General features: G+C 36.3%; 6 protein-coding genes across 12 annotated transcripts; 3 read left to right on the top strand and 3 right to left on the bottom strand.

The window, feature by feature from the left end:
- Positions 1-5,026: 5,026 nt before the first annotated feature.
- LOC306878987 (nuclear receptor subfamily 4 group A member 2-like) lies at positions 5,027-9,108 on the bottom strand. The gene is made up of 7 exons (XM_079431635.1): positions 9,018-9,108; positions 7,871-8,736; positions 7,113-7,242; positions 6,814-6,977; positions 6,416-6,618; positions 6,160-6,338; positions 5,027-6,073 (listed from the first exon to the last, which is right to left on the bottom strand). Exons 2-7 carry the CDS (start codon positions 8,732-8,734, stop codon positions 5,838-5,840), a joined length of 1,776 nt encoding a protein of 591 aa, XP_079287761.1. The 5' UTR covers positions 8,735-8,736; positions 9,018-9,108; the 3' UTR covers positions 5,027-5,837.
- Positions 9,109-10,872: 1,764 nt separating this feature from the next.
- LOC306879660 (glycerol-3-phosphate dehydrogenase, mitochondrial-like) lies at positions 10,873-37,711 on the top strand. Of its 3 annotated transcripts, none has more exons than XR_013785029.1 (17): positions 10,873-10,977; positions 12,218-12,322; positions 14,600-14,771; positions 15,125-15,249; positions 15,872-15,969; positions 16,923-17,086; positions 19,728-19,892; positions 20,402-20,546; positions 20,651-20,844; positions 27,308-27,442; positions 28,450-28,625; positions 29,070-29,201; positions 31,027-31,185; positions 33,430-33,553; positions 33,635-33,703; positions 34,740-34,838; positions 35,924-37,711. XR_013785029.1 is itself a non-coding variant. In XM_079432806.1 (17 exons), exons 2-17 carry the CDS (start codon positions 12,224-12,226, stop codon positions 36,047-36,049), a joined length of 2,181 nt encoding a protein of 726 aa, XP_079288932.1. In that variant the 5' UTR covers positions 10,873-10,977; positions 12,218-12,223; the 3' UTR covers positions 36,050-37,711. The 3 variants fall into 3 exon arrangements, 1 of the variants encoding a protein (XP_079288932.1); XM_079432806.1 differs by having other exon boundaries at positions 33,430-33,542; positions 33,625-33,703; XR_013785030.1 differs by lacking the exon at positions 10,873-10,977 and adding an exon at positions 11,041-11,329.
- Positions 37,712-59,997: 22,286 nt separating this feature from the next.
- Positions 59,998-62,081, bottom strand: LOC306878817 (uncharacterized protein). Its single transcript, XM_079431360.1, has 2 exons — positions 61,983-62,081; positions 59,998-61,272 (listed from the first exon to the last, which is right to left on the bottom strand). Exon 2 carries the CDS (start codon positions 61,241-61,243, stop codon positions 60,821-60,823), a length of 423 nt encoding a protein of 140 aa, XP_079287486.1. The 5' UTR covers positions 61,244-61,272; positions 61,983-62,081; the 3' UTR covers positions 59,998-60,820.
- A 3,035-nt stretch (positions 62,082-65,116) lies between these two features.
- LOC306879409 (cytohesin-interacting protein-like) lies at positions 65,117-68,394 on the bottom strand. The gene is made up of 8 exons (XM_079432340.1): positions 68,183-68,394; positions 67,962-68,002; positions 67,798-67,852; positions 67,478-67,580; positions 67,309-67,399; positions 66,715-66,781; positions 66,425-66,491; positions 65,117-65,696 (listed from the first exon to the last, which is right to left on the bottom strand). Exons 1-8 carry the CDS (start codon positions 68,369-68,371, stop codon positions 65,632-65,634), a joined length of 678 nt encoding a protein of 225 aa, XP_079288466.1. The 5' UTR covers positions 68,372-68,394; the 3' UTR covers positions 65,117-65,631.
- A 795-nt stretch (positions 68,395-69,189) lies between these two features.
- LOC306879410 (uncharacterized protein) lies at positions 69,190-75,933 on the top strand. 4 transcript variants are annotated; one of them, XM_079432343.1, is made up of 8 exons: positions 69,190-69,257; positions 69,694-69,767; positions 69,915-70,091; positions 70,825-70,918; positions 73,236-73,338; positions 74,543-74,625; positions 74,744-74,847; positions 75,018-75,933. In XM_079432343.1, the coding sequence occupies exons 2-8, from the start codon at positions 69,731-69,733 to the stop codon at positions 75,068-75,070; spliced, it is 651 nt and encodes a 216-aa protein (XP_079288469.1). In that variant the 5' UTR covers positions 69,190-69,257; positions 69,694-69,730; the 3' UTR covers positions 75,071-75,933. The 4 variants fall into 4 exon arrangements, with proteins under 4 accessions (XP_079288469.1, XP_079288467.1, XP_079288470.1 ...); XM_079432341.1 differs by having other exon boundaries at positions 69,195-69,257; positions 69,915-70,097; positions 75,018-75,932; XM_079432344.1 differs by having other exon boundaries at positions 69,196-69,295; positions 75,018-75,932.
- Positions 75,934-77,772: 1,839 nt separating this feature from the next.
- LOC306879408 (plakophilin-4-like) lies at positions 77,773-115,471 on the top strand. Of its 2 annotated transcripts, XM_079432339.1 has the most exons (22): positions 77,773-77,921; positions 85,313-85,443; positions 87,507-87,619; positions 92,193-92,227; positions 93,087-93,209; positions 96,726-96,922; positions 98,042-98,474; positions 103,197-103,355; positions 103,471-103,681; positions 104,180-104,312; positions 105,389-105,602; positions 106,858-107,041; positions 107,285-107,402; positions 107,975-108,166; positions 108,837-109,010; positions 109,364-109,514; positions 109,643-109,835; positions 109,969-110,053; positions 111,765-111,882; positions 112,075-112,206; positions 113,014-113,087; positions 114,345-115,471. In XM_079432339.1, exons 2-22 carry the CDS (start codon positions 85,318-85,320, stop codon positions 114,582-114,584), a joined length of 3,405 nt encoding a protein of 1,134 aa, XP_079288465.1. In that variant the 5' UTR covers positions 77,773-77,921; positions 85,313-85,317; the 3' UTR covers positions 114,585-115,471. The 2 variants fall into 2 exon arrangements, with proteins under 2 accessions (XP_079288465.1, XP_079288464.1); XM_079432338.1 differs by lacking the exons at positions 77,773-77,921; positions 85,313-85,443; positions 87,507-87,619; positions 92,193-92,227; positions 93,087-93,209 and having other exon boundaries at positions 96,916-97,210.
- Positions 115,472-119,803: the final 4,332 nt, after the last annotated feature.

Here is a 119,803-nt window from a genome sequence, read left to right as displayed (position 1 = left end):
GAAATGCATACAGGTTTACAACAACATGAATAAATGATGACAGAATTTTCATTTTTAGGTGACTATTCTTTTAAGTCATTGTCAGTTTATAATTTATTCCTGTGAGAAAGATAACCAAAAATCTTCATGTATTATTGGCGATTAAGACAAAATCAATCAATAATCCATCACTAGCGTCTAATGACTGAAAATATTGTGTGGAGGACTAATGTGTGTTTGTGTGTGTGTGTGTGTGTGTGTGTGTGTGTGTGTGTGTGTTTTTCAGATTTTCTTTGCAAAAAACTCTTCAAAATGAACTCTACATCTGCAAATATAAATTTGCTAGCTATGTGGTATATATTTTTATATATCCGTAATAAGCATTCCCCAATGGTCCATTCCTCAATGGTTATTTTATCTTCAATCAAAAACTAATTTTTGTAACGTTTTAGTTGTGACATTAAAAAAAAAGCATTTTAAGATGTTAATTTATAAGTATGTTGTCTTTGCATTGATTTTAACATATATAAATCATCTGTATCTCTATATAGCACAAGCATATTTTGCTGGTTTAGATTCTGTTTATTCCTTATTTTGATGTCCACTTTATATTTCATGTGCTCAGCTGTCAATTTAAGCCCTGCAAGGATTTGCACAAACCACCCCCATCCTGCTCCTATCGGTCACAGATAGACTCTTAGTATGGGCTCTTATAGCAATCCTCTGCGTGAGTTCTGATAAGGGTCTTACCGCTTTGTAGCTGAATCAATACTGACATCAAAAGCCCCAAAGTTCAGTGAACTAATTCCTGTGGTTAAGTGCCTTACAGACATCTCAAAACCGGCTATACAAAATTAGTATGTTGGGCAACATGTGATGTTAAATGAAAAAAAATACATATTTAAAAGCTGTAAAGTCCTCTGCTGTGGGTTTCATTCATGTGGCAGCATCTATTTAAAGGCTGTCAGTGGCATCAAGGGAATGCAGATGAATCAACTTTGTTTAGATGACTGTGTTTATGGTTGTGTCTCTCCCTCTCAAGGGTAAACTGTTTATTTAATTCACTGAGACTGATCTATTATGGAAGATGACCTTATTACAGAACGTGACTACTTAAATTTCACTCACATTTCAAAGCTTGATTCCCCTCCGTTTAATTTCTTTTAGAGTAATTAACAGCATCCACTCTGTCATATTTCATTTGGATGTATCCATGGTGATCGCACACTCGCCAACCCCCATGACATAAACCACAGGATCTGTATATGACGGTTGAGGTGGAGGGAGGCTCCTTCAGTGCAATGATGGGGAGGTGGGTGGGGCTACAGTTTGATTTACAGTTCCATTCAAAATGCAGATTAATGGATGAAGAAATGGGTGTGGTCATTCTGCCAACAAGATGAGATAAATGTGCAGGGAAGCAGAGAGACATAAAATATGGCTTATTCACTGATTTTAAAGGGATAGTTCACCCAAATATTAAAATTCTGTTCTATGTTCTTCAAAATATCCTCTACAGAAGAAAGAAATGCATACAGGTTTTCAACAACATGAGTAAATTATGACAGAATTTTAATTTTTTGTGAACTATTCTTTTAAGCTGTTGTCAGTTTATAGTTTATTCCTGTAAGAAAGATTATCAAAAACCTTGTATTATTGGCAATTAAGATCAAATCAATTTATAGTCCATCACTAGCTTCTAATGACTGAACATATTGGGTGGAAGACTAATGTATGTATGTGTCTGTGTGTTATCTCATGAAGTTGATTTTAGCATTAAATCCAGCTTTTATTTATGCTTAGAAAAAATACACTCCGAAAAAGAGATACAAAACTGTGACTGGGGTAGTAAAAGGTACTAATATGTACACTTTTAAAGTACGAATTTATTCTTTTATGATACTAATACCACTAGAACAATACCATTTAGGGATAAATAAGATACAACAATGCAATTTTTAGATTTTGTTCTACATTAGAGGTTATAATTATTGGGGTTATAGTCACTGAAGATTATCAAAAAAACTAAAAGTTGTATGCATGCATTTGTTATAAGTTGTATTCAATTATTATAATATGCTTTACTGTGTCTCTGTCCTTATTGAATAGCTATAATTTGTGAATATAACCTAAAATATCTCTAATGGTGATAAAGATTGGCTTTAATCAATGAAATAGTCAATTTTTCTATCAGAATTCTGAAAGGGAGGAGGGATAGAGCATGTTGGCCTAGAGTCCCTTTCCTCAAATAATAGCAACCCTCTGCCGTTCAATCTTTCCAGACATTTAAATTAAAGGTCACATGCAAATGACTATCTGTAAAGGCATGGCATTCACAGTATTGTGGAAAACAGGAAAATTCAGCTAGGAGAATGAAACAATGTAAAGGTGTTTGCAAATGTGCCGTTTCCTCTTAATTGCTCAGCACATTAAATATAGTTGATTTTATTTACAATTCTGGGATTAAGAGTTTTCTGGCATTTTATGGTTGGGTTAATGAACATTTTTCCATTTTATCTTTACAGCTACTTATGAATCAATTTCAATTTCTTCTTTTTTATTTTTATTAGTAGTTTTTTAATTATTTACACATTTCAATTATCAACGCACAGATGTGGCTCAATAAAATGTGGTTTTGTATAGTATTAGTGGACTGCTGTAGCTTTGAATCAGAGAATTCTCTGTAATGCTATTAACCATAGATGAATTATTAATAAAGGCTGCATGAAACACATAACTGAACATAGTGTCAGTGTGCTGGTCTGGGCTTAGAGCAAATGGCATGTCCCTTGGCCCTTCTTTGATTCCAGTCCGGCCATCTGCATGTTTAGACCATAGAGACTCCTCATAGAGTCACTGTGGTCTCACATTAGATTGTGCACATTTTGGAAAATATCAATAAAAATATTTGGAAAATGTCAAGGAAGTGATAAGAACAATTCTCTGTATTGTCAGAACAAACTTACATGATAGTTTGGCTCGACATGGAGCAGGTTCCTGATTCCTAATAGAAGTTTATTTATCCAATATTACTTTCTTAATTTTTCCTGCAGGTTTTATGGCTATATGCCACTCAAGAAAGAGTGTGTGCTTCTCATTCATACGCACATCCACAAACATGTAAAGTATCAACATGACAAATCCATTGTCTATAGTGCATGGCTTCACTCAACACACACACACACACGTGCATACACACACACACACACACACACACACGTGCACACACACACACACACACATACACACACACAGGCTGGATTCAGAGGAGGGACTGTCTGAAACCCTTCCTTTCAGACGCGCTCCCATAGGAACATTTTTTGCCAGTCCTTCACCCTCATAATTATAATAAATTTGACATTTCTCAGATAATATTGATTTCTTTATTTTAACATTTCACAGTCAGTGATGGTCCAAAGCATTGAGAAACAGGATGTCTATTGATCTGGGGCTCATGAATCCCTTTCGTGTATGTGATCATTTTTATAAGGCCTTTCTACCAAACATAAATCAATATTTTATATTCCCAGCCTCAGAGAGGTGGGGGGTACAGGATCATATCACTGGACAGAGACCTGACACCTGGAGAGAAACACCTAAACTGCAGGAATGTTTACTGACTAAGATTAAGAAAATGTAAATGCGTTCATAACTAAACATTTCAATCATTATTGCATTTAAACCATCCATCCACAAACAGATGGGATTATTCTTACAATCTTTTTGAAGAGCTATCACATCTCAAAATTGCATTTAGAGATTCCATCTACAATGTTGATTGCATTGCAAAACATTTGATGCCAGATATACATTTTTTCTCGAAAACCTGATTAAACCGTTTTTCAAATACATATAAATTAAGCAGTAGACAAAACTATTGATTTGTTTTTTATCCCATAATTAAATCATACTTTGTTCAAAGGGAAGAAATCTAATCTTGAAAGGAATACTGCTAAAGGAATGGCCATCATTCATTTAACAAACTGAAATCTGGGACATTTGGACTGGCTTAGAATTAAATAAAAATTCTGCAAAACACATTCAGTGGTTAAATTGAATTCCAGGACCAAACAGAACAATCTGTAATGACTTAAATGATTTCATCTGTATTTTTATCACCTAAATAAACAGACGGAGGAAAGATAGAAAAGAGGAAGAGGGTACAGACTTCTTCACTTAATAATCTTTACCAAAAGAGATAAACTCTGGCATTGAGTTGGTCCATTTTAGACCTATATCTCCTTTTATCTCTGCTGTACTTTAGCTTTAAATCTATATTTACGTCCTTTGTGTAAAAGTATTGATTCTTCAAATCTGGACTTATGCATAGCCTATATTTCACATTTTTCCGCATTAAACTTTCTGGTGTTGTATGTAGAACAAATCGTAACGAGGTAAAGTGTCTCCACTCTCATTTCAAATGTTTCACAGGCTGTTGCATCCTGATTGTGTTTTGTTATTTCATCTGTTCAATAAAGATATGACCTTTTGAAAAGTTCAGGCTACACTGAGAGACGGGACTGCTGTAAAAAGATAGAACAGTTATTGTCATTTCATATAGAGCTGGAGGGTTGCTTGCTCTACAAAATCATCGTGGTAATTTGGGGAGAATGTTGAACACCAGTAGCCTATATGCAAAAACTGTAAAGCAAAAGAGTATTAATTAAGGAAAAGGTTTTTCCAGATTTAACGGCTGACATATTTTACAGCATTTTAAATGCTTTGTATATAGGCTAATGTGCTTTTAGTTTTTCTTTCTTTTTTCTTTTCAATAGCCTAATATGTGGCAGTTTCATTGGAAATTATTCGCAGGACATTTTCAAGAATTCCTCCTTATTTGTTCTATATAGCCTAAATCGTATCTTCTGAAGAAAGGCCGCCTATTGCCGTCGAAAATATGTTTTTTTTTTTCTTTTCTTTTTTCGTTTCAGGATTTAATAAAATAATGTATGAAATACTTTTCTAGAATGAAAAAGCTTTCATAAGCAAATTCGAAAATTTAATAGACACAAGTAGCCTAAATCATATTGACAAAGCAAGAGGAAATATATAATAGTTAGGTTTATTCAGCAATACACTAGATGAGAGAAGCTTAACATAGAATGCAGTGCAAAAACCATAACATCATAGAAAACAATGATCTGAAATATAAGCATAATGTTAAGAATTTTAAACCAGTTGAACATTATTTCAATATGAAATTAATACAAAGTGCTGGAGAAAGTTAATAGCTCATAACGAATTCCATGCATACTTTCTGAACAGTAAAAAAGCGATTCATATCGTAATAACAATAAAATTCACTAATGAAACCATAAACACAAAAACGTGCTCTATATACTTTTATCCATTCTGAGATCTGAAATGCTGCAGATAGAGTTTTAAAATCCTTCTGTTCACTCAATACAATCTCTATTCTTAATACAGAATGACTTATAGCTATGGTTAAAGTCGAAATGATTTTGATCCCTTAAATCATTAGGCTACATCTTGCATAACACATGAGAAGTTGTATATAAATGCTTTGCAGGTAACAAACAAATATGACGCGTAACAATACAAATACATTTCCACCACACCGCACTTTTCTCAGTATATAACTGAATACACTTTAAACAGGCATAAGAATAGTCCTTTGCTCTCCACAATATTTTTTTTGCAATGTTTTGAATATTCTATTTATATAATTTCCTCCGCGTTTGTCTCGAACAGATCTGTTCACTTTTGTCCCCAGGCAGCCGCGTTTCAAACTTAAAAAAAAAAAAAATACCATCCGGCAATAGGCTATAATTTCTTCAAATCCGCCACATCGAGGAATCATGAAGGTTTTATGAATTTGTCGCAGTTCAGCCGATTGTTCAGAACGGTAAGGTATCGTGAAAGAGTTTGTCAATGATCGCAGGCGTGGGAACCAAATCCTCCAGTTTCAAGTAAAAGATGCGCTGCAGTCCCTGCGTGCACAGAGCGCGCACCTCCGGCAGCTTCTCCAACAGTTTAGACAATTCTCCACTGCAGGACACCTGATCCTTCAGACAGTTTATCAGCTTATTTTGAAGTTCCTCTGTTTTCTTGGGCTCTTTCAGTCCGTGTCTCTCTATGGAGATAAGAAACAGTCCGTCAGAGGTCTGAAGCATGCTGTATATTCTGTGCATCACTTGGAAAAGGTCAGATATGTCTTACCTGTAACTATGGTGAGAGCAGCTATGCAGGAGAAGGCAGAGACGTCTATGCTCATGTTCTGAAGGTTGGAAGAAAACTCGACGATAGAGTCGATCCACTCCCCAAACCCACGCACGCACTGCAACTTGTGTAAAACCACTCCATTGCAGAAAATAAGTTTGTCCTCTGCCAGGTTAGATCTGAAAATTGGTAAAGAGATTATTTAGATCTAGCAAAAAACAGCGAGTCCGTTTTTTTTTAGATTATAACTGTTTACCTGTAAGCCAGCCGCAGCACAAAAAGTTCAAGGAAGGCTGATTCGAAAAGCAGTTCCTGGTCGCATTTGGGCAGGTCAGTAAAGCCAGGGATTTTTTCGGCCCATCCGCGAATGATGCTCATTGAAGCAGTGAGGAGATCGTAAAACTGCTGAATGTGCAGAGATTCATCTCCTCCTCTATGATACTCTGGACTCGCCTGAAACTAGAATTTGATACAAAAAAATAATATGATCGGAGAAAATTCAATATGTGTTCAAATAAAACTTTATCATTAAATGAAACTTTGCTCTCTCACATTCCATCATTAAAATTTGACTGTCAATTGAATGTTTAATAGTTGTTAAATTATTACTTAATTCATTAAAGCTTAACGTTTTACCCAAAGTTTGATGCTTACTTTAGAGTAGTCCAGGCGGGCCATGGATGGGTTGGAGTCTATGTGCGCTCTCACTAGGGCGTTCAGGAGATTGACGGGTGTCATAGAGACCGGGATTTCCTGCGGACTTTTAGGTTTGGAGGGGAGTCGACCTCTTCGACCTTTTAAACTGGCTGTTCTTACAACTGTAAAAATATATATTGGTTATACACACCGCACCACAATATGAAGCCACATTTCTTTGATAATACAATGTAACAGGTATCATTTTAAAGGTGCCTTGGACATGTGAATGAAACAAAAAAAGTGCTTGACATTACCTTCCTTCACCATCCCTACGACCAGGCACTTTTGAAAACGGCAATACTGGCATCGATTTCGCCGTCTTTTATCCACAGGACAGTTTTTGTTTGCCAGACAAACGTATTTTGCGTTTTTCTGCACCGTGCGCTATAAAGAAACAGCACATGCATGTAGCGTATTAATTGCATGTAAATCTACCCCATTCGCATGGACAACTTGAACTGCAATCACAGAATGAAGTTACAATGGAACAGGACACTCAAACCCTGCACTCCACTCCAAAGCTGTGTAATACATTCAAGGGCCGGACAGAGCAGACATTCGGTAAATACAGATCCGTGGGCAGCCATAATTTGGGGTCCCCCGACACTCTCTCCGAGACCCTTCTTTTCGGATTAGCGAGATTGTTCTATCACGACGGTGACATAAAGAGCGGTCTTAATGTCACCACTGGGAGTTCCGTTACACTCGGTTAGGCGCGATATGACTCGCAGCACAAACCAATTTAATTCTAGACGAGAGTAATGGTGGCAGAGATGAACGGAGGTGTCCCTAGGTGCATATTGGGTCAAATCAATACAACTGAGATAATTAAGGGTAGTCCAGGCTACTGTAGATCAGTTCTAAACCATGCATAGTTGGGCAGGTAACCAAAAGATTATAAATTCAGACCCTCGATGAATTATAATCATTTACCCCTGTATAACTATGACTGTAATAAGTGTAGGCTACTTTGGACATAAGATTTGTAGTATTAGTGATAAAAAAAACGTACCTTGAAGAATCCTTTACACCCCTCGCATGTGCGCACCCCGTAGTGCTGGCAGGCTGCGTTGTCTCCGCACACAGCGCACAAACCCTCGCTGGATGGAGATCCTCTTGCCGGGGGTGAGGCCACCGGGCTTTCCAGTAAATGGTGTCCGACGTTAAGCGAATGGGATAAACCCACAACGTGCTGTTTCCTCGGAGGTGCCGGTAAAGCAAAACTGTCCAGCCCACGGTGCGCACCCGGGGTGTCCGGGCCCATGGACACGTGCAGAGATCCATCGAAGCGCATCTGGCAGCTTGACATCGGCGTGTCCACAGGAGACTGCTTGAACGAAAACAACCGAGACATCGCATTTTTCCGCTGCTGGTCTATCACGTGTGAAGTCGCCAGGTAGTTCTGATGAAAACTGTGAAGGGACCCGCTGTCTTCCCACGTGTGGTGTGGAGGCGCCGAGAAACTGGGTGACTGGGAGATGTTTGGGGAGGATGGTTTATAGTATATAGGTCCGGTATGGGGTAGGCTCTCTTCAGCCTGGTGGGGCTGATGATGATGCTGCTGCTGCTGATGATGGTAGCTGTGTGCGGGTATCTCCTCCACCTTGATGGACAGCTGATCCCCAGAGTGGGACATTTGGTAGAGGCAGGGAGGCTTCACGTCGTAGCTGGAATTGTAGGTGTCCACAAAGGTGCTGAAACTGGGGAGCGAGGAAGTGACAGCTATTTCTGCGTTAGTAAGGTCCATGCTAAACTTGACAAACTCCGGTGTTAGGAAGTCGCAGTTGTACTCTCCCGTGGTGTTGTAGCTGTAACTCTGAGATGCAGGGCTGGCTCCTGGAGGTGATGTCCCATACTGAGCCTGGACGCAGGGCATGGCTGCAGTGTTAGAGAACTGAATTGTTATGGCTTTCTTTGACAGGATACACAACATTTGTTCAAATGCTTTATAGTTTCACACTTTTGGAAATAAATGTTTATTTATTCGCACATAAAAGACCATTTATTTTTATTCAGTTTTAAAATAAAAACCTTTTTTATTTTTATTTTCCACAGTTAACCTTCTGCTTAAAAAGTAGTAATTGAAATACATGATTTTCCATCGGAAAGAATGTATGCAAACTTTCTGACATACATTTCCCTGGCCTGCTTCAGTTTACCTCCGCACACCTGCTACTTTAATCTCTCGTGGAACAATCTCTGAAGTCAGGGCTCGTAACAGGGGTTGTGTCTCTCCGTTCGTTTGCTTTTCTGTGAAAGAAATATTGTTGTCATCAGTAACAATATCTTCATATATCTTACACTTTAAGCATGTCAGTACGAGTTACTTGATATATTTTTGTAACATCAAGGCACTCAGATGACTTCAACTTAACTTTGAATATGAATCTTCAGGTGTTGGCAATATTAAAATTAATATTTTTAAAAGGTAAAACCTAAAAATAAAGGCTAAAGTTAAGAAACGGTCACGTATTTAATAGTAGATTTATTGCTTTACAATTTTTTTAAAGCTATTTTATTAAATTTAAAACATGTTTTTTTTTACTTTTACATACCTCAAATCGCTATTAAAAGAGTTGCAAATTATGTATCCATGTAGATGTTGATAGAAGTTCCGTCTGCATGTAGAGCCACTGTCTTTGGGCACCTTACTCCTTCGACTGCACGGGAAGACTGGAGCCAGAGCGCAATGTGCCTTTTGTTTATGAGAACTCTGAATGCCACAGCCCACGTGCTAAGAGGGCGTGACGTCAGGCGCTTCAACCCTTGACGCGAGCTGATCGCTGGACAGAGGGACTGTTCTTCAGCGCGCGATGCGCAATTCAATCGTCTGCGCGTTTGCATGTGCGGGACTGTCCACTGGGTCAAATGAATTGAATTTCCTACACATTATCTGTTTCCCAATATAGAAACCACCTACAAGAGATCACATCTCACTGATTTAAAGCAATGAACTGAAATTTTGATACTATTTTGGGGACTCGCCAGTCAGCATGTGGCACAAAAATCCAACTTTATCTGCCATTACATCCATCTCATAAACAAATGCAGCCATAAATGCTGATTAATTATTATTTTTATTTTTTTACAGACACACTTAAAGAAAACAAAAACAAATTAGGAATACATTAAAAAAACGTGACAAATATAGATTAGGGAGAAGTGTTAAAATTAAGAAGAATTTGAAACAAATTGCTCAACTGTTGCCATACTTTTACAGAATTTAGTAAAAATTGTATATTGGATGGGGGAAATCCATTAAGTTTTAAATTATTAAAGAAAAAATATATAGGCCTAGCCATACAATAAAAGCTCGCTTATAATCTTGAATCTAAGGATGCAGGGCTAGAAACACTGTTCAGTAGTGACGCCATATCGGTTTCTACCTGCATCATTCTTAAGGAAAGTTTCAATAGATTAGGATGTGTTTCATCTGATTCCATTGCTCTCTCTCTGTTTCCATTGTGAGAAGGGAATCCCGCGGTAACAGAGGCAACTTTGTCTGGACTGAAGCGAGCGGCGTCATCGCTACGTCAGCAGCTTCCAACTCCATGACGCTTGATGTGGTCGCGCGGAACTTTTTTAGGCTGAAAGTCTCACCTGTGCAACTGACACGATAAAGTGCCTTGCGAAGAATGCACCTTTTTTTGTGTAAACATTCTAAAGTGCATGCTGTACTATATATAGTGCCTCAGATAAGCTATTCTTTGACATTTCATAATAGAGAAAGTTAATTAACTGTAAACAACTGAGTAATATGTTTCTCGGATAAAAATACTCATAAAAACATACACTATAGCTATGCATGTGTTAAATTCTACTGTTTAACTAAAAGTTAAACAGTGTCTTAAGTGTGTTCGTGCACCGTCCCTCATAAAGGATGGTTTTACAAAACGCCTTTCTATTCTAGCTGCGTCTACACCTAGACACGCCTTCCTAAAAAATGATTGGGCGCGAGCTGTGAATCCTCTATACTGATTTGTCCATCCACCTGTCTGTCAAATACTTCCTGTCATTGTACTTCCTGGATTCCTGAATAAGTAACATTGTAACATCACAGTTGATACCTTCACTGTCCATGATTTTCCTTTTTAGACATCATCGCCATCTCCAAAAGCAGTAAGTAAAAACCTGGGGTCTTGGCATATTATTTGCCGTCGATCCTGTCCGATCTATTCTTGGATGCGAGCCAGCCGCTGTTGCTCCAGCCCATAATGTGTCAGTTCTTGAAATGCATGTCATAGAAATGTCCTAATCATAAGTTAAATTCAAAGCTGCATTTGTTTAATGTTATCGCACGATGTATTTGCAACGAGCTCGATGGGTGATGGTTGATTCGATGTCAATAATAGGGTTCGCGTGAGTTCATGTGATGGAGTGGATGGATTACATGAGTCTGTAATAAAGAGAATTTACGAGAATAAAGGCAACTCTTCTGATTTTTTTTTTAATGAAGTGAAAACGGTTTAAGGTAAGATTGTCAGTCTGAATTACTGTACATGTTCACACTCCAGTCTAGGAGTCTCATATTCGCTTGATTCTCGTACACGAGCTGTAAAATAATAACCTGTAAGATCACTCTCAGACGTTGTGGCTCTTCTCTCTCGATGCACTTGGTTTGCCATAAACGGACCAGGCGTGAAGTCAAGCAGTGTAGTAAGAATGACTCATTCACTTCCTCTAGTATCATGTAGTGAAATGACTTGCATCCCTACCCAGAGCATTAGGTCAAGATTGGTTATGGCTTTACTTTGACCTTCACCAGAGATTGTCAGCTTTAGGATACATACAGTAGGCTAGATGTTTAGCTACACAAACTACAAACAGGGGATGTGATTGGGGTGATAAGGAAGCTATTTTATACCGTTTTCCTTTTCTTTTTAGCTTCTCAGTATGACTGACTTTCATAGCAATGTTTTTTCCTTATAATTATCAGAAAGTTTTCATAAAGTAACCTTGAGATGTATTGGATATGTGTTCTTTAAGATTATTTTTTGTAGCCTATACTTGTCAGTCCTTTACAATTTATGTTTTCTCTTTTTTTAAAACTTGAGAATAGCTTATATGAGTTAATTGAGTATAATTTGAAGACTTTGGAAAGGAGGAGTCAGTAACGCAGGCAATTATAAAACAGAATACACTTCAAATTAAAGTGATCTAGTCGTTTTCACACATTTTGGACACAATGACATCATGATGTTAAATCCTTATGTTTTTTAAACTGTATTATTTATCCTAATAATATACATTATAAATACATAGTGCATTGCAAAATGCTTATCAGGAAGTGAAACCAACATGTTTTCTGTTTCCAAAGGCAATTATCCAAAAATCTTCTTAATTTTTGAATCTGTTTCAGGGATCAATGGCTTTCAGAAAGGCAGTGAAGGGAACCCTAATAGGGGGCGGCGCTGTAGCAACAGCCTTCGGCCTATCACAGTTCTTTGAATACAGGAAGAATCAGGTATTGTTTTAAATATCATCAGTGCTGTTGCTCTATCTTATCCCGTCTAAATATAAAGATTTGGCAAATTCTTTTGACAAATACCAAACATTTTGTTTTCACATCTCACATCCATACAGTGACTCCTACAGGTTAGACTGCAGAATACACAGCCTGCAGCTGTTCACACCCATCTGTACCACAGCATGTCTTGTCCTGACTCAGGAATGTTCCCTAAGTGTTTATACAACCTTAAAAATACAGCCTTATTCAAGACAGTATAACTCTGGCCTTGTATTTTGATCTTAAAGCCATGATCAATTCATAGCTATTTATAACTATTCCCTATTTATAATTCATAAAGGTTTATTCTTGTTTTCATGTGGTCAACAACCGTATTGGACAGATTTCTTGAAAGAGTGCTGCAAATCTTATTAAGATTAGACCTAGCAAATCCAGATACATTGGAAAATCTAATTTGTACCTTTAGGTACTGTCTCAAGTCTCCAAACTTACCCCGTTCTCTCTCTAGTGTAGACCACCGTATTAAAATCAGGTTTTGTTTGCTAAAGGGAGATTACACTTGAACAGTGATACACACATTGTTTAAAGGATCTCTCTTGAATATGTAATCATGAACAATCTGATCCCCATTCACGCCATCAGGGAGTGTGTCACACACCATGTTCTGTCTGTATTTATACTAGTAAGAACCTCAGGGGTCTTGTCTGTTTAGATGCTATACCAAATAATGGAAGGTCAAGTAGATTAAGATAATCAACAAGTCTTTCTGAAACAAATGAAGAAAAAAAGACAGACCCTTGAAGAGCAATGGGAGTCCTGATTTTCTCTCTCATCATTTATTTAAATCTTCCCAAGCCCATTTTGTCCATTATCTTGCATCTCAACTGTTCCAATCCCAATGAAACTCCAGGGAGTGAGAGAATTATGCACTCTCAAGGACATGGTTTCCATGGAGATTGTCACTACACGATTAATTTGTCAAAAAAAAAAAAAGTTAGAAGATCTTGAGATTGGATATTTCTTCAAATTTTGTTACCAACATGAACACTCTGCAAGACTTCATTGGATGTACTGCAGCAGTCAATCAGATCACCTTCACGTCACATTTGCATCCCATGTTAAGCGTTTCACTGACACAAACTTTTGTTCTTATGTTTCTCCATTTATTTGTTTATTTATCCCTCGTGTCATCTCAATGCAGCCTAAATGGGTAAGCAAAAGTCAAAAGAGAAAGAATGAATCTTCTTTCAAAAATTGCTTGCAATCATGCATGTGGCAGATGCTAATCTTTGGGATTGTAATGTTAATTTGGTGAGTGTGTGTGTGTGTGTGTGTTTGTGAGTGCCTGTTTGTCTCCTCTATGGCAAGGGCACTGTTACACTCTGGCTGAAGTATCACTCTGCGGTGGCCGATTGCATATTTGCATGAAATTCTCTGTTTCCGTCATGCACTTGTCCTGATTGCAGGACAGCCTCTCTTAATAGTGTGCGGATGTTTTAAATATGTCTGTCCTTGGAAATAGACACTAATTACTGAATCTTGTTTTTACATGCTATTACTGTCTAAATTGCAAATGTCTGGGCTCATTTGGTCATTTGCAAGTCAAATGGAGCCTGCGGGCTTTTGGGGGCAGATTGATGTAATCATTTAGGCCAAATGCTAACGAAAAAATGAATAAAACGTTTCATTATGGCTAAAACCCTCGACACCTAGCTTCGCCCAGGCTTGTTTTCTCTTCATTTGAATTTTGTGGTTTTTTGCCTTCATGCGACCGATAGATTGGCAGCTGTTCATTCGCAATTTCATACTGGCAGTCCCTCTGTTTGACTTTATAAGAAGACTTCAAAAAAGAGGATTTACTGAAAAGAACAGTTGATTTGGGGAGCTTAAATTCCTAAACTGATATCAAGCTTAAGTATAAAATATCACATATTGCTGTCTGTTAAATGAAAGGTCACAGTGCAAGTTGCCATAAAGAGTGACCATGTCATGAATGCTAATTTTAATTTATTTTTTAGTTTAAAATAAGAATAGCATTGTAACCTAACTAACTGTGCTGGAACTTTGATAACCCAACATTTGAGATGAACAATTATGCATTCTGCTTAATTCCTATGTCTTGGCATGCTGACTAACATAATGTTTCATGAAATATATTCATGTCTTGATGTGAGGGATTTTTATGAAAAGTGCATGTTCAGTGTTTTTCTAGTAAATTTCTAGACATGTTTTCTTGTCTTTTTTTTCTGTTTTGTACCTGCTGGATATTTTCAGGCTCGGCTGGCTTATGTTGAAGCGCAGGGTGAGCTAAAGGTGCCGTTTAAAGATGCTCTCCCAACAAGAGAGGAGCAGCTTTCAACACTGCGAAACACAGAGGAGTTTGATGTCTTGGTGGTGGGCGGCGGAGCCACGGGCTCGGGATGTGCCTTAGACGCTGTCACACGGAGTATGTCCTTTTTTTTGGACAGTTTTGCAGTTTTTACTGATAGAAACTTTGAATTAGTGTGTTTATTGTGTAGGTCAGATAAAATTCCACAATAAATTGGCCCTGTATGCATTTTTAGTGTTAATTTAGTTTGTTTACTTTCTTAAATTGTATGATTTATATTGGATTTTGATGTTTTATTCTCAATAGGTGTTGTATACCACTCAGGAGGCATGTTGTGATATTACAGATAGTGGAGAAAGCCATATGTAAATGACAGCAGCTGCAGTCTAAATATTTGGCACCATAAGGTCTTGAAATGCCAGTGCATTGTCTAATCTGTTCCTTACCTGTCTTTCTGCCCCCTCGTCCAGATCTGAAGACCGCCCTGGTAGAACGGAGTGATTTTTCATCGGGCACCAGCAGCAGAAGCACTAAGCTCATTCACGGCGGAGTCCGCTATCTGCAGAAAGCCATCATGAAACTAGATTATGAGCAGGTGAAGGCCCCATTTTTCCCTATTTGCCCCTAATATTTAGAAGAAGGATTGCAAGGCCGCTTACGCCACCACTGTGACATTTTGAACGCATCAGACAAACAAAGAAAAGCACAAACATTAAGTAGGATACTGCAGATCTGAAGTATCAGTGTGGCGGATGAATAAACAAAACTTACAGCAGCTTGACCATCAACTGTTTCAATAAGTTATTGATTATCGATTATCGGAAATAGAAGCACTCTAAAATTTTTAACTCAAACCGACTGCAGTCAGAATTGGTTGTTGGCCAACTTAATGTAATTTTAAAAATGCTTATTTAAAATATGATTTAATACGTTTTTAATAGGTAGCAGAATGACCTTGAAATACAAGATCACATTTATATCTAAATGAAGATCATTTGAAGACTTTAATTTTATATGGGTTTTTAGAGTTGAGTTTTGTTTTTTTAATGAGTAAATTAACATCTTTGGTTAAGATTAATTAAAGACATTTTCAAGTTTTGTTTTAGAACATAAATTATATAACTTTAATAATTCAGATTTTCCCTGAAAATATGTATACAGTAATCTTCTGGAGCCAGACGGTTATTTGCTTAACAGATTTATTTCTACTTTCTTAGTACATGATGGTGAAAGAGGCCCTTCATGAACGTGCCAACCTGCTGAACATCGCTCCCCACCTGTCTGCCCCTTTACCTATAATGCTTCCTGTTTACAAGTAAGAAAACCAGTGTTTTCCTACAATAAAAACACTGACCATTGAAAGGGAAAAATTAATAAAAAGGAATGGAACTATGGGATTTAGACAGAAGAAAGTTAAAGAGAAACACTGGAGACATCCTAGATTCATAAAAGACGGTTTTTGTATTTAAATCTATTGATAAGTTCACAGAAATGGCATTGAACCTTTTGATATGGACACCTGCAGCAGGTGGGGTTCGGATATTCTGTGGATCAATGCTGGACCTCTCGCTTCAGTCTCTGCCCCTTGTCATTCTGGGTTTTTAAAGGATCTTCCTGTCTTTACCATCATCATTACTAATTACTCGTGGCATTTATGCCTTGCTCTGATATTTAAAGCAGCCGGAGAAGTGTGAAAGGGTCATAGAAATGAGAAACCTCAAGATTACATAATTTGCCTGTCAGATTTTTTTTTTTTTGCTTAAAACACACAAGGTGCTATATGACTTAGTGGTACTTGGACAAATCGAATTCTGCCCATGTACAACCATATCTATTTTAATTCGTAATATACCCTAAGAAAAAGCTTAAACCAACCTTATCTAGTTGCCTCTTTATAACCAGCAAACAGACAAGGCTGGGAAACCAATTAAGATCAGCAAACCATTTAGTTAGGGCTGATTTAGTTTTTTTTTCACCAGAGTACTCAAACTATGTTAGTATATTTTAATGCAGATTGTGCAGTGAATACATTTGCTGAATTCATGTTTGAATTTTGAAGAGTTCAGATGCAAAAGCCTCTAAGTGCCATCTGAAATGTTCTTCTAAAATGAGCATTTTTATCAGGCTCCTATGTTTAGGTTCAGTTATTTTACTTTAATTGCACAGAAAAGGGCCTATATATTGCAATTAGTGAACCTAAACATAGGAGCCTGATAAAAATATTTATTTTAGATGAAAATTGATAGCGACTGTTGATGTTCTCCACAGGTGGTGGCAGCTGCCGTATTACTGGGCCGGCATTAAAATGTACGACCTGGTTGCCGGATCACATTGTCTGAAGAGCAGCTACATCCTGAGCAAGAGCAAAGCACTGGAGTTCTTCCCTATGCTGAAGAAAGACAAACTCGTGGGAGCCATTGTCTACTATGATGGTGAGCAGGAGCAAATTTTTCTTTCTCATTTCTTTTGTCCAATAATCAATTTTACATGCTATAAAATTAATGAATTTCTAAAGTAATTTTAACTGTATACACTACTGTTCATATATTTAGGGTCAATAAGTTTATTATTTGATCAAAATGCAGTAAAATGTAACATTGAAATATCATTACAGTTTCAATTTTTTTATGTATTTTAAAATGTCATGTAATCCTGTGATGGCAAAGCTGAATGTTACTCCAGTCTTCAGTGGCACATGATTCTATTGATTTGCTGCTCAAGAAACATTCTTACCCTTTTTTGTGTGTTGTGCTTTTTGTGCTTATGAGTAATACCTTTGCCAAGCCTGTGGACAGAGATATTTTTTTCTTCATACAGTATAAAAAAAAGAAATCTTGTTTGTCATTGATAACAATGATTTGTTGTCAATAAAACATCTACTATTGTGATTTGCGGTTTTATGTGGCAATAAGTGCAATCTCATTTGTCTCTGTGACATTCCTGCATAATCTTTGTAGAACCACCACCGGCTGTTGTGGCCGAACTCATTGTGCCCGTGTCTCTGTTGGCCCGTCTGCGCCCTGCACCGCCTGAGGCTGCCACCAGGCAAAACTTCCATATGTTCCTGGTTAGTCTGGGTGTGCAGAATGTGTCCCCTTTACTCAAGGTCCCCTCCGTGGCAGCACAAGCCCCACCCACCAACCCTGCCTTCCGGTGCTTCCTGTCAAACTACATTTGGCCCACGTTGATACACACACTGTCCCTCGCAGGGTGCGCAGGCAGCTTATATTCAGGGGGAGCACGGCGGCTATCTGAGCAGCGATCTGTCACATCGCGTCCATCTGTGGGAGAAACAGAGGCAAAGAGACGTCTGGATGCTCTGTTCCCTGCCGCGCCGTGTTTACGCACCGCCAGTGACTGCGTTAAAAAGCGTCTTCATTTGTGTATGTATGTGTGTGGAGAATCGAAACCGGCCATTGTAATGACAGTTTAGAGGTTTTATTCCTTCTTCTCCCCACGTCCGTTCCTCCCTCTCCCTCCTCCACCATCCCTTCTTCCCCTGGGTTGTCAGCCGGCTTTTCTCTCCAATTATTCAATCTGGAACAATCACGGCCGTGACATTTCCGAATCTGACCTTCTCCGCTGGAGATCGCAGCCTGCCTGTCGCTATTTGCCTCCCTCTATTTCTCTCCCTCTCTCTCTCTCTTTCCTCTACTCGCATCGCACTCTCTCGCTTCTTCTCTTCCTGTCCCTCATCCTCCTTGAGTCCTCTCTCCCTTTCTTTCTTTCACTATCTCATCCACATGCACGGCCGCCCGTCACTTCCCTCCTCCGCTATGATATGTCATTCATTCTTTCTGTAGGTCTTTTTTTATTAATCTAATCTGACGCTAAAACTCCCTTATCTGCGTTTTCAGTCATTTGTAATATCGCTATTTCTTTATTTCATTAGAATTCTGCTTGCAGCACAAAAGCCTTGCTTTTTTCGCCATACCTGCAAGCTGTACTCTAATAAACATTCAAGCTCAACCAAGCGTTTCTTGTCTACTGCTGCAGGACACAGCTTTCTTTGTGAGCTATGATTTATCCTCTTACATGATATTAACAATATTCCAACATGCATAAGTGTGTATTATCCTTCTCTACATGGGTATTTTGATTTGAGCGCAGAGCCATGAGCGCTGAGGCAAACCCAGGTTCATGGGATCTCTAACAAAGCATGCTGGTGCCTTCACCGCACATTATTCTTTGAGAAGTGTGCCCTTTAAACAGGCTTCCTGCCTGTGTTATTATTTTATTGTCTGGTGGAGTTGCCCTGAGCATGTGTTAGCATTAGACATGCTTACGTGGGTTACCTATCCCTCTGGTTCTTTAGCATCGAGAACACAGAACCGGAACACAGAGGCTTTTTTTTTTTTATCTAGTAGCACTTTCGTTGCCGTAATAGAGTGCTATCGCATTGGCTTCAAGGTTTCCTGTAATTCATGTTTCAAATGTGTCTGAAATAGTTTAAATGCCTCAAAAGGCCCTATAACAATATTGAACAACGTCGCGCCACTTCAAACACTGCAATCATGAAGCAAGTTTTAACTGGGTGCAGTGGCCTCTGGCATGTACAAAAAAACCTTGTGTGCCTACTTAACCATGTTTTGGGAATTAATTTGTACCCAGAAATGAGCTAAATCTGATGAAACCCCCCCAAAAAACTTCTTTTGGAGATGTCATAATTTTTAAAATCTGTATAAAAATAAAGTAAATATAAATAAAGTAAAACAAAAAAAGTTGTAAAAATGCAGAAAGTATGGAATGTCCCTATTTGAATGTATGACTAAATGTGTGTGTGTGTGTGTGTGGCCACTGTATAGTTTTGAGGCTATTTTACAAAAATTTGCTACAGTTAAGAGGTTAGGTAATTCTGACAAAAATATTTTTAGAGATTCTTGTTCTATGGGGAAAGTGTTTTATAAATGCAATATACTGTAAATGTTTTTTTTTTTTTTTTTTAAGTATTCCAAAAATGCAACAAAGCAAGCACTTATACATAGCTTTATTTAAAAATATTTAATGCGTCTCGTTTATGAAATCATTTATGTTTTTTGTATATGTGACACATTTTGCTCTGGCTCTTTTCAGGACAACACAATGACGCCCGTATGAACCTGGCCATCGCTCTTACAGCAGCCCGTCATGGTGCTGCTATTGCTAACTACACAGAGGTGGTTCATCTGCTAAAGAAACCAGACCCAAAAACAGGCGAACAGAAAGTTTGTGGAGCCCACTGCAGAGACATAATCACAGGTAAGATATGCCCAGACCGAAAACTAAATTCATTGTTTTAGAGACAGAAAACTGACATTTCAAGTGAATTTTTGAAAAAGAAAAATGTTATGAACGCTCATGAAATGACAGCTCACACAGAAGTCACTTTCAAACCAAGCAGCGTTCAGTGAATCGGTGTTAACAACTTGTGAAATATAAGCATGGAAATCTTTCGTCCTTGTACAACATTCCTATTGTGTATATTTCCATTGAAATAACCAGATTTTGCATACAAAAATTCACAGAACGATGGTAAATGTGACTGCACCTTAAGGCATGAAATGTCCAAAAATCTATGGATTATTTCTTTGCTTTCTTTTAAAGTTCCATTTCCCCACAACCCAGCGCTAACTAATCATCTTTCAGTAACCTTTTTAAACTTTCTGCTTATAATCCTTTTATGAAGAGATTTGTTTTCTATCCTCAGCAAATGACCCCTGCGGTCAGCCGCGTTGAGTTAGTGTAACACCTCACTCTGCCGTTCACAGGGCAGGAGTTTGACGTTCGTGCCAAATGTGTCATTAATGCTACCGGCCCCTTCACTGACTCACTGCGCAAAATGGACAACCAGAAAACTGCCAACATTTGCCAGCCTAGTGCAGGAGTGCACATTGTCATCCCTGGATATTACAGGTACTTTCCTGAATCCTTCAATCATATTGTACCTTTTTTTTCTACAAATATAATTTTATGGTGTAACAGTGTATGGAGAGATTACATCCGTGTACCAATTACAGCCCAGACAACATGGGGCTGTTAGACCCCGCCACCAGTGATGGCCGTGTCATATTCTTCCTGCCCTGGGAGAAGATGACTATCGCCGGCACGACAGACACACCCACTGAAGTCACAGCCCATCCCATCCCAGTGGAGGATGACATCAACTTTATCCTGAGCGAAGTACGCAATTACCTCAGCCCTGACGTAGAAGGTAATACTACCCTGTCTATGCTTTTTTCTTTTGAAAGGTTTTCAAATAAAATATGTTGCTACACTTAGAGCTAAACTGAAAATCTTATTTAAAATGCAATAGTAAACATTGGACCAGATTTACTAACAAACGTATTTTAACACCAGCGTTAAAATATTACTGTCAGGATTTACTTAAACCGTGCAGTGAAACATTTGCGCTGAAAAGGCACAGTTGTTTTTGTGCCTGACTTTATTGAATATGCATTTGTAGAAGTTTCCCTTTCAGATGCAAAATTTATGGGAGGAGAGTATTAAAATGAATCACGCAACGCGATTTGCTAACGTTTGCGCTCATCAAATTATTTTGCGCCATTATTTAACGCCCAGAAAAAGCATGTCTTAAACTATTTTGCACTTGAAATGGCCGCATTTGTTGTTGCTAGGAGGAGACACTGCAGAGAACAGAGAGGTAGAAGGAAGAGGATTTTTTCCATACGTATTAATTTATTTAGAATGCCAGAAGAACACCTTATCCAAATCCGAAGATATCTTTACACTAATTTGCACTGCGCATGCTAGATTGTGTTGGTTATTATGGAAATGAGATGTTGTGTCTGTGTTAAATTTGTGCATTGTCAGTAAATCACATGCAGAAATTTCCACACCTATCAGTGCTCTTTTGGAATTGTGCTCTAAAGCTAATTTGCCGTTTAGTAAAACTAGCCCATTGATTGTACACCTCTAAAGTCCTGGTTCACTTTGTGACCTAGGCAAAACAAGACATTTATTGTATATTATGTTATTTTTCTTAACTATTCCAGTTCCAATACTTCTTTTTGAACTTGTTAGATCTCTTAATGTTTTTGAAAGAAGTCACTTATGCTTACCAATGCTTGTTGTTATATAAAATGCTAGTCAACAGCTATGGTCACTTTGAGAGTCAAAAAAAAGCATATCAGGCATCACAAAATTAATACCCGTGGCTTCTGACAATATATTGCGATCTTATGAAGCAAAACAATCAGTCTGTGCAAGAAACTGAGTGTTATTTACAACATTATGTACCTGTTTTACCTTTAGAGGTGGCAATAATTACCCTTAAGTCTGTATTATACTGTTTGCATTGTATTTTGTTGATTAACTGAAGAAGACTCATTCCTTCATTCTGGAATTGTTTGTATTACACTGGTTGTAATGTATAGTTCTTGCCTGGGGTGTCACTAGGGAATCTGGGATCCACTTGGTTGAAAATGCATTCTGGTCCACCCCCTACCCAAGGGCCCCTGTAACTCTGTTCCACCATTACCCCGTCCGACGCTTCTGGTTCTTGCTGTAGATTCAGTAGCGCTGTTGTGGTGCCACTGAGCATAGAAACAGGAAATGCTTCCAGTGTACTGTAGTACAGTTCTGTTCACAATGGTAGAAGAACACATGCAGAAATAGTTAATGGTAACCAAATGTTTTTTAGTTTTTTGTTTTATATGGGAAAGCATTGACATTTTGATAAATAATTTTTCTCTAAACCTGCTAGAAAATCAAAGCCATAAATCAAAACAAGTTGTGTTCCAAATTTGAGGTTAATTTCTCAAAAAATTAGCTTTCAGTAAGATTTTGTTTGGGCGCAGTACCACATTTTCCCCATTAGATGCCAGCAAAACTCTGCTGGTGCACACAGTGGTTGAATTTGTGATTTGCAGTAGTTTTTCTCTCTCAAATATTACAAGAACACACACGCACACTCATACAAACCACACTCTGACATCCATACCAACACACCCACACAATTATAGCTGCATTATTTATCCAATTGGCTCTTTAATATGCAGAAGCAGAGGGCTATTCAATTTAAATTAATTTGAGGGCCGGATTATCTAATTGAACATTTGAAGGGGGCCAAGGGGGTGGGGGGCCGTCCCGATCGTTTGCTGGGGGGCCTATAAAATTGGAAAATTAAATTTAAATGCATATTCAGCAGTAAAATTAAACTAATATTACCAACAGTAACATCTATAAAAGGTAAACATTAATGCTGTCTGCCATTCAATTAAAAAAATAATCACACATTATTTTCTGTAATTAATTCAAAAATTGTGACTAAACGCATATTAATATATTTGTGTTGTCATATTTTCACACTGAACTTCTAAATTAATATAGAAACAACATAAAGATGGTACATTTTCAATATGTATTTAACGGCATCTTTTTACTAGCCTATTATTAATGAAGAAATATCATCGATACAAATAATGTTACTGTTGTGCCTATTAAATACTTTTTGTCCTTTAAATTTAGCCATTACTTACAGCCATTTAATATTACAGTATAATTGAAATGTTATAATGTTATTTTAAACATTTTAATAGGCTTTGAAAAATATAACAACTTTTTATGTGAACTTAAAACAATCTTCACATAAACTATAAATTGTATGCAGAAGCTATATTGATTATTCTTTATTAGTTAATCAGCAAGCAGAGCTGTAAGTGATTTCTCTTTTTCTTTAGTTCTTTGATTTACATCAATCACAGACTGCAGCAGGTTTCACATTAAAAGAGGAGCGTCTCGCTGCAGCCCACAAGATCCAGGGGGTGTGGTTGGCTCCAGATCCATCTCCTCCCACCTTACATACACCTACATTTTAATAGCTTTTTGTAATATAAATTATTATTATGATGGCAAAGTTTTGTTTTAACAATGTAAAAATCTTTAGTCAATTTTGATCAATTTCATGTGTCTTTGCTGAATAAAAGTATTAATTTCTTTAAAAAAAGTCTTACTGACCTTAAACATTTGTACAGTAGTGTATGAATGGGTGATTTCTGGCACGTTTTAGACAGACATTTTCTCAATAATGAACTTAATTATGAAAGATGCATGATAATGAACAGACAGACAGCGATATAGACAGAATGGCATGTATTGGTTGTGTTGAGTCTAGTAACTACTAGTTGGGACTGATAACTATTCCAAGCATCTTCCTTTGAAAGCGGAGGTATTGATTTTTGAGCGCAGCCCTCTAATTGTTCAAAGCGCCGTGGATGCAGGCTTGATTGCTTGATTGATTAGCTTCATAACTCATTTTCCTTCACAAAAAATGCTTCCTCCTTTCTCTGATTGTTAGGCAAGTCGTTAAGAGTTTGTTGAGTCTCATTATCTCATTCAGCACTGCATGTGTCTTTCAGCTACAGTAGAAAGTCATCCGGCTGTCTGTTATTAACAATACGTGTGCTCATAAACCTCAATGTGACGGCTGCCGTGTGTCTGGGTATCGTCTGCTTTGTTCCGGGCGTGAATGAGCAACCAAGCGACTCTGTTGACCTGGGAGGGTTGTATGAGAGTGTGAATAAAGCAGATCATGGAGAATGAGGATGGATTGAGCAATGGAGGAATGACACAGAGACCTTGCCTAGATGGAGAGTTGAGGTGAAGGCTGCTAAAGGGATTTGGCTGTGGGAGATTTGTCACAATGACAATGTAGAGGCAACGGGCAAGATCCTGTTGTTTGTCCCTCCAGTTCAGATACTGTGTGCAAGAGAAAGAAGGATGATTTCATGAGATGAACAGAGAGATTTGAAAAATCTGGCCTGTTTAAAGGAGGGCTGCACTAAATGTAAAACAGAATTATGACAACGCCAAAAAAGAATTTCTAGTTGATTTAACAATTGTTTGTTTGTTATTGATTACTGACATAATGGCAGATATCATGATATAAATTTGTATCATTTACACACTTGCACAAAATGTATTATATTGAAATAATGCGTATTCGCATATGCTCTCGTAGCTTAACTGGTGGATCTTGGCAATGTCAATGAGTTTTTAACTATTTAATTTTAAATTCAGTTGCATATTTTGTGTATGTGTACAAAGACAACGTTGTTTTGTAAAATCAAATAGGTGGATTTTAGTTGTCTTTGTACTACTAATATAACACAATATGACAAAAATATATGAATTTTCTTTCATAACCAGTGAACAGCATCAATTTTCTACCCAATATTTGGATGCAAGTGACCTTTTTCAGTTCAGTTTAAATTTATTTGCATAGACATTTATTGATAAATGCCATTCAAAGCATCTTTACAGGAAATGAGTAATGGTGTGCAAGCCGAAGGTGAAAGTGAGAAGGGAAACTCCCTAGAAAGATACCAACAGACTATTCCTAAATGTGTGTACAGTATATAAGGAAGGAGACTTTGATTTACATTTGCCATGGGTGTACCTTCCAGGGAATTCACTGAATAATAAAATCTATAAAACCCTCTATCCTGACATATACATATCCATGCATAAATAAATTGATAAGTGCTTAAGGGTATCTCATTTGTGTCAGTTTTTGTCCTGAGCAGCTGCTACTGTGAAAAACTACAGTATATTCAATCAATCAATCTTTTCTTTATTTGTCCCTCGTGAGGGAAATTTGCTTTGAGCAATACAGGTAAAAACTGCACAAAAAAAAAAAAAACAACATCAATAATAACGATCGCACAGTTGTGTCCCTTAAATTAGAGTTTACCAGCCTTGTAGCCAAAGGAGCAAGAGTTTTTATAACGGTTATATCTAGCCATTGGAGTACGAAAACGTTGACCAGATGGGAGTAATTCAAATTCTTGCTGAAGCACATGAGAAGGGTCCCGAGTCATTTTCATTGCCTGTTTAAGAATAACCTTATCAAAGATAGACTGAAAATTGGGGTAAACCCCCAGACCAACCACTTTCATAGAAGTACACACCAAACGGTTCAACTGAGATCTAAGAGTAACTTTCAAATGACCAAACCAGGCTGCTATAACATATAGTAAGATCGATTCAATACAGGCATGATAAAACAACAACTTGACCCTTTGAGCCACCCCAAATAATCTGAGCCTCCTTAAAAAGTACATATTTTGGTGCACCCTTCTACACAGGTTATCCACGTGCACCTCCCCATGAAATCAATTATCTATAATTAAACCTAAATATTTGTATGGAGCAACCTGTCTAACAGGCTCATTGTTAATTATGATAGGTGAGTGATTACCTACTGATCTATAATCAAAGATCATTTCCTCTGTTTTACTAACATTTATTACAAGACTATGTTCTTTACTCCATAACACAAAGTCAGCAATCTCTGTAGTGTAACGCTGAAGGCCCTCATCCTTATACAATCGACCAAGAATGGCAGTGTCATCTGAAAATTTAACGACAATATTCCCCGGATGGTGACTCCTATATTCACTTGTGTACGATGTAAATAAGAGTGGTGAACAAACACACCCCTGGGAAACACCAATACTAATAGGTCGATATTCGCAGAAAGAATGCTTGATTTTAACTTGAGTCTTATCCGTAAGAAATGCATGGAACCATTTAATGCTGTATGGACTAACAGCCATACTATTTAGTTTGGTGAGCAGAAAATATTACATTTTTCAGCAGCTTGGCTTAATTTAATTTTGTCATGTCGGAAGCCCCACCCACACCGAAAAAAATCACTGGTACCTCTCCTCATGTATATTTATCATCAGACATGAATGAAGAAAGACTGTCTTCTAGCCTTCATCTGCAGTACATTCCAAGAGAGTTCACAAACAGAGAGATATATTTTGATTAACTGTGTTTTGTGATCAGTTGTGTCACTTCACATCCAATTTTCAAGTTCAAAATGGGCAGACAAACTGCTTGTTGAAATGTTTGTGTCCAGTTACGATAAGTTGCTTTGGATAAAAACATCTGCAAGTAAGTAGTATTATCTTCCAATTTCAGTCTAATTTGACCAATGCTTGTAGTTTCAAAAATGAAATATTGGTCTATACCACTATGGTTGCCGATATACTGCGTATAGGGTTTGTGACTCTTCGAGAACTTCGAGTGCATTCCACAGCATGAAAATGGACTGAATTCTTCCCTTGAGAATTAGATTACTTGAATGCATTCGACAGCCCAGCGGTCTATTGCTGAGGTTCATTTAGACTCGAGGTGTGTGTGTGTTATTGGTCTCCCCAGTCTGCTGTCTGCAGAGCTCCCTAGCCTTGTCATAAATGTTTCAAAGATGCCCTTTGATAATGAGAGTGCTGTCTCTGTTTTCCCCCCCATTCAGAAATATCAACCTGCATATTACAGTGGCAGGTGTACCGCAGATCGATACACAACTCTCTCTTAATAATTAATGCTTGAGATGTCACCACAATAGGGAAATTGACTCTGGACTCATACATGATGTTCTAGTAACGGTTTGTTGGTTTAACAAAGCAACTCAAGTTTTATGGACAATCTCGCTTCTCATGTTCCCCTTTGGTCATTTATCAAACAAAATAGCTTTTAATAAAGGCATCACTGTCATGTTTATGTATGAACAGTTATGGATGTAGCTGTAAACAGGACACTGCATAAATACAATCGTGTAGCCTATTGTAGTCCTGTCAATCAGATACAGTCCACACACACTTCAGCTGTCAGAGATTGTCAGCGTCCCTGGTGTCTTTGGTTCTTAGTGCGGCGAGGGGATGTCCTGGCGGCCTGGAGCGGCATTCGTCCGCTGGTCACCGACCCCAACTCCAAAGACACGCAGTCCATCTGTCGTAACCACATCGTCAACATCAGTGACAGCGGACTCGTCACCATTGCTGGTCAGTGCCACTCGTGCCTTGGTCTCCATTGTTCAAATATTTTCTTTCATAAAATGGTTTAGTTTAGTTTTGTAAAATTACAATATGAAATTTTTTCATGGTTTTGAAAGAAGGCTATAATGCTCACCAAGGCTGCATTGATTTGTTTAAAAATTCAATACAAAATCCAAATTCCCCCTTTTCTGTATATTTAGTGGGAATAGGATGATTTAACGTTTAAAGGTTAAGAAATTGTCATTTTAAACTTGTACTGTAAAATACATTTGGCTTAATAAATAATTTCTTATAGTGAACATTACAATAGTAATATTTCTTTTTTAATTTAATATTTTTTTGTAAAAATAATAAAAATAATATAATTTTATTTATATTATTGTTTATATTTTATATATATATATATATATATATATATATATATATATATATATATATATATATATATATATATATATATATATATATATATATATATATATATATATATATATATATATATATATATATATATATATATATATTTTTTTTTTTTTTTTTTTTTTTAAGTCACATTTTATATTGCCAGTTTTTTTCCAGTTCTAGATCTTAATATCAATGTTGTGTTGCTTGATATTTTTTGTGAAAACGCACAAAAATACATTGTCTTTTCAGGATAAACAGAAAGTTCAAAACCACAGTATTTATTTAAAGTCGTATTTTTGTATCAGTGATGAATATAAGTATTAATTTCTTTATACAAATTGCTGACCCCAAACTTTTGAATAGTAGTATACAATTAAAAATTAAATTATGAATTATTATTATAATGTAAGAAATGCAAATTAAAGACAAAAAATTATAATAAATCAAAACAATAAATACAAATATCAAAACATAAAATTTATTAATATCAAAACATTAAACTTTTATTATACACAAACGCTTTTGTAATGAGGAATTGGCCACTAGGGTAACTGACAATTGTTCCACTGAGGTTGTGTAAAGATTTCACAGCACTCTGTCTACTGTAGGTGGGAAGTGGACAACCTATCGTTCTATGGCTGAGGAGACTCTTGACGCAGCTATAAAGGCTAATAACCTCTCAGCCGGTCCCAGCAGGACGGTCGGTCTGATGCTGGATGGTGGGAAGGACTGGACCCCCACCCTGTACATTCGCTTGGTTCAAGACTACGGCTTGGAAAACGAGGTGGGTTTCGAAACCTAACTACTTAGCATTCTGCCAGTCAGAGCTCTTTGGAGCAGGTTCAGCTGCTCCATAACATGCAGTTCCCCATGATCCTGTAGGGGAGAGAAAGTCTGGCAACCCCTTGTTTGGAAGCGTGAGAGCTTGATGGAACCGTAGCGCTACCATGGATGTTGTTTTGCCAGCATATTTAAAAAGGTCAGCATGCAGATATTTTTGACAGCACTTGACCTTTGGTGAGAGATACAAAAGAAGAGTTTGAATCAAAAACGGGGCCGTGTTCATAAGCTAGTAAAGAAAACAGCCTAAGTGAATGTTTAAAATCTAGCTTTGGTTACAGTGTGTTTCCTACACAGGGAAAGAAAGTTGAATCATGAAACTTAACACCGTCTTATTAATAATGGTTATGTCCCTAAGGAATAACATGTTTATTTTCTGAACTCACAGGTTGCTCAGCACCTGGCAGCCACCTATGGAGGAAGATCATTTGAAGTGGCCAAAATGGCCCAGGTGACAGGCAAGAGATGGCCTATAGTGGGGAAACGCCTTGTGTCTGAATTTCCCTACATAGAGAGTGAGGTAAGCACCCTGAAATTATAATACTGACAATTAACTTGCAGTGTACTTTTTGGATCCCCACTTTTAAAACGTTACTGACCAATCCTAACTTAGCAACTGTTGATCTCAGCCATTTTCTCAGACAAGCTTTTGCTCCTTTTAATTTTTGGGGTAGTTTACCCAAAAATAAAAATTCTGTCAATAATTACTCACCCTCATGTCGTTCCAAAACCCTAAGATCTTCGTTCATCTTTGGAACACAAATTCAGATTTTTTTGGTGAAATCTCAGAGCTTTCTGACCCTGCATAGACAGCAATGCAACTTCCACATTGCAGGTCAAGAAAGGTAGTAAGGAAGTATATCATTAAAATAGTCCATGTTACATCAGTGGTTCAACCGTAATTTGAAGCTACGAGAATATGAATATGAAGCTGCGAGAATACTTTTCTGCGCAAAGAAAAAAAAAAGGCTTTATTCAGCAATTTCTTCTCTTCTGTGTCAGTCTCCACCACCATTTACGAGAGTACCACAACTTATGCATGTGCATTTCTCTGCTTGTAAACAAGGCACAGCGTATCTGGATTCTACATCAGAACGCAAGCTCCTGCATCTGTATTTTTGTTATATCTTAATTTGTGTTCCAAAGATTAACAAAAGTCTTACAGATTTGGAATGGCATAAGGGTGAGTAATTATTGACAGAATTGTCATTTTTGGGTGAACTATCGCTTTAACAATGTAATGGTGCATTCAAGTCATCCTGTGAAGTTTGTATTAACGAGTTTGCATTAAAGTCGTAATTACGACATTATGTGTGTTCAGATCACTTTGGTTGAAGGAAGATAGTGAAGGTTTTTTTAAACACTGCTTCAACAAAATAATGATAAATCTAATGAGCATCAGATATGTCCCAAAATGTAAAATTAGCCCATGTTTTACTCTCCTTCAAAGTATCCTAGGTGTAAATGACTTTCTTCTTTCAGACGAATCCAATCAGAGTTATATTAATAATTTTCCTAGCTCTTCCAAGCTTTATAATGTGAGAAGGTGGGTGTTTTTGTTCAACAGTCCAAAAGTAGTCAAATAAAGTGTGCACATCCCTAGTAAAACATGCATATTTAAAATGTTATAAATATTTTTTCTCACTTCTACTGACTGTCGTACGTGTAAGCCATTCCGGTGGATGATGTAGGACGTACGCATCGTGCATGCTCCTGTGAGATATGCTAGTCTGGTAATCAGAGTTTTACAGTATATTTTAATTTACTAAATATTTTAATTAATTTTGAGAAATTCGTTCTGTCAGTTTATTGGCATATTTGATTAATTTGGTTGTAGGGGTGCTAATAAGAATTCACACTGCACACACTTCACACACACACACACACGTAGTGAACGCATTGTAGAAACATTAGGAAGAGTTGTGCTCATTTACACCAATATCATCATGTTCTAATCTCTTTTATCATTACAGTTCACTCCATTTTTTATTCTGATGTGCAGTCTGCACAGTTTTTACTAGAAATAAGTACTTTGAAAAAGCTTTTTGCAATGTCACACTTCATTACAGTCCATGAACACATTGAAAATGATGCTGTTCCTTAATCTCAAGTTTTTCTTCCTATATTGTTTCTTGAGAGGCGGAGCTTAGCAGTGGTTCAAATACTTTAACTGTCAGAATTAAAAATAAGCAAGATTCACTGCTGGGTTGAAATCTGAACTTCATATTTGAAAATATTACATGTTATTCAGTCAACCAAAAAATACACGAATGTCTGATTGTCTTCCAAACAGTTCAAAACTGACTTGAATGAAAATGAAAGTGATGTTTTCTGTCTGGATTTAGGTGCAGTATGCTGTAAAGGAGTACGCATGTACAGCCATCGATGTGATTTCTCGCCGAACTCGACTGGGCTTTCTGAACGTGCAAGCTGCGGACGAGGCTTTGCCACGTATCGTTGAGATCATGGGCAAAGAACTGCAGTGGACTGAGCAAAAAAAGAAAGTATGTCATTTATCTCAGGGCTTACTTCTTTAGAATACAAAATAAAAAAAAATAAAGGCAGAAGTTCACATTTAGTGCGCATATGAATTCAAATCATAATTCAAATTCATGAGAACATTTTAGTTCAATGCTTGATTTATTGAATTTATTGGTTGTGCAAACCTGTAATCCTTGCCCTGAACACGGCTTCTTTTTTTTTTGTCCTGACCGAAAGCTAAAGGTCTCAGCCATGTTAATTTAGGTAACAGCTAATAATAGGCCTCAGCTATTGTTAGTTTGACTCTTAAGTAGTCTTTTTAACAAGGAGTCTCCGCTCCACGATAAGATCACTAATCAGTTGTACAATGAACGCCCAGCACAACACCTCAAGATGACTATGGCTATTACGTCTGTGCTCGGAGGAATGTTTGAAAGTGTGCGTGTAGTGCGTTTTTAAGGGGGTGATAGAGTTACTCCAGCTTTTGCACGTTGGTCGTAGGTTTCCTGTCTGATAAACAGAAGCACTAATAATAGCACCGATCACTGTGCAGCTTTGATACTGTTCAGTTCCCATGAGTTCAGCGCTCAGATCTGCTCACAATGCAGGTGCACCACACCCACCAAACACATGCACGGACACAGACACAGACACAATGCTCTGCTGGGAGCCTCGATCCAGAGCAGGTATATCACAGCTCTGCAAAGGCATGCCAGTATTCGCAGCCTTTGCATTGCAGGTATGTTCATGTTGCTGTGTTTCAGCTGCATAAAACACTGAATCCTTTTTACTGCCTCAAACATTGTCATTCTACTGTGGAAAATATATATCAGTATCTATCTACTGGTAGCTACTCCCAGTATTTTCTTATAGAGCATGCTACAATAATCTTTGTTTTATTACAACTTTAAAAAGAAAGAAAAAATTCACAGTGTGTTGAAAATATTTAGTTTTAATGAGCCTGTTAAAAAAACAACTATTTACTTTTATGACTGTGTTTCACCCTCTATTTTTCCTTAAAATTACATTAAAATGAACTAATTACTCAATTAATTAATTTATTCTATTGCTGTACCTTTAAGGCTTCTATGTAAATGCCTTCTTCAGACATGAAATAAAACAACACTATGATGCAAGATTTGTTGAAAATATTCAGTTATAATGAGGCTTTAATTTAATAGGGTGGTGATGGCGCAGTGGATAAGACACATGCCTTTGGTGTGAGAGACCCGGGTACGAATCCACTGTGAGACACCAATGTGTCCCTGAGCAAGACACTTAACCCCTAGTTGCTCCAGAGGCGTGCGACCTCTGACATATATAGCAATTGTCGCTTTGGATAAAAGCGTCAGCTAAATGAATAAATGTAAATGTAATAGGGGTAGGTTTTTTCTCAAAAAAAAAAAAAAAAGAATCAGGAAAAAAGCTGTAATTTACTTTATGACTGTATTTCACACTCTATCTGTCCCTAAACTTTATTTATTTATTTATTTATTATGCCTTGACGACTTTTATGTAAATGACTTATTCAGACAAAAAAAAATAAAAAAATAGATAGATAGATAGATAGATAGATAGAATACCTATAATTTAGCTTTATATGACCATATTTCACCATCTATCTAACCCTTAAAATTGATTTTTTTAATTTAGTTATTTGTGTGTGTGTGCGTTTTTGTGACAAATGAGGACATAAATTTGTATAATGACATAGGTATTACAAGGAGAAGGTGACTTATGAGGACATTGCCCCATGTCCCCATTTTTCAAAACGCTTCTAAATCATACAGAATACAGATTTTTTTTTTAAATAGAAAGTAAAAATGCAATTTCCTGTAAGGGGTAGGTTTAGGGTTGGTGTAGGGCAATAGCACATACAGTTTGTACAGTATAAAAACCATTTTTGTGTTTGTGTGTGTGCGTGTGTGTGCGTGTGTGTGCGTGTGTGTGTGTGTGTGTGTGTGTGTGTGTGAACTATATGTATTGCTGTGCCTTGAAGACTTCTATGTAAATGCCTCCTGCAGACAAGAAATGAGAAATAACACTGACACAAACTGTAAACTTTCTGTTGGGTCCAATATAGTTTTTAACTTCCCCCTTCTTCAGTAACAGCCAATTTGTAAACCATGCATTGTACTGCAAAGGTTTTACAAAACATGTGCTTAAATGTGCCGCTGTTATGATCAGGAAAATAAATAATTTATTAAAATGACCTTTTATTCACTTATTTCTAACCTTAAGTTACTGATTGTGTTATCGGTCTATAGGAAGAGCTGGAGGCAGCAAAGACGTTTCTGCACCAGGAGATGGGTTATAAAGCTCGCTCTGAGCAGCTCAGCAAGACAACAGAGATCTCACTCACTGTCCCAGAGATAGCAAGGTATAAGATGAGTGTGTGAGTTCAAGTGTACAAGATCCTGCATCTCTCACTTTCCTAATATTGTCATTATTATGATTGACAGGTATAAGAAGCGCTTTTACAAGTTTGATAAGGAGAGCAAAGGCTTTATCACAACAGTGGATGTCCAGCAAGTGCTAGAGGTGAATTATCTCTTACAATCCTTAATATTTTAGATTGAAAAAAAAATACTGTTAGTATTTGTTCTAAGCAGCCATTACTTTTTAGCGACCATATTTACATTTTTTTTTTTTTTTACATATATATTTTTCCCTGAATTCCATAATGTTAGTTAAGATTTAAGTTGCCATTGATATGCAGAGATGAGGGGACTTTTTAAGTATGTTACTTAATTTTAATCAATTTTCTGTACTTTTGGATTGCCACAAGGCATGCAATTAAGCTGCAAGGTGACCTGTACTTAAAGGGATGGTTCACCCAAAAATGAAAATTCTGTCATTGTTTACTCACCCTCATGTTCCATTTTTTCCTCATGTTTTCCAAACCTGTATGAGTTTTTATCTTCTACTGAACCCAAAAGAAGATACTTTGATGAATGTGTGTAACCCAACAGTTTTAGTTAACAGCTTCCACCGTGTTGAAAACTGAAAAAAAAACCACTGAAATATTTGGTAACACTGTACTAAAAGCCATTATGTATAATTCATTATAAAAGTAGTTCAGTAGCAAATGTAACCAAATGGTTGACATCCATAGTATGTAAAAAAATATATTATGTAAGTCAGTGGCTACTGTCAATAGTTTAGTTACCAACATTCTTCAAAATATTTTATTTTGTGCTCAAGAGAATAAAGAAACTCATACAGTTTTGGAACTACATGAGAGTGAGTAAACAATGACAGAATTTTCATTTTTGGGTGAACTATCCCTTAAATGTCTTATGTTCGCCAAACTTAACATTAACATTAAAAATGGTTTTAAATACTTAAAATAAATGTATAGGTGAAGGCATTCTGAGGCGCTAAAAAAAAAGAAGTGATGGGCAGAGATCGAAGCATGTGTTTATATTACTAAAGAATAAGATTTTAAATAATTTCCCTCGTAAATTGCTTATTAACTGTCATTCTCTCCACTCTCATTGTCTCTGGTTTAAGTGCAGCCCTTAACATTTTCGTTTAATGTCTCTTAGATACTGATAACTGATTTGTGTTCTTTTAGAAACTCAGCATTCAGATTGATGAGAACGCCCTCCATGAGATCCTCAACGAGGTGGACCTCAACAAAAATGGGCAGGTGGAACTGGATGAGTTCTTACAGGTATGAACAGCTATTCATAGACTACAGGTTGTCTTGGTGTCACTCTGGGTTTCGGGCAGGATTTGTAGTTGTAGGTGTGAAAACCTCAAAATTAAAAGTGCTTGTTATCTTCATGTCAGTACATCTATGTTTTGTCACAAGCCGACTGCTTCACAGTGATTAGTCCCTCTGAAATGTCATACCTACGTCAGAATGAGTATAAAGTAGATCTGGTGTCTCTTGAGTTTCAGTTAATTAATAATGAGCACCACTTTTTCTGTACTTTTTACTATAATGAAGCATGAACTAGATTACCATATAGGGGTCAGGAGAAAGGTGTTAAAAGCAATAACCTTTAAGGGGTTTGAACCAGTAACCTTCAAATTACTAGACCAGGCTTTAACCAAATTCAGTTTAGGTCAGGTCAGTTCACTTGGCGGCCATACTGGTAATGCCTTTGGACAACTAGTTCCAGTCATTTAAGCACAGCAAAGTAGTGGGTTAAGATTACATTTGATGAACATTAACACTGTCATTCAAATGTTTGGGGCCAGATTTTTTTTTTTTTATATATAGAAATTAATACTTTTATTCAGCAAGAAAGCTTTAAATTGATCAAAAGTGACAGTAAAGATATTTATAATATTACAATTATTATTATTATTATTTTTAAATGAATGCTGTTCTTTTGAACTTTCTATTCATCAAAGAATTAATAGAAATAACTGTTTTCAGCATTTCTAATAATAAGAAATGTTTCTTGAGCATCAAATCGGCATTTTTTCCGCCACAGAAATAAACTGCATTTAAAAATATTTTCAAATAGAAAAAATTGTTTAAAAAATTTCAATAATATTTCACAATATTAAAGGTTTTCTATGTTTTTGAGCAAAGAAATTCCTCCTTGGTGTGCATAAGAAAATTCAAAAACATAAAAAAAAATCAGATCCCAAACATTCAAATGGTAGTGCATTTCAAATCAGAAATAAAAATGATCTATATTAAGTTGTGCCTCTTAAGCTTAAATCATGCAAAATAATGTGGCTGTAACCATTAAGTTAGGTAGTGAGTGATTATGCATCTGTTTTGCTCCCTGATTGGTTCAGCTCATGAGTGCAGTCCAGAGAGGTCACATCTCTGACAGTCGTCTGGCTATCCTGATGAAGACGGCCGAGGAGGTGTTGGAACTGAGAGGACCTGTCACGGTTGACCGCAGTGGAGGCGGTGTTTGAATCCCAACTATAAACCAAAACATCCACCAGACAACGGCTCCCACCACAAAGTTGGATAAACACCAAAAAGCACTGACCACTGTGCCCACGCTGGTCAGATCACAAGCACATCCTCTCAAGTCATTAACTCACCCAACCAGCTGGCTGCCATCGACTACAATCGTTTTCTTTTTAACTTTTGTTTTAGCATGCTTATTTAAATTGATTTGAATGAAAAAAAGATATTATTAGACAGAATATATTGTTAAAAACTATTTCAAAGCATATTCTAGTCTATAATTTTTATCTAATGCATGCAGTGCCATGTTGTGTGACCTGGTAAGCATGAATAGATTGTCTCTTTAATGTTTCTCTGAGCAGCTTTATCCATTGTGCTTTCTGTTGTGCCATTTTATTAATGCAGATTATTTGCTACTGAGGTGAAATTCAAGGGTTCCTAGTGTCTTCTGAGCTAAACAATGCACTATATGTGAAATTCGCAGTTTTACACCGCAGTGATGAAATGTTTTTTGTTGTTGCTGTATTATTTTAATCATTTCAAATAATTTAGAATTGTCTGAAAAAAAGTATTTATTCAAAATATAATTTCCTTCATACTTTTGATAAATCCTGTCTTGTTTTTAATTAATGTGATTATGTTGAAAGTATACAATTTTATTACTGTAAACAGATTGTTTTCAGAATTTGCATTGGCTCTTGTTCAACAGGAGGGTTTCACAAATTATAATGAAATGTAAGAGCTCTTGTCTGAATGTTGAACATTTTATCCCTTATTCAAATTCATGAACAATTGAAACTCCTCTTCATTATGTTTCCTATAAAGCCTTGCCTGTAAAAGTAATTGATTATCAATTTGTCATGAAATAATAAGGGAATGTTATAACTGTAAACTTCATGTAGAGCATAGCAGGGAATTTACTAAATGTGCCTTGCTTCTTAAAGGGATAGTTCATTCAAAACTGCAAATTCTGTCATCATTTACTAACCCTTATGTTGTTCCAAACCTATATGCAGAACATCAAAGAAGATATATTATATTTTATGTTCCACGGAAGAAAGACAGTCATACATGTTTGGAACGACATAATGATAACAAAATTTTCATCTATGGATGAACTACAAATTTAAGAAGACACTTAATAAACTTTGCATGTTGAAACTCACAGTCTGACACACACTAAAAGAACACAATCTTTTACTTGACTTTGTATTTTTGTGGTTTAACATGCTTATGTATTTTTATAATCAGTTTATTTGTTCATACTTTCAGCAGATGGAAACTGCTTTTAACTTGGATGCTTTAAGCTTGATGATCTAAAAGAAATGTGTTTTGTACAATGATTCTGCTCAGAATTTAAGTCCGCCATGATATATTTGGGTTTTTTAATGCTAAAAGAAGACCATAGAGATTGTCATAGATCTTCAAGGATCAATGTTGTTTGTCAGGTTTGAATACAATGAGCAGAGGAAGAGGGGAACTGTCGGCTTTTGTACATGAGAGCAGAATCAGTTAAACTAATTTATTGTTTGTCCCAACAAGATGTAATTTCAGCCTGATCCTGATTGAAAGAAATTCATTATTGTATGAAAAAGGTATAGTAAATCAATCTGTAAATCCTGAGAAACACAATTCTGTAATTAAATGTATCTGGTTGCCTGCTGCATTGTTTGGACGTGCCTTTATTTTGTGAGTGACTCTCACTATGCTCAATGACTTCATATTTCTCACATAACATTTGTACCAGTTGAAGCTTATGTCTCCTTCTCATGCATGCACATACAGTGTTTCCTTCCCCCAGCCATTCATTTTGATGGAAGATATCAACTAATTGACTCTAAAGCCACCACTATAGGCCTGATGAACGTATTACGCTGGAATATAGCTGATTAATAGGTGTCTGGGCCAGATGGGTCTTTCAGTAGCAGGCCATCTCGTCATGCGCCAGCCTAATAATCTCTGTAGCTGTGGACTCTGTCACAGTGTGAGATGAGTGTGGCCCATTCCAGTGTGATCAGCACCTAGCAAAATGCAATTAAACTAGCATCCCAGGTCTGTCTAATCCTCATTTCAGATGGTGCCTGAATAGCCCTGTGAATCCGATATAATTACACTGAATGCATATTAAGCGGAGGTCCTGGAAAAGCACTTTAAAGGGATAGTCCAGCCAAAAATGAAAATTCTGTCATCATTTCCTCACCCTCATGTCATTCCAAACCTGTATGACTTTCTTTCTTTGATTAAACATAAAAGAAGATATGTTGGCAATCAAACAGTTTTGGTTCCTATTAATAATAAATAATTATAAATTTTATTTACGGGCGCCTTTCAAGACACTCAAGGACACCTAACAAATAACAAGATACATAATAAATTAAAAGAAAAAAACTGCAAAATAATACACAAACCAATCTCAATCAGAATAAGCTAATATAAAAGAATTAGTCTTAAGACATTTAGAAAATTGAGGGAAGGTATTTCAAAGACTCTGAGTCCTACAATTAAAAGCTCTACATCCTATGGTAGTCAAACACACAGATGGCACAACTGAAGTCACAGAAGCAGAATACCTGCGAGATCAGGTAGGTGAATACACGAGAAGCTGTTCACACAAATGTGAAGATGCTAGATTATGAAGGGCCTTATAAGTCATAAGTAAAATCTTAAATTGAATCTGATATCTTCCTGGAAACTCATGGAGTTATATTCTCAATCAGTAGTGTTCGTGTAATGATCTGATTGGCTGAATTCTGGATCATTTGAAGTTTGTAAAGAAGTTTCTGTGAAAAAACACCAAGAAGAGAATTACAATAGTCAAAACGAGATGTAACTAATGCATGTACAAAGACAGCAGTACTTTTAGCAGAAAGCGATGGTCAAAGACGATTAATATTTCGTAAATGATAATATGCTGACCGAGTAATATTATTTACATGTGCCTCAAAAATTAAAGTGAGATAAGAGTTATTGATAGTCGATGTAAAACTTTCAAAATTTTGCCGTTTTAGTGCTTATTAATACAATTTCAGTATTCTCACTATTAAATGTAAACCATGATTTAACTACTGGTTAACAAAGCAAAAGAGAGGAAGGTGATAACGTTGAATTAGGCTTGAAAAAAATAGAGCTGGCAGTCATCAGCATAACAATTAAATGTTTTACCAAATTTACGAAAAATTTGTCATAAAGGCAATAGATAAATAATAAACAGAAGAGTGCCCAAAGCTGAGCCCTGAGGCACAACCCCTCTAGTAATTATATACAGTATACATATATATATATAGAGAGAGAGAGAGAGAGAGATTTTGTGATTCAAAGGAAAATAAGAAATGTATACAGGTTTTGAATGACATGAGGGTGAGTAAATGAGGATATAATTTTCGTTTTTGGCTAGACTATTCCTGAGGTAATAGATGGGCCGAAGCTGAAAAACTAAAGTGTTCATAATACAATAACACTGAAGTAACAATTCTCCCAAAAATGTAAAATAGCTGAAAACTGACTTACATTCAGGTCTTCCAAGATGTAGATAAGTTTGTTCCTTCATCTTTCCAGATCTGGAGAAATTTTACATTAAATCACTTTCTCACAAATGGATCGTTTGCAGAGAGTCCATAATCCATTATAACACTTATTTGTTCAGAACTGTTTTAGACTGTTTTCACCTATAAATTACGCTTGATCTGTGTATATTTCCCTTCTGATTCAGATTTCACTTGTAAATAACACTTGCATGAAGTTTTTTCAACAGTATGCTAAAATGTTACATGATAGAATCATGGAATTTTAGAAAAGCTGTCCCAAACACCCACATGTTGATTATAATAAGCCCAAAAGCTATTGGTTCCTTGTGTTCTGTATTTTACTGACAGTGTATTGTGACTGTGGAGGTGCTCTGTTACTGGCAGTGACTGGAGGATTCCCTTTGTCGGCATGCCAACGAGGTGATGCACAGCATAACAATAAAACAAAGCGTTGTGGGATGTGGAGGAATTTGCAACTCTTTCCAAGATTTTGCTAGAGACATCTTTGTGTTGCCCTGCTATCAATGCAAGATCTCTGTTTTGTTTTTGTTGCGATGTGAATGGATATGTGTCCCTATTGGTTTGAGGCTGATGAGTCAGACAGTCATCAGACCCATGTATACTGTGACACTGTACGGAGAGAGAGAAAAGATGAGTCCATTACAATGTGGATACAGTTTTTTGTTTAGAGGAGAAATATTATATATCCACTAAACAAAGCAAAAATATTATGTTGATGAATTAAGTGTGACATTTCTGATGGGGTCAATTAAAGATGTTTCAAATATTTAACAGAATATAATATTCATGTGTAAATATTTCAGATATGGTAACTTAATTATAGTACCTTTTATTGAAAGAAAGAAATACTTAAATTCAGCATGGACATTATATTGCTCTAAAGTGAAAGTAAAGACATTTATAATTTTACAAAAGTTGTTTCAAATAAATGCAGTTCTTCTGATCCTGAAAAATGTTTTTATCCTTGTTTTATTAAAGGGATAGTTCACCCAAAAATGAAAATTCTGTCATTAATTACTCACCCTCATGTCGTTCCAAACCCGTAAGACCTTCATTCATCTTCGGAACACAAATGAAGATATTTTTGATGCATTCCGAGAGCTCTCTGACCCTCCCATAGACAGCAAGGATCCTAACACCATCAAGGCTCAGAAACATAGCAAGGAGATGTTGAAATAGTCCATGTGACATCAGGGCTTCAACCGTAATTTTACAAAGCTACAAAAATACTTTTTGTGTGCAAAGATACAATGACTTTATCAAGCAATTTGTCTCCTCAGTGTCACAATATTGCACCATTTTGGAGAGTATCAGATACGTATTTACATACTTAAATTAAAATCTTTCATTTGCTCTTGTGTTGTGACAAACAGGATATTTTGCAGGATGCTTATAAGCTATTCTTTTTCATTAAAAAACATGCAATTATCAGAGGCTGTCAAGCACAAGAAAGCCACATTAAAAGTAGATAATTCGACTTGCAAAGTCTTTTGAAACCCTATAATGGCTTTGCATAAAGAACAGACTGAAATATAGCCTATATTATGCATGGATTATTGCTGTCATTGCTCTTAAATTTCATTTTGTGCTTAAAATAGTCATTAATATTGAAAACAAATCTAATTTGTATTTAAAAATTGTATTGCAAAAATTGCAATGTAAGAACCAATGGTTTTCATCACTTACATCTTGATGCATGGATTCCTGAATATGCGAGTACGCTAAGTATCTGGGTATTTCTGGAAATGTTACTGTATTATGTAACTGTCAGCAGATAGACACGAGACACAGAGGTAAGTGCAATACACTCAACAGGTTTATTGAGAAGCTGATCTGGTAAGTGTTGTTGGTGGAGACTGCGGTGACTGTGGTGACTCTCTGACAATAACTTAGCTTACTATGTTTACCATGGTAGTTTACCATGACCAGATATTACTAGATTTGACTCTTTTCATGCAGTGATATGCATGCAAACAAATTGGATTTGAGAGCTTCTGAAAATTCTGACTGTCTGATTTTCATTTTAGACTATACTTTCCATTTTGTATGAATATTGTATGAATTGTATGCACATTAAAACATTAATTAACCCATTTAAACAGTTTTGATTTCTGAAATATCATATTCCTTGGTTACCCAATCTTTTCCTGACCTAGCCTCTTACACGCACATGCACACACACACACACACATTCACTCACACGCTCACAGAGGCTTTGGCATCCTGAGCAGAGACAGTGTGCTGTCATGCCGTTTTCTCTGTATGCAGCTGAAAGCACACTGACTGCACTAAAGGTCAATTGTCAACAATCCCAATAGCCGGGCACACCCCCTGTCTGCAACACCCCCACACTACATACAGTGATGCTGACACACACACACACACATATACCATACTCCAATGCACTGATTTCCACATACACCACACACTCAGGTGTTGGTCTGCTAATAACACAACTGGTCAAAAGTTTGGCATAACTATGATTTTTAAAATGTCTCTTTTACTGACCAAGGCTCAACTTATTTAGCCAAAAATATAGTATATTTACAGTTTTTTTCAACTGCTTACACACATTTTCAAAACTTTACACACAAATCCTAGAATTGCACACACAAAATTCTAAATGCCTCACATCACTTGCAAATTGAAGCACTGTATTCAAAATATCACAAACACATCTCAAAAGCAAACATTTGCAAACACCTTTGCTTTAATATTAATTCCTGTTAGATTTTTGTGTGTTAAATAGAATTGTGTGTTGTGTTTTGCAAAAAGTCAAAGGTCGAGAATTAGTGTATGGCTTTGCAGATTTGGTGTGTGGAGTGTCAGCTTTCAGAAATTGTGTGACTAGTAAAGATTTTGTGTGTAAGCAGCTGTAAAATATTATTATTTTTGTAATTTACAAATTATTATATTTTAAAATGTAATTGATTCCTGTGATGGCAAAGCTTAATTTTCTGCAGCCATTATACTCCAGTCTTTAGTGTCACATGATCCTTCATAAATCATTCTAATATGTTCATTCTGTATATAATAATCAGTTATTTTGTTGCCCAATTATATATAATGGTTCTCAATATAATATGTAACAGTTAAAAACTGTTTATTTACTTAATTTTTCACTTTTGGTTTTGAGCAATTTAATGCATCCTTGTTGAAGTTTTATTATTAATTATTTTTCATTATAATAATAATTATAAGTAATAATAATAATATGTTTACTTATTATTATCATCATTATTATGATTACTATGGTATTATTATTTTTTAAACTATATTTTAAATCTTGCTAATCCCTAAATATTTAATGCTATGTATCATTGTTTGATAATATTTAACACTAATAACAATAAGATGTTTCTTGAGTAGCAAATCAGCATATTAGAATGATTTCTGAAGGATAATGTGATACTGAAGACTGGAGTAATGGTGAAAATTCAACTTCCATCAAAGGAATAAATTATAGGAATATATTCCAATATAAAACAGTATCAATTAAATTGTGATACTATTTTACAATATAATTTTTTACTTTTTATTTAAAAAAATGCAGCCTTGGTGAGCATAAGAGGCTTTAACATTAAACATTAAAAAACGATCAGTTAATGGTTAATTGTTTCTGAACTTTTGACTTGTAGTATGCTGTACATACAGGTTAAACACACATTCATTTCATCAATTGAAAAACATCTTCTTTCTTCTCTTTTTTAACATATTTGCAAACCTTCGTCACCTTTTAAAAACCTAACTGAACCTGATTAACTTTGTTTAGACCCTCATACCCCATCATGTTAATATGAAAATAACAGCATCTAATAGACTATGTTCCCAGTTTAGTAATTCCAGGATGGGACAGAGGTGTATCGGTCATCATCAACACTCGGTGACAATGAGAAAAGTCCTGCATGTTGTCTACCGACGATGACACTAACTGACCCTGCTGACAGCACTTTCTAACCTTAAAAAAAGGGATGAAAAACCAATTAGACCTTTTCCTTCAGTTCCTGCAAATAGAGGAGAAGAAACGAAGCCTCACTAAAGGTCATCTGGAGATATGAATGACAACGTTAAAGTCCTCTGCTCCTAATTTTCAGTGTTTGCCGTAGCTTTGCAGGGTTGTCTACTTTCGCTGACCCCTCCAGCCCGAACAGCCATTAATTGTGGAGAATAATCTGGTACAAATCTGGCTGACATGCAACCCGGTGCCCTGTGTTGTGGCAAGTGTGTGAGAGGATTAGGACGGGTGTAATGAAAACTGCAGGGTAAGACATCAGAACAGAGGAGTTCACTACAGAATATGACCACACTGAGGAGATGTGACAGTGATTATAATATTCATAAGATTGTGAAACTGCATACAGTAAAGGCCTTTAGGAAATGTATAGCTGTGTATTTTTTTTTTTTTTTTTTTTACAAGAACAGACTGGAGATATTTGGAGGCTTGAGGGAGCAGATTGCGGACTACAACTCATAAATGCGAAGGTCTTTTATATTGCCAGCTCTGCTGATATTAAAGCAATACACTTGGGGTCTGAAAACAATACCAGGGCAAAGCCGCTGACAAACCATCTGTGTACAAAATAAAGAGGAAAGGATGAAAAACAAGCATGTAATAAAAATAAAGACTTATAAAGTTCATAACTAAATATCAGCATGCCTCATGTCATTATTGCAATTTAAAAAATCAAGAATGTGTATATATATATATATAAAGAGTTCAGATGCAAAAGCCTCTATGTCTGACGTTTTTCTTTCAAATTATCATTTCTTACTGGCTATGTAATATGGTTTCTATGTTCATTCATTTAGCGCATTTGAAGTGAAAGTACTTGATGAACATACTGTGTGGAGAGCATTCACTCAGTATCGTTATCTCATTTTTGACCAAGATGGCTTTTAGAGGATTTTGCATTGGAACTCTTCATATACAGTCAGTGTGTTTGGTAGTTCTAGCCATATAGCACATAAAAAGCTATGAAATATTTGGCAGTAGATGAAACTCATATGACACAAGTTGAACTCTCAGCAGGGCATCACATTATTATTACTATGTGATCCTGTTGTTTATTGACTGATTTGATTAGAATATATTTCTTTGCTACATTAAAGAGTTTCTGCAATAAGAGCTTAAATCTCTAAATGCAAAATATGACCCTGGACCCAGTCATAAGGCTCAATATTTTTTGAAATTGAGATGTATACATCATCTGAAAGCTGAATAAATAAGCTTACCATTGATGTATGGTTTGTTGGGACAATATTTAGCCGAGATACAACTATTTGAAAATCTGGAATCTGTGTGCAACAAATCTAAATATTGAGAAAATCGCCTTTAAAGTTGTCCAAATGAATTTCTTAGCAATGCATAGCCTATTACTAATCAAAAATTAAGATTTTAAAATATTTACAGTAGGAACATGATCCTAATGATTTTTGGCATAAAAGAAAAATCTTTGACCCATACATTGTTGGCTATTGCTACAAATGAACCTGTGCTACTGGTTTTGTGGCCCAGGGTCACAAATGGCTTTTCAGCAAAACCGTCATGAAACAACAATTGATAAAACAGCAAATATTGCGAACAAAAATATGTTTGAACCCAACATTCAAAACATTTGCTGTAAAAATTCAAATAAAACTAGATTTTTTTTAAACTCAAACCATATAGGCTATTGGCAACTAGCCCGAATGGGTTCGTTATGAAACACCCTTAAGAAACGAGCTGTCAAACTAGGCGGCCAACGACAACCATAAGTGTGTCACGACATGCATTATCGCCATTACTATTATTAGCGACGTTTAGCCATAATGACTGGAATAATAAGCGAAGGCGGGGACGCGCTGCGCGGATGCAGTCACGAGAACCGGATAGAGGCTTGTGATTTGTGGCTTTAACGATATCGAGCCTCAGAAAAAAACACACGACGTTAAACAAACACTTGCAACAATATCACATTCTTCCATTGTAATATGGATTTAGCTATTTATTTTCTTAACGCACAAAGTGTTGCTCTTATCTATGTATGCCAAGATTATGCAATAGAGATCAAGGTGCGTGTGTGTGTGTGTTTATGTGGTTTACACTGCCGATGTCCCCGTAATTCAAAAGGCTTAAAAAACATACTAAAGGGTGTTTTTTTGAAAATCTAAAAATGCACAAAGTCTCCTGTGAGGGCTAAGTTTAGGTGTAGGGTTGGTGTAGGGCAATAGCACACACAGTTTGTTCAGTATAAAAACCATTACGCCTATGGAGAGTCCCCATAAACCACAAAAACCAACGTGTGTGTGTGTGTGTGTGTGTGTGTGTTAAAGAGAGTGAGTGAGTGAGTGAGAGAGAGATCAAATATCGTCTGTTTCTTAGTTGGATCATTAGGATTTTAGGTGTGTGACTGGGGAAACAGAATAAAGATCTCAGCCTTCATCCAGTCACCCATACACACACACACACACACACAGATAATTGTGATGTGTCAGGCAGCCTAATTGCTAAGGAGGCAGGTCTTAAATTAACAAGTGGTACTGAGGTCATTATCATGCGAGTCATAGCCACCCTGAATGTTTGCATACCTGTCTCAGGCTTTCTCATAAATGAGACTTTCATTAGTCTTAATTAGAATTAGCCAGAGTCAGCAGGGAACGCAGGGCCTGGTGAAATGATGCATGCACAATAATAAGCATCCGGCTCACTCTCCTGTTTGTGTTTGTTTCCTTTTACGCAGGGAATAGCTTTGAGAAAAACCACCCCTACTTAACCCGCTACTTAATTGATTTGGTCAGAATTAATATTCTTGAGACATTAATTAAACAGGGAAGCTCTCATTAGGGTGTGCAGTAAAGAAGAGACCCCCTCACCATTCTGCTTGTCTTTCTCTCTCTGTTGTACCAGACTCCAAAAACAAGACTTCAAGCTGAGAGTATCACATCCGATCAGCTCACATCTGCAGGAACCAGACTTCATATCTTTCAGATTGTGTTCTGAGAAATAGATCTGATATGTCAAAGAAAAAAAAAATATTTTTTGAATAAACATCTGTCCCTTTTCTTGTTCTTTTTAGGTTATAAGTGACATCTTTAGATCAGAAGGTCTTAGAAGAGAGGTGACAATGCTCTCCTCTCAGTCTGTCACTCTCTGTGAGTGGATCTGTCGTGTGTGTGTGTGTGTGTGTGTGTGTGTGATGAGGAGGTAACAGCCGTTGTACTTGTCATCTGTACATGCTCCAATCACTCAAAGGACAGATAGATATGAATAGATAAGGAGAAAAAAAATCATCCTTCCCCAAATTTGGATAGGCATCTGTTGGAATATCTACGTTACAATAAGAATAATAACATAGTATTAGAAATGCTTTGATACAGCAATCATTTGAGGCCTGAACCCATGATTTCCAATCAAGACTGTTTTGCCTCCTTACTTCTTGAGTACTTCAAATGCTGCAAATTTAACATTTTGGACACAATGATTCAACCATGGATATAACCACAAATTCGGGAATGAGAAGGGGGATGTAATAATTTACCTATCAACCTTTGAAAAACCCATATCGGATGATATAAATCTTTTGAGGGGTTGTGACAATCTCAATAGCAACGGTGGTTGCGGAAATGTGCAAATCAGAACCATATAATACACCTGATCTCTCGCTCTCCATTTCAGGATTCTGGCTTCATTTCAAATGTATAGGAGAGAGGGAAACTTTATTACCAAGGGTCTGATTAACCCCATAATTGGCTGGTTTCAAATCTGCCAAGCCAGTCATATCCAGGGAATATGGGCATTAGCATGATTTAATTAGGTTTTATAAAGGGGATTTGGGGGTGGGCTTCTTAGGATTATATCCTGGTAGGAAGAGGTGAGCTGGGGGCTGATTAGGAGGAAGGAGTGCTAACTCACTATCACTTACAGAGCACATTTTGCTTACATGGTGTACTGCGAAAGGCCAAAAACCCAACAATAAACCGCAGTGCTGCGAGCACAAAGAATCGTTTTACACGGCCGCGCTGTCGCATACTCCCATGAATATTCATTGTACAAATTCTGATTCGAATGACAGTCGATAATTGATTATAAATAATCTGCCTGAAAAACACCAGGAGCAGTCTAGCAAACTAATGCTTAAAATAATGTTTTTTTTATAGTTTTGCTATTTATCTTCAGTTTTTTGTTGATCTCTCTCTTAGCCTGTCTGATCCAATTCAGTCACTGCAGTCTTCATTTTCAAATAAAAAGCTGCATCTAAACAAGCACTTAATAGATCTCTCATCCTTGTGATAACAGCTCTTGAGCACACTTGTTAAAAGCCTTTATGCTTTCAGTGCCAAAACCTTTCTGTTTTTACTTTATGTATTTAAAGACATGCAGCATGCCTTTTGGATTTTACAGCATTTTTCAAAACAGAATAAACATCGCTGAAAAGTCCTGCCAAACTGATGAAAATGATTGGCACATTTTTCTTGTGTGAAGATGTAAGTACAGTTTCAAATTCTACTAATTTACTTGTCCGCAACCCCACAATGCCTTAATTTTCATGTCCAGAACAACAGGACATTGTTTCCTGTGGGAAATGTCCATTATGTTTATATTATCATCCTCATTAACCTGATCTCTGTGCAAGATCACCTCCCCCATAAGGCCAATTAAAGCGCGCGCACACACACACACACACTAGAATGTGGCACTTTTCAAAGGAATTTAAAAGAAATGTTAAATAATAACAAAATAATATTTATTAGTAGTGACAATTTTTTTCACTAGAAACTTGCAAAAAATTAATACCATTGGTAGTGAAAACTAATGCTAATACATTTCAAAACTAGTGCAAAATAAATAAAATCAAGAGAAATTAAACCGTTTTTATTTGTAAATAATAATTTATAACAGATTTCTAAATTATAAGTGGTAGTGATAATTATGAGGTAAAAATAAAATTTAATTTCATCTTCACAGCACATCACATACAATGTACTACAATAATACATACGATATTTTAAATAAACAGCCTATGTCTAATTATACACACAACGTATATTTGTACAAAACCCTATACATTATTTGTTCATTTATTCATTCATTTAATAATAATTACCCCTCAGTCCAGAATTGTTGAAAATTGCAAGCACAAAAGAGCGTGAGCTAGAGCTGCCATAGCAATCTGCAAATACACACATTTAAGAGACTTATTACACCTGTTTTCTCTTGCCAGCTTTTGACTTGCTCAAAACGTGCTGGGTGAAGGGTTTTTATCAAGCATTTGCAAACAGCGCCGTTAAAACAACAATCCTCACACCACATGCATCCACTCACATGTTCATGGCTCATTAAAAATGTAAACATTCTCAGAGTTCAGCATTCTGTTGTAACAATTCTGACCACGCTGTTTTATGACAAAAATGGCTTCTGTGTCCTAAGGATGATTAATGAGCCATCCAATGATCTCTTATGAAAGAGATTAGCTATTATGAAGGCGTCTGGAAAATGAAGAGAAAACAACAAGTGGTGTACAGGTTCAAATAATCACCTTGGTATTATATGTGGTGCAAGAAATCCTAATAGTGTACAGGTTACAGTGAGGGTCTTTTCCTAACAAACTGCACAGAGGACAAGGTGGATATTACAAACAGGCATGTATAGGAAGTAATTAAGAGGAAAATGAAAGAGAAATGAGAGGTCCAGGATGGGTCTGTCCCACAGGTCCTTCATGAAGGACAGAGGACAATTTAATACTGAAGGACTGAGGAGTTTAAATGCCACCCAGAGGCCCAAGCAGAGATGAGCGCTGTGGTGTGTAAATATGGTAAATACCACATCCTCACACAAATAAAAATATTCCCCTAAAAAACTGAGAAGGAAGTTGAGGAAGAAGGCTAGATTTCAGAAGGAAAACGTTATGAATTAAACTTAGCAGCAATTTATTTCTTTGTATGGTAGCAGCAATAAATATGGGCTGTGTTATAAATATTGTAAATGCTCCTATAAAAATGTTAGACAGAATAAAATGTTTAAATGAATAAATAAAAAGCATAAAAGAAGGATAAAATCACAAGTGAGTGGCATAATCTGTAGGTGAGTGTTCCTTGGAAAAATGTCATCATGTCTTTATTATTTTTTTCATCATCTGCTTTTTAAATGCCTTTTATTTATAGATTATTGTTTTAACCTTGTCCCAGATTCTATGAAAATTAGATTTTAAAAATATGAAGTCTTACTTTTAAAACCAATCTGTGAAATAAACATATGTAGGCCTGTTGTTTTTGTATAATTATCTGATCTACTTGTTTTATGTTTTGAGTGAAAATGATTTATAATTTTTAAATGACCATTCAAGAAGTTTTTTTTTTTTTTAATGAACTGTGTAGTTAAGATGTGGTTGAAATGATCCTGTGATGAAAATGTTCATAAATTAAAAAATAAATAAATAAAATAAAAAAGTGATGCATGCAAATTAAATGAACTAGTGAGAGTGTGAAAAGTGCGTTTCAGGAGACTTATTTTCCTAAAAGTCTGCAGTGCCAAAAGTGCCAAACTCCATTAGGACCCAGCTGAGGCTGCTGAAGAGATGATGCCACCCACTGACCCAGAGCAGCAGACACTGTGTTATTACCCAAACTGTGGTGAGAGCATAAGCTTATGTTTGACGGGAACTGAGATATGGCTTCAAGTCTCCATTTGTATGCTGATCTAAAAACCAGTTAAGCATATAGGGGAGATTGGGGTAAGTTGAGCCAGTGGGTAAGTTGACCCGCCCCCTGTATCTTTGTACACTGTTTACTGTCATGTGACCATGCATTTTGGAATCATCCATCATTTCTGCCAGACTGTGAAAAAGAGAAACACATGGGAGAAGTGGAATGCACCCATAACAGTGTTTGCTTTGTCAAAGTAAAATTATATAGCATAACAGTTGTAATGGCAAGATGTTGCATCAAAGCAAATTTATCTAGGTCTAAAAATATTTATGATGCATATAGGTGATTTAGCAACATATATAACCATACAAATCATTAGCTAAATATTAGTCTGAATTGGAAAGCTTGCTAGTTTTTTTTTTTTCAAAATGGCAGCTATGGGGCAAAGTGAGCTATGGGGTAAATTGAGCCAGCGTTTTGACTTACCCCACCATGAGGCACTTAAGTTAAGTAAAATCTCTTAAGTATAAACTGGTATTTCAATGTGATATTACGCAACTGGTTTAGTTGATCATATATACATATGATTTGTAGTTTATTTGATAGGGACAGTGTACAAGTGCACCAAAACCTTCTCCGATAAGAACCAGAAGATGATTTTCATCACATTATAATCATATACAGTTTAGTCCCTAATGGCCTGTTTGACATTACAGAAAAGCTATACCATGCCAAGAATCTTTTTACTAAAATGTGACATTTATTCCATCATTTTAATTCAGTTTTTGTTGAATTTGACTAAACTTTCTGTTTAGTCTGTTTTTTTGGGAGGTTATACAACTTTGGTGTTCAACATGGTTTCAGAAATGCAAATAAAATTGAAGACTGATAAAAGACAAACTTAAATTGTTTGGTATGACGTTCTTATGCTAGATTTAAAATAAGAAATATGATTATTTGTAAAAAATTAAATTAGTTTTAAAAGAGGTAAATTATCTCTAAAATTTCACTTGAAATTGGATGGTGCATCTTACCCACTGACTCGGATCAACGTACCCCTAACCTGGGGCAAATTAAGCCACGGGAACACTTTTTTAAGAGAAGCCTGATGAATGACTCATCTTACCCCACTCTCTTCTACCATGTTTTTTCATGTTCATATTTTTCTGCACGTTTCCATTCATTCTATTCATTAAAAGGGTTATTTTATCATTATTCATTGTTTTCAGATGCTTAAACACTATATCGGCCTTGTCACTTCTCACAGTTCTTTCAATGTGGTTTCAATGCAGAAATAAAATAAAATAAAAAATACCCAATATATTGGGTCAGTTTTGTTGTTGATTATTATTATTGTAAAAGCAATTGAGAGAATACTGATAGCCCAATAAACAATTACATGTTGGTCTAACATGAACTTTTTCCTCTTTGTGAGAGACAGAGACATGTTTAAATAATATTGTAATTTTTGAGAGGAGATATTAGGTGATAATCCATCTTCTTCTAGCACACTGAAAACTAATTAGAGAATGTGAGAGGAATGATGCAGAGGGAATGGTGGGATTTATCTTAAGAGCGGAACATTGACCATTGAAGTACAGTTCCCAATCAATTCAGAGTCATCTGTAATCCTGGACCGGATCACTCGTCAGGTTTTCCCGTCGGCCAAAATTATGAAAACAGCAAGATGGAAGGTGAAATAATGATTAACTCTTGATTTGATGACAATCCGATTGCTTTTGTGGTGTGGGGTTGCATTGTCTGAAGAGATAGAACAGAGAAGTTACACAGAAGTGTGTGTGAATGAGGAAACACTGAATCCAGCAGCAGCAAGACCACCGAAGTCAAGTGGGCCTCTTTCCCATCTCACAGCGCTATCATTTCTGGTTCTTTCTTTTAGCACATGAGAAATCACTATTCCCATTCTTTATGTCTTCGGAAGAATAAAATTCCCACCATTCCTTGAGCTGATTCTTTTGTCTGTCTCCCTAGTCTCTCTTGTTTTGTTTGTTTCTCTCTCATTCTGTGTGTGTGGGGAAAGTAACTATAAACAGTGGGCTCTCTGTGTTTTAGCGTCTCTTTTGTGACCATTTTCCCTGACCATTTCTCTGCCTCCAGGCAGACAGATCATAATACTCTACAGTCCCTCAGACAGCAGTGGGAACATGAAATATTGTCTTGATTTCTATCCCAAATAGGAATTATTGTACACCCACAAAGGTGTAAGAATATAACCACATTGTGTGTGTGTGTGTGTGTGAGAGAGAGAGAGAGAGAGAGAGAGAGAGAGAGAGAGAATCTGTGAGAACCATTACACTACAAAAAGCACCGAGCAACACACTTTCGTTTTTCTAGTATGATGGGAAATTTCCATTGACTGTTTACACCAAGACAACCCTGCTAGCACACATCTCAGAGAGATCTATATTATTTGAAGTGCATGTTTACATCTGGAAGAAGATGTTTGTTCATTGGCAATACGTCTCTAGGACGTTTCCTGTTAGACATCAAATAGACATTGTGACAAAATGTCTTTAAGATGTTTATGATTTAGAATGTATGTAAAACTGACATCTTAAAGATGTGTTTGAGTTTTTTTGGCACGTTTTTGCATTTTTTTGGGAGTGCTCCTCTCTCTCATCTTTTTGGACTCAGCTCTCACAGGACCTATCATATTTGTTGGGTACTGAGATATGTTTGACTCCGCGTCAACAGTCATTCATTTTTTCATGAATGACTTTTGGGACTTCACCTTGTCCGTCCAACAAAGATCTTTACTGTTAACTGCTCTCACAGCAGCAAAAAAATTGCTTGTCAACCTCTGGAATCCTCCTCACACAATGGACAGACGAACCTGGACTGTGTATTTGTTGGACATTATCTCAGTGGAACTCTCTACTTCTCGTATACATGGATCTAACGTGAAAACTGTTAATTCATGGCATTCAGCTTTTAATGTTGTGTCTTCTTTTCTAAAATCTTTGTAAAAAAATTTTTTATTGTTATTTGTTTATCTATTAATATTAATTAAAATGTGTTTATTATTATTATTTATGTTATTTTATTTATTTTTTTATTTTTTAAGTCTACCAAGGGGTGGGTTTTAAATTTGTACAGCTGATTTTTGTTTTGTATACTGTTCCACAAAATAAAACTCAATAAACAGTTGTTAACAAAAAACAAAAAAAACAAAAAAAGATGTGTTTGTAGCAAGGCTTTACAGAAATCTTGCAGATGTACATGTGCTATGTTTGGTGTGAAAATAGTTTATAAATTATTGATATTTCTTAATTAATGGTTGTTAATGCATCTGTTCAGAGTCAAACAAACGAGAACATTCTAAATTGGATGCTGTCAATTCAAACCTTTTTTTATGCATTTTAATGCATTGGTACAGTATATAGACAAATGGCATGCAAAAAATTTGATTGAATTTACATGTCAAACATTTGTATTGGTGTGAACTTACCTTTGTATAGTTTTTTATGTATTTTTGACATGATGTAGATTTTCCGTATTAAAACTCTTTTATTTTATAAGTACAAAAATATGTGTGTACAATATTCTGTCAGCTAAAATAAAAAAATAAAAGAGTCGGACTTGGTCATGCTGTTATTATGAATCAAGACTGGTTGCGTCCAAAATCGCATATTCCCTGAGAAGGTCTTTTGAATAAGTACTTTGCAACCATTAAAAAGTCTGTTTTTTAGTATTAATATGTGTCGTATGAATGAATGTAGTATGATGAAAGTAACAAATGTATGAATGTCTTGATATTGTCATGTGACCTACCAGTGTCAGCTGTGCTGTTTCACTGCCATTCACAAATCCATGGCCTCATGCGATAGTAAAGACTCTCCAGAAGTAGGTCTAGCAGGTCATCCAGGTACTTTTTCGCTATTTCATGAATAATGTGAATTCAGATATACTCTTTTCACTTCGGGTTTTTTTAAAGTAGGGATTTTGAACAAAACACACCTCATTTATATCACACATGAAAAAAAAGATATAAAGATTAGTTTCTGATTACCTGCAATTTCCTTAAGACATTATGTTGATTTAGCCATTTCCCTCATGCGGCCCCATCCTCTCTCTCTTAGCTGAGAATGAGGCGCCTTAGATATCTCTGATTTCATACCTTGTGACCTTGACTTGAGCCAGTCAGGTGAATCATATACTGGTCTTCGTTTTCCACAAAGCAGGATGGCTGCACAGGGGAGATTAATGAATTAGAAATTAAAATGCCATCCTTTGGGAAACCCGACTTGCTCCCTGCATAAACTCATCCCCACCCCCCATGTCAGGCCGTCTGCTGTCCGTGTCGTCTCAGAGCAGTTATCAAGCACCTGTGCATTGTGTGGCCAGCACAATCGCACTTCCTCTCCGCTCAACCTCTCCCTCCTGGATGGACACAAACGACTCGGTGGACATTTGTGGTGGAAAGCCATCCTTATTATATGCATTGCGGATGGCCATCTCTTCAGACCGGCCCTGGTTTTGTGATAAGAATGGATAGAAACCAGAGTGCAGCGGTTCACAGCCATCACAATGGATGCCTGTCACTCAAAGCTTAAAGAGACCCCAAAGGACTACTCACCAAGAAAACCTCTTGTGACCTCCACTATCCTGAGGTGACCCTTTCTAATTCTCTTTCCCCGTGCTCTCGCTCTTTATATGTACGTACAGTTGTGGTCAGAATTAATGGAACCCTTGGTAAATATGATCAAAGAAGACTGTGAAAATTAACCTGCTTTGTTAATCCTTTTGATCTTTTATTAAAAAAATTCACAAAAAGCTAACCTTTCATTGGATAATAAGAATTTAAAATGGGGGGAAATATCATTATGAAATAAATGTTTTTCTCAAACACACGTTGGACACAATTATTGGCACCCCTAGAAATTCTTAAGAGTAAAATATCTCTGAAGTATACTCCCATTCATATTCACAATTTTGAGCACTCTAGGGTGATTATGAACATGAAATTATCCAGCCATGGCTTCCTGTTTCACAGAAATATAAATAGGAGGGAAAACAAAGCCCAAATTCCCTTAATCATCCATCACAATGAGAAAAAACAAAGAATATATTTCTGATGTGCAGCAAAAGATAATTGAGCTTCACAAATTAGTGAAGTGGCTTTAAGAAAAGAGCTAGAGCAGTGAAAATCCCCATTTCCACCATCAGGGCAATAATTAAGAATTTCCAATCAACAGAAAATGTTACGAAACTGCCTGGAAGAGGACATGTGTCTATATAGTCCTAATGCACGGTGAGAAGGAGAGTTTGAGTGGCTAAAGACTCTTCAAGGATCACAGCTGGGGAATTGCAGAAAATAGTTGAGTCTCGGGGTCAGAAAACCTTAAAAAAAAATTGTCAAACAGCCCCTACATCACCACATGTTGTTTGGGAGGGTTTCAAGAAAAATTCTCCTAGCTCATCCAAAAACAAACTCCAGCATATTCAGTTATCAGACATGACTGGCACTTCAAATGGGACTGGCTTCTATGGTCAGATGAAACTAAAAAATGAGCTTTTTAGCAGCAAACACTCAAGATGGGTTTGGTGAACACAGGGATAAAAAGTACCCCATGTGTACAATGAAATATACTGCTGTATTTGTGATGTTGTGGGCCTATATTTCTGCTGGAGGTCCTGGACATCTTGTTCAGACGCATGGCATCATGGATTCTATCAAATACCAACAGATAAAAAATCAATAAGTGACTGATTCTATTAGAAATCTTATAATGGGCCATGTTTGGATCTTCCAACCGGACAATAATCCAAACACAAACCTCAAAAACAACACAAAAATGGGTCACTGAGCACAAAACCAAGCTTCTGCTGGCCATTCCAGTCCTCTGACCTGAACCCTGTAGAAAATGAGTGAGGTGAACTGAAGAGAAGAAGCACCGTCATGGAGCTGTGAATCTAAAGGATCTGGAGTGATTCTGGATGAAGGAATGGTCTCTGATCTCTTGTCAGGTGTTCTCTAACCTCATCAGGCATTATAGGAGAAGATTTAGAGCTGTTAAACTGACAAATGGAGGTTTCAAAAAGTATTGAATAAAAAGGTGCCAATAATTGTGTCCAACGTGTGTTTGAGAAAAACATTTATTTCATAATGATATTCCCCCCCATTTTAAATTCTTATTATCCAATGAAAGGTTAGCTTTTTGTGAATTTTTTAAATAAAAGATCAAAAGGATTAACAAAGCAGGTCTTCTTTGATCATATTTACCAAGGGTTCCAATAATTCTGACCACAACTGTATATCTCTCTTTTTCTTTGTTTCTCTCTCTCTCAACATTTTGGAAAATTATGTGATAATTTTGTAATAATTATGTAAAAGCACTTCTTCTTTATAATCATCATCATATTTTATTGTCACCAATGTTTCTAGTTCCTCTTTTAAATATCATCATATTTATTAAATATTACAATATTACATCATCATACATATTAAATATTACAATTATTAATTAAAATTAAGTCTTATATAAATGCATTTATTTATTGATTTAGCTATATTACAGTATGATTTTCTTGTTTCTTCTTCTTTATTAATAATAATGCTAATTAATGTTATTATTATTATTATTGATTGTTAATTTAATCTAATATTTAATTTATTAAAAACTGATTTATCATGAAAACAGATTTTTTTTTATCATATTTTATTAGTTACAAGAATGTGTTTACAGTTGTTGTTTTTTCAACTTACACACATTTTCGAAACTTTGCCTCTTTTTTTCAAAACTTTACACACAAATCCAAGAATTGCACACGCACAAATGCCTCACATCTCTTGCAAAATGAAGCACTGCATTCAAAATATCACAAACACATATCAAAAGCAAACATCTGCAAACATCTTTGCCATAATATTAATTCCTGTTAGAGTTTTGTGTGTTACATAGAGCATTGTGTGTTGGGTTTTGCAAAAATGTTTTAGAAAATTGAAAACTGAGTCAAAGGCCAAGAATTAGTGTATGGTTTTGCAGGTTTGGTGTGCGGTTCTGGTGTTTCAGTGTCAGGTTTCAGAAATTGTATGACAAGTAAAGATTTTGTGTAAGCAGTTGAAAAAAACCCTGTAATATGTGAATCATGAGATAATTCCTACACAACTACTGTGTAATTCCTTTGCATGTCTTTACTCTCATGTACTGTATGTATGCACTATGTCCATACATTCTTCTGCACTGGAAGTCAAATTCCTTGTGTGTGTAAATAAAGCTTGAACAAATTCCTTGTGTGTCTATTGTTAATACAGCTCTTTCTGACTTCTGACTTCTTTTGAAACTGTTGAGTTTTGTGCAGGAAACAACACCACCATGCAAAGAAATTTAAACGATGTGAGACGTCATCAGTTCCTGTGCTTTCTGTCATGCCATGTCCGTTGTGAGTCACTGTGACGCCACTGGTCTCTGGAGCTGACCTGAAGAGAGAATGGACAGCGGAACAGGCCTCCAGAAAGCCATCACACCCACCCACTGAATGCACAGAGAACAGTGACCCGTCCTGACCCCACCCCATGTTTACCACAAGATTTGTCTCTCACCCCCTTTAAACTCAGCTAAACGACTGAAAGTTTCCAGTGGAGCTGGAACACTCGCAGGCTTTGTGAACTAAACACTTTGATAGCTCCTCTATTTCTCTCATTGTCTCTCTCTTTCTCTCAGTGTCTTGAATATTTTCCACAGCAGCTCTCTTCCATCCTTCACAAAGCTGTCATTGTGGAGCGTTCATGGCGTGAGGGAGGTTCATGAATGTCTGCCGTAGAGTCAGGCCACAGTGGGCCGCTCTCACAGCACACAAACACTGACGGATGACTCACACTTCCGAGGCGACCTCCTGCTCTCAAATCATCATTTATTCTGTACATCATCCGCAGATCTGTTCGAACGAAGATGTTGAACATGTCAGCATCTGCGGATTCATCTGCACATAAGCTGGCATTTACTATACTGTTACAAAAATAGTTTTTACACATTATTGTTTCACACACTGATAGATTCATCTCATTCATACAGTGGCCTCAAAAGTATTTGGACACTTTTAGACACTTCAAACACAGAAGTGTTTATTTAACAGCCCATACAGTGAAAATGAATAATAAAAATAAAAATTGGCATAAATTTAGACAATTTTATTTGTGTTCATATAACATATAAACAAAATAAAACATTTATTATTTCTATTAATGTAGTACATCTTTTTTCTACCCCCATTAGAGTACTGTTTGATGTATAAACCTGAAAACAGCATTTAAAGTCTACCATAAGAAAAAAAAATAAGGGTGTCTTGTGTGTGTGTTTTTGTTTTTATAAATAAATGCTACTTGATTTGATGTTTTGTTATGCTGTTTAATCCAATAAAATTTACACATTTCATTGTGGTTTCAGTATCCAAATATTTGAGTGTAATACATCATACTTCAAAAGTTGCAACCTATGAGAAGCTTGTTTCTTTTTATCTGACACAAAACTAGCAGACAAGCACATGGTCCTTACTGCGTAAACATGCCTAAAACAGGCAAAGAGAGCCAGAGGAAGTCAGAAAGAGCTGCGTAAAAGCCCCAGGCCAATCGTGGCATTTCAGCCCACCGTGATGCAACCTGCTCTCTGGGCAGACAGAAAGAGTGAGAGCGACAAAACCAGAAAGAAAGAGGAAACAGTAGAAAAGGGATAGAGAAAGGGAGAATGAAAAGCCACACCGCTCTGTTAGGAAAGGTCAATTACGAGCCTAAACCACGGGGGACGTGTGTTGCCCAGGAAGTGCCTTCCGACCCCCTGCCCAGGGAGCCTGCACCACAACAGTCACAAACCTCCCGTTGCCATGGCAGCATGACATTTGTCACCATTCAAATGAAGCCCGGACCTGACTTAAACAAGCCAGGCCAAAAGCCCAGTCTCGTTTTGCCTAAATAAACCTCCAGCAGAATTATGAAAACATTCATGTAACCAGTAGTACTTTATGATCAGTCAACAGCAGGTGATGTGGCTGGAGGAATGGAAGTGATATTCATAAACTGCCTTCAAATAAAAAGCAATTAGTGAGATTTGTAATGTAAAGTTCAAGCATTTATAAAGCTAACAAAGGAAACAACACCAAACCCACACAGACTCCCAATGAGCCATTAGAGAGAGGCCAGAAACACAAAGACGGGTCATAAACACCCAAATTAAACTAATTTCTGCAGTAAATATCTCATTACATTGATTATACATACATTAAATGCCACATAAAAATGATTAAACGGTAAACAATTTGTTGGTCTTCCTTCGTCGTGTCAAAGTTTGATTTTATTATCCAAGTTGTCGTTTTATATTAGACTGGTTTATCAAGATGATTTGTTTTACATCATTCATGTCTATTTATTTCCTTTAGTTGATGATGAATGTTTCAATTCTACAACTATGCATAACAGGACGCATAACAATCAGGATTTTGCTTAGAAAAATACATGTGATCACGGATAATGTTCACAATTCAAATGAACACGTTGTTACCCATTAACAGAAATGTAGTTTGTGAAAAAATAGACAGAGACACGTCGTGCAAACCGCTTTCCTCACCTTTTATATCAAGACAAAACAATGTTGCCATCTAGTGGTGAGGAAATATTTTTATTTTTCATATTATATTATATTATATTATATTATATTATATTATATTATATTATATTATATTATATTATATTATATTATATTATATTATATTATATTATATGTGTTGTGTCAACTTGGTTAAAATGTAAAGATATTTACACTCAATTTAAGCCAATCATTGCACAGATTTTATTTGACCTCAACAGATGAAAAAAAAAAAAAAAAAAAAACATTTTGTGTAGTCAGAGAAAAAGAAAGCCATAACAACTTTAACATGAATGCAACAACTATTACAGATTACATGAATGCAGTTTCTAGTATGGCAGATATCAAGTAACATTATGTCATTATAGAATACAATGAAAACTACTAATTGTCCAAAGATATAATCACAGTATGCATACATTACATATACAAAACTGAATATGGAAACATTAAACTGCTATTATGTCTATTGCTGCGTTTTAAAAATGTTCAAATGTTAAAATGTGAGCATGTTTTACAAAGCCATGAAACCGCAAACACAACATTAGAATCTTGTAGATATTATTGTAGACAATAATGTCCTTCATACTGTATGCTTACTGTAACTGTAAATTCTTCCAGTAGTTCATTAATGGTGATTTGGCAACAACTTACACAGTAGAGATCAGGCCTACATTAGTCAGTCAGACTCTGTGTTATTTGATGGAGCATTCATGAATTAAAAATCTCAATTGTAGACAAATAAATGTTGTTTTTCCGGCTCACTGCCAAATGAGGGGTTACTTAAGATCAATCAGAGATGAGGCAGTTGCCTTGACGCTTCTACAAAATGTGATTTCTACAACTACTGATCTCTACAAAAATGTGATATAGACTTTTAACAATTAAGCTGTCAGAAAATACTGTTCATGTGATTGTGTGTGAGCATGTGTTAAATCTTTTAATTCTGAAGAAGTTTAACAATCACATCCTTTTGATGGAACCACATGAAAACATACATTCACTGTTATACATCCAGTATGAACTCAAACTCATCTATTCTCTGCTTTGTGGTTCCTCTCTTAATCTTCCTGTAGCTGACAGTGTTGTACCTGTTAATAGTGTGGTTGATTTCCCTTTTGTCCTTTTCAAATAGCTGGATTGACATCTCAACCGAAGGCTGGAAACCATCACCCAATTCATCCTCCTCTTCATCTTTTTCTTCCTCTTCTTCATTTGTATTTTCCTCTTCATCTCCATTACTCACACTTGTTTCTTCTTCATTCTTTTCTACATTGTTTTCACTTTTTTCTTGTTCATTTGTATCTGAATTATTCTCACTTGTATTCGCAGATTCTTCGGGTGCCGTCATTTTTTGAGGTGCTTCTTCTGTTTGACCATTCATTTGCTGTTTCTCAGCTTCCAATGTGTCCTTGTTGTTCTGCTCCATTGATGTCACTTCCTGTCCTGAGATTTCAGCTGTTGTAAATTTATAAAGAAAAAGAGAACATTTTTAAGTTTGAATTCCAGTCTATTTACCCCAATACCAACAGTAATGTCAGTAATGATTGGTTTCTGTATTAATATGATAATTAACAAATTTACCTGATATGGTATTCAGATGACAGTGCTTTCAATCAACACTATGGTTTATCATGTCCAAATTAGGAAAAGACTTTTGGTAAGTTCTCGAAAGGATAGGATGAGACTTGGCAAAACATGCAAAGTTGTTTTGAGGAATTTTAATTTGATTTGACTAAACAAAGTGACCAAATGCTGGAATGAGAAATGCAAGTACACAATTCTTCCTGTATGTTTCAACAATGAGAGGCCTTACATAACGTGCCATAAATGGGAAATTGTGCCGTACGGTTGCATAAATACAGAAAAGCGACAGTATCTGTCCAGGCAACGATGTCTAGACATCTTCCAAATTACATTTTGAAAGTATCATTGTTGTTCACTTCATGGCTGTATAATTTATCTAACCAAAATTAGTTTTTCCTCAATATAACACAACTTAAGCACTTTGAAGAAGTAAACCAAACCACCTGAATGTGAAAAGTTAAATCAAAACCAATGACTAGTCTATGGAGGAGATTTGCATTGTTAGTACAAACGCAGAAACCAACCACCACACTGACACAAACTCTAAATCCTCACTGTACTCACTCAATAATGCATCTTACCTCGTTCTTGTTCTTGACTCCGGTTCCTGCGGTTTGGGAAGGAGAGGAGATCTTGAAGGAGAAGGATGCTCAGAAGTAGTCTCTTGTGGTGAGCAGTCTGTGCATGGCTGTGTCTGTGTCCCTCCCTTCACGACGCAGTGGAATCTACTGGCATTGGGTGACGCAGCCTCATTCTTATTCCCAGTGGCGAAGCTTGGAGAACAGTGTTGATTGGCTTCTAATTCTGGGTGTGAGCATGGGATTGTGGGATTAATGGGCTCATTTGTAAAGAGAGGACATTCAGTTCAAAAAGTGGTACCAGCTTGTTTCTGGGGACATTAAAATATTTCAAAGATGTGAGATGTCTTGGCATTCTTCTAGCAAAGTTTTGTTTTACAGAAGGATAACAGGCTTTCTGTCAGGTGGAGATTGTAGATTGTACAACATTTTTGGAGATGGCAAACAGTTAGCCTCCTGTTTGTGGGAAGCGGGTATCTGTTCAGATTTTGAGAAAATGAGAAAACATGAGAAACATGAGAAAACTCATATTTCTCCCCTTTAAAAAATGCACATTGAAATTAAAAGTTAAATCCTTATGTTTTAATGATCTTTTGTTGTGCTTTAAAGGAGAATTTGATGTCTTGACTAACAAGCACATGTAAAGTATTCAATTATAATTATAACTGTAGAGTGTTATTTGATATTACATTAAAAGTAACACATTTTCATTAATTACAAATATATTTGAATACATGACATAAACATCAATGTAGCTTATGTATTTTATTTTACTATATATGCTTGTTGGTACATTCAGCAGTAACCATATTTAAACAATAAACCACTCAAAGTAATTATGAAATGACTTCATGTATATATGACAATCATATACAAGTCCTACTTATGTGTGTCTAAAAAGAAGCACTCTAAAGTTAAACTGCATTTAGTATAAATTTAAACTAAATTAATCTGTGTTTGAACAAACAAAATAACTACAGTAGAAACTCAAATCTTACACATAATGAGCCAGTCAATCTTGTACTTTCTTTCAGGCAATACGAAATACAAACGTGCAATACGAACTGGCGACAAACATTCAGAATTCTTCACCCAGAAGAGAGGAGTAAGGCAGGGCTGTAGCCTGAGTCCAACACTGTTCAACATCTACATTAATGAATTATCAGTGTAGTTGGAACAGTCTACAGACCCTGGACTCACTCTACAAGACAAAAACATCAAGCTTTTGCTGTACGCAGATGATCTAGTGCTGCTGTCATCCACCCCACAGGGACTACAGAAGCACCTAGACCTGCTGGAGAACTACTGCCAGAACTGCACCCTGGCAGTAAACCTCAAAAAGACCAAAATTATGGTCTTTCAAAAAAAGCCCAGATGTCAGGAACACAGATACCAGTTCAGTCTAGGCAGCACCGCCCTAGAACACATGATGCAGTACACTTACCTCGGCCTGATCATCACTGCATCGGGGAGTTTCAGTATGGCAGTGAATGCTCTCAAAGATAAAGCTCAAAGAGTTCTATACACAATCAAGAAAAAAATCCAAAATATTGAAATACTGCTTCCAATTTGGTGTAAAATCTTTGATAGTGTGATTCAGCCCATAGCGCTGTATGGAAGTGAGGTTTGAGGTCCACTCAGTGATCAGAGCTACACTAGATGGGATAGACATCCAACAGAAGCCCTACACACAGAATTCTGCAAAATGATTCTAAAATTACAAAGGAGATCACCGAATAATGCATGTAGGGCAGAATTAGGCCGTTTCCCATTGATTATAAATATACAAAAAAGATTTCTCAAATTCTGGATGCATCTAAAATCAAGTCTCACAGAATCGCTACATTTTAAAGCACTACAAACCCAAGAACTGAACCCCGAAAAGAGTCTGGTTCTGAAACTTACTAACCTGACTAACTCTACTAACACTAATCAGTCTCAGACCAGCACTGCTTCTCAAAAATATTCAAATATATATCTGGAACATTGGGATCAAGAAACCAAAACACAAAGTAAATTACAACTCTATCGAACTATAATATTAAATTATGAATTAGAAGAATATCTCCAGAGTGTCAAAGACACAAAGCAGAGACAGATCCTGACCAAGTACAGGCTCAGTGAGCACAGATAGCCATTGAGACCGTCAGACACAGAAAGAGCTGGTTACCCAGAGAGCAAAGAGTGTGTGTTCACTGTGAGACAGGACAGATCGAGACAGAGACACACTTCCTACTTCACTGTTACCAATTTAAATCAATCAGAGACATATACATCAACAAATTCACAAACATCATATAGAACTTTACAGCCATGACTGAAGAGGAGCAAATAAAGATAATACTAGGAGAGGGACAGGCAGCAGCACTGGCTGCGAGATACGTGTGGACGTGCCACAGCCTGAGAGACAACAGGTGAATCTACATAATGTGTGTAATATGTGTATTATGTCTGACCTGTGTGTGTTTATATGTTAAACACTGTGATATGAAATGTTCACACAAGTTCTTATTTTATATTGTTTATATTGTTATAATGCTTTATTCTATTATTTTGATATTTTCATTGTTATTATATTTCTCTATATATATTTGAAGCTTTGGCAATATTGTATTTTTTACAGTCATGCCAATAAAGCAATATTGAATTGAATTGACTTCAATAACTCTTTCAGTATTAATCCATTCCTCGGGTTATCTAAGAAATTAGCAAAATCTTACTTGTGTTTACATCAGTTTGTTTGAGATTTGTGTGACTGCCATTCAATACTGTTAAGATATTCTACAAAGTCTTAAAATAAGCTAAAATTAGGTCTCATAGAGGTTGAACATAAAATGAGGCATCAATTATAATGTTAATCAAGTCTTACAAGTTATGAGAACTCTAAGGTTTGTCTTTCAGATGGGATGTACGGTCAATGACGTGTCATTTCCTGCCAGGCCTAAGATCTATGTGGTGAATGAGAACTGCATGTGGTGTTTTACCACTGACTGAGATGATATCTGGGAAACCTACATGTTCAGCAGATGCAAACAGCAGACAAATCAACTTATGCAAACCACATTCAGCAAGATTAAGTGTACAGTGAGAAACAGCCCAAGCAGAACCAGCCTGCGCTACAAAGCACCAAAACATTAGTTTGCTGTAAAAGTTTATTAAAGAGGCATTATATCAATATAGAAATGAATAAATATTAGAGAACACATTTAGACAAAATATCAATTAGTTAAAATTAAATAAATTGACAATAGAAATGACTGCTAATGACCGCTTAATAGTGTAAAATACAAAAATAGAGTATAGATAATACCAAATGCAGTATGATTCAAATAAATAGTTAAATAATTCCGTCTCTGTACATCAATATTTAGCTTTTTATTGACTAATTCAAACCGCGATATAGCATTGAGTTTAAAAATACAGAAAATATGCTGTCTGAACAGGGTCTCTTATGGGGTCTCCTTGAGCAAATGGCCAGGATTTGATTTCTTTAAAATGCTTCAGGAGCACAGGATGCCCAATCTACTTTACCACAGAGTTTAGTTTCGACCCTACTAAATGCACTATCCTGTAATTTTCCAGTAAAGCCAACAACTTTGATTAGGTGTGTTTGATTGTATTAGAAGTGGAACAAAACTCTCTGTCCATACTGTCAGCAAAGGATAGCAGAGGATCCTGCAGGAAGGACATTTAGCTTCTGGATGTTTTCCACAGCACCTGAAAACAGGAACAGATTGTTTGAATTTACTGGCACTAAAGTGTTTGTGTTCACATAATATAAGATAACTAAAATGAAAAGCGATTTTAACTGAAAATATTTAATTTAGTCTTATTTAAAAAAAAAAAATTATTACAAATTATTATTATTCATTATAAAGTATTAAGCTGTTCTATGCAATATGTAATACTGCGTTAACCATTTTTAACATATGTAATTCCTGACCAGCTGATCCCTTTGAAAAGTTACTGTTGATGCACATTCTTAAAAATAAAGGTTCTTTATTGTCATCTATGTTTCACGAAGGACCTTTAACATCCATGGAACCTTTCATTATAGTGGAAAAGATCCTTTAAATTAGTAAAATGTTCTTCACAATAAGGAACCAGAAATGGTTCTTTTAAGGCATCACTGGGTAAACATTTGACCTGACAAAACATTTGTTACAGTGTAGACTTGCTGTAATTTCATATCAGAACAGTATCAAGAATTGTCAGCAAAGTTTATTCCTGTAAAAGCAGAATTTCTACATATAAGCACGCACACTCCCCACATGCCGCCCGCACACACACACACACACACACACACACAGAGATCTTCTGATGATTTTTTGGCGTCCTGAGGGCAGAGTGTGGCTTTATGGGGAAATGATGCGTTTCTCTTGTGGGTAGTTTATGGCCATATCTCTCTGTCTTACTCTCACACACAAACACACATTAACACACACCTCCTGTCAGGCGCACTTCCTCTGCGATGAGTGTCTGAAGCTCTTCGCATTTCTCTGTATACTGTTGCTGTAGTTTGGTGTAAATGTGAGGGGGAAACACAGAGAAAGAAAAAAAAACTCTTAAGCATGAGGAAACTGTTCATGATTCACACAGTTACTCAATACAACAACATTACTGTAAATATCTACTGATATACAAGTTACGCACAACAGGAGAATAATGATTATGCAGTGTTATAAAGATGCATAATTAGGGTACAAAATGGGACTGATGCTAATAAGAAAATCACCTGCAGGAGATAAAGCTTGCTAAGCAATTGTCTCTGCTTTTCTGTAGCACCTCTGATAATCTCCATCCTACAGTCAACAAAAGACAAGACAAAATATATTATATTTAGATCAAGCAGCACTTGCAACAAAAACTATGGTTAGACAGTGTTTTGACTGAGCTTATTATATAATATCAATAATATTAATACTTAACTAATACAGAAAATATCATATTATAGATATTATACAAATATTGCAGTACAATAAAAACTGTATAAACATTTTTAAATGAATTATAATCAAATGTGATGCTTCACACAGGGACTTCTGGGAACATTTTTTTTTTTAACCATAAATAAAAATGTGACGTCTACTTTTCTCATTAAAAAATGACATTAAAATACTGTGTGTGTGTGGTGACCTGTTATATCTAATGCAATTTTAAATATGTAGACTTTTCTCACAAAACATTATATATTTTACACTGCATAGAGTAAAATAATTCAGTGAACCAACAAACAGGTTTTATCTGTACCATTTTCTGTTGAAAATACAGTGTATAACTGTATATTAGTCAATAAAAACGTAACATAGACAATAGTGTTGTGTCTTACATCAAGGTGGATGACTTTTGAACCAGATCCTTGATCTGCTGATGAGTGAATCCAGCAATGTACACACTGTTGACCGTTATGATAACATCACCTGAGATGAGAGACAAAGAGATTTATAAGTATGAATGACACTGGTGCTCGACAGTGAGCAAGTGTCTTGAAAACTCACCTGTCATTAACCCACTACTCTCTGCCAGACTGTTCTCCTTCACACAACACACACATGAGCCCAAATCCTGCTCAGCACTGATGCTTCTCTCAACACTGCTTGTCTGCGGACAGGGAGTAAAGGCCCAATCAATTTATCATCCAAAATCCAATTATCCCCTGACAGATAATAAGCCCTCAGGCAGGCTCGTAATGCTCGAATGAATGGAGAAAAAAGTATAAGAAAAGTATGAGAGAGAGAGAGAGAGAGAGAGAGAGAGAGAGAGAGAGAGAGAGAGAGAGAGAGAGAGAGAGAGAGAGAGAGGTGGATAATTAGGTTACCTGGATGTCAAACCCAAAAGTTTCATTTTCTTTTCTTCTTAAAATGACACTTTTCCTGTTAACCAAGAGACACGAGCAAGAGCGAGTCAGGCCAAGTTGTGCATGTGGGTTGACAAGCTTAAGATTAATAAGATGCAAATTAATAACTTTTTCTCTTTTTTTACCGTATGTACTGCTCTGTTGTCTTGTCTTGGAATTGCACTACCTACAAAATAACATTCCACATTGTTAATGATTAAAATGAGCAATTTAGTAGGTTAATGTTATTTATTTACATCGCCTACTAAATATTATATAGGCCATCAAATACTAGAGAAACATCAAACATAATAAAGAAATGTAAAAATAAATAAATAAAGCAAATAAGAAAAAAATAGTCACTTACGCCTCTTTTATGACTTTTTCCATCTTTGTTCCTGATTGTTTTATAATCAGTAGTGTTCTTCTGTGTTTTGTGTCCAGTGTTCAACAGGTTGCTTGTCGCACAGCTGCTTTTTCCCAGCAGTTTTCTTATGTATTGAACTGATGCTGTCATCTTCAGTGTGTGTGCTGGCATCTCTGCTGCTGAGAACATGCTCTCCGTCTTTTACACGCGCCGCAGAGCGGATGTCACGTCACGTGACCACAGTAAAGTCCCCGGGGCTTCACTACACAAACTTTTTTACTGTAAGCCTGTGTCAGCGCACATTTATGAAGAATCATGTTTAAACTCACCTCTAAACCAACAACAAAAAGTAGACCTACATTAATATGGATCGCCGACTTTAAATTCGGATGATAATATTAATTATTTAATTTCAATAATAACTATTCGCACATATTTTGCGTTCACTTTTCTCATATTGAAGTTGTTCATGTACTTTTCAATTTATTTTTTATTATTTAATACATTTATTTACAAACAGAAAATGCCTCCTATATTTATAGAGCATAGCCTAAAAGAGAGTTCATAAAGGTGAACAGATTTAAATTCACAAATGAATAACGTAGTTTAATTTAGCTTAAATCATTAATTCATGAAATCGGCCTTCAAATAAATAAATAAACCATATTTAATATAAAATACATGTATGTGTTCAGAAAATGCGTCGTCTATACAGTAAAATAGTAAGAAAGAATTGATTAAGCTGAACAACATAAATGTATTTAAACAAAAAAAATCTTAATTTAGCCTAATTCAGCTTAATTCATGACCTCATTAAACTCCTTCAAAATAAATAAACAAAAAAAATATTTGTTTATAATAAAAGTTTTATGTATTTTTTATTTTATTTTTTTAGCTCAATATCTGCTTCTCAATGTTGCTACACGTCATGCAGGTGTGTTCCCCGCTTCTTGAAGATTAATGTCTGTCCAGTAGGTGGCAGGAAAGGCGTCTCCCGTTTCAGTGCGCAGTTCACTCTGATAAAGAAGAAGAATCTAGGCGTCCCCCCCCCCTTCTGTGCGCTGGTTAACACGACGTAAGCTTTGTCTTTTCCACATCTTTGTGTAGCCTCAGGTATATCAATAACGATGTATTATTTGAATTCTGCTCCCAATGTTGTTTTCATCTGTAATGTCTGTGATTTCTATTTTTAAAGGCTGCGGTGGTTATTAGCTTATCTTGTACATACGATGCTTGTGGTCCTGATGCTGCTTTTGTTACTAGGCGACCAGTTTGACTCACGAGCTAAATGATAAACAAGATAAATCTTGAGAGAATAGCTATAATAACCACAGTGTTTTAAAACGCAATCAGTAATAGCTGCATGCATTAGCTTTGCTAAGTTAACTGTATACACGTGTCGAGCTGACAGTATTCGCGGTTTAACTTGATCATTTAAGCACACATTAAAGGGCAATAGTTCGGCTGACCTTCTATTTTGAATAAATGCTGAGCTCTTTCTGTAATTTCAGAGCAATCAAACCTCCACTGACCACCAAGACACCAGTCATGGCTGCCGAACCCAACTATCGCCGAACAAAACCGGGTAACGGCCTTTCTGTGAAAAGCATTATACTGTTATCTTATTTACACACCACTTTATGCCTACATTGCTGACACATACTCATTGTGTTTTCACAACACATTTTTGATTAAGGCAAATAATTGTACAAATATTGTAATTTCATTGAAGGTGTTTGGACAGCTAACCTTGCTAGTTCAAATGGAGCTGTTGGGCCCTCATCACAGATTCCAGGTTTATCTGTGAATGCTGACATCACTCCTGAAGAAAAAACTAAAGGAAGACGTGTAGGAATTCAGGCCACTGACTCGGATTATGTTAAACTTGCAAAACAAGGAGGACAGAAGGGTAATTGTGTGTCACTTGTATAGAATGCATTACTTTCATATTTATTAATTTTGCCGTGATTTACAATATGTCAAAAGTGAAGTATATATTTACAGAATGACCTACTGCTATTGCAAATATGTTCAGTATAGATATGAAGTGATTGTGACAAATTATCTTAAAACTAAATCTAATCTGTGCAGTAAGTATTATGTGATTTATTGTTTGATAAAATGACCAATAGTTAGGACATTTTTACACAAAACTGGATTACAAAAAGTGAAATCAGTTTATAGATGATGTTTGGGATCCTGATGCTGCTAATGGGGGGCAGTCGTGGCCTAATGGTTAGAGAGTCGTAATTGTAACCCAAAGGTTGCGGGTTTGAGTCTCAGTACCGGCAGGAATTGTAGGTGAGGGGAGTGAATGACCAGCGCTCTCTTCCACCTTCAATACCGCGACTGAGGTGAGACCCTTGAGCAAGGCACCGAACCCCCCAACTGCTCCCTGGGTGCTGCAGCAAAAATGGCTGCCGACTGCTCCGGGTGTGTGTGTTCACTACTCACTGTTGTGTGTGTGTGCATGTGGATGGGTGAAATGCAGAGCACATTTTCCGAGTATGGGACACCATACTTGGCTACCTTTCATTTTCTTTCAAATCCTTAAAGAAATGGGTAAAATAACTACAGTAGATTTGATTCCTTTTAAAACACACCCATAATTATATCCTGCTTATATTTAAATTCTGCAATAGGTTTGCTGAGGCATGATGACCCTGTGGAAGCAAAACCTAACAATTCCTACAAACCCTCTAATTGGTTCTCTGCCACACCTGAAGATCAAGAGAGGTGAGAATTTGTCAGTCCATACGGTGTTGTTTTGTAGAGAAATAATGAATGAAGCCAAAGACCTCGGAAATACAACATTTTGATTAAAAGAATGATCCTAGACCGATTAGAAGAGATCACAATTCATTACAAATTATTTGGCTATAAGGCGCTATGAATGTGTCAAATAGTTATGGTGTTTAAAGGAATTGTTCACCCAATAATGAAAATGTACTCATCCGCAGGCCATCCAAGTTGTAGATGAGTTTTTCTTCATCAGAACAGATTTGCAGAAACTTAGCATCACATCACTTGCTCATGGATCCTCTGCAGTGAATGGGTGCCGCCAGAATGAGTGTCCTAACAGCTGATAACATCACAATAACCTACAAGTAACCCACACAACACCAGTCCATCAATTAACATCATGTGCAGCAAAAAACTTGTTTTTAACTTCAAACAGAGTCCTCTGTTGATTAATATTGCTTTATCCAGTGAAATGTTGGGCTGGGTATCGAGTGCAATACTTTTCAGGCACCGACCGAATTGCCTCGATACCACCGAGTATCGAAAAACGTCTTGTCGTTCGGTACCAAATTTCGATTCCTAAGGGGTTAATCTCATTAACGTCAGTGAGCCAATAAGCCTGCAGCACTAGGTGTGGTTGACTGTGCTGATTGATCAGTGTTTGACATCCGCGAGAGCAATTCGAAAGCGTACGGAGCAGTCTGCTTACTTCTTCGCTTACTTGACTCAGACTGAAGCTCGCGTGACGCTCGCGGTCATTTCAGCGTCTGCCGTCTCACTAAATAAGGACATAAACACTTGAACAACAGCTCCAGAACTACTCTGAGAGTCACTTCATGAGCATTTTACCATTTGATTTGAGTAAAACTTGCATCATATCATATACACACAGAACTGTAAAGGTATTCCCGGAAACCCGTCAAAATAAAAGTTTGGATTAACTTGGAAGACACTGCGGCAGAAATATATTACTATTGTTCAGCAGAGTGTACATACTGCTACTATTGAAATTATTAAAACTCTATTTTTTTATTAATGATCACACAACATTTCTTCCATGTTTTAATTTTAATAGTAAAATTTTGTTTGCCAAAATAAATAAAGTTTTATTTTCAATAATTTAAAAGAAAAATGAAATTAATGTTTTATGCCTTCATTTGAAAACCAGATACAGAACACAGAATTTCTGAGGAAAAAGAAAACATTTCATAAGGCTGTTTTAAGAATAAATTTGAATAAACTAAGTAGTTTTATGCATTCAAATAATTAGACATACTACAACATAGAATTTAATAACAATAAAACATTGTGAAAGAAAATAAAACATCCACTTATGAAAGTGGATAAAGATTTTACATTTCTTTAAGTCTCTAACAACCTAGAATAAATGAATAGAAATGATGATTCTGTCTGAGCTATGCGTTTTAAAACGAGCACGCGCTAGTGTAAACTGAAAACTATTTGAGCTTTATTAAAATTATTTGCACTGATTTATTGTGTTGGCTATATTTTGTTCCTTTGTGCAGTGGCTCAGGAGATGAGTCTTTGAGTCTGTATACATGTCAACAAGCTGAAAAAAATAATACCAAAGTTTTTTGAGATGATGTAATCTTGTTAAAACTGTTTTCATAAAATTGGTATCGAAAAAAGTATCGTTCAGGAACCGGTATCGAACTCAAGGTATCGGTATCGATATTGAACATTTTTGAACGATACCCAGCCCAAAACAGTCCAAAACAGACTTTGATGTGAGAGTACAACAGGGTATGGAATTTTCCCTGGAGAAAGCGTTATGAAGGATTATAGATTGTTTCTTTTTTTTTTTTTTTTTTTTAAGTTATAATTTATTGATGGATTTGTAACATTTATTACAAACACACAGCTTTTTGCCTAACACGATGTTAATTGATGAACTGGAGTCGTGTCGATTACTTGTGGATTATTGTGTTTTTATCAACTGTATGAACTCTCATTCTGACGGCACCCATTAATTTCAAGGTTCCGTTGGTGAGCAAGTGATATAATGCTAAATTTCTCCAAATCTGTGAAGAGACCTCATTTACATCTTGGATGGCCTGAGGATAGTAAAAAAAAATTCTTTTCTTTTTTCATATTCCTTTAAGGCTTTCTAAATCTAGCATGGCATGTTCAAGCAGTTCAACATTAATCTGGTCCATATAGGGTGACATGGAGGATCTACATTCTTCTCTCAGAAAATTATAGGGCTGTGTAGAGACAAAAGGGCCCACCCCAATCCATCCAGTGTGGTGGTGTGAAACTGGGATTCAATCATGTGATCTTTTGCTTACAGCGGAAGTAACGCAACTAGTCCTGATGGAATCAGCCAGTCTAAACAGCACCTGGAAGCCCCATTTGGAACTGATAACTGTTCAGCCTGGGATCCTGATAAAAAGGTGAATGGATTAGCACAGACGGTGACAGTCATCTTGCCTCCAAACTTTGTCCTGCCGCCATATTACAAACAATCTTTCAGTTGCTATATTTCTTTTTTGCCATGCGCCTGCAAAACTGTATTAGTAAAGAAATATTCTTCACTTGATTCATTTGAGAAAAAAAAGAAAGCTGCATGCTGTCATTTATGTTTTTCCATTGTTGTGATTCTGCTTTTTATTTTCTTGACTGGTTGAGAAAAAAAAAATATTGAGAAAATCGCTTTTAAAGTTATCCAAATTAAGTTCTTAGCAATGCATATTACTAATCAAAAATTATTTTTTTATATATTTACGGTAGGACATTTACAAAATATCTTCATGGAACATGATTTTTACTTAATATCCTAATGATTTTTAGCATAAAAGAAAAATCTATTATTTTGTTGGCTATTGCTAGAAATATACCCTTGTGACTTATGACTGGTTTTGTGGTCCAGGATCACATTTGATATAATTGTTTGCTATGTGGCTATTTAGTTGTAATGACAAAATATTCTGTTGTAGTCAAGTTATGGTTGCATACTATGAAAGCAGATGCTTTAAAGCATTGGTCTCAAACTCAATTCCTGGAGGGCCGCAGCTCTGCACAGCTTAGCTCCAACCCTAATCAAACACACCTGATCCAGCTAATCAAGCTCTTCAGGATCACTAGAAACTTCTGAGTAGGTGTGATTTGGAGCTGGTTGGAGCTAAACTGTGCAGAGCTGTGGTCCTCCAGGAATTGAGTTTAAGACCACTGCTTTAAAGTACTAAGGTTACTGAACAAGACTTTCAAATGTAAAAACCAGTTTGACATATTTAACTATAAAGAACTGGTACTGGTTCTTTTAGAACGCTGACTCCAATGACTGTTGCTATGGCTCTGTACCCTGTAACATTAGATCTGTGGTTCTCACTTCATGCCCTATCATGTTCATCTTTTAAACAGGAAACTGAATCATCTTATTGCATTATTAGTCATTTGTTATTCTGCCTTCATGCTTTTTATCTTTCTTTTTATTAATGATGCGTTTGTGAATTTCCTTTTTTATCGCTGGATGGAATTGGTCATTTTGAATTAATCTCATGTAAAGAAAGTTTCATTAGTAGCAATTTATACCATTTATATACAATTTTGAAAAAGTGTTTAATCATAAAATTATACACATTTTATTTCCTTACACAGAATGCCAGCCATGCTGCATCGGAGATGCAGAAACTCTCCCTAAGCCAAAAAGAGATTGTGGAAGCCAACAAGTTCAAAAAGATGTAGGTCTCTTTTTACATTTTTAGCCTCTACATTATTTTCCAGATCCACAATAACGGCAATTATTAAACTCCTGAAATGTTTTCAGTCTATCTTAATATTTGATAATTGTCTCTACAGTTCCCATGACAAGAAGGCGACAGCTCCAGTGAGCATGTCCAAACTTTTAAGTTTTGGTTATGTTGAGGAAGAGAATAAATCTCCCAATGATGATGATGCTTCAAGTGAGACTTCCTATTTTTTATGATAACATCATGAGTGGTTTGAGTTTTGTGTTGCGTTAACCACATGCACAGTAAGAGGCAGCTGCTGCATTGTTGCTTATGAAATTCCTGAAGCTTGTCAAATTATTTCTATAGTTGTGAAACTAACTTGTATGCCTTTGATATTTTAGGCATTACCTCTGAGCAGACCAGCACCATTGCACCAGAGGATGAACTGGAATAAAGATGATGCCCTCCAAACCCTTCTTCATGAATTGTTGTTCTCTCGTATCCACTAGCTCCTTTGCATCAACCACCCACTCACTGCTTTATGCAAAAACACTTTAGTCTTCGGATTGTGCTCATTTTGCAACTTTATCTAAATGACTCGTGTTATGCTCAAATATCTATGGTGCTTGTGATCAGGATAACTATACCCCTAGAAGGAAGGAATATTTGCAAAGTCCCTAAATGAAAATTACATGCTATACGCACCACAAAATACATCTTAGATGCATTAAGCATTGATACCAATATGGATCTGATTTTCATACTATTCATTCTTCACTTGCACATGAGTGCTCATGGCGCAATAATGTGCCAAAACCTTAAGAGGTCTAAAGATAGCACACGTAGACAGATAGGATATACCTACGCCACGTTAAACAGCTGTTTCTCACCTCACATAGTCAATGGTTATGACAAAATGTGTAAGCCGCAACCTCTGATTACACCCTCCATCGCTGTTTTATGCATTAAGTCTCTGGTTTGAACACTTTTGAGTGTTCTTACGGCCCAGCAGTTAGCTAGTTGAGCGCATGATGAGCACACAAGAAGGTTACCTTAAAATAAATTATTATATGAAGTGAGGAGATGCCATTGGTAGGGTTTTGAGAAAAGGAAGGGGGTTCAGGGAGTTTGCGATTGTGAATGTCTGTTATTGTTAGTATTGATGTGATTAGTAAATAATAATCAGAGATTCAGTTGTTTTGGTGTTCTACGCTGTATAATTTAATGTTTCTTCCTTCTGAAAACAATGTTTACACTTGCTGTCAGTTCATATCTATAAATGATGACTGAATAAATTTGCATGTGCACAAAATGCTTGCTGTTTGTAGTCATTGTTTCAAAGGCAAGCTTCTCAGGTTGAATGCACTGTTTTTACAGATTTTCAGTTGTTTCAAAAATGCCTTCTACATTTCAGACTTAGGTGTACAAAATTTTAAAAAGGCAAACATTTGGATGCTAAATAATAATGAATAGATAAGAGGATATATTCGTCAAAAACAACAACAGTAATAATATTTCAATGTAATATGATTAACATAAGGCTGCATTTATATGAAAAAAATAAAAACCGTTATATTGTGAAATATAACCATTCTACTTTAATTTATTCCTGTGATGGCAAAGCTGAATTTTCAGCTGCCAGTCTTCACTGTCACGTGATTCTTATCCTTGATGTTGAAATACAAATATTTTGTAACATTATAAATGTCTTTACTGCCACTGAATATAATATAACTGACTCCAAAATTTTAAATGGTAGAATATGTTTGAAATAAGATAAGTAAAGCACTCCTTAAGATGAACCTAGAGTCCAGAGGGGATAAGAAACAGGAGTTTCAAACCTCAAGATGTTCAATTTTAAAATCAAAACAAGCAGAAATGGTGATAATCCATCAGTAAAATTAAAGAATGTTGCTGTAAAGGCTTCAGGTTCAGTCCCAGGTAGAGTTGACCCGACCCAGCGCTGGAGAATTACTGATGACAGCCCTGCTCAATCATATAATACCACCCGTGACTTGGGCATTTAACTGTCAGGATCTCCAATTAGTCTGCAGGTCACATGATGTTAAGCATCTGCTAAACACCAGATGTGGACATTCTTAGAAGCTGAAAAGTTTGTACTGCAATGCAACCAAAAGAATAATTTCACTATTTTGATAAACTCTTCTGTGGCACAGTGTGCATATTTTGTATGCATAACACTGGGATCCACTGCTCTTTTGGATATAAATTAAGATGGACTTGAATGCAAGGTATGGTCAGTGTGACCGATGAGGCGCCTGGAAAACACTAATAGTCCCACAGGCTCTCATAACAGCCCTGAATGTTGGACTTTGGCTGGCTTCTAACAGGTCCAAGACTCAGTGTGTGTGTGACTAGCTGGCAGAACATGAGAGGAGGCTCTCCTTTAAGCTAAAAGATGAGGTCCAAACACCTGATGGGTAAAGCAGAAGGAGTCCTGAACTGAGCTCAAAAAGCTTTGGTGCTCCATCTGGCAGAACGGGTATTTTTTGCTTACACTGCACCTCTTTAACTGTTATTACATAATGTGTGGGAATTGTTTCTTTTTCTTTTCTTTTTTCTGCACTACCGTTTGTGTTAATTAAATAAACTAATTGTGAAGCCTGGTTTTCTTATTTATTTACAGATAAAACTTCTTGTAGCCTAATATAATTTTCATCGGCAGTGAAAGATGTTATATAACCTGACAGAAGCACTTAGATCACTCCCAATGGGAGATGCCCTTTTATCCACACGATGGCAATGTTGCCTAATGTTCATTTCGGGGGGGAAAAGCCTAAAGAAAATCGCGTTTTTATTGTCATACAAAATATTTATGATGCGCCGGCTAGTCTTCCCCAAAGTTATGTGGACTTCTTTAAACCCGAATAAATATAAATCCAACCAATAGAAGACTAAACACATTTATCAAGCAATTTAAAGTAACCAATTTGTGGGCGTTTATGCTCACTATAAGAAGATGGTCACTCATGTGACCATTGGCTTGTTGTTTTTGCTCCATAACCGTAAATTTTTTTTACGTATTTCGATGGGAACTCCACATTTTTGAATCAAGTCCTGTTCGACTACATGGCAACACATTTAAATGCCCTGAAACAGCATCTCTCTATGTGGAGCGTATACGTCACGCGCTCTGACCCTCTTGCCCATGGAAGCGCGCGAGACCCAGCCGGAGCCGCCCGTTCATCGCGTGAAAACACCTTTGGAAAGAATGCCATCCAGTGATTACGTTACAAATGGATTTATCGGTCTCCGCGAATAATTTGCATTTCGGCGGTATTGCGGTAAGTAGTACTGGAGATTTCGCGCAGCTCCAATGAAGCGTTGCTAACATCTGGCGCGCGCTGGCGGTGGGAATTCATCGCTGCTTGTCATTTATCGGCAGATTTCGTGCATCTTCAGTCATTTTCAAAACTGAGCTGTTGTCAGTGCACAAGCGGAGAAGCGGCTTGCATTTCTGTCGATGCTTGCTTTAAAGCTCATTCCTTCTGCCTTTCTTCATTGCAGTGATTAACTGTGCAGAAAATATGCATTTGTACTATAGTTATGCTTACATAATTGATGGCCTTGTTTAATGCATAAAGCTGAATAACTTGAGCAGGTGTAGTGTCGCTTCCACCTCTAATCGACATACCTACACCTCCCATCATCATCTCAGGTCCATCATCAGTCCCTGCATGGCGCATTTTATCCATCTGTTCATCATCTTCTAACCTGGGCAATGCATTGCATGGTGCATAATTTAGTTTCATTAATTAGAATCCTTGACATGTGTTATCCTACAGTCCAGTATCCCACAGCCTGTGAAGTAGGCTGGTCTCCATTACGACTGATAGATGCTGTCACTGGGACTCAGGCTGGACCATCTTTTAGACACTTTTCTTTATGCATAATTGAGCATCCCTCTATGTCCTTGCTCTCAACTCGTGCTCTAATAATTCAAGCTCGACAGAAGATAGAAGAAGTCTGAATCTGTTTGGGCTGTAATGGCAGTGTGGTTGTAGTTTTAGCTGCCTCATCATATTGACCAGAGTTTAGATTGAATGCAGGTTTGCTGCTGTGCACCATGTAATTGCTGCTGTGCAGTGATTTGCTTTGAGCAGTCCACAATTACAGTATGTAAAGATTGCGGGGACAATGCATCATGATGCAGTAAGATGTGTTCCTCAGAGACCGAGCTGTCTTTACACTGCATTGTCATGTTACATGGTCTGAAAAATCATCCTAGGGACTTTTGTGTGTGTATGTGCGTTTGAAATAACCAAGGCCGAGTTTCGCTATTCATGAGAAGTGACAGAATGATCTCTCTGATAGATGTAAGTGGTGGTGGTACACAATGTCAGATGACTCCAATAAGTAACAGTTTATTATTGTTTCTTGGTCATCATGGTTAATAGGATGGTTTGCTTGTTCCCCTCCTCTCGTCTGTATATAAACCCGGTGCTCTGACTGACAGCAGACTCCTGGTAAATCCAGTGTGGAGGTGGGTGGGGATTTTATAGACTTCTAAAGTGGATTTTGGATTTTATTCTTGTAAATGCCAGCACAGTGGGCTACTGCCATTTATTAAGTTTATAAGCTTTAAGTCATTGGATTATGTATGAATGTGTGTGTTTTGCAAGACCGATTCTTTTCCGTGAACCGATTCCTTCGGATGGTTCAAACCCGTTAAAAAAAGCTTCTTTGGTTCTCTTACGTCATCACTCGACTGTCACAGCAGGGAGGAACGAGGAACACGCAGACAAGGATGTAACTCAAAATAACAGACTTTACTGAAGACAAGGCAAACTCACAGACATCAAACACCGGGGGTAACAAGTAGACCAGAGGAAATAACACTGAACAGACAGGACTATAAATACACAGGATAATTAACTCAAACACACCTGGAACAGAATAAACTACTAATCACATTTAACAAGGACAGGAAACAAACCAAATATGGGCATGGAAACACAAGACACACACACACACACACAACAGAGGTCTGACATCACTACGTCACCCATACATTTTTCAATCAACTTAGTGTATGTTATGTTGATTGCTGATTATTACTTTTTATTCACTAGTTCACCTAAATAGTTGAAAAAATGAAAATGTTCTGTTCATTTAGTTACCCTCAGGCCATCAAAGATGATGGCTTTCTTTCTTCATAGAACACTAAAGATGATTTTAAGATGAAACCATGGTCCTTGGTTATTCATAATATGTAAGTTCGCAGGTGCCGTCACTTTAAGAGTCAAAAAAGCCAATATAGGAAGCACAGAATTAATATTTGCGGCCACTGACAATATATGAAATGAAACAATCAGTCTGTGCAAGAAACTGAACATTATTTAGGCCTACAACATTATTACCTGTAATCCATAACCTCAGGCAAACATCCTGGAGCTCAAGCTTCTGTTGCATAATGACAAATATGTGGTAACAAAATCACGTGTGAATTGACGCCATTGTTTGTTTAGAACAGAGAGGGAGGATGCGTGTGCAGACCATGACCAAAAAGCTCCGCCTGTAGGTTTAATTTATTCACTTTGAACAAGTAGTTTGGTTCAGCAACGGTCTAGTGAGAGGCACCGAGTGTATTCTGGTGTAGTCAAATTTGTTCATTGCAAATCTCAGGTGGCAGGCACACACGGACTCAAGAACTGGATATCACTATTGCACATAAACATCCAGCTTATTTGGTCATCATGAATATGTGTGCAAGTGTTTGCACTGACTGCCTTGTCATCCTCAAGATGGTGCCTTTTCTAAAATGTTTGAATATGTGTTTATACACACATGTATGTGCAGTCTCCCGGAAATCCGGTTTAATTCAACCAGTCAGATAACGACTTCGACATTCCTGAAGTGTTTCCAGAAAAGTGTGCCATATGCATCAGATGTTTAGCCAACGTTCCGTGGGCGTGACGTCTGAGGCTGAGACTAGGGCTGTCCAAACTCGGTCCTGGAGGGCCGGTGTCCTGCAGAGCTTAGCTCCAACTTGTCTCAACACACCTGCCTGCAAGTTTCAAGTATACCTAGTAAGACCTTGATTAGCTGGTTCAGGTGTGTTTAATTAGGGTTGGAGCTAAACTCTGCAGGACACCGGCCCCCCAGGACCGAGTTTGGACACCCTGAACTAGACACTGTAGTCACTGAGGGAAAAGACAAAGTTGACATTACTGTCAATTTTAAAGTTTTTACATACAAATATTTGTGGATTTCAACAAATATTTTTTGTAAAACTAAAAAAATAAATACATTAAAATATGAAAATACATACCTTGAACAGATTGGTTGAATGAATGATTCAATGGCTCATAAAGACATTCACTTGTCACCAGCCTGCTAGCGTAATGATGTGACCTGCACAAACCGACGAACGGACTGAATGTGGAAAGATGCTTGATGAATCAGATTGGAGTATCCAACTATTCAATTTTTATAGAATTATAATTTTGTCATTTACAAGATTGGTAACTGATTATTACTTATGTCTGTGGCCATGGTTTAAAAAGATCCGAAAGATCTTTCAAAAATGTAGCCCATCAAGAGATCAAAATACGATGGTTGAACTGTGAGAAGACTTGAGTGGACTATCTAGTTACCTTGTATTACATGACATGTATCTACTATATATATAGTAGATAAATATTTATTTAAAATGTGAAATAACTTCCAAAAGGTGATTTACTTTATTTTTGATAAATACTATAGACATAAGTGTTTAGATCTGAACTATATAAACTTTAATCCAATACTTAAAGCTGCAGTCCGTAACTTTTTTTTTGGATAAAAATTATCGATTCACAACGGTTAGCTTATAATAATATTTTCTAATTTGAGTGGTACTGGTAGCAGGTTTTTGCGGGAAATAAAGAAGTTGTTCCGGCTAATCGCATGTGACTGAGGATCCTGCAGGTTGTGGATTTATTTTTAGCCTTTTCTCACAACAGCTAGAATAATTAAATTTAGCATTTTGATGGCGGATTGTAGTCCAGAAAGGATTATGTGTTTATGAAACACATGTGAATGAAATTAAATTGTATTCCAGTTTTAAATGTGCATCTGATTACAGATAGCCAGGGATTACCCAAGATTTATATTTGAAAGAAAACCAGTTCGAAGGGAGCATAATTTGCTTTTTGGGTTAAAAGAATTTCTTAAACCCAGCACGAGTGTTTTTATATCATTGTATTTCTGATGGAAACCAACTATTTTCAGAAAATTTTGGATGTCATTTTCATTTAATCTTGCATATAATGTCTGATAAAGCAGCATTTGTGAGCAGAGCTCTGTTTTGTATACAGCCAAAAAAAACAACAACAACAACTATAACATTATATGTCTTAATATGTCTTGCAATATCCGTGCATGCAAAGGCTCTGCACGATCCTCTTGTTCAATATTCTCGGGGTCTGAATTGATATGGCAATATTGACGAACTTGCTGTTCTGGCAAGGGGCGGGGCAATACTGAAACGCCGTCTAAGCTGTTCGCCAATCACAACGCACTGGGACAGCTAACCAATCACAACACATTTCGTTTTTCGGAAGGCGGGCCTTCATCAAACCCGGAACTAATCGAGTCGTTTGTGTCAGGCTGGGGAGAAAAGTATTGTAATAGCGTAAATTATGTGAAAAATTATGTGATTTTCGAGGCCAAGCACGAGAGCATGTTCTAGTACACCCCCAAAACAAAATCAAGACTTTGTAAAAGAGCATAATAGGACCCCTTTAATATGAAATTTGAATGGTGTGACAATTACATATTAGACGTATTGAAATCTACACGTTAATACACACTATACTTATAGTCACGCAATGCTGATGTTGTTAATATTAATAATTTGAGAATAAAGTATAACAATAATAATAATTTACACGGTTTGATGTGATATGAGCTAACCGATCTTTAGATTAAATCACCATTGGTAGCGCAATTTATTGTAATGCTTTTTTCCTCAGTTGGTCAGAACAAACGTGGCAGACTTGTTACTTACTTGTTCAGATGACAGTATCCGGTGAAAATTCTTATTTGGGTCATATATTCCAAGACGTAGGCTAGAATCGGCAAAGTACAGCAAATTTCCACACCGGTGCGGTGACTGACAGCCACACATTCACCTCAAAACTATTTGGCATTTTTCAAATATAGGCATTGGCCGATAAGTTTTCCTGTTTGGCTGATGCGTTCAAGGCGGGACTTTTATTTTGAATAAACATAACATAATGTTCTTGCATAACATTTATTAACAAAAACGAATAAGACGAGGCATGGCATAGGACACATCACATGCTGTATTATGTACCGACTAATAAATTACAGATTGTTTAGCAAACACTGAGGAATCAAATAAATAATATTTAAAAAATTAAGGAAAGCCTCCATGGTGTAACGTGAGGTAAACAGCAAAGATAACAAGCTTTTCAAAACGAAAACAAAAAGAAAAGTAAAACTAAACTGGCTGTCGCTGACAGGACTTGCATGTTTTTTTCTACAATAGAATACCAACATGTTCACCTTCTCAGGTTTAAGAAGCGATCTTTTACTTTAGTTTGAAAACCAAATCCTCCGTTGCGCTCCGTCCGCTGCGCGCACCTTCGTGTTCGTGCTGATGCAGGGAGTATAAACCAGGTTCTACCCACGAAGCGCTCGCGCTGAAAGCGCCTCTCTTCACGTGATCAGTGAAATCTGACTCCTGCTACAATGTGCCGCGGCTCTACAGCGCGTAATGTATGAAGCAGAAGCTTTGGAATAGCGCAGACCATGCATTCGCACAAGTGCGACCACGTCAAATTGTTACTCGCACACTCTCAAAAAATGGTCGCAAATGCCAGTCTAGAGCCCTGCATCGGCCACCCTGCTTTCCAAGAAATTGGCATCGGCTATCAAAAAACCAATTTCGGTCGACCACTACTCAAAACATTAGATTCATCCACGCCGGAGCCGTGCTGGTGCACAACCTACGCAAGAAAGATAATTCTGCAAATAGCTGCAATTGCAGGTTTTCAAACAGAGATGGCGACAAAGAGGCAAAACGGACTGTAGCTTTAAGTTATTATGTGAATGTTTCTTACATACAAAAAAAAATACTGTGTGGTTGAAAACACTGTGAAGCTGTTTTATACATACAAGAGACAACATCTTTCTGAATTGGTGGTGGCATGTCAGAGTCTTATTAGACATTTTAGAATAATTATAGGAATAAGATCCCGATTGTGCAGATCTAAAGTGCAGACAGACACCTTTGGTCGTTTCATTGTGATGTCACGTGTACTGTTTTTTGATCTTGTGCCATGAGCACATATGATTGGGGTCAGGTGAATTGAAACCAGAGATCCCTTAAAACCGATTAGTCGACTAGTCAGTTTTGAAATATATACTTTTGTTCCTGTAATCTTATTTCATTATCTAATCTCATCCCGTCTAATCTTAGTACTGCAGAACATCCTATCAAAATTCTGCTCTTCAAAATCACTTTCTGCTATTTGCATGATGTGCTTTTGCATAAAAATGCAGCTAGACCAAGCCGAAGATGCTATTCTTTTTATCTTAAAGGCATTAAATCCATCCAAGATGAGGAAAAAAGAGTGCATCTGCTGATCATACTATTTTTTGCTGTCAGTTGGGGGAGGGTACTGGGAACGGAACAGGTTGTCTTGTCATGCTGTTGCATGCTGGGATGCTGGAACACACATTGGAATACATCCCTTGTTGCCCTGCCATAATGCTGCCAAGAACTCCAGGCTTTCTGTGCCATTCTAATAAAAGTGAATAGGACAAAGATTTCCATGCACGTTTCTGGTACACCATCCACATGAAATTAAAAGTTAAATCCCTGTTTGCTTTCTTCATACATGTTCCTGGTCCTTGTGCACGATTCACCAGTTCACATTATTCCAAAGAAAAATGTTTGTCTTTCAAATGTTCCATCAAATTGTAAATGATGATATTTCAAGATGTTCTTGAGGATGAACTTGACCTTCAGCTTCTACATTCCAGCCTCCTTAAAAGTGGTTGCCTGCTTTTCAAGATCCAATTAATTCCAGATGGATAACGTCAAGCTCTGTTACATTACAGAAGTAAAATGGGAACCGATTACTGTTTTATGTTGACTTTAAGGAAGCCAGGCCAATTAGACAACCAATATCTTTCCAATTTAAGGGTATCTCTGCATCTTTCTAGTGTTTTTCCTGTGATGTGAAAAAGCTACATTTGCAGCAGGCATTACTCCAGTCTTCAATGTCACATAAACTTTAAAAAAAGAAATCATTATAATTTGCTTATTTGCAAATGCTGAAAACAGGTGCTGCCTTATATATTCTCGTGGAAATTATGATACATTTTTTAGGATTCTTTAATTTATTGCAACTAGAAATCTTTTTAACATTCTCAGTTGTCATTTTTAAATAATTTATTGTGTGTTTTCTGAACAAAAGTAAAAAAAATTAAATAAAAAAAAAATCTCACTGGCCCCAAACTTTTGAAAATCCATATCAGTTGACCAGTAAACTCAACAACTATGGTAGTCTGGTCTTCCAAAATATAAAGGTTTATGACATTTAAATAAATGGTAGTGCATTGATGTTGTTATATTGGACTATATTTGCAAAGCAAGATAATAATAGTGTATCAGTGGCACTGCATATAAATGATAATAGTGTGCTGTGTGTTCCTGTTGCAGGGGGAATGCCTACTCCAAGGCAAAGCCCTGTGGAGGAAAGGGAGGTGCTGAGTGGTGAGGGAAGATCCAACAACAACAACATGGCGACTGATGCCACCACCACCAACCTGCTGGCCTCTGTTAAAGAGCAGGTATGCCGCACTGTTTCCATCTGCCAGTGTCTGGCTGTAGGGTAGCTGTAATCTGAATAGCAGCTCAAACATGAGTGGCCACAGATTGTAGATGTATAAAGTCAACCTTCTGCTCATTAGTCAAAAGTCATATTTGCATTATTAATTCCTGGGTGGGGAAAACTCACTTTGAGGACACAAATAGCTGGTCTACACTGAATTTTAGAGCTGATAACCTTGTTACCGCTGTTTACAGTGTGGTTTTATTTTATATTAATTTAATTTTCATTATGTCATCATTCTGTTTGTTTAAGAACAAGATTCTTATTTACCCGTTTCCTCACATCAGGTTTGAATTTGAGAGCTGATAAAGTCTAGTTTTTTTCAAGTTATTTTTTTATTATTCTATTTCCATATTTATTACAAATTTATTTTAAGGTTTTATTTTTTATGCTTTACATGGAATTTTCTAGATAGATTTTACCAAGGTACTAATTTTATTTTATTTTATCTTACTTTATTTTATTCGGTTTATTACCATTTTTATAACAAATCTATTGGAGTGCTTTTTATCATATATTTTAATTTATCAGGCAATTTAAATCAAGTTTAAAAACAAGATTCTTATTCAGTATAGGTTTACACTGAATTTGAGGGCTGTTTTTAGTAACCTTTTTATTTTATTTTATTTATTGTATTTGTTTCAATATTTATAAAAAAATATAATTTTAGTGTTTTTATCATATATTTTAATTTATCAGCCAATCTGTTTAAAAACAAGATTCTTATTCACTGTAGGTTTACGCAGAATTTGAGGCCTGGATTTAGGTTAACTATTTTATTTTATTTTATTATTTTATTAGCATTTCGTTTAGAAACAAGCTGATAAAATCTAGTTTTAAGTCTAGTGCCCATTTAATTTTAATTTATTTAATTTTATTTAATTTCTATTTTTACTTATATATATATATATATATATATATACACACACACACACATATATAAGGCAAGTTTTGTTAAGAGCAAAATGATTATTTACATGTTTTCTCACATCAGCTCTGACTCTTTAGCCCTCTAATCTGTTTCACGGTTCAGTGTCATGAAAATTACTAATTAAACTGTTAGCTTAATCATTACAAATCTTGTTAATGCTGATAGCGTTCATTAACGCTGGCGAGTCTCTGTTAAAATCTAACTGATCGTCCCATTACCAGGCTTAACGTGTTTCACTAGCACACCAGAAACTGCAGCATGGATTTCATTGCATTGTGTGTGTGTGTGTGATTGCAGTGATTTGTGTGGTCAGGTCTTGTCGTTTCTTTGTGCTCCTCTTGGACAGAATCAGGACATAGGCAAGTATTGTCACTCTGAACAATAGGTTGAATAGAAGAACCCTGGTACAGCTGGTAGCTCACAGCATGGCACAAGGCAGATAGCCATTGCCTGACTTATCTCGCCTGGAGAACAACACTCAATAATCTCTCCTTTTCACTGGCTACATTAATTGCAACCTCTTGTAGTGCTTGCTGGCTTGAAGCCTGCAATACTTTCAGAATATAATATCTATTTCAGAGCAGATACAATGCTCAAGAATCGTTTCGTTGCAGTCTAACAATGGCAAGCAATCATGAAAATATGCAGTGACACAACAGTGAATTTTTTTTCTCCTCAGAATACTAGTCAATACAACAGCAATGTGGGCTGTTTATATGTGTGTGTGAGAGAGTGTGTCTCCTTTAAGGGCAGCTGCATCAATGAGTCTGTCTCTATCACAGAGAGGCAGGCCAACAGTGCAGCCTTCTCGCCTTCAGCGCACACACACATAAACAAACACACATGCATTGCACACACACAGAGAGACTGAGGCAAGAGGAGGGGAAGAGGCCACAAATTCAGAAGCAAAGAGCAGCGAGACAGGATGGAAGCTGAGAAGAGACAGGATTTAAAGACAATGGATTTTGAAGCTAAATTAATGTTGTAACTGGAAACGGGTATGATGTGTGTACTGCCTTCACATGATGGATATGTTTTTGATGGTAGAATGCAGCGGTGGTGACACTTTTGTCCCTCCTGTCTTTCTGAAGGAGCTTCAGTTTGAACGGCTTACCAGAGAACTTGAAGAAGAGAGACAGATTGTGGCCAATCAGCTGGAGCGATGCAGGTTGGGGGCGGAGTCTCCAGGTGCTGTGAGTGACAGGTAAGAAAAAAACTAAATTCATGTGTTTTGTGAGTGGAATTTATTTTTAGAGGTCTGCTTTAAAGAAACAGCTCATTTAAACATGCTGTACATTTACCTTTCCTCATATTATATGACTTTTGATTTCCAAATGATGTTTCTTTCATATATTGAAAGTGTTATAAAAGTAGCCCATATGACTGACATTTTGTACGCCGCGCAATAGCTTTGTGTGAAGAACAGACTTAAATCCCATCTCTTTTGCTGTTGCTCTTGAATCTGCACTCCTATACATTCAAATATGGCGCCTTGACCATGGGTTTTTGCTTGTCTTGTCATACAAGATTGGAGTAAATGATGGCAGAATATATTTATGAGCAGAACATCTGTACTGCTTTCTCGTTATTACCATGAGGCCTGCTCAGCATGTTTTTCCTTTCAAAACATGCGCATGATTGTAAATATTTCATCACTGTTGCTGATGTGGTTTTTAGTTAGCATTGGCAGACAGTACTGAATGAAAAGAAAATTGTGTTGTCATTTACTCACCTTATATGTCATTTGACTTACCTTCAGTGGAAAACAAAAGCAGATGTTGAAATGAGAATGTCCAGGATTACTCAACACTGAAGGACAAGGAGGAGGATACCTAGCAAATGTTTATTTTTATGGTGTTTTTGGAGCCCTACCTTTTTTTTTTTAGTGTTTTAATTATTTTTTTTTTTTTTTTTTTGTGTTTTTTATTTGAGTTTTTTATAAAACAAAATTAATTAATTTTAATTTTGTTGTGGTTTAGTCATTTTTAATGCTTTTTTCCCAATATGTCTATATAGTTCTTATTAATTTTTATTTCAGTTTTAGTTTGAGTTATTTTAGTATTTTAGTAAGTTAAACTAAAAGAAAACGATGAATTATGCCTTGGCAACTGAAGTAAAGTAAGTTTAATTATTTATGTTTATTTTATTTTAGTTAACATTTATTTTATTTTTAGTTTTGATTTTATTTTTAGTTAACGGTAATAACCCTGCAGTTCAGTTTTGTTGTATGGAACCGAGCAGCGTGAACATTCTGTCAGGTGTGGGTGAAGGGAGGAGAGCGAGGACTCAAGTGCAGGAGGGTGAAAAAAGGGCTTTATTAACACAAAAATAAAACAAACAAAAACTATCCCATAGGGGAAAACAGACTGGCAGGGCGCACACACAACATACAACAACAAACTCACAGGGGACTGCAAACACAAGGAGATTAATAGGGAGCAAATGAGGAGGGTAACGAGGAAAACACAGGTGGGGCAAATGAACCAATAATCAGGTAACAAGATGGGTGGGGTCAAGACAATTGACATGAGAGCACATGGCACACAGATAACTGAGACAAAAGCCGAACCCGAACCCGAACCGCGTGCCGAACAAAACACACACGGACAGAGGAGCGCACGGCCCAAGCGAACTCGAGACCGCACGCTCCCACAGCAAGACCAAACCTGGAGCGTGAGTGTCTGAACCCCGACACAAAACCAGAACTGAGCCTGAACAACACAGGAGTTCCGGGATCCGAACACCACGCTCCAACATGAAACAGGGCACACTCGAAGCTCCGTGCGCTCACCAGAAAACAAGACAAGAGGGGAGTGTCAGAGCTCTGTCACAAAACCACGAATAAACTAGACCGAAGTGACAGAACCCTGATACATCCTGCTAAACATCTTCTTTTGTGTTCCACAGAAGAGAAAAATCATGCAATTTTTCATTTAAGAATGATGGAAATGTTTCATAAATAAAATAAGAAAATAAAATGAACATGAAAAATATACATTGTTACATAATTTTTACAAGGAGGTTTTAGGAGGAGGCTTAATTATTGCACTTTAATGATATAATTTTAAAGCATTCAAACGTGTCTCATGAGTGTATCCGTGGCAACTACACATTTAAACCCTCCTCCCTCCACACATAAATGGATCATTCTTACGCCCCTGCCTACACGTGAAACACATTTAGCTGTACAGTATATGTAGTCTGTGTACATACTGTACAGAAACATAGCACTCGCTGTTCTGTTTCTCATGGTGTGTGTCAGTATGAAGGACAAGTGTGCAGTGAAGCACAAACTGTTGTCTCTCTTTCCTCACTGAATAATTACTTTTATGGAAAGTGGGTGTTTGTCAATTTACAGTAAACACATTCAAGCTTTAGGGTATTGTGAAAGTTTCTCGTTTAATTAATGTCATGGAAAGAGTGCTCTTGATAAATCAGAGATGTTTGCTACAACCATCACTTCAGAAAGATTTATATTCAATCTGGTTAAGCTGAAGTACAGTTCTTCCCCATCTCTTGCTTTGCCACAGTGAACTCTTTGTGTCTGTATGTGTGTATGCACATATCAGCTGCCCTGTTTGTTCTCCTCATCTGTGAAGGAGTGTCTGTTCTGTTTTTTCAGATGGCTTGTGCTGTTTTGCCGCAGTATACAGGACATTTTTTCCTTTTGCTTGAAGAAGGTCCATGTGTGCATTCTTGCTACCATGCGCCCTGTAACCCATTACCTTTAACCTTTCTCTGTGTGGTATTTCTGCTGTCCCCACTGTGCCCCCTTTCAGCTGTCGCTGTACACTGATGACCGGTGTCCTTTGACCCCTCCTTTGCAGACAATGTCGCTTTTTGGCAGACATTAGCAGACACTCATCTGCTGTTTTAAAACAGTGGCGTCTACATTCTGTCATTTATTCAACCTGAACTCCTAATACCACATCCTGTCATTTCGCTCTTCTTCAGTTCCTAAAAATGAACAAGTCTGTTCATTTCTTGTCAGTAACCAGACAGGATTTTTAAAATTTGTGTCAGAGAGATGAACGTGACAGTCAGTGGACTGTAACAATGTGATTGATGTTCACTGGTAATGGATTCCTAATGCTGGGCAAATGGAGCGGATTTCTTTGCTTTTCATTGACTTATTGGAAGATGAGATGGCTGATTCTACAAAACGGATGCCATTTGTGTTTCTCATAAAAGTGTGAAAAATAACTAGACATAGAAATAACTAATGCCATTTTAGACATGCACAGTTCACAATGATTCACAGAATAACATATCAACAAAACAACAGTAAATTAATTTGAATTCTATCTCTATATTTTTTTTTTTACAGTTTTATTTATTTGTTGTCTTTCGTTATGAGGATGCCTCTTTGGCCAAATGTTGTATGCAGGAAAATAAAAGTTACAGGTAGTTAATTGTCTTTACTCTTTCTATAGTATATATGTAGTTTTAATGTACACACACTCAGGCCATCCAAGATGTACTATAGATGAGTCTTCATATTTACATCTTGCTAATACTGATAGAAAATCCAACTGATCGTCCCATGTTTCTTCATCTGAACAGATTTGGAGAAATTTAGCATTGCATCACTTGCTCACGGAGCAAGGATCCTGAAAATCAACAGTATGGATCCGAAAAACTTTTGTCGTAAACAAACTGATCATTAAGACGTTTTTAACTTCAAACTGTCGATTCTGTCTAAAATACGAGTCTTCTATCCATAATATTGCTTTCTCCAATGAAAAGGTCATGTCGTCTGAATCAGGAGGACAACGGGATGGATTTTTTTTCACTACGGGAAAGCGTTATTGTGGATTATGGACTCACATCATTGTGAGGTTTTTATTAGCTGTTTGTACTCTCATTCTCACGGCACCCATTCACTGCAGAGGATCCACTGATGAGCAAGTAAATTTCTCCAAATCTGTTCTGATAAAGGAACTTGAATGGCCTGAGGGTGAGTACAATAGTTTGGTGCCAAGTTTTTTCACATTAAGAAAAATATTGTGTTTTTGTTTATAGTCATCTGAGTCATAGTGTAGATTCACATGAGATGAAAACTACTCATAATAGTTTTCTAAACAAAGTGTTTTAATTATACATGGTGTGGGTCTCCCACCTCAGTATATTTTGTCATGCTGAAATGACGTGATTCGTGGTATTTAAGCAAATGTCTAAAAAAATCTTCATGCTCATTGGCTTTCATTGTGTAGAATAGATACACTAGTTGTGTAGTGTAAAATTAGACAATGAGCCACACTTATTATAGTGCTTCTCCAGTGGAGAGAACATGAGAATCACTAGCTAAAGAATTAGTGAATTACTGTAATCACTATATAAGTTTATATAGTGTTGTATGTCTCGTTCGGTTTACCAGTGGGAGTGATCGTAAAATGCACGGCCTGTTACCATGATTTTTATAGTAAGCAAGTAATAATTGAAAAGTGTATATTTAATACCAGTATAAAATGGTTTCTTTAATAAACATTTTCTAGCTCCATAACCTTGAACTCTGTTTAATTCAAGCACAATATGTCAAAATACATTGTAAAACTGTCAACTGTGTTACTTTTCTGAAGGCATAATTATACATTAAAATTAATTAATGCCATAATATATTACCACTTAAACACAATATTGATCTGTTTTTTAAAAAGTTACTTTAAATCAACTTAAACTGAAAAAGGCACTCGTTTCATAAAATGCCTCAGATTCTTTGTGCACCGTGTGTGACATTGTTCTCCTCTCATTTAATCTTTTTTCGTCATTTTTTCCAGCTCTTCTGAGAAGTCTCTTCTGTGGAGATCTGCAGGTATTTTTGTCTTGTTCTCTTCCTGCTTGTTATTTTTTTCCTCGTCACCTGTTGTAAATAAAAGTAAGCAGAACTATTACATGTTAGACAGCTCTGCAGTCACATACATACAGCACAGATCACATAGTCTAGCTTGGAACAATGACTCTTAAGATGGTTGAGTTGGCTGATTTTTGTACTCAAGGCTCTCTGAAGCCTTTAGAAGACATTTGAATGTAATTGAGTGTAAATATTTTCCTGACCCAACTTTTCTCAGTGTATTATGGTTTAGTTACAGTATCCCAAAGCTGCACAATGTTGTCTATGTTATTGTACGATATTATATTGTAATATTTGGTATTTTTAATGTAACATTGATAGCATTGAAGAACTGTGCCAAGAACTCTTTCACTCTTGACAAACACTGTGTTGTGGTTTCTGGGCTTTTTCTTTTTATTCTGCTCTAAAAAAAGACATCAGACACTGTGGTCTTGTGATCTGGTCAGCCAACCTAATGAACAATATCCCATGAATTATTCCACTGAACTACATTTGGAATCTCTTTTTCTCTCTCCAAATCCTTACAGAGCAGCTAAAACAGTTTTCTACCCTTTTCTTCAGTTCTAATTCCTATTGTCATCTCTTACTGTGAGAATGTCTTTAAAGCATGGAAACACAATAGACCAGACACTTTATTTTTTTTACGTTTGAAAATCGGAAAGCATTTTACATGATCTGTCAATGGTTATTATTTTGGGTAAATGATGGCTTATTTTAGGTTAATGCTCCCTAAGTATGTCATTGATGAAGGTAACTGTATCTTGATCATTTTCTCAAATACTTAAACCTGCTCACAGTGTACTAACCATTTGGTCATCAGAATCCTCAGGTGCAGGTGTGTCTAAGCCGTCGGATGGTTGCTCCTCGCCCACATTTGGGGTCAGAGGTCAGGGGTTACTTTACTCTCCTGAATTGGAACAGATCTCCCTGCGTGAAAGTGAGGGTCTGTTCATTCACACTCCATATTGCCTTCTGTCACTTCTATGTGAACAATATTCACACTGATGCCTTTATGCAATATTCCAAGTTGAATACAACTAATAATCTATGGGCAGCATCTGTGGCCTACTGTTGATTACCTCAGAAAATAGTGTGTCTCTCAGTTTATACACTACTGTTAAGATGTTTTTATGTTTTTGAAAGTCTCTTATTCTCACCAAGGCTGCATTTATTTGATGAATATATAGTAACAACAGTAATATTGTGAAATCTCAATTTAGTATGATGACAAAGCAAGGCTGAATTATCAGCAGCCATTACTCTAGTCTTTAGTGCCACATGATTCTTCATAAATCTTTCTAATATGCTGATTTGTTATTAAAGTTCAAAAGAACAACATTTAAATACAAATCTTTTGTAACATTGTAAATGTCCTCACTGTCATTTTTAGACAAATTGAATGCTTCCTTGTAACAGTAAAAAGTCTTTATACACCTACATTGGAAACCTAGCTGGGATGCACGTGCATTTCATAAGCTAATTATATTTTGTAATCCTTTTGAAGCAGACTGCTTTTATAGGTGGATGAAAGTCTGGCTATGTTTTTCTGATGTAATACTTGTCAATGAAGTTTGCTCCATGCAAACAGTACTTTCACATGTACAGAAGTTATGTCTGTATTACTGTGCACACAATATAGCACGCAAATACCAGGTTAATTTTAGCTGGTTTAAGGATTGGAACTTTGTGTTAAATAAATAAACAAATAAATAAAAGTTAGTCACTTTAAATGCTTTTGACAGGAATACTGGATAAATATTATTACATCCAGTACTATGGCATCTTTGCACTATGGTACTGCTGCTTTTGGTCAGGAAACACTTCTGGTGTTAAGGTGCTATGGTTGTACTTAATGTAATCTACATCTAGCCTGGTAGACTTCTACTTTAAGAGATTTACTGTGTACATTAGGGCTTTTACAGAGCCAAGATGCAAGTAAATTATACCAGTACCTGTAAATATAATAACTCTCACTGAGCATACTCATTTAAATAATTAAATATTAATATCATTATAAACCAATCAAAATAAAACAATAGCATGCAGCCTTCAGTTAATTATCAATTAGGTAAAGATTACTTTTCAAGCGTTTCAAATAATTATTCAATCGAACAGTCAGTATCAAAGTACAAATAAATACTTTAAAAGCAGTGAATGTTATCGTCTTTTTCTTGCAAATATTAATGTTTGGTTACATTTTAAAAGAGCATTAAGTAGCCTGGGACTGATTTTAAAATGTTAACATGTTGTCATTTCCGTGGTGTACACTCACTGTACTCATAATAACTTTGTATGAAAGAGTTTTAATTATACATGGTGCGGGTGTTCGCCATGTTGAAGTAACATATCCTCACGCTGATTGGCTGTAGATACGTTATTACCGTAGTGTAGTTTGGTGACAGTGTTGCCAGATTGGGCGGGTTGCCTCCCAATTGGGCTTGTTTTGATCGGCTTGGACCTGGTTAAGACATTGGTTAATAAAATGGGATTAGATACATTTGTGTTGTTTAACATATTTAATTATTGCAGTTTGCGTCATATTCTGAGTTTGCATTTCACTGTTTTAATTCATTTTGATGAATACTAAATCTGTTTTTTGCGAGTGGGATGAATTCATTCACATTAGATCTATAGTAACAGCATGCTCACACAGCGCACTGTCAGTCAATAAATGGGGAAAAAGTAACTGGCGTTACTTTTTTGAAAAAGTAACTCAGATATTTTCTTGTAAATTAAAAAGTAATGCGTTACTTTACTAGTTACTTGAAAAAAGTAATATTATTACGTAACTCGCGTTACTTGTAATGCGTTACCCCCAACACTGCTTGTCAATCAATTTACCATATTTTATGTTGGTGAGATGTGATGAATCTTGAGTGACGGGGTTTTGGCGCTATAAAGGGCAAGATTTAAATGTGCAGCTATATTCATTCATTCATTTTATTTAAGTGATTGCGATGGCAAAGTGGCCTAAATATACACGATAAAGAGTCTAAGAGTGACTCAAATCTGAACGAATAGAAGACTTCTAAATGTAATTGTAACTGAAATAAGAGAACAGTTGAATGATTTAATAAAAATCAAAACTGAATATGGGACTATACGATGCTGTTCTGCTTCAGAACATCTTTTAAACCGTCCAGACTCTACTCTGGTATGCATTGACAGCTGCTGGACTTGAACAGTTTTGACTGCATTATGTTCTAAAATGTGTACTTCGTGAAATGCGTGCTGTAGTTGAAGCACAAGACAAAGGTAAGCGCATTATTGTTGTTGATTGTTATTATTATTATTATTTATTTTTGCTGTCAGATTATCATACAGTATGTATCAATGAATAACACATTTTTGGCTGTCATGGGTGTGTGCATGAACGAGAGTAAATGCCAGCTAATTTATTGTGTTCTGATCACTTTATTGTGCACCTTTTGCTAAAAAAAAATAGTTTATTCTTACTGTGGACATTGAAAATAATCCATGTGTTTTTCCGAGGGTTAAAGTCATCGGTTAATTTCTTGATTGCCACTTTGAAAAGATTTTTGGACATTTTAATTTTCTCCCTTTAACGCATTTGCCCTGTTTTGATCCATATTCCTGTGAAATTGATTTAACCTATCTTTATTTTATTTTGTCATTATTTTATTTTAAGGAGATAAAAATGTAAAATTAAAACATAAGATAAAATTCTATCACATTATTTTGGCAGTTAAAATTTTGGGCTGGTTTTTGTTGAAGTGGGCGGGTTTTGGTGAGCTTTTGGGCTGGAAATCGTCAACCCGATCTGGCAACACTGTTTGGTGATGCAAAAGCTAAATTTAGACAATGGAGCGCGGGAGATGAAGTACTTTACCTGTAAAAGTTACGACCGAGAAGCATAAAAACTTCGACCGGCAAGGACAAAAACGAGCGCAAACACAGGGTGGAAAGATTTTATGACGGATGTGATGTTTTTGGGCAGGTTAGGGAATTAATTATTGTGTGGACCGCTTTTTAATTAATTTACATACAACTCAGGGACGATGTTACTGAACTACGTCGACAGATGGCAGTGCAGCCTCTAAAACATTGTGCTGCTATCTACTTAGCAATCAGCAGCGATGCTAACGCTAACTAAATAACTTGTTTGTTTTCCTGTCTAGATTAATATGAGACATAAATGACTGTTTATATAATACAGCTGCACATGAACGATCAATTGCACCAATTACCGATATTGCAGTAAAACTGGTATTAAAACCTGTTTATTGTCGATAGTACGAAAGTAAATGTGTCTCGTTCATTTTTACAAAGTGAAAGACGGGTCGTCATTAATCGACATCAGGCCACAGTTTCTATTGATAGAGCTTAGATTGTATTTAACCTAGAAATCCATAGTTCAAATATAATTGTTTTACCATTTCTGAACAGAAAATATTTTGTTTATCTCAGTATTTTTCTGGTGTGCCTTTCCTTTGCTCAGGGTCTGCGCCAAACTCACGCAGCTCGACTCAAATTAATTCGTATTCAGATAGTGGATATCAGGAGGTGAGTGGTTACTATAGTAACACCGTGACGCCCAGACGATCGGAAGGGAGGTCCCAGTCGACAAGCTCCGCCCCCAGTGGAAGCCCCACCCTCGCCATGAGTTCTAGGGCTGAAGGACAGGCCTCAGCACAGGTATGGACACACATACATAAAGAGATAAATTGCTTAATTTAACTTTGCATAGGTTATAAGGCTTTTCCAGATTATATATGTGCATTTTATTAGGGATTTTCTTTTTTAGTTAATCTTTTCCGACCTGAGAAGTCGGAATGAACATAAACAATCACTGTAATGTGCTGCGTTTTCAAATATATAGCATGCCTGGACTGCTTCTGGCAGCGCTGCAAGAGCTAGCGGCGCCATCTACCGGCTGTGTGCGGGACACCCTTTGCATCTCAGACAGGGTCTAACAGCCCAGCGGTAAATGCTGACGAATGAGTTTGCTAGAAAATTAAACAGTGTTCCTCGCCATCTGGTGCGATTATCAAATCTGTAATTACAGAAATATGTAGTCTGACGCGCTACATATTTCAGAGTGAAGCGCGGCGCTACGTTTGTCTAAACGCGTCTATCCGATGTTTTCAGAGCGGATCGGTTCGCACTAAATGCCTTTCCAAAAGACCTCCATCTCTGCAAGGGCTGTGATTTTGAGTCGCTTATTACGTGCATTTGAAAAACCCAAATCTTCCCAAATTAGTCATGAGAATCGTTTTTTGTCAACAAAATAGAAGCTATAGAACTTCCTGTTTTCCGCCAAAATAAAAGCTCTCTACGTTAGGTTTCACGTTTGAAAGCAAAAATCGAGACGTAAACATTCGTATAGTGTTTAGTGTTGTTCTGTGAAATGTATTATAATAACTCATTCCTTATTGTTATTTAGTAAAGTATAGTATATTGTGTATAATAGTGTATTATGCATATTGTTTTGTTTTGTTAAAACTTATGAATGAGTTCCTGAAGTTTTGAATACCTGTTGTGTAAAGGAGGATCATATCATAATTGCTTTGTCCTCCAGTGTGACCCCTCCTCAAGATTTAATTTTGAGGCTAAATGTGGAAGTGTCTGTGTATACAGCCCATACAAGGGTATTTTAAGTTTTCCTTCTTTTTTTTTTGTCCTTCGCTGATCTCAATCTTGATGTATCATTCATCTTACAGTATTTTTTAAAATAAAATACCATTCGAATATTTCACAGTGTAGTGTTTATGTATGGTAGTTCTAGTGTTTGATTGTGTGTAATCTGTTTCTCAGGTGGGCAGCAGTGGCCGTGTCATGAGGCGTGTCAGTTCTGTTCCCTCTCGTGCCCCGTCCCCACTCTACACCCCGTCCCCGCCTGCGTCTCGCCAGCCTCTGCGTACTTCCCTCGGAAGCCCCTATGGCTCACCTATAGTCTCAGAGCCCCGTCCTCTACCTAGTTTATTTCCTGGCACCACCTTGCCTCCGGCCTCCAGCCACGCTCCCGACCCAGTACACTCCAGCTACTTGGGACGGCATGGAAATGGGACCGGGTCAGAGTCTGGGTCACCAACGCTCTTGCGGGCCGGTATGACTGCTCAGCCTCAGCAGTACGGGACCCTGGGGAAGCACGATACACGTGCATACGACAACACTCACTCTTCCTTTGGGTCTCGGGCCTATGACATCTTTGAGAGGATGGTCCTTTCAAGACCGGATAGCCTTACAGGTAGGTTACACACACAGACTGTCCTATTATTATTAAGGATAGGAGTTTTTCTACTACTTTTGATAGGTTTGGGGTCAGTAAGATTTTATTTTTTTTAAGTTAATTAATATTTTATGATGTTGCAAAAGATTTTGAAAGTTCTTTTGAACTGTCTATTCATCAAACATTGTATCATGGTTTCCACTTAAATATTGAGCAGCACAATGTTTTTCAATTTTGATAATAATGAAAAAAAAATATTGAGCACCAAATCAGCATGTTAGAATGATTTCTTGAGCATCATGTGACACTGAAGACCGGAGTAATGGCTGCTGAAAATTCAGCTTTGCCATCACAAGCATAAATTACATTACACCCTATTACTGTTTGTACTGTATTTTAATTAAATATTATATAAAATGCATAAGATGTGATAATAATAGGTTTCTTCTAAAAACATACAAAAAACATCCCAAACTTGACTTGAAGCAACCAACAAATTTCTGATTCATAAAAGTTTTTTTCCATAAAGTTTAAATCCATAAAACGATTTTCTCTTTTATCCTGACCAAGCCAGAACTCTGTCAAACACAATTTCTGCACCACTCTTGAAAAGTTGGATTTAAGGACACAGATTTGAATAAGTGTGAAACTTTCTTAGCGTTGTATGTGCACTGTATTATACAAGGATTAGTAATGCTGTGTGTGTTTGGCTCGGATTATAAAATCTTCCCTGGTTTAAGAAGGTATTTCTTTCCTAAAAATCCTCTGTGAGGTGAATTTTCAAAATTTGAAAAAAATTGTGAAGAATTCATTAAGCATTTCACAGTTTAGTCTCTGACATAATGTGTACTGTCTGTTAAAATCTCAATTATAAGAGCCACAGAAAGAAAACTTCACACATCTCTGGGCATAAACTCAGAGAGTCTGACACAAATTGGTTCTCATAAAAGTGCAAAAAAAGGATCCTAGTAATTGCTCCTACCCGAACAATCATAACCCTCTGATTATGAGATGCTGTGTGCACATATGAGTTTGTGAATTGAAAGTGCTGCGATGCATTAATATAAGGCCTGTATAGTATATTGTTTCGAAATCGTATTACAGTCTCAATTCCATCTGCAATAAACATCCACATGAAACCAGAGCTGCATGGATATTGACTGTAAATGTGTGTGTGCGCGTGCATATGTTTATGCTTGTGTGCTCTAGTGTTTTGTAGGATTACTCCGATGATAATCTCACATTCTGGCTCTGTGGGAGATTTTCTCCGATGTGCCCCACTGCCCCATTTATACCGTATTTCTCTGTAGATCATGCATGATGTAAAACCTTTGAAAACTCTTGCTTTTAACTCCAGACCCTTCAGAAAGAACTATTGCCGAATTTGGAGATGTATGCAGTGATTAGAAATTTATGAAAGACAAACTCACTGAATTCTGCATGGCTGTTCCAAACCAGTGAACTGTGCAGCTTTGTTCGGTTCACAGTTTGCTTTATTATATTGCTGCGGTCTGATTGACATGTGAGGAAAGCTCTTTGAGAGTTCTCTTTCATTTCAATGCTAATGTTACACTGACTCAACATTCAGTTGTGGTATAAATTCAGAGTAGGGACTTATTCTTTTTAACATGAAGTACAATAGTATAACTAAGCCCCTTGGACCATGGAAATACTATAGTATTTGACTATAATAATCATTCCATACCATACTATTATTAACACTGTACCAGGGTTTTGAGATTCTGATGCTCAAGCTCTAATTTGATTTTGATTCATTTTGGTTTATTGTCCAGCTTACTAATGAAATCTCTTTGCAAGTGCTGTAAATTCTACAGCATTTAATTCTTTCAGACTGGTTCATTTTTGAAATTCATGAAAAAGACTTAAAAGAGTCAGTCGTTTGAGGAATCGGGCTTCACTGTATATTTTTGATTCACCAAAAAGAACCGGATTTTACACTGGTTGCATTGTTTTTGCTTGCAGCCCATGAATACTGTTCTTGCCATTATTTCACAATAGAAAACGTCCTATTCTTGCTTCACCTCAGTACAACTGCAAACTCATATTCACACTCGTTTTTTTTTTCCCCATGGTGCTGAAGATTCAAATTCTGCAGAACAAAAATTGATGTACAAATACATTTTCACTCAGGAAATGAAAAGGGCAGTTTAAGTTTTTGGGACTTGAAGAAGTGCTATCAAGATCATTCAGGATGAGTATCACAATTAATCGAAAAATCTATATTTTTCCCCCCAGCCCTACCAAATTATAATTTTTCTTTTGCCAGCAAAACTTACATTGTAGATCAAGTAAGTGTGGTTATAAGCTGATACAATTATCTCACAATGGCCAAATATTGCCTTATTAATCAAACTGGTCAATATAGCTTCCTATCAATACAGACTGGAATGTCTGATGATAGTCAGATGATAGTTTGAAGGCAGAGTTCAAAGTTTGTCTGCTCAGGTTTCTGATTAGATTGTGGTCAGATGTGTTCCATTGAAAGCTCTGGTTGTGAATGTCAGTCTCACAAGGTTGCGTGGTTATATATGCCCTACAGCTCTTAAAACTATTATACACTAATGAGCATGCAGTACAATGTCAGTACAAGCATTCACAAAGTAGATTCAGTAATTATGCTCCAAGAGTTGGGTAATTGGGTATGCAATTTTGGGTAGGCGTTCATGAGCAAATCTATTGTATCCTGTTTGCCTTGAAATCACGTGTGGGAGAAAGGCTGAAACCTCTGGCTAATTTATCTAAATTGTGCAATTAATTGTATGCATATCTCTGATTGTGTCAGGCAAACTGACATTCTTGTCACTAACAGCAACACAACGTAGTGCCTTCTTTCAGTATAAAACAGTTTTTATCTCACGCTCTTAGCTGCTGCAGAATACGCCTCGTTCTTGTTCAAGGTCATTATCTCCCACAGATACATCTTAAGGTGTGAAAGTCCAGTGGAGTGGTTAATTACAGCAGATTGTTTTTACAAAATACAACTTACATCTCCACTTGAAGATTTGAGAGCTTCATTTGCCTAGTGAAGCACATCGAAAGTCTTCGTTATGGATTTACACAGCTGCTAGACTGCTTTTGCTGATGAACAAAAAATTCACTAGATAGACGAACACCTAATCAGCACAAACGAGCCTGGATAGAAGTTCATGCTGGTCTATGCCGATCCTTTCAGTAGAGTATACTTGTTTTGAGAAATATTGTATAGATTGGATAAACCAGACAAAAGAGTGGATTTGTCAGTGGGTCATTGATGTAGGATACTGGTCAAAAGTTTGGAATAATTAAGATTTTTAAAATGTTTTTGATAAGCCTAGTGTGTCTATTATGCTATTATTATGAAAAGTCTATTATTTTCACCATGGTTACATTTATTTGATTCAAAATAGTAAATTAAAAATTTGTATTGTGAAATATTAGTGCAATTTAAAAAAACTGATTTCTATTGTAATATATTTAAATACATTTTCAGCATTATTACTCCATTCTTCACATCAGAAATCCTTCAGAATTTCCTTCAGAAATCATTCTATTGTTTGCTGATTTGGTGCTCAAGTAACATTTATTATTATTATCAATGGTAAAAACTGATTTTGCTGCTTAATTGTTTGTTGAGTCTGTGATACACTACCATTCAAAAGATTGGGGTTAATAAGATTTTGATTTAATTGTTAATAAAACAAAAACAATGCTTTTATTCAGGAAAGACGTTAAATTAATCAAAAGTGACAGAAAAGGCATGAACAAAGTCTCAAAAGATTTCTATTTCAAATGAATGCTGTTCTTTTGAACTTTCTATTCAACAACTAATCCTGAAAAAAAAAAAAAATTGTTTCCTCCAAAACATTGATAATAAGGACAATACGTAATAATAATTTAGCACCAATTATATTAGATGAAGACTGGAGTAATGGCTGCTGAAAATTCAGCTTTGCCATCACAGGAATAATGCCAATTTAAAATATATTAAAATAAAAAACAGTTCTTTTAAATTGAAATAATAATTCACAATGTTAATGTTTTTATTGTATTTTAATTTCCTTAGAGAGCATAAGAGACTTCTTTCAAAAACATTAAAAAAAATGTTCATTTAAAACTTTTGGCCACTAGAGTTTAAACTCATGAAATCAGGGATATCACTGAATGAATTAAAACTAAAACCATAAGAAATATTTTCGTTACACGAAATTAGTGCTTTCAAATGATTAATCACAATTAATTGCATCCAAAATAAAAGTTTTGTGTACTGGGTATATTTATTATGTATATATAAATACACACACATGCATTGTATATTTCAGAGAAATATGTTATTTTTATATATTAAATGTATTTATTTCTAATATAAATTATATGAATATAAATATAGACATGTAAATATTTTCAAAATATATACTGTGTGTGTGTGTATTTATATATATATATATATATATATATACACACACATAATAAATATACAAAGAAGACACATATATTATTCATAGAAAAACTTTTATTTTGGATGTGATTAATCACGATTAATCGTTTGACAGCACTACTTGAAATATAATAAACATAAACTGAAATAAGACATAAAAAAACTTTTATTTCAGCTGGTTGCCAAGTTTAGTTTAAGTACTACAACTAAATAGACAGATTTAAGAAAAACAAACAAAACAATGTTAAAAACATTCAATACATTTACTGAAATGACACCGTTGTAAATCTCTGATCTTCATTTAGGCTTGCAAACCTCTTATAGTCAGAACAGCCAGTTAGGCCAAGATGCCCGCTCCCCTGATTGCCACGTCACACCAATCTATGAAGACAGAACCTTCCAGAACCCTCTGTACCAGAGCCCCACGCACGGCTCCCAGAGCGCTATCTCCAGAAACAATACAGGTATGTGATGAATGTCCTTCATGCACCACTGCTATCTTTGCAAACTCAGTGAATGAGTTCTGACATTTCCAGTGTTAATCTTAACAATGTCTGTACTGCTCACTCTCTCACTCAGGGTTTGGTACTTTACAAAGGACCACTAGTCAGTGTAGCACTCTGAGGTACCAGCGAGGGTTGTTCTCAATGGGCTCCATGGCAACGCACTCTGACACCTATCGTCCCGCCCATTACCACCAATCCGACCCGAACTATACCAGACATGCAGCTGCTGTCGACAACGCCGTCACACGCTCGCCTTCCATAGACAGCGTTCACAAAGATCCCAGGTGAAGAGCTGAACCCAGTTATTCCAAAAACATTGCAGAAAGCTTCAAAAATGATTTAGGGCCAGATTTGAAGTCACTGACATTTAAAACGTGGAAACTTTGCTTGTAAATGAAACCCAGCGTGTATCTTCCCTTTTTGCTGCATTATTCCAACTTATTTGATTTGTTGAGCCTCCACTACTTGTGTGCGTATTTTGCTTTGTAATCATATTTCTGGGTATGTTTATTTTGCAGAGAGAAAAAGAGCTTGTCAGAAAATGTAAACCAGATCGCCTGAGTGCTCATTCACATTTGCAGTGCATATTTTAATGACAAATGTGAATGGAAAAAAATAGAAGCTGGACTGATTTTTTAAAGCGGCTAGTTATTTGTTCCGATGTGAAATGTAAACACAAGTAATTATGTATAATTTATTCAAATCTGCAAACATTTATTTGTCAAATGTGGACATTTTTCATATTTGTATGTGTGTTTTTCTCTGTGCCTGTGGCGGGTTAGGGAGTTTGCCTGGAGAGACCCCGAGCTGCCAGAGGTAATCCGAATGCTGCAGCATCATTTCCCTTCTGTCCAGGCCAATGCTGCAGCGTACATACAGCACCTCTGCTACGGAGACAACCGCATAAAGGCAGAGGTATGGTTACACACACATACACGCATGCCATACACATAGGCACTTCCTATTTATGTCTTCTGTTCTTCTCAAATACAGTTGACTTATTGTAGCTTAAGCATAACCAAAAGCCGAATCAATAAGAGAAAAAAAACATGATTTAAATGCTTTATGCACATCTGATTGGACAAAAATCTTGGACATAAATCTGTGTAGCACAGATTTATACTTTTCATTTAAAGGCAAGGACACTTTAATTCATAAGTAACAGCACCGGAAATGACCAGTGACAATGACAGTAATATAATGATGCAAGTTTTTTTTTCAGAATCATAAAATAACAAATACTGTGTATAATTGCGCTATATATAAATATACAGAATGTTTCTTGAACCAAGGATCATGTGACACTTAAGACTGGAGTAATGGCTGCTGAAAATTCAGCTTTGCCATCACTGGAATAAATTAGATTTTAGAATATATTAAAATAAAAAACATTTTTAAAATATGTATCAATATAACAGGCATTATATTGATCAAATAAATGCAGACTTTATGATCGTAAGAGACTCCTTTGAAAAACACTGAAAAATCTTACCAACTCCAAAATTTAAATTAGTCTTCACTGAAGATATTTAACAGCTATTTAATATAAATAACATAAATGTAATTCTGTAGTTGATTTTTATACAGAGTCTGAGTAGTATTTCTCTGACACAGAAACATTGGGGATCATAATTAGCATTAAACGTGAACAGATACAGTATGTAAATGAAACAATGTAAATGTTGGTTTCAAAAAGCTAATATAACATGCTCATTCTGCAATTTGAAATCATAAATGAACAACAGTGTTTAATAAATCCAATAAAAGAAGTAAGAAATAGGGACTTTTATGTACCAGTGAATTAGTGGAGTTCGTTTCAGTTCATGTAACAGTTCAAGAGCTGTTTTTGCAAACAATGTGATATATGTACAGTGTTTGAAATAGCAGTTAAATTACTAGCATGCTACTAAAAAATGTTTCTGCTTTTGGTTAGTTTGCATAGACAGAAAAGCACACATAAATGTGAACATTCTCTTACGGTATGTTTTCAGGTGTGTCGACTCGGAGGGATCCGACACTTGGTGGATCTGCTTGACCACAAAACCCTGGAAGTTCAGCGGAACGCTTGCGGAGCTCTGCGGAACCTAGTGTACGGAAAAGCCACCGACGATAATAAAGTGTGTGTGAGGAATTCCGGTGGAATCCCAGCTTTGGTTCGTCTGTTGAGAAAAACGCCAGACACTGAAGTGCGAGAGCTCGTAACCGGTGAGTGGGTGTATGGGGTCACATGACTGTCTGCCATAAGAGAGTCTTTCTTGTGCTTTTTCATTCCCTCTCTGTTCCTCTGTCTCGCTCTTTCCAACTTGCTTTCTTCCGCTCCTGTGGCGAGATCAGTTTGCGCTGTGAAGCTCAGATCAGAGATTACAGTCAGTGGAACTCGTGGCTGTGATTAATGTGGAGGGACAAAGTATTTGATTAAAAGCTGAGCTGACATAAACTTGCACGCACACATACACACACACACACACTCTCTCCAAGCTGGATATCTTAAGTATTGCTAAATAGATATGGGGAAATTCTACTCTCCCAAGCAGCTTTCTTGATGCATACAGTGTATTTTACTGTCATTTCTCAAAGAGAGGCAGCAGGTTTGTTCTTTCGCACATACTCACAACCACAGGGACGATTTTGTGTTAATGAATTCTATCTGTGGGATTTTTGTTACACTCCCACTGCCTCTTTACAGTTTTATTACACACCTCAGAATATGTCTCTCATTTTTTCTAATGAGCTATGTTAAATGATCAAGTGTGTCGAATTACTATACCTAAATAGTTCACCTAAAAATTCTTATTCAGCCTCTTATCAGTGCAACAGATTCTTTTAAGCAGTTTTACTATAAACGGCATGTTTTAATTTGATTAATGAATTCAAAAAAGCATTTAGCTAAAGAATTTAAACAACGCCATTGGCGAAAATGCTATTTAAATCACAAAACAATTGATTAGTCAATCATTGTTACATTTAATTGCAGTTACTTAAAATAATTAGTAATTTTATTAAAACTGCGAGTAATTTAATCACATATGTGACTAAATTTCACACTAGGTGACTAAAAAAGTCTGTCTTTATGATTTTTGAAGGGTCATGTGAAGACTGGAGTAATGAATGCATCACAAGATTGTTACTTTTTTAAAATTGTAATAACATTTCACAATATTTGCGTTTTTACTTTATTTTAGATCAAATAAGCATAAGAGATTCTTTATTATTCCAAACTTTTGACTGCCTGAGTATGTTTGTTGTTTGTAAGTGGCAACTAAAACATTTATTAGTCAATAGCAATTCTATTGCCAGTGTACATAGTGGGTTGAAATAAGTAATTTATTCTGTTTTATTAATTCATAAATTTGATTCTTTCATTTTATATTAAAGTGGCACTCCTAGTTCTCTATATTTAATACTGTACTGTTGCATTTTATATGTTATATTCTATATTTGTGGGGTCATGCCCTGACAGGAGTGTTGTGGAACCTGTCATCATGTGATTCTGTGAAGATGACGATCACTCGAGACGCTCTGGGGCCACTTACCAACACAGTCATTATCCCTCACTCCGGGTGGGGTGCGGCCCCTCAGCGAGAGGACCAGAAACTCAAACTGCACTCATCTTTGGTGCTGAGGAACACCACCGGCTGCCTCAGGTATGCCTCATGTAAAGGTGTACCAGCCTAATTATACAGGGCTTCCTGTTAAGATTGATTAATCAATAGTCGTTTATACTAGTTGATTTTTGTAATTTATAGTTTTGCACATCACTGGTAGTAGCAGCATCACTCTTCATGCTCGGAGATTATCAATATTTCCAAGTGAGAATGACTGTTTTTATCTAAATCAGATAACTATTGTAGTAGTTGACCGCATGATTGTGTGTGTGTGTGTCTCAGGAACCTGAGCTCAGCTGGAGAAGAGGCCAGAAGGCAGATGCGTTGCTGTGAAGGGCTGATTGATTCCCTTCTCTATATAATCAAAACCTGTGTAAACACCTCTGATTATGACAGCAAGGTTAGAGATATTCTTGGGACTGCATAATAAATATATCTGAAACCATCCAGTTCTGATGTACAACAGTCTATAGATTGTTGGTAATATTTGGAACATGTTTAATACATTCTTGCCAGATATTTGACTAATTTTCAGTCTGTATATCCGATGACAGCTGGGAACTGGCAGACACTCATGATGCTTACAAAAACGTGTTACTTGTTTTCTGTGCCACTCCTTGCAGGGCCAAAAAATGTTGAGTGCCTCTAGTGGTGGAGCTCAGCATTGTGCAGCTATGGTTATTTTTCTTCACGAAATCTTAGTCTTAGCATGCCATCTGCTGGAACAGGAAGCATTGAAAAGCTTTGAAAAAATGTTTTAAATATTTTTATTACATTTATTTTAAATAATTAGTAATAACTGTTATTATAAGAAATATAATAGCAATTGTTATTTTAAATTTCACTTTAATTTAAACTTTTCTTAAATGGAACAAAGTTATTGTGATTTTTGAAAAATATCCAGGACAAATATAATTATTATATATTATAAATTTCTTTCCGTACCCTTTTTCTCTTTTCCTGTGTTGTTAGATTGTGGAAAACTGTGTGTGCACTTTGAGGAACCTGTCATACCGTCTTGAGCTGGAGATGCCTCCGTCTCGGCTGATGGGAACCCAGGATCTGGACACGCTCCTGGGCCCTGACACCTCCAGTAAACAGGCCGACTACAGCTGCTGGGGGCTCAGAAAGAAGAAGAAGAAGAGGTCCTGGCAGGATCAGCAGGTAATCTATCACTAAATTAAATGAGCTTGGACTCCGTGTTCTGAAAGCTTATAACTGCTTTTGTGCTCAGTTATCAAATGATTTGGGATTGTTGGAAAGATAAATTAATTTCACAAATAGCTTTGCACAAGCCAACAGATGTTTTATAAGAGCAAGCACCAAAAGCTGTACATTTAAAAGAATTGTTTTTCAGCCAATAGTCATGGAAAACCTGGAAACATCAGTAAATTTTAAAATTGAGATTTCCAACTCTGGAAATCATGGGAATTAATAAAATCTTTACAATGTTATGGAAAGGTATTTAGATTCAGCTCAGCTCTAAAAGTTTATGTTTTGCTTACTTTATATTTGAACAAAATATTTGATTTTGAGTGCAGCCTCTATGAAATAATTTTTTCTAGTTTTTATTTATTTTAAAATTAGTTGTCATTTTAAATAATTAATTTATGATTATATAATAATACATTATATTTCTAAAAAATAATAGAAGTAATAATAATTAATAAAAAAAATGAAATTAATAATAATATCTTATTATGTTTACAAATATGCTTGTTTTTCACATTTTATGTTTACAGAAACCAATTTTTTGTTTCTACAGAAAGTTATTTGTACAGAATGTTCACAGTTAAAACTAACCTATCACTATTTGTGTGATCCTGTGATGCAGTGGGATGGTGTGGGGCCTATTCCAGGATTTTCTGGAAGTCCAAAGGGGGCAGAGATGCTGTGGCATCCATCTGTGGTAAAACCTTACCTCACTCTGCTGGCAGAGAGCTCAAACCCAGCCACGCTGGAAGGGGCGGCTGGGTCCCTGCAGAATCTTTCTGCCGGAACCTGGAGGGTAGGCTGCTTGTGGTCACTATAACATAAACTGAATTATACAGCCACAGTCTTCAAAATAGAACTGAATTATATGAATGCCATAATTGGCTGGTGGATAAAGGATATGTCCTCCAATCACACACACACACACACACACACTATTTGACCAGATAGGTTCTGATACAGCAACAGTTTTTCTTTTCTTTTCTTTGCATCCTTTATTTTGGAAATGCTTTTAAAGCTAGGGATTGACAAGATACCTAGATATAGTGTTTTGATTCCATCACTTTCTCTGTTTCAGTAAACGTTGATTCAAATTCTTGCTTCACTGAAAGATAATAACCTTCTTTTTCTCTCTCTTTCACCGTTCAGTTTGCAGCCTACATCCGTGCTGCTGTACGTAAAGAGAAGGGTTTGCCCATACTGGTGGAGCTACTAAGAATGGATAATGACAGGGTGGTCTGCTCTGTGGCCACTGCTCTACGGAACATGGCTCTGGACGCCAGGAACAAGGAGCTTATTGGTCAGTCACTCAAACTTATTGCTATGAACTCTTTACATTCCATTTTTATTATATGTCGGTTTTATGTGGCCATTAAAAACTGCATTGCAAACTTCTAAAATGTTTCCTGAATTCGGTTGCTTTGATAGGAAAATACGCCATGCGGGACCTAGTGACCCGTCTCCCTGGCAATGGACCCTCCCTGCTGTCGGATGAGACGGTGGCGGCAGTCTGCTGTGCGCTGCATGAGGTCACCAGCAGGAATATGGAGAATGCCCGTGCTCTCGCCCAGACGGGCGGCATCGACAAACTGGTTACAATCAGCAGAGGACGTGGGGAGAGGTGCATGCTTCTTTTTATGGGCTGTTTGAAGTAGGCAGTTTGCCATTGCCACACTGTTTCATAACAAACTGTTCTTTTTTTTTTTTTTGAATGTCCTGGTATATCTAGAATAATATCTTGTTCACTGTGGCAGGTACTCCATGAAGGTGGTCAAGGCAGCAGCTCAGGTGCTCAACACTCTGTGGCAGTACAGAGATCTGCGTAACTTCTACAAAAAGGTACACGTTCTCAGACATTGCTCTGTGGTGAGGGACCCTGATGTTCTCATGACATCCATTCTGTGGGATCCGATCAAAAGTGCATGGCAAAGAATACGAGTGTGCACTGCAAAAATGTTCACAATCAATATTTTTTGTCTGGTTTTCCAGTGAGAAATATATAGTGGTAGACTTTTATTTACAAAAACAAAAGCTTATCAATAATAGCAAAGAACAATAGCAATGGCAAAGAATTCTTCAGCGTGATACATAGAGCACCATAATATAAACGATAACCGACAAACTAAAGAGGCAAACAGGGCAATATATACAAGCAACCAAACACAAAAAAAGGTGGTGAACATAATCAGTAACCATGTTGACTAACAGGAAATAAGATGCATACAAGTTCCTCTGTGAAGTTTGTATTTGTGAGCTTAGAAGTCATAATTATGACGCCAGGTGTGTTCACGTCAATTTGGTGGGACCAAAATGGTAATGTACTATTTCTACATAAAATTCAGCAAGATTTTTGAACTCTATTTCTAAAACATAATGAATAGAAATGCACTTTCGAAAACTAAGACTAAAATGAAAATTAGTCCTCAGGGCATCCTAGGCATATCTGGCATTCCTCTTTCAGCCGAACACATTCGGAGTTATATTCCACATGGTCCTGTCTGTTCCAATCTGTATAATTGCAGTGAATGATGCCCCCGTTTCTGAATCCGAAAAAAAAGTATCCATCCATCACAAAACTACTCCACACGGCCCCGGGGTGTTAAATAAAGGACTTCTGAAGCAAAACGATGCGTTAGTTTAAGAAAAATATAGATTCTTAAAACTTTATAAACTGAAATGTGCAACTTCCGGTCTCTCAAGCTTGTTCACAACAAGGCGGTCGAGCGTATGACGTAGGCGTAACAAAAGGTGCGACATAAGATCCAGAAAGAAGACTTGAGAAGGATGTAATCTTGCGAGAACCAAGTTTTGTATACAGCACAGGGAAACCATGTGAACAAGTAAATTGTACCTGTTTTGATTAAAATGGTGCGTTCGTGTCAATACCAGGGATGTTTAAATAAGTTTGGGACATGTGTTTTGTTTTGCTTTCTCCTCTGTGCATCCGCTTTCGTCACTCTCTCCCTGGATCTTACGTTTGCCTTTTGTTACGCCTACGTCATACGCTTGACCGCCTTGTTGTGAACGCACCTGCTTGAGAGACCGGAAGCTGCACATTTCAGTTTATAAAGTTTTAAGAATCTATATTTTTGTTAAACTAACGCATCGTTTCACTTCAGAAGGCCTTTTATTAACAAACCGGAGCTGTGTGGAGTAGTTTTTTGATTGATGCATACTTTTTTTCAGATTCAGAAACAGGGGCACCATTCACTGCAATTATACAGATTGGAACAGAAAGGACAATGTGGAATATAACTCCGAATGTGTTCGGCTGAAAGAGGAATGTCAGACATGCCTACGATGCCCTGAGGGTGAGTAAATCTTGGACTAATTTTCATTTTTGGGTGAACTATCCCTTTAATGTGTGTTCTGGTTCTGTAAATTTAATTGTTATATAATTATATCATAATTGTACAATACAATGGTATTTTGTACATTCAACTTAGTTTTGTTGAAATTGACTTCTCGGTTGATCTTTTGTAATTGCATCACCTGAGATGGATACTAGCAGTAGATGTAAACAGGAACTGTGTGTTCTGTGATTCATCAGGATGGATGGAACCAGAACCACTTCATCACCCCAGTGTCAACACTGGAACGAGACCGCTACCGTTCCCAACCTACTCTGCCAACCAGCAATGTGCAGATGTCACCTGTTATCCAATCAGGTGGGCCATTACAACAGCAAGGAATTGTAGGAAATGTAATTCTGTAGAAGCTATAGAGAAATTACTCACTTCTCATTAATTCTGATAGTAATATTTATTAATTGGTTGTTTTATTTATTCTCCTGTTTTTGTTTTGTACACTGCGTTGATATATTGTTAATCATTATTTGATGTTTTTTTCTCCATATTTAGGAGGTAGTGCCACCTCTTCCCCTGCCATGTTGGGTATAAGAGGTCATCACTTAAATCAGCGGAGGACCCAGTCGTCTATGCAACTTCATAATTATTATGGAGACGCCAACAGAAACACAAGTCAGTATACAGGTGAGCTTTCCTTGAGTCCTCTTTCCACTTCATAACAGACAAAAAGCAAAAATATACCCAGATCCTAACTGTGCACAATTCTTGTTATTCTTGTTTCCATCAAATTGTTATTACATTTTCTGATTTGACTTTTCTACTGATGTTATCAATGCTGTGCAGTCAGGGAAAAACAATATTAACCAATAAACGTAAGTTTTTCCCCTCACAATCCTTGTCAAGATCCAATCAAATGGCACTGGATGAAATTAAGTCCCATTATATACTTTATTATTTACTGAATATTCAGCTTTACTTAGAAATATGCAGCATAGTCTTATGGTACATCACTCTTGGAAAACAACAGAAGAATCTGTCTGTGAATTAAGAAGCTGGACTGATGTGCAAATAGATATTTCACCCATGCTCTCTTCAACTAATAGAGCAATCAGTCTTATTCCCCCTTCTGGAAGCTATAATGGTCATTCATTTAAGAGCACTTGACCTCCGTAGTTACTCTTTATTGATTGGTGGTACTTCGGCCTGGAGGGTCTGATTATGTGGCCGTGATTCAGAATGTGTCAAGTCTTCATTAGCCCTTTTGGGCTGTTGAACCATTTCCGCCCATCTAACCCTCAGCCCTGCTCTCTGCCCTAACTGAATCTTCACGGAATTAGAGCTTCACCACAGACTGTACATTTATATAAAATATAAATATCACATTATTTGAGAACATGGATGATTATAACTAATACCTGGTAAATAGAAAAGTCTTCATTCTGTTCTTAAGATAGAGATTGTGTTTTAATATGTGTGTTCATCTATGTTTAGGGTCTGGAAAGCAGTCTGCCTATTTTATCAGTTCCTATCCCTCTCCTTCAGCCGAGGAGTCTCGCAGATCACAGGTAGAGGAAGGAAGCAGGAAGAAATTGCTGAATCTGGAGCCATCTGAACCCAGATGCCATAAACCCACTGTAAATGATAACCATTGATGTGGATTTAATGCGTCTAATCCCAACAGATGAAGTTTATGTAATCCATTGGGTTTATTCCTTGCTCATTGTCCACAAATAATCTGTGGTGAAAAGCATCTGGGTTTAGTTGCACACACTTTATAGAATACTTTTTTTTTTTTTTAAGATTTAAGGCAAAGGATTCACTTTTTGTAGGATTTTCACTTATTCTAAGTCTTAATAAATTTAGTAATGGCAATTAAAATAATGTATGTTGGGATAAATCATCATACATGACACTACATCATGACAAAGATGTAAAAGGCCTGTTCACACCAACACGAAATGTCTGTGATAAACATTTTAATATGAATGAACAGACTCAAAAATTCACATGCCATCAATGCGACAGATTTTATTCACGCATTGGTCTGAAGAGACAAAGAGACAAATTTCATGTGATAATTGGACTAAATTTTTGTTACAAATTTTTAAACTTTAATGCCGATATTTTTTACAAATATTAGGTTTTGAAATATTCTTTACTGTACAAACATAACAAGACTGACAATTTGAGATCTCCTACTGACACAAAATATAGGATAAGATGATTTTAGTATGGAGTTATTATGATGGTAACCGTCATTCTTCAGTTAATAACTGAAATAAGATTTAAAAAACCTTTAACTTGTTTCATAGCTTCTTCAACATTTCTCATTTTCATTTAATTAACTTGATGTACTAAAATAAACTAAATCGAATTTGGATAAAAATATATGTAGACATGTTTTTAAAAAAAAACTAATAAAAATTACAAAACACTCAACAAAATTACTAAAACTAAAAATTTAAATAAATATTTTTTAAATATACACCAAAATATTTAATAGTATTATTAATATTTATTTATTAGTGTCTCAATGTTACTAAAATAACATGGGGCTGAAAATAAAATAAGTAATAATAAATAATAAATAACTTAAATATAATACTATAATAAAATAAAGTCTTTTCTACAAAAAAGAGAGAGACAATACAGACAAAGTATTATCCTTTAGATGATTTTATATAAATATATCTTATAAAAAAAAAATCAGATAAAATCACTGGATTTAAATAAATGGTGTCAATAATTTTTTATTATTTGGTTATTCTTTTCACCTTTGTAAATGATCATCAGAAAGGCACTCTTTTTGTCTGTTCTTTCAGCATGGCCGGCTCTACTACCCCGAGGAGGGAAATCAAAGCACCTATGACACTTTTGGAATGTACCTGTCATCTCCGATGGGCTACGAGGATGCGTACCTGGACGAGCCGGTTCGTTATCCCGTGGTGAGCGAGAGGCAGGTGCTCAAACCCAATACCAACTACGTGGATTTCTACTCCACCACACGCAGGCCTTCATACAGAACTCAGCCCTACCCGGCCTCACCCGACTCATGGGTGTAGGCGTGTACGTGTGTGCGTATTTGTTCATGTAACGTGTAGCCATAGATAGAATATTGCAAGGAGGTGTTACTCCTTAAGACATATCTGGGTCAGTGGATTCCAAGAACATTGTATGGACAAGCTGTTGCATATGAAGTGACTGGTTCATATTCATTCGACAAATTGAATTTGTTTTGTGTGTGCAAACAAGCCCGTGCAGCGACATTCATTTTCATTTGGATGTTTGTGTGTGTGAGTGGAAGTGTGTGTGTGTGTGTGTGTACATAAATGCTCAATTAAATTAACTTGAATTAGTTTCACCTGGGATTGAGTGTGAGCCAAAGACTTTACTTTTCAGTATCTGCTGTTTTTAAACAGTAAAGCGTGTTTAAGGTCTGATTTACTGAGAACTTGAACCATCTTTTTATGATTTGATTTTTCATGTTTTTTTTTAATGGCATGTTATTATAGTCACCACAGTTTTTGAGCCAAATGAAAAGGTGTAACTAAATTACATATGGGCTGAAATGGCTAATAAAGAAATAATAGCAGTGTAAAAAAAAAGAAATTCTAATAATAATGTTCTGTGCATTGGAAAACAAAAACGTCATTTTGTCTGGTCTCATTGCTGTAACCTACTTAATGTAAAGATCAATGTATGTTCCATGGAGTCTTGTACAACTACGTCAGTTTATTGTACAACCGTGATCTGTGCTAATAAGCACAAAAAACTGTGCCATGATAAATCGCTATGTAGAACTGTGTGTATATGTAAGAGACCTTATGGAGGCAAAAGTTATTACTATCAGAATATTTAGATGTAATAAAGATAACATTTGTTTTGTTTTTTATATTTGATGTTGGATTATGTTGTTTATTCATCTACCATAAATTCAATTTTATTTTCAAGTGGTTTTCGCACTACAAATTGTGTTAAAACATTCTAACAGAGAATAACCCAGAGGACAGATTTCAGCTTTGCAATAGCTTTCATTTGGAAGAAGCTATTTATCACTACAACATTAATATGCTTATCAAATTTCCGTTCAGAATCAGAAATGACACCCAGATTTGTAACATTGGCGTGCATAATAGCAGACAGTGGCCCTAAGCTATTCACAAGTGAAGTCCTTGCAATATTAATGAGTAAGATGTTCCATCGATAGCCACACGGGGACGCTAAAGAGTCGATTATACTGCATATCAATGGAGCAGCAGCATACTATTTCAGCAGATATTATGGACTAGTGGTTTGAGGGAGTGAAAACCCCTGATACATATCAGTATGTTTATTTTCGTCTTCCTGGTGAGTTATTACTTCTACATCATGTTCTGTCAGCACAGATTTATAAGCGGTCAGTTCCTGCTCTACTGTATCAGATGAACAAAAGAAAACGAACAAATGAACAAGCTTGTGGTGTTATGTAGCGACTTCCAGAAATGTGCTCTGGTCAAGTTCATACACTTTTAATGAACTATAACTTGCTTAACAGTAAGTTAGTCCTATTAACCTAACAGGTTAAAGTTAGTCATTACTCCATGAGGAGATTAATTTACATTAACATTAAATTAACTTATAAGTTCATTTGTTTTTCTAAGGTTTTATCTAACAGGACTAAATGTTTTAACGCGAGACAAACCAACTATTATCACAAAATGTCAAATTCAACATCCATTGTGGTTTATTTAATTTTTTTTGTTTAATTTTTAGATTTGTTTGATAAATCAAATTAAAACAAACAAATATGAACACATTTTAAAGTATTCTTATTTTTTCAAACTTAATATTGTTTTTAGGTTATTGTCAAAAATGAAAATCATTGCGTTTTTCCCCACCACAAATGGCCACTTCCTGGAAGATGGTGTTGCGTAATTGTTCATTAAAAAGGAATATTTATAAAATAAAAAAATGGAATTGGAAATTGAGGATTTATGGGAAATATTTAAAAATATAAATTTCCAAGAAAACAGTTTGATCTCCGGAATACAAATTTTTTTTTTTTAATGAAATATGACAGCTTTCTGACCCTGCATAGACAGCAATGCAACTGAAACCTTAAAGTACAAGAAAGGTAATATAGACATTGTTACAATAACAGTGGTTCAACCATAAAACACAGGCATGCATTGTGGTAGGCTACTGTCCTGAATGTGCAGCGAAAACTGACATGTAGCTTCATTACATTGAGGTTGAACCACTGATGTCACATGGACTATTTTAATGATACTACTTTTCTAGGCCTTGTATGTGTCAGTTGCGTTGCTGTCTATGCAGGGTCAGAAAGCTCTCGGATTCCATCAAAAATATCTTAATCTGTGTTCCGAAGATGAACAAAGGTTTTACGGGTTTGGAATTTTCATTTTTGGGTTCATTTTTGGGTCAATTTTCTATCCCTTTAAGGTATTTGATGGAGACATGGTATCCGACACCTCTTAAGACTGATTTTATGTTTCAATTTACATTTTTAGATTTTATGTTTTATTTAAAATACTAATATGCTTTAAGGAAAGAAAGTATTTAACTGTCCATGTGAGCAGACTTTTCTCAGTCAGAGCGGCGGGGGGTTTGTTCTGATAGAATCGCGAGAGGGAGGAGCTGATGGAGCGCGCGCCCTACTTCAATCACTCGCTCCCTCTCCAGTTATAAACTTACACTGAACGAGAAGCGCCTGTGTCAGGCAGAGACTGAGCGGTATCTCTCTTAAAACAGGTAAGTTTTCTACAAACTTTAATTCTGACACAGTTTGTACATGAAACAAAGTAATAACGGACAACTTTTGCAGGTTTTGGTCTTGTGAAGTTGCTACACAGAGGCGCGTTCGTGTAACTCATGTATCAAAAATGCGTGTTTCAGTGTATGCTACTAGTTGCGTTAGTAATTTCACAGTTGTTTTGTAAGCGTCCTTTGTTGGACATATCATATTTACATTTTTCAGGCTCAACATTAGTGATTGAGTGCTCTGTTATGCTGTGATATTTCAGTTATCACGTGCAACACTGGTCATAATTTGTACACAAACGAGTTCAGTAGTTTGCAGTCCTGATTCGTATTTGTTTGCCTTTCTATTATTAGTCAACCAAGCCAGTACTATTTTCTGTTTTGCACACAAAGTATGTAACAGCTGCTTGAATTTTATTTAGCCACAATACTGGACTAGACGTGAGATATGTGGATATTTTGTGCTGCAAATACTTACAGTCAGGAACTTTGGACCTTTAAATCAACACCTAAAGCCTGAGAATTTATTTTCCTCTTTATACACATGCTCATTTTAGGAAAAATGTGAGGTCATGAGCCAACTGACACTGAACAGGTGTACACACACACACACCATGCACACATGTTACACTAGAGTTGACAAAGTAATGGAATGTGTTTGTTCTTGCATTTGTAAAGGTCAGCTGAACCAAGACTGTGGCCGTTCCTCCATGCCCGCTTGTCATTAAACTCTTGCATTTCTTGTCTGCTTTCCACTGTACCCTGAAGCCTCATGATTCAGTTAGTTAATGTTTTCAGTTCAGTAGACATCTGTTATTGCTGCCGTCGGCCAGAAAGTAATCAGATCACTTGCGGTAAGCAGAATAGGATTTCATTTTTAAAGCTTGCTGCCATTGTTCTGGTCACTGAATTGGTTGTTGCATGCTCTACTGAACCCTATCGAATTATATTGAATTTTGCAAAAGCAAGAGCATGGACCACATGCCTTGTGGGTTTTCGTGAAAGATGATATTGTCCTTATCCTGCTTCTTCATCCTTACGGTTCCTTTAGTGTCTTGTACTTCCATTGTGAGCATTCCAAGCACTGTTTCCATAACAGGAGGAATCACAATACTTGCTATAATTTGTGCCATCTTCAGTTAGGACAGCTTAACTGTTGCTTGATGGAGCGTATGACTGAACTTCAGGTTATGAAGCCATTGCTTCACAATAGATTGCAACAGTCTCTTTTCCAGAAGTAAAAACTCCATTTGTTTTCTCCATAAGTATACAGATTTTTAACAATAACTTTTAGACCTGTTGTGAACCCAGAGATTATTAATCGATGGTATGTTTTTGTTGACGCTATCTGTTTGCGTTATTTTTAATTATTTAAATAATTGTTTAACAGTTTAAATTTGTGGTGAAAAACTACATTACCCATGATGCGGTACAGGAAATTCCACCAATATTTGTGTGTATAGACCTTATAGAAACAAGTGCGTGGTCACCTTTAGAATTTTGTCTTTAATCAGTAGCTCTATATTGCATGAATTGTTGAAGAGTAATTAGCTGGTGAAGTGGATTTACTTATTGCAGTTAACAAAAATGATCATGTGCATTGTAATGTTCGAAGTGGATGTCATAACAAATGTCAGTAGACAAGGAAGATTTTAAAACAAGCCTTTCATTCATAAATTCATACGACCTTACAGTACACGCTGTGGAAATACAAATGGAAGTTAGAAGACAACGAGAGCAGCACTGAAAAGGGGTATATTCAACAATTTCAAATTAATGGTTTTATGTTTTACCATTGTTTTTAATTTGGTTATGGCATTTGCAATGCTTCCTGGTATTGTACTTTTTTTTTTTTTTTTTTTCTTTTCCTCACTAAAACCGTTAAGTACATAGTCTTGTGCCTTTGTTTTTTTTTGTCCAGTTTTCAAATACATTTTTGCTTCAAATAAACTTTTTTTTGTAGTATTTTTTTTTTTTTTTTTTTTTTTGCTGTTAAATATTTACAAATAGTAGCCAGAGAGTGAATAAAAACCACAAAAAAATAAAATAAAATCTAGACAGAAATAAGTGCAAATGGAAAGTTAAACAAAAACATTTAAATGTTTACAAATATTAATTCAAAATTTTTACAAAAAAAAATTATTTTAAAAACTTAATACTATCGTGCGTATTGTTGAACTTCTGCCTTTAAAATTAAATGTACATTTATGAATGATAAATTTAGCTAAATTTAGCAGATTAATTGATAAGTATTACTTATGATAAAACATGTTGTTTTCCCCACAAAAATGTTGTAATTTCCTGGAAGATGATGTTAGTTTATAAAAAAAAAAAAAAAAAAAGGTAAATTAAAAAACAGGAATGTGAAATTGAGGACGTATAGGAAAATCATATGAAATAATACTTAAAATATAACATTTTGTTTGAAACATTAAGAAGAAAGTAACAGAAACATCATCTATATTTCTTAATTGGCAATTTATCATATTAACCCCCGGTTTCACAGACAAGGCTTAAGCCT

Source organism: Barbus barbus, assembly GCF_936440315.1.
Source record: "Barbus barbus genome assembly, chromosome: 13".
Classification (NCBI taxonomy): Eukaryota; Metazoa; Chordata; class Actinopteri; order Cypriniformes; family Cyprinidae; genus Barbus; species Barbus barbus.
The sequence above is the reverse complement of the archived record's forward strand: the minus strand, read 5'-3'. Positions and strand labels throughout refer to the sequence as shown.

Excerpts from the sequence above, each read along its gene's own strand:
- LOC306878817 (XM_079431360.1), bottom strand. The coding sequence starts at position 61,243 with ATGGAGCAGAACAACAAGGACACATTGGAAGCTGAGAAACAGCAAATG.
- LOC306879660 (XM_079432806.1), top strand. The coding sequence starts at position 12,224 with ATGGCTTTCAGAAAGGCAGTGAAGGGAACCCTAATAGGGGGCGGCGCT. Across the intron at positions 27,443-28,449 it reads CGGACTCGTCACCATTGCTG|GTGGGAAGTGGACAACCTAT; the intron begins GTCAGTGCCACT and ends TGTCTACTGTAG. Across the intron at positions 29,202-31,026 it reads TTCCCTACATAGAGAGTGAG|GTGCAGTATGCTGTAAAGGA; the intron begins GTAAGCACCCTG and ends GTCTGGATTTAG.
- LOC306879409 (XM_079432340.1), bottom strand. The coding sequence starts at position 68,371 with ATGTTCTCAGCAGCAGAGATGCCAGCACACACACTGAAGATGACAGCA. Across the intron at positions 67,853-67,961 it reads ACAACAGAGCAGTACATACG|GAAAAGTGTCATTTTAAGAA; the intron begins GTAAAAAAAGAG and ends CTTGGTTAACAG. Across the intron at positions 66,782-67,308 it reads CAAAAGTCATCCACCTTGAT|GATGGAGATTATCAGAGGTG; the intron begins GTAAGACACAAC and ends TGTTGACTGTAG.
- LOC306879410 (XM_079432341.1), top strand. The coding sequence starts at position 69,731 with ATGGCTGCCGAACCCAACTATCGCCGAACAAAACCGG. Across the intron at positions 73,339-74,542 it reads CCTGGGATCCTGATAAAAAG|AATGCCAGCCATGCTGCATC; the intron begins GTGAATGGATTA and ends TTCCTTACACAG. Across the intron at positions 74,626-74,743 it reads GCCAACAAGTTCAAAAAGAT|TTCCCATGACAAGAAGGCGA; the intron begins GTAGGTCTCTTT and ends TTGTCTCTACAG.
- LOC306878987 (XM_079431635.1), bottom strand. The coding sequence starts at position 8,734 with ATGCCCTGCGTCCAGGCTCAGTATGGGACATCACCTCCAGGAGCCAGC. Across the intron at positions 7,243-7,870 it reads GGTGTAAAGGATTCTTCAAG|CGCACGGTGCAGAAAAACGC; the intron begins GTACGTTTTTTT and ends GTTTCTTTATAG. Across the intron at positions 6,074-6,159 it reads TGCTCTCACCATAGTTACAG|AGAGACACGGACTGAAAGAG; the intron begins GTAAGACATATC and ends TTATCTCCATAG.
- LOC306879408 (XM_079432339.1), top strand. The coding sequence starts at position 85,318 with ATGCCTACTCCAAGGCAAAGCCCTGTGGAGGAAAGGGAGGTGCTGAGT. Across the intron at positions 109,836-109,968 it reads AGCAGAGGACGTGGGGAGAG|GTACTCCATGAAGGTGGTCA; the intron begins GTGCATGCTTCT and ends TCACTGTGGCAG. Across the intron at positions 113,088-114,344 it reads AGGAGTCTCGCAGATCACAG|CATGGCCGGCTCTACTACCC; the intron begins GTAGAGGAAGGA and ends CTGTTCTTTCAG.